We start from the raw sequence: 144,179 nt of genomic DNA, 5'->3' as shown, positions 1-144,179 counted from the left end.
CTTTAGGTTCCACACAAGAATAGCTAAGACACTTCTGAAGAATTAGACTAAGGTGAGGAATTTGTTATACAAGATAGAAGACTAATTAACAAGCCAAAATAAGTAAAATAATGTGGGTACTCTGCTCCCAGTAATGATTGAGTAGCTCCTATCAGGCTAACCCTCCACATATAACAACTAAAATTCTGTAAAAACTATTAAAGAAAAAAAACTCCCTGAAATAACTGAAAAACAACTAAAATCAGGTGGAAACTGGAGAGAAATTTACACTTAGATGAAGATAAATGAACTGAATTTTCCATTTTAAAATGGATTTTTATTTGAGGGCAAGCATTAGTTCACTAAAACTCAAGTAGAAGCCTATAATCTTAGTGGCTTGAAAACAAAATAACAGTTTGGGGCAAACACAGTAGCTGAAAAGTAAGGGGAGAAACCCAGGAAAGGGAAGATCCAGAAAGGGAGAGTCCCAAATTCTGCATATAAATTTTCCCCAAACCTCTGGCTGACCCTTAAACTGTGCATGTATGGAGGACACTAAGTATTCCTGCTAAGGCTAAAGGGGTTAAACAGAGATTTTCACCTGCAAGGTAGACAGATTAGGAGTATGAGGTCAGCAAAATTAATTGCCTGCAAAACCAACAGTTTCAGGGGAATATAACAGAATTCAGAAACTACAAAATATCATTTACAGTGTCTAGGATATAATCCAAAATTATTAGACATATAAAAATAGAATAATTTAATAATGCATACTGAAGAGTAAAGGCAATTAGTGGAGACTAATAGATCAGATGTTGGAATTATAAAAAATGTTATTGTACCTAAAGGAAACTAGAAGAAACTAGAACATAGATGAAAACATATTCATAACGAATGAAAAAGTAGAAAATCCTCCAGCAGAGAAATAGTAACTATTTTTTTTAATAAAAAACTTTAGAATAGAAAATACATATGAAATTTAAAAATAAGAGATTTTTTTCTCAGGAATAGATGGGATGAAAAATAAAACAAAATAAAAAGCCCAGAAGCAGATTCATGAAAGTGTAGATACTTGATATAGAACCGAACTGACATTGAAGACCAGTGGGTAAAAAATAGACATCCACACTAAAAAAAAAAAAAAAAAAAAAAAAAAAAGGATTACTCTCTCATACCACACGTGCAGTCAATTGTATACTGATTAAAGATTTAAATGTAAAAGGCAAAAATTTAAAAATTTTAGAGGATAATATACCAGAAAATATTCATGACCTTTTGGCTGATAAAGAATTCTAAACAAGAAACAAAAAGTACTAAACACAAAATTATAAACTGACAAATTTGAAAGTATTTAAAAAATTTTAAAGCTAGATATAACAGAGTACGCTACCATTTTTATAAGAAGAGAAAGTAGAGTGTATATACAGTTATTGTTGTAAAAGAAGCAGAGAAAAGATAACCAACAGATGAAAATGATTATCTATCTATATGAAGTAGAGTGGTTGGGAACTGGATGAAGAGTGAAGAAATAGAGATCACGACTTCTTTGAGCTAACAATTAATTATTAATGTTTCATCTTATTATATATTGCTAATAATATATAGTAATTATATATATTCTGTCAACATATAAATATTTTTAAAGTTAAGTAAAGATGATTTTTTTAAAACCCAAACTCTAAAATTGAACACAAACAGAAATATATGACTCTACCTATAAGTCAAATTGATAGAACACTTAACCACGCAGAGAAAATAATTCAAGTAAATTTTTTTTTAACTTTTGAGAGCGAGGGTGCAAGCAGGGAAGAGGGCAGAGGGAGAGACAGAGAAAATCTTAAGCAGGCTCCATGCTCAGTGCAGGGTCCAATGCAGGACTCAATCCCACAATCCTGGGATCATGACCTAAGCCAAAATCAAGAGTCAGATATTCAATAGACTGAGCCATCCAGGCGCCCCTCAAGTAAATTTTAAACAGAATTACCTGACTGTTCACCTTTTGTATGATAGAGGATAAAAAAGTGCGGCAAATAAATTTGGAATTCGATTTAGTTTTGAATAACAGTACTGCTCTAAAACTGTTTTGTGTGCAGTGTAGAATAGAGCAAATGTATAAATGTTTGTGGTGTTGCTTGGGAAGCAGGGTTTTCACTATGGAAAAAGAGACATACCAAAATGGAATGAGAGAAGATAGCAAGTAACCCTGTGGTATTAGATCTGAATTCGAAGTATCAGCAAGAACTCGGGATTTTTTTAAGGGAATTTCCTGGTAGCTAGAAACAATGAGGCCCCAGTAGCAATGAGCACACCTAGAGCCCAGATGTTATATACTAAATCTCAATCCCAGCTAAAAGGAACAGAGCTACCTGGAGAAATGTCTGATACCGGGTCTAGGATAAGGAGTGTACAAAATAAACCTGAAATATCACACGGTGCCAGAAAGCAAATGCATGCTTAATGACTAGCGGATTCATGTTGTTAACAGCAACAGAGCTACTTTCCAAATGAAAAATTATTTGCAACACTAATATGTGAAAGGGAAAAAGCAAAACCATCCCTGGTCTTTCACCCTCCATCTTATTTCATATCTTCATTCAGTGGCAGCCTCTCAGACCAAGATTTTGAGAACCATTGGTGTATTGAAAAGAGCCTGGATTTAAATGTCCAGAGACCTGGACTCTAACCCAAATTTGGCCAAACACTCCCATATAGTCTTAGATAATTATTTAGTCTCTCTGGGCTAAATTTACATATATTTACTTATATGTAAAGCAGGGCTAAAGCTACTAATTTGCATATTTCACACTTGTGAGGGTCAAAGAAGATAATTGTGAATACTCTTTACAAGGTTAAATAGAATGGTTCTACACTAGTGTAATTTATTACACCCCATGGGACATTTAGACATATTCTTGTACACCATTTGGCAGCTGTCATTCTTAGCTGTTGCCAAATGGTAAGGTAACAATAACAGATATTTAATACATATCGGGGGAAGATGGAAGTTGCTCTTCACCCTTCCTTTCACCACAGCTTTACTAGTCACGTATGGTGTCAGGCATCTGACAGTACAAAGATAAAGATGCCATGTGTTCACTGTATAATAAAGGAAAAATAGCATAAATAAAATACTTTAATGTAGTATGAGGATGATGCTGGAAACACTTATATTACACTTGCAACCAGAAAACAATGCAATAGGCAGTGCCAGGATTCAGGGTAGAGAGGGGTGGCAGGGAACAAACACCACATAGAAATGAAGGTGCCAGAGGAGCCAAGATGGCAGAACAGCATGGAAGATTTTGTGTGTCTCACATCCATGAAATAGAGCCAGACCAACACTAGCCCATCCCACACACATAGAAAACTGATCGGAGGATTAACACAACAATCTGCACAACCTAAACCACAGAGTTCAGCAGGTACACAGTGCAGAGAGCTGAACATGGGGAGTGAGAAGCCATGAACGGTAGGGAACTGCTTTTGCGAGTGGAGAGAGGACTGAGACTGGGGAGGGGGAGAGAATACGGGAAAAGCACCCCTCCCCAAAAGCAGCTGGAGAGAAAGTGGAAAATTGGAAAGAGCCGCAGGGACTAAACTAAAAACGGAGAAAGGAGGAAGGAGAGGGTTTAAATTGTATTATGACTGTAAACAAGGGGAGTGCAAAGGCTGCAACTCCACAGTTTGATACCTGGTGGTACTCTGATGGAAAGAGCAAATCCCCAGGAACAGAGTGGGGTCTGGGAGGTTCTTGGGCCACACAGGAAAAACCGGTTACACTGCTGGAAGGACATTTGGTAGAGACTGTTGAAGCCACGTGGTCCCAGCAGACCCCAGAAAACAGCTACATCCACTGGTGCTGGGGCAAGGTCGTTAAGGGTGAAGCCTGGTACCAGATGTGTGTTGTGATTTTTCATAATCCCTGAAATGCTGCTGCTACACTATCTTGTGAAATTTTTCTGGGTTGGGCTAGCACCTGGCCGCAGTCTCAGGGCACTGGCAGCAGCAGGGTCCAGCAAGCGTTCCTGGGTGCAGCAAGCATTCAGCCATTTCTTGGTGAGACCCTCCCGCAGTGGGGTGGAAGGGGTCAAAACCGCAGTCCTTCAGAAGTAAGGAGCCAGAGAAAATAGCTGCATCTGAGACAAAACTTGGGAGAAAGGTACTGCCTGGGGCCTGGCCACAGAAAGTGAAAAAGCTGGGAGTGGACGAGAGCTAAAGACAGAGGACAGGTGTGTGATTGCTGATCTGGGAGAACAGACTGGGTAGCTGGGTGGCCCCATTTTCACCGCTCCCGCACATGCGCATACGCTCCTACCAGTGCTGCAACAATCCACCCCAGTAGGATAGCAGCACCATCTAGTGGAGGGCGGAGCTGTTACACTGAGTCCCACCCAACTGGGCCAACGTCACTCTTCAAGAACACAAGTCTCACCGCCGGCTTAATTTACGGACTATAAAGAGCTAAATAGACTGACTTCTATGGGAAAACGAAGCAATTTCAGTCCTACTTCAATCTGTTAGGTTCATCTATTCAATTTTCTTTCTTTTTTTTTCTTTTTCCTTTATCTCTTTTACACTTCTTTTCTTTTTCTTGAATACAGAAAGAGAAAAAATTCATTTTTGTTTTGAATTTTTATTAAAAATACCTTTCTTTAAAAAAAAAAAAAAAAAAAAAAAAAAAAAAGGTTAGAGTGGGAGAGAGCCAAAGCATTAGAGACTGTTAAAAACTGAGAACAAACTGAGGGTTGATGGGGGGTGGGAGGGAGGGCAGGGTGGGTGATGGGTATTGAGGAGGGCACCTTTTGGGATGAGCACTGGGTGTTGTATGGAAACCAATTTGACAGTAAATTTCATATATTAAAAAAAAATAAATAAATAAAAATAAAAAAAAAATTAAAAAAAAAAATTTAAAAAAAAAAAAATTAAAAATAGACCTACCCTATGACCCAGCAATAGCACTGCTAGGAATTTACCCAAGGGATACAGGAGTGCTGATGCATAGGGGCACTTGTACCCCAATGTTTATAGCAGCACTTTCAACAATAGCCAAACTATGGAAAGAGCCTAAATATCCATCAATTGATGAATGGATAAAGAAGTTGTGGTTTATATATACAATGGAATACTACTTGGCAATGAGAAAGGATGAAATATGGCCTTTTTTAGCAACGTGGATGGAACTGGAGAGTGTTATGCCAAGTGAAAGAAGTCATACAGAGAAAGACGGATACCATATGTTTTCACTCTTATGTGGATCCTGAGAAACTTAACAAAAGACCATGGGGGAGGGGAAGGGGAAAAAAAAGTTAGAGAGGGACGGAGACAAACCATAAGAGACTCTTAGAAACAGAATAAACTGAGGGTTGATGGGGGCGTGGAAGGGAGGGGAGGGTGGGTGATGGGCACCTGTTGGGATGAGCACTGGGTGTTGTATGGAAACCAATTTGACAATAAATTCCATACTAAAAAAATAAAAAATTAAAAAAAAATAAAAATAAAAATACCTTTCTTTAATTTTTATTACTATATTTTTTACTTTTGTGTAAATTTTTTCAAATTCTACTTTACTTCCATCATTTTATTTTGTCTACTTCAGTGTACTCACCTTTTCGAATTTTCAAACAACTTCCTTTTTTTCCTTTTTCTTGAATGCAGAAAGAGAAAAACTTCATTTTTACTTTCAATTTCTATTAAAAATATTTTTCTTTAATTTTTTTACTTTATTTTTGCTTTTATGTAAATTTTTTCAAATTCTATTTATTTCCATAATTTTATTTTAGTCTACTACAGTGTATTCAATTTTTCAAATTTTCAAACGATTTCCTTTTTTTCTTTCTTTTTTAAAATCTGTTTTCTCTTTTTTGTTTCTTTTCTTTATCTTGAGTACAGGAAAAGAAAAGATTCAAATTTATTTTTAATTTTTATAAATTTTCTTTAATTTTTCTACTTTATTCTTTACTTTTATGTTATTTTTCAAATTCTATTTTACTCCCATAATCTCATTTTAGCCTACTTCGTTTATTCGTGTATTCATTTTTTCAAATTCTCAAACGATTTCCCTTTTTTTCTCCCCTTTTTTTTTTCCCTAATCTGTCAAACCACTTTCAACACCCAGACCAAAACACACCTAGAATCTAGCATCATCTATTTGATTTGTGTGTGTGTGTGTGTTTAATTTTTTAATTTTAATATTTTTTTAATTTTAATATTTTTTATTTTAATTTTTCTGCCTCATTAATCCCTTTTCTCCCTTCAAAATGACAAAACAACAGAATTCACCCCAAAAGAAAGAGCACGAAGAAATGACAGCCAGGGATTTAACCAACACAGATACAAATGAGATGTCTGAACCAGAATTTAGAATCACGAGAATAAGAATACTAGCTGGACTCAAAAATAAATTAGAATCCCTTTCTGCAGAGATAAAAGAAGAAAAAATAGCCAGGATGAAATTAAAAATGCTATAACTGAGTCACGGATGGAAGCAGTGGCAGCAAGGATGGATGAGGCAGAACAGAGAATCAGCAATCTAGAGGACAAACTTATAGGGAATAATGAAGCAGAAAAAAAGAGGGAGATTAAGGCAAAAGAGCACAATTTAAGAATTAGAGAAATTGGGGAAGCGAAGTGCGTTCATCCCAAGCTAAGGACTTGTCGAGGAGGTCAGCATACTTAAAAGTGACACAGGTGGCTTTTACACTGCTAAGCACTGGAAATACCTGCAAGAGTCACAGTGCTGGCTTGAAGATGGCGGCATAAGAGGACGCTGGGCTCACCGTGTCCTGCGGATCACTTAGATTCCACCCACACCTGCCTAAATAACCCAGAAAAACACCAGAAGACTAGCAGAATGGATTCTCCAGAGCCAAGTGTAGTTGAGAGGCCCACAGAAGAGGGTAGGAAGGGCGGAGAGGCGGTATGCGCTACATGGACTGGCGGGAGGGAGCTGGGGCAGAGGGGGAGTTTCCTGGCAAAGCAGAGCCCCTGAGTCTGGCTTGCAAAAGCGGAGGGGCCGGATGGAGTGTGTTCTGACAGCAAGTGGGACTTAACATCTGGAAGGTTATAAGCTAACAGCTCTGCTCGGAGAGTGAAAGGGCTGGAGGACAATGGGAGGGAGAGTTGTTGAGCCCCAGACAACAGAGCACAGGTTGGCGGGGAACAAAAGCGCTTGCCAGCACCATCTCCCTCACCCATCCCCCAGCCAAAATCCCAAAGGGAACCAGTTCCTGTCAGGGAACTTGCTTGCACCACACAAACACCCAACACTGTGCTTCTGGGATCCATCTTGCGGGGGCGGGACTGACTGCTTCCCAGTGCCGCAGGGCCCCTCCCGAAGCAGATCACCTAAGGAAAAGCGAGCTGAGCCTGCCTCTCCCGCCCCTGTGCACCTTGCCGATCCACCCCAGCTACTACACCAGATGCCCAGCACCACAAGCCTGGCAATGTGCAATAAGCCCAGACGGGCCACGCCACCCCACAGTGAATCCCGCCCCTAGGAGAGGGGAACAGAAGGTACCCACCAGTCTGACTGTGGCCCCAGCGGTGGGCTGAGGGCAGACATCAGGTCGGACTGCGGCCCCGCCCACCAACACAGGTTATTCAAGACAGCACAGGGGAAGTGCCCTGCAGTTCCGCACCACTCCAGGGACTATCCAAAATGACTAAACAGAAGAATTCCCCTCAAAAAAAACCTCCAGGAAATAACGACAGCTAACGAACTGATCAAAAACAATTTAAACAATATAACAGAAAGTGAATTTAGAATAATAGTCATAAAATTAATCACTGGGCTTGAAAACAGTATAAAGGACAGCGGAGAATCTATTGCTACAGAGATCAAGGGACTAAGGGACAGCCAGGAGGAGCTAAAAAATGCTATTAATGAGCTGCAAAATAAAATGGAGACAACCACAGCTCGGATTGAAGAGGCAGAGGAGAGAATAGGTGAACTAGAAGATAAAATTATGGAAAAAGAAGAAGCTGAGAAAAAGAAAGATAAAAAAACCCAGGAGTATGAGGGAAAAATTAGAGAACTAAGTGATGCACTAAAGAGAAATAATCTACGCATAATTGGTATTCTAGAGGAGGAAGAGAGAGGGAAAGGTGCTGAAGGTGTACTTGAAGAAATAATAGCTGAGAACTTCCCTGATTTGGGGAAGGAAAAAGGCATTGACATCCAACAGGCACAGAGAACTCCCTTCAGATGTAACTTGAATCCATCTTCTGCACGACATATCATAGTGAAACTGGCAAAATACAAGGATAAAGAGAAAATTCTGAAAGCAGCTAGGGATAAACACACTCTAAAATATAAAGGGGGACTGATAAGACTAGTGATGGATCTCTCTACTGAAACTTGGCAGGCCAGCAGACCAGAAAGGAATGTCAGGAAATCTTCAATGTGATGCACAGAAAAAGTATGCAGCCAAGAATTCTCTATCCAGGAAATCTGTCATTTAGAATAGAAGGAGAGATAAAGGTCTTCCCAAACAAACAAACACTGAAGGAACTCATCACCACTAAAACAGCCCTACAAAAGATCCTAAGGGGGATCCTGTGAGACAAGGTACCAGAGACATCATTACAAGCATGAAACTTACAGACATCAAAATGACTCTAAATCCATATCTTTCTATAATAACACTGAATATAAATGGACTAAATCACCAAACCAAAAGACATAGGGTATCAGAATGGATAAAAACACAAGACCCATCTATTTGCTGTCTACAAGAGACTCATTTTAGACCTGAGGACACCTTCAGATTGAGAGTGAGGGGATGGAGAACTATTTATCATGCTACTGGAAGTCAAAGAAAGCTGGAGTAGCCATACTTATATCAGACAAACTAGACTTTAAATTAAAGGCTGTAACAAGAGATGAAGAAGGGCATTATATAATAATTACAGGGTCTATCCATCAAGAAGAACTAACAATTATAAATGTCTATGCGCCGAATACAGGAGACCCCAAATGTATAAAAAAATTAATCACAAACATAAGCAACCTTATTGATAAGAATGTGGTAATTGCAGGGGACTTTAACACCCCACTTACAGAAATGGATAGATCATCTAGACACACGGTCAATAAAGAAACAAGGGCCCTGAATGATACACTGGATCAGATGGACTTGACAGATATATTTAGAACTCTGCATCCCAAAGCAACAGAATATACTTTCTTCTCGAGTGCACATGGAACATTCTCCAAGATAGATCACATACTAGGTGATCATAAGTCCTTCATAAGTATACAAGAATTGAGATCATACCATGCATACTTTTGGACCACAATGCTATGAAGCTTGAAATCAACCACAGGAAAAAGTCTGGAAAACCTCCAAAAGCATGGAGGTTAAAGAACACCCTACTAAAGAATGAGTGGGTCAACCAGGCAATTAGAGAAGAAATTAAAAAATATATGGAAACAAACGAAAATGAAAATACAACAATCCAAACGCTTTGGGATGCAGCGAAGGCAGTCCTGAGAGGAAAATACATTGCAACCCAGGCCTATCTCCAGAAACAAGAAAAATCCCAAATACAAAATCTAATATCACACCTAAAAGAAATAGAAGCAGAGCAGCAAAGACACCCCAAACACAGCAGAAGAGAAATAAAAAGATCAGAGCAGAAATAAACAATATAGAATCTAAAAAACTGTAAAGCAGATCAATGAAACCAAGACTTGTTTTTTTGAAAAAATAAAACTGATGAAACTCTAGCCAGGCTTCTCAAAAAGAAAAGGGAGAGGACCCAAATAGATAAAAAAATGAATGAAAATGGAATTATTACAACCAATCCCTCAGAAATACAAGCAATTATCAGGGAATACTATGAAAAATTATATGCCAACAAACTGGACAACCTGGAAGAAATCGACAAATTCCTAAACACCCACACACTTCCAAAACTCAAACTGGAAGGAATAGAAAGCTTGAACAGACACATAAGCAGCGAAGAAATTGAATCAGTTATCAAAAATCTCCCAAAAATAAGAGTCCAGAACCAGATGGCTTCCCTGGGGAGTTCTACCAGACATTTAAAGCAGACATAATACCTATCCTTCTCAAGCTATTCCAAAAAACAGAAAAGGAAGGATAACTTCCAGACTCATACTATGAAGCCAGCATTACTTTGATTCCTAAACCAGACAGACATACAGTAAAAAAAGAGAACTACAGGCCAATATCCCTGATGAATACAGGTGCAAACATTCTCAATAAGATACTAGCAAATCAAATTCAACAGCATATAAAAAGAATTATTCACCACGATCACGTGGGATTCATTGCTGGGATGCAGGGCGGGTTCAACATTCACAAATCAATCAACGTGATACATCATATTAATAAAAGAAAAGATAAGAACCATCTGAGCCTGTCAATCAATGCAGAAAAGGCCTTTGACAAAATTCAGCACCCTTTCTTAATAAAAACCCTCGAGAAAGTCGGGATAGAAGGAACATACTTAAAGATCATCAAAGCCATTTATGAAAAGCCCACAGCTAATATCATCCTCAATGGGGAAAAACTGAGAGCTTTTTCCCTGAGATCAGGAACATGACAGGGATGTCCATTCTCACCACTGTTGTTTAACATAGTGTTGGAAGTGCTAGCATCAGCAATCAGACAACAAAAGGAAATCAAAGGCATCAAAATAGGCAAAGATGAAGTCAAGCTTTCACTTTTTGCAGATGACATGATATTATACATGGAAAATCCGATAGACTCCACCAAAAGTCTGCTAGAACTGATACATGAATTCAGCAAAGTTGCAGGATACAAAATCAATGTACAGAAATTAGTTACATTCTTATACACTAACAATGAAGCAACAGAAAGACAAATAAAGAAAGTGATCCCATTCACAATTGCACCAGGAAGCATAAAATACCTAGAAATAAATCTAACCAAAGATGTAAAAGATCTGTATGCTGAAAACTATAGAAAGCTTATGAAGGAAATTGAAGAAGATATAAAGAAATGGAAAAACATTCCATGCTCATGGGTTGGAAGAATAAATATTGTTAAAATGTCAATACTACCCAAAGCTATCTACACATTCAATGCAATCCCAATCAAACTGCACCAGCATTCTTCTCAAAACTAGAACAAGCAATCCTAAAATTTGTATGGAACCACAAAAGGCCCCGAATAGCCAAAGTAATTTTGAAGAAGAAGACCAAAGCAGGAGGCATCACAATCCCAGACTTTAGCCTCTACTACAAAGCTGTCATCATCAAGACAGCATGGTATTGGCACAAAAACAGACACATAGACCAATGGAATAGAATAGAAACCCCAGAACTAGACTGACCAACTAATCTTTGGCAAAGCAGGAAAGAATATCCAATGGAAAAAAGACAGTCTCTTTAACAAATGGTGCTGGGAGAACTGGACAGCAACATGCAGAAGAATGAAACTAGACCACTTTCTTACACCATTCACAAAAATAAACTCAAAATTGATACAGAACCTGAATGTGAGACAGGAAACCGTCAAAACCCTAGAGAAGAAAGCAGGAAAAGACCTCTCTGACCTCAGCCGCAGCAATTTCTTACTTGACACATCCCCAAAGGCAAGGGAATTAAAAGCAAAAATGAACTATTGGGACCTTATGAAGATAAAAACTTCTGCACAGCAAAGGAAACAATCAACAAAACTAAAAGGCAACCAACGGAATGGGAAAAGATATTTGCAAATGACATATCAGACAAAGCGCTAGTATCCAAAATCTATAAAGAGCTCACCAAACTCCACACCTGAAAAACAAATAATCCAGTGAAGAAATGGGCAGAAAAAATGCATAGACACTTCTCTAAAGAAGACATCCAGATGGCCAACAGGCACATGAAAAGATGCTCGACGTCGCTCCTCATCAGGGAAATACAAATCAAAACCACACTCACATATCACTTCACGCCAGTCAAAGTGGCCAAAATGAACAAATCAGGAGACTATAGATGCTGGAGAGGATGTGGAGAAATGGGAACCCTCTTGCACTGTTGGTGGGAATGCAAACTGGTGCAGCCACTCTGGAAAACCGTAGGGGGTTCCTCAAAAAATTAAAAATAGACCTACCCTATGACCCAGCAATAACACTGCTAGGAATTTACCCAAGGGATACAGGAGTACTGATGCATAGGGGCACTTGTACCCCAATGTTTATAACAGCACTCTCAACAATAGCCAAATTGTGGAAAGAGCCTGAATGTCCATCAACTGATGAATGGATAAAGAAATTGTGGTTTATATACACAATGGAGTACTACGTGGCAATGAGAAAGAATGAAATATGGCCCTTTGTAACAACGTGGATAGAACTGGAGAGTGTGATGCTAAGTGAAATAAGCCATACAGAGAAAGACAGATACCATATGTTTTCACTCTTATGTATATCCTGAGAAACTTAACAGAAACCCATGGGGGAGGAGAAGGAAAAAGAAAGAGGTTACAGTGGGAAAGAGCATAAGAGCATAAGAGATGCTTAAAAACTGAGAACAAAGTGAGGGTTGATGGGGGGTGGGAGGGAGGGGAGGGTAGGTGATGGGTATTGAAGAGGGCATCTTTTGGGATGAGCACTGAGTGTTGTATGGAAAATAATTTGACAATAAATTTTATATTTAAAAAAAAAAAGAATTAGAGAAATCAGTGACTCATTAAAAAGGAACAACATCAGAATCATAGGGGTCCCAGAAGAGGAAGAGAGAGAGATAGGGGTGGAAAGGTTATAAGAGCAAATCATAGCAGAAAACTTTCCTAACCTGGGGAAAGACACAGACATCAAAATCCAGGAAGCACAGAGGACCCCCATTAGATTCAACAAAAACCGACCATCAACAAGGCATATCATAATCAAATTCACAAAATACTCAGGCAAGGAGAGAATCATGAAAGCAGCAAGGGAAAAAAAGTCCCTAACTTACAAGGGAAGACAGATCAGGTTTGCAGCAGACCTATCCACAGAAACTTAGCATGCCAGAAAGGAGTGACAGGATATATTCAGTGTGCTGAATCAGAAAAATACGCAGCCAAGAATTCTTTATCCAGCAAGGCTGTCATTCAAAATAGAAGGAGAGAGTAAAATTTCCCAGACAAACAAAAATTAAAGGAGTTTGTGGCCACTAAACCAGCCATGCAAGAAATTTTAAGGGGCACTCTCTGAGGGGAGAAAAGATGCATATATATATATATATATATATATATATATATATATATATACATGTATATACATGTGTATATGTATATATACATGTATATATACGTATATACATGTGTGTGTGTGTATATATATATATATATATATATATATATATACCAAAAGCAGCAAAGATTAGAAAGGACCAGAGAACACCACCAGAAACTTGAACTCTACAAGCATCATAATGGCAAAAAATTCATATTTTTCACTCTAAAAGTCACTCTAAACTTCAAGGAATCAATGCTCCAATCAAAAGACACAGGGTAACAGAATGGATAAGAAAACAAGATCCATCTATATGCTGTTTACAAGAGATCCACTTTAGACCTAAAGACACCTTCAGATTGAAAATAAGGGGATGGAGAACCATCTATCATGATAATGGTCAACCAAAGAAAGCCGGAGTAGCCATACTTATATCAGACAATCTAGACTTTAAAATAAAGACTGTATCAAGAGATGCAGAAGGGCATTATATCATAATCAAGGGGTCTATAGACCAAGAAGACCTAACAATTGTAAACATTTATGCGCCAAATGTGAGAGCACCCAAATATATAAATCAATTAATCACAAACACAAAGAAACTCATCAGAAGTAATACCATAATAGTAGGAGACTTCAACACCCCACTCACAGCAATGGACAGATCATCTAATCAAAAAATCAACAAGGAAACAACGACTTTGAATGACCACTGGACCAGATGGACTTAACAGATATATTCAGAACATTTCATCCTAAAGCAGCAGAATATACATTCTTCTCCAGTGCACATGGAATGTTCTCCAGAATAGACCATATACTGGGACACAAATCAGCCCTAAGTAAGTATAAAAAGATTGAGATCATACCGTGCATATTTTCAGACAACAATGCTGTGAAACTCAAAATCAACCATAAGAAAAAATTTGGAAAGTTAACAAATACTTGGAGACTAAAGAACATCCTACTAAAGAATGAATGGGTTAATCAAGCAGTTAAAGAGGAAATCAAAAATATATGGAAGTCAATGAAAATGATAACACCACAACCCAAAACCGCTGGGACGCAGCAAAGGTAGTCATAAGAGGAAAGTATATAGCAATCCAAACCTTCCTAAAGAAGGAAGAAAGATCTCAGATACACAACCTAACCTTACAGCCTTAAGGAGCTGGAAAAAGAACAACAAATAAAACCCAAAACCAGCAGAAGACAGGAAATAATAAAGATTAGAGCAGAAATTAATGCTATCGAAACCAAAAAAAAAAAAAAAAAATAGAACAGATCAATGAAACCAGAAGCTGGTTCTTTGAAAGAATTAACAAAATTGATAAACCACTAGCCAGTTTGATCAAAAAGAAAAAGGAAAGGACCCAAATAAATAAAATCAAGAATGAAAGAGGATAGATCACAACCAACACAGCAGAAATAAAATTAATAATAAGAGAATATTATGAGCAATTATATGCCAATAAAATGGGCAATCTGGAAGAAATGGACAAATTCCTGGAAACATATACACTACCAAAACTGAAACAGGAAGAAATAGAAAATTTGAACAGACCCATAACCAGTAAGGAAATCGAATAAGTAACCAAAAATCTGCCAAAAAACAAGACTCCAGGGCCAGATGGCTTTCCAGGGGAATTCTACCAAACATTTAAGGAAGAGTTAACACCTATTCTCTTGAAGCTATTCCAAAAAATAGAAATGGAAGGAAAACTTCCAAACTCTTTTTATGAAACCAGCATTACCTTGATTCCAAAACCAGAGACCCCACTAAAAAGGAGAATTATAGACCAATTTCCCTGATGAACATGGATGCAAAAATCCTCAACAAGCTATTAGCCAACCGACCCCAACAATACATTAAAAAAATTATTCACCACGACCAAGCAGGATTTTTACCTGGGATGCAGGGCTGGTTCAATATCCACATAACAATTAACGTGATTCATCACATCAATAAAAGAAAGGACAAGAACCATATTATCCTCTCAATAGATGCAGAGAAAGCATTTAACAAAATACAGCATCTTTTCTTGATAAAACCCTCAACAAAGTAGGCATATAAGGAGCATACCTCGAGATCATAAAAGCCATGTATGAATGACCCAATGCTAATATCATCCTCAATGGAGAAAAACTGAGAGCTTTCCCCCTAAGGTCAGGAACAAGACAGGGATGTCCATTGTCACCAGTGTTATTCAACATAGTATTGGAAGTCTTAGCCTCTGCAATCAGATGACACAAAGAAATAAAAGGCATCCAAATCGGCCAGGAGGAGGTCAAACTTTCACTCTTCACAGATGACATGATACTCTATATGGAAAACCCAAAAGACTCCATCAAAAAACTGCTAGAATTGATTCATGAATTCAGCAAAGTTGCAGGATATAAAATCAATGCACGGAAATCGGTTGCATTCCTATACACCAACAATGAAGCAACACAAAGAGAAATCAAGGAATTGATCCCATTTACAGTTGCACAAAAAAAACATAAAATACCTACGAATAAATCTAACCAAAGAGGGGAAAAATCTATACACTGAAAACTATAGAAACCTTATGAAAGAAATTGAAGAAGACACAAAGAAATAGAAAAAGATTCCATGCTCCTGGATAGGAGAACAAATATTGTTAAAATGTTGATACTACCCAAAGCAATCTACATATTCAATGCAATCGCTATCAAAGTAACACCAGCATTCTTCACAGAGCGAGAACAAATAATACTAAAATTTGTATGGAACCAGAAAAGACTCCAAATAGCCAAAGTGATCTTGAAAAAGAAAACCAAAGCAACAGTTATCACAACCGCAGACTTCAAGCTATACTACAAAGCTGTAATCATCAAGACAGTATGGTACTGGCACAAGAACAGACACTCAGATCAATGGAACAGAATAGAGAACCCAGAAATGGACCCACAAACGTATGTCCAACTAATCTTTGACAAAGCAGGAAAGAATATCCAATGGAATAAAGACAACCTTTTCAGCAAGTGGTGCTGGGAAAACTGGACAGCGACATGCAGAAGAATGAACGTAGACCACTTTCTTACACCATACCCAAAAATAAACTCAAAATGGATGAAAGATTTCAATGTAAGGCAGGAAGCCATCAAAATCCTCGAGGAGAAAGCAGGCAAAAACCTCTTCGATCTTGGCCGCAACAACTTCTTACTCAACACGTTTCCAGAGGCAAGGGAAACAAAAGCAAAAATGAGCTACTGGGAACTCATCAAAATAAAATGCTTCTGCACAGCGAAGGAAACAATCAGCAAAATTAAAAGGCAACTGACAGAATGGGGGAAGATATTTGCAAATGACATACCAGATAAAGGGTTAGTATCCAAAATCTATAAAGAACTTACCAAACTCAACACCCAAAAAACAAATAATCCACTGAAGAAATGGGCGAAAGACATGAATAGACACTTCTCCAAAGAAGACATCCAGATGGCCAACCGACACATGAAAAAATGCTCAACATCACTCATCATCAGGGAAATACAAATCAAAACCACAATGAGATACCACCTAAACCTGTCAGAATGGCTAACATTAACAACTCAGGCAACAACAGATGTTGGCGAGGATGCGGAGAAAGAGGATCTCTTTTGCATTGTTGATGGGAATGCAAGGTGGTGCAGCCACTCTGGCAAACAGTATGGAGGTTGCTCAAAAAATTAAAAATAGAACTACCCTATGACCCAGCAATTGCACTACTAGGCATTTATCCATGGGATACAGGTGTGCTGTTTCAAAGGGACACATGCACCCCCATGTTTATAGCAGCACTATCAACAATAGCCAAAGTATGGAAAGAGCCCAAATGTCCATCTATGGATGAATGGATAAAGAAGATGTAGTATATATATACAATAGAGTATTACACGGCAATCAAAAAAAATGAAATCTTGCCATTTGCAACTACGTGGATGGAACTGGAGGGTATTATGCTAAGTGAAATTAGTCAATCAGAGAAAGACAAAAATCATATGACTTCACTCATATGAGGACTTTAAGAGACAAAACAGATGAACATAAGAGAAGAGAAACAAAAATAATATAAAAACAAGGAGGGGTACAAAACAGAAGAGACTCATAAATATGGAGAACAAACTGAGGGTTACTGGAGGGGTTGTGGGAGGGGGGATGGGTTAAATGGGTAAGGGGCATTAAGGATTCTACTTCTGAAATCATTGTTGCACTATATGCTAACTAATTTGGATGTAAATTTTAAAAAATGAAAAATAAAATTAAAAAAATAAATAAATTGATATAACCACTTAAATAAATAAATAAACAGACTTATCATTTAGAAAAAAAAAGAAATGAAAGTGCCAACATAGTAAAACATCTGGCAAAAATTAATGAGTATTAACCTGTAGGTAAATATGGCAGACTGAAAATAGGCACTTAATTTCAGTCACCCTTGAAATCCTACTAAAATGGCAATTTACACCTGGCAGTATAGCAAAATAATATAAGATAAACAAAAATGTGTTTAAACCAGCAAATCAGGGGGAGTTTAACAGTTTAAAAAAAGTTGATCAATGTAATTTGCCATGTTAAGAAGTTAAAGAAGAGGGGCGCCTGGGTGGCTCAGTTGGTTAAGCAGCTGACTCTTGATTTCTGCTCCGGTCATGATCTCACTGTTCATGGGATTGAGCCCCATGTGGGGTTCTGAACTGACAGTTAAGATCCTGCTTGGGATTCTCTCTCTCCCTCTCTCTTTGCCCTACCCTGATTTGCATGCTCTCTCTCTTTCTCTCTCTCTCTCAAAATAAATAAATAAACTTAAAAAAAGAAGTTAAAGAAGAAAAATTGTACAATCAGTTCAATAGATGTAGAAAAACATGTGATAAAATTCAACATACTTTCATGATTAAAAAGAAAAAGCTCAGGAAACTTAAAACACAAGAGATCATTTTTATAAAAAAATAAATAAAAATCAATCTTAACCCACAAGCAAACATAATTTTTAATGCAAAGACACTGAAAGTTATCTTTTTGATGTAACAAAATAAGGATGCCTCTGTCCCATTTCTTGTCAACATTGCCCTAAGGGTCCTAGCCAAAACTATAAAGCAAAATGAAGAAATATAATGTATAAGGGTTAAACACAAAATACAACTGTCATTATTTGCAAGTGTTATGATTGTGTTCCTAGAAATACAAAAATAATCTAGTGATAATTAATTCAGTTTAGCAAGGTTGCTAGATACAACATCAATATAAAATTTATTTCTATATATGAGCAACAAACATTTAAAAAACAAAAGTTAAAATAATATGCCATTTATTATATTATCAAAATTTAAGTAATTAGGAATAATTATAGCCTAAGATTTGTAAGGCGTATATGGCAAAAGACTACGAAATTTTAATAAAGAAAGTTAAAGGAGACCTAAACAAGTACAGAGACTAAGCACATGGATTTGGGGTCTCTCTATTATTAAATAACAGTTCTCCACAAATATATCTACAATTTCAATGCAATTGAATAAAAATCTCAATAGGTCTGAAGAAATAATAACAAGCCAATTCTAAAATATATATATATTATATATATATATATATATATATATATAATATATATATATATATTACAAAAAAAAACCAAACCAAGACTAGAATACACAAGAAACAATTATAGTAAGGACCTTGGCTCTACCAAAAATAAAGATATTACAGTACAGCACTTAAAAGAAGGTAGTGGAGAAAGAATGAAATCTGGCTGTTTGTAGCAATGTGGATGGAACTGGAGAGTGTTATGCTAAGTGAAATAAGTCAGAGAAAGACAGATAACATATGTTTTCACTCATATGCGGATCCTAAGAAACTTAACAGAAAACCATGGGGGAGGGGAAGGGGGAAAAAAAAGTTACAGAGAGGGAAGGAGGCAAACCATAAGAGACTTTTAAATACTGAGAACAAACAGGGTTGATGGGGGGTACAGGGGAGGGGAAAGTGGGTGATGGACATTGAGGAAGGCACCTGTTGGGATGAGCACTGGCTGTTGTATGGAAATCAATTTGACAATACATTATATTTTAAAAAACAAAAATAAATAAATAAAATAAAAGAAGGTAGTGGTGCAAGGACAGGTCAATAGACAAATCAAATAAAATATGTGTGCTCCAGAAACTGACTTACACGTATATGGGTACTTGACTTATGACAAGTCATAATAATAAGGTAGAGTAGTTAGAAGTGGGTGGTCTTTTCAGTACATAATGACAGGAATGTTGAGCATCCTTTTGGGGAAAAATGATATTGGAACACTTACTATGCAACGAAATCAAAATCAATTCCACCTAGCTCATGGCACTGAATAGGAAAGGCAAAATAATAAACCCTTTTAGAAGATAATATAGGTGAATATTTTCAGAACTTCAGGGTAAGGATATAGTCCCAAACAAAACACACAAAAAAATATAAGGCTAATATTAATAAAAATATTAATAAATTTGACAAAATTTGAACTAAATACTTCTGTTCATGAAATTACACCACCAAAATAAACAATGACACTCCAGGAGTAATGAATGCCCTTTGTATCTAGATTGTAATCTCATTATACTATTTCTCCAAAAAGAGAACCAGAGCACCTTTTAGTGATGGCAGTTCCAAATCTGTAACACCAAATGTACAGGATGAATCAGAGATATCTTGTCCAGCCTGAAAGCAAGAAAGTTATCAATGGCTACTAGTATCATACTGAAAGAACACAGGAGCCAATTAGAAGGGGCTCATACTGACCAAAGATGGGACAACTTAATCATCTAAAAAAATAATGGCTCCAATGAATTGAAGTATATCAAATATATACAAATCCATTTTTCATAATGATAGTCCAAAAATAAAAACTCAATTATCACTTTTAGAAGTTGCTACAGCAAGAAATCCTTATCCTAAAAATGATAAAAGGAAAGAATCAAGTTTTTATACTGCTTTCCCTGTACATTGCACTGCAGGTTAACAAAATAAATGACTAAGGAAATGTCTTCTTTATAAAAGAATCACAGGTAGTAAATTCAAGATTGATAGCATTAGAAAATCACCAGTTTACATCCCCCTAATGAAATAATTCATTTACGCAACATTAGTGGTTCCGAAATACTAACTGAAAGGTTGAAGGAGAACTTTTTAATGGAAAGATCATGTTGGTACTATCTCAACTCAAATCTAAGAATTACTATGAGTGGGAAAAACTGGCATTATGTGCCTCCAGACATGATGGAGAGGAACTATATAGCATTACACATATATACTGACAACAGAGATTTGGAAATTGACATTAAAGAGGATTACCACTTATGACAGCAACAAAAATAACAAATACTTATGGTGACCTTGGGTTAAGCAAAGATTTCTTAGATATGATGCCAAAAACAATTCATAACAAATTCATAAATTGGACTTCAACAAAATTTAAAACTTTTGCTCTGTAAAAATACACCATTTTTCTTTAAATGAAAGAATGAAAATTAAATAAAAGAATGAGAATGAAAAGGCAAGCGACATACTGGGAAAAATCTTTGCAAAGCATATATCTGATAAAAGACTTGTATCCAGATTATATAAAGAACACTCAAAGCTCAGTCATAAGAGAAAAAAACAAGACAATTAAAAATTAGGTAAAAGATTTAATCAGATATTTCACCAAAGAAGATCTATAAAGGGCACATGAAAATGAGTTCAATATCATTGGTCATTAGGGAAATGCAAATTAAAAGCACAATGAGGTACCACTAGAATGGCTAAAATTTAAAAGACAGACTTTATGAGTGTGGGTGGGATGTAGAAAACTGAAACTTTCCTACACTGCTGGTCTGCATGTAAAATGGCACAACCACATTGAAAAACATTTTGGCAGTTTCTTTAAAAGTTAAACATATACCGCTTCTGCCAATGTGTTATTCTGGTGGTGGTGGTGGATCACCCTTTGCCTGGCAAAATGGACACTGAGGCCATGAGCAGATACACCAACCCAATGAACTTTGGTTGTCCTCTCCCATCTGACTGTGGTGCTGTTGACCATTGGCATGTTCTTCACTGCCTGGTTCTTCATTTATGAGGTTACCTCCACTAAGTACATTTATCTACAAACAGCTTCTCATCTACTTGGTGGCCTTGCTTTTCATGGGCTTTGGAGTCCTCTTCCTGTTGCTCTGGGTTGTCATCTATGTATGGGCTCCCAATGGTTCCAACCAGGTGGCTTCACTGAATATCTGCTTTTGCAAATTAATTTTTTTACTATTGCTGGAAGTGTCCCATTTGCTGCTCACAATAAAGGCAGATGTGTGACCAAAAAAAAAAAAAAAAAAAAGTTAAACTATACCTATAATATTATCCAGTCATTTAATTCCTAGGTATTTACCCAAGAGAAAGGGAGATACATGTCCACACAAAGACTTGCACATGAAGCATATGGCTTTATTTTTAATAGCCAAAAAGTGGAAACAACTCAAATGTCTATCAGCAGATGAATAAATTGTGGTATATCCATACAATGGAAGGCTCAGCAATAACAGGGCAGGAACTAGTGATATAACAACATGAATGAATCTTAAATTACTTATGCTGAATGAAAGAGTATACACTGTGTGATTCCATTTACATAAAATTCTAGAAAATTCAAACTCATTTATAGAGATACATAGAAGATCAGTGGTCATGTAGGAAGAGTAAAATGGAGGGATTAACAAGGGTCATAAGGCTGGTCACAGGCCCATTGCATGGTGTCAGAGCACCAGTAAAATGATGACAGCGTAAAAGTGGGAGAGGAACGAGCAGCAGTGATGGGATTGCATAAAAGAAATTGATCAATTGGGTAAATATGTTAAGGATAATGGAATCAGTTTCCTGTTGGGAAAAAGGGAGTAAATGTGTGGAAAGAAGGAAAACTAGAATGAACCTTCTGGTGCTAAAATAAAATTAGAGTTGTCACTGTAGATTCATAGTTTTCAACACATAGATTGATAGGTAAATATAGATGTAAATGTGTATTGTTATATGTGAATATATTTTATTTTATTATTTTATTTTGTTTATTTAAATCCAAATTAGTTAACATATAGTATAATAATGGTTTTAGGAGTAGAATTTAGTGATTTATCACTTACATATAACAGTGCTTATCCCAAGTGCCCTTCTTAATGTCCATCACCCATTTAACCCATCCCCCCATCTAACACCCTTCCAGCAACCATCAGTTTGTTCTCTGTATTTAAGAGTCTCTTAGGGTTTCTCTCTCTGTTTTATGATATGTTAAATAAGCCAGTCAGAGAAAGACAAATATCATATGATTTCACTCATATGTAGAATTTAAGAAACTAAACAGATGAACATAGGGGAAGGGAAGGGAAGGGAAAATAAGATAAAAACAGAGAATGAATATTATATATATATGATATATATGATATATATGCATATATACATACATATATACATATAAATGTATACATACACATACATATATTCTCTAGCTATGTCCGCTAAGAGAACATGTGAGCAGTAATACCTTCAAAAGCAATAAGCACATCTAGTATCCAGATCTTATTCTCTAAATCCACTAAGTGGAATCTTGGAATTAAATTTCTTGGAGAAATAGTCAGTTTCAAGATAAGGTCAGGAAAAGTAGAACATGATCCTGGAATATTCTTTCTTTTTGTGCCAGAAAATAAGGAATGGCTTAAAGAATGATGGTGATATGTCAAAATGGCAAAGACTTGTCTTGAAGGGACTATCCCACACGTCCGGGATGATTTAAGCATCACAGTAAATCATATGTTAAAGCACTATAATCCTTTGAATAAAATTGGAAACCATGACTCAACATAAATTTAAAAATTAATAAGCTGAGTTTCATAAGATATTTAAATGAGGTACTTCAATATCATCAAAGAATCTCCCCACAAAATATCTGTTAATTATAAAGGACAAAAGAGTAAATTTGCAGCTGAGAAGGCTAGCAAACTTAACTACTTTAATCAAGTGATCAAAACTAACAACATCAATAACAGAACAAATAGAAATTATATGCCACCTGGTAGAATGCAATGAAAAGAACATAACATCACTTTTTTTTTAATTTTTAAAAAATCTTTATTTATTTTTGAGAGAGAGAGAGACAGAGTGCGAGCAGGGGAGGGGCAGAGGGAGAGGAAGACACAGAATCCGAAGCAGGCTGCAGGCTCTGAGTTGTCAGCACTGAGCTCAATGTGGGGCTTGAACCCACTAACGGGGAGATCATGACCTGAGCTGATGTCGGACGCTTAACCAACTGAGCCACCCAGGCGCCCCGTGAACATAACATCACTTTTATAATTTTCTTGGCAAAGATGCATAAAGTAAATCTAATCAAGAGTAAATATCAGATAAGCTTAAATGGAGCGACATTTTACAAAATAATTGACCTATAATCTGCAAAAGCTTCATGGTTATGACTGTCAAAGAAAATTGGAGGAACTGTTTTGAATTGAATTGAAGAAGCCTCAAGAGTGTGTGATTCTGAACTGGAGGTTTTGAATTTTGGAATTGCAAATTAGGGAGTAGGTATAAAAGACAGTATTGAGACAATGTGCAAAACTTGAATGGAATCTAAGGATTAGATGGTATGGTACCAATGCTAATTTCCTGCTTTTGATAGTTGTATTGAGGTTATACAATAGAATGTTCTTGTTTATAAGAAACACATACTAATCTACTCCTGAAATCACTGGTTCACTATATGCTAACTAATTTGGATGTAAATTTTTAAAAATAAAAAATAAAATTAAAAAAAATAAATTTTTAAAGAAAAAAAAAGAAACACATACTAAAGTATCCCAGAAGTAAGGGGCATTATGGAGAATTATATGGGACATATTAGCAGTTTATTCTCGTATAGTGTAAAAAAATTATGTACCATATTTTCAACTTTTCTATAAATTTATTTCAGAGAAATTTTATTTTTTTTTAACGTTTATTTATTTTTGAGACAGAGAGAGACAGAGCATGAACAGGGGAGGGGCAAGAGAGAGGGAGACACAGAATCTGAAACAGGCCCCAGGCTCTGAGCTGTCAGCACAGAGCCCGACGCAGGGCTCGAACTCACGGACCGTGAGATCATGACCTGAGCCGAAGTTGGACGCTTAACCAACTGAGCCACCCAGGGGCCCCAATTTCAGAGAAATTTTAAATGGAAAATTAAAGTCAGGCACTATATGTATGTATGTGTATATATATATGTATATATATATATATATATATATATATATATATATATATATATATTATATATATGTATATAATATAAATATATATATATTTTGGGTGTGATTTAATTTATCTAAAGTTAAAAAACAGACAAAACTATTTGTTTAGGGATGTGTAATTTGGTGGCAAAACTAAAATGAAAACCAAGGAAATTAATACATAAAAGTTAGGTTAGTGGTTACCACTAATGGCATGGGAGAGGATGATGATTGAGAAGGGAAATGCTTGGAGCTTCTTGGGTGCTGGGAATCTTGTACTATTTGACCTAGGTGATAGTTAAACACACGTTCATTTTACAAATATTCATTAAATTGTACACTTATGTTTTATGCACTTTCCTGTAAGTTTGTTGTATTTCATAGTATAAAATTGTGAAAAGGAATTTTAAGAAAGAAAACAAAATGAGACAATCACTTATCTTCAAATTTTAGATTTTTTCAGATTTTAGAAATATGGTGGATATGATATATTTTCTATAACTCCCCAAGTGGATCACTTGCTATAATCACTATAATCAAACACATCAAAATTTCTTCAGCAAAGCATCTAAATAATCACACCAGGTAGCATAAGTAAGAACTATAAGTAGCCAGATATGTTCAAATCAGATGTTGCTGTCAAATGAATTTTCTGCCAATGTAAAATTTTGTTTTATTTTGTTTTGGTTTTGGTCTTCAGAGCTTTTTGAATTTTGAAATTGTAAATTAAGGATTGTAGATGTGTATTAACTTTATAAAATGTACAGAAAAGGAATAGAAATCATCATATGCTATGCAGTTTAGCTATGAAAAGCACTTATATACTAAATGACATGCATAAACAGTGAAAATCATTCAACTGAAAACAATGGTATAACCATATTGCAAGATTGTACTGGGAAGTACACATTAATAATATAACTTTTATTTCCTGAAAATTGCTAGTCTGTATGTATGTAAAGAGAGATAAATCCCTACATAGATACCGCCTAAAACTGAAAAAAGAGGCAGCAATACAGGCATTATTTAGCAACATAGAGTTAAACACCAAGACATTCTAAAAAAGGTAAAAATGATTGTTTCTACATTCTGGAAAATGGGAGAGTGGTAAGAGAGAATCATAACTCTGTTACTTTTCATAAGCCTCAACAGTTTTATTTGGCTCTTTAAATTGTGTGGAAGAAATATGTAAACCTTTTTAAAAAAGTAATTGTTAAGTACCTAGTATGTTCAGGATACTGTACATAAGTAAGATATAAAAACCATTCTCAAAGTATTCTATTTCGGGTCAGCCATGTATCCATAAATAAAATGACCAGGACTACCAAATGTATATGATAACAGTCATTGGAGGTTTAGCCAACAGCAATTCAGAAGAGGGCAGAGAATGATTATTAAAGGAGTATGCCTGAGCTGAGACTTAAAAATGGGTAGAATCAATATTTGTGCTCATGTTACACCCTTGCTAACAAAAGGGCTTCCACTCTGGTCTGAGATTTGGATATCTGAAATGAAGACTTGGGGAAATGATATTGTTGATGGGGTCTTCAATTGGCAAAGAAATGGAAATGCCATTAAATAAAAGCCAAAGGGAAGGCAAAGAATCACAACAAAACAAAAGTATATCTTCTAACATTAATTCCAGAAATAGGTGGTTTCCACTTCATTCTACTAGAGCAGTGGTTCTCAACTGGGGGCTATTTTGTTGCCTTGAGTATATCTGACAATGTCTAAAGATGTTTTTCAGTGGAGAAGTGCTACTGGCAAAGTGGGTAAAGGCCAGAGATGCTACTAAACATCCTACAATGCACAGACAGCACACACAACAGAGAATAATCCCATGCAAAATGCCTGCAATGCTGAGATTGAGAAACTTTGTCCTAGATTATCCAATCATGTTCCCTGTGCAGAGGTGGCCTTAGAAAGGGGGGAACAGGAATTGGCACAGGTATTATATCTTAAAAGATTCCAGGAAAACCTCCTAAGCACACTTGTCTCCACGGGTTGATTACTGGTACTCTAAAGTTTACCATTAAAAGTATCCCTTTGGGTTAAAATATTGCATATCTGGAAGTTCCCAATTAAAAGGAAGAAGTAACCCACTAAAGCAGCAATATCAAATGAGTTTCATCTTAAGACTGAATCTGACCAACTGGAAGGGGTTACCAAGAATACTATGTTAAAAAGATTCTGAAGACTCATTTGGGTTCTGTATAGGAAAGGACCATGGCTGACTCATGATACATAAACAGACACAGGAGAATGAGTGGGGACGTGTCCTACATGTTTGCCTTTAACATCTTCTATTGAGTTCAATTATCAGGTCTGTTTTTCAGCTTTGTAGGGAATCATTGGAGAAATAAAATTCTTGACTGCAAAATTAAAGACGAGTATGGTAGATTAAAGACTCTAGAAAGATGTTCATGCCCTAATTTCCAGAACCTGTGAATAAGTTACGTTACACAGCAAGAGAGAGTGAAGACGAAAGAAGGAATTAAGGCTGACCTCAAAACAGGGAAATTATCCTGGGTTATTCAGGTGGGCCCAAAGTGATCACAGACATAAAAATTGAAAGTAAAAGGAGGAAAGTAAGAGTCAGAGTGAAATATGATGACAAAAGCAAAGTCAGAGAGATATATAAGAGAAAGCCTCCACCAGCCACTTCTGGCTTTGAAGATGGAAGGGCCATGAGGAAAGCACGGAAAAAGCAAGAAAATGGATTCTCTCCTAAAATCTCCAGGAAGGAATGCAGCCCTGCTGACACCCTGATTTTAACCCAATGACACCATTTCAGACTTCTGACCTTCAGGACTGTCTGATAATAAATTTGTGCTGTTTTAAGCCCTAAGATTGTGGTAACTTGTTGAAACAACAGTAAACTAATGTAGTGGGGAAGCAAAAAAATTGGGGAGAATTATCATTAGCAATATTGGGCCAAATAGGGAAAACCAAAGTAGGGCTTCAATGTGGTGAACTTTGAGCCTCTAGAGGGTAGCAGTATAGTTCTGAGAACTGGCAGATAGACCCCAAGGGGAAAGGGTCCTGAGCGAAAACAGTTTATGACAAACCTGACTTGTTAATTGTGTTCCTAAATGCAAGGGGCCCAGGGAAAGATGGGAGTAGAGCAGGTTTTCCTTGTAGAGTCTGGCAGGTAGATTCCTGAAGGAGGAGTAGAGACTTGCTGAATAGCCCAAGGGAATCAGGTCACTTTATTTTTCCCAACAGGCACTCTAGTTTCCCTAACATAAGCCTGGCCAGCATCTTACCTGAATTAACATGAGGGACAGCCTTCCTAACCAGCTCACGAGTTACAAATCTGGGACATTTTTGAGGTTTGACTCGAAGTTATTCCTGCAATCCTTGAATAATTGCCATCTCCACTCAAGCCCAATGCATGTTTTATTTGTGTAAAAACTCTTAGCCAGAGTCCTTTATTACTTTCAGTTATATGACTGATTACCTTAAACCACACTAGCAGTAGCACAAAGGATCAAAAACAGAAAAATCTGCTTACGCAGTCTTTGGACCTGAGAACCAAGTGGAAACATTAATACCTTAAAGCTGAAAGCAGTTACTGGATAAAACTCCTAAGGAACCTTGAACAACCTATTCAACCCAAACAACATCCTGTCCCACAAATGTTTCAATTCACGTTGTGAAATAAAACAGACATTATGTTTTTACCCTTAGAACATAAAACATGGTATTGACCTTCCAGTGCTATGAAAGAGATATACAATTTCAGAAAGTAGAATAGGTCTACAGTTTTGTTGGAAAACAGTTATGGCTTCATGTTTGTTTTTTTCAGGTTGAACCTATTGCCAGATAATTATTTCAAAATGAATCTCTTTCCCAATCCTCTGAAAAAGAATGCTTGGCATGTTTTGATTGGTCAGTGTGCCATCATGCATTTTATGAGCTCTTCACTTAATCTGATGTTAATGTATGCTTTTTAGGCAAAGGAGAAAGACTATGCCCAGAGGTTATAGTAATAACACCTGAATTACTCAACACATATTTACTTGGTTTAATATGCCAGAGAAAGGAAGGCAACTCTGTCTTTTTTTTTGTAAATCATATTCTTCTATAAAGCCTTCCCTGACTAGCTTGAAAAGCACCATGCACTTCTCCATCATAATTCTCACTGCATATATTCAATGTCTGAATGAGTAATAACCTATTCAATGTCTTCCCTGTTATATATTGTAAGTTCCAAGAGAGTAAAGACCATGTTGGTTTTATTCTATGTCCTACTTCTATTGCCTAATACTATGCTTTTACAGTAAATTTTATTTGAACTTATTCTGTTAATAAATGAACAAGCAATTACTTCCTTCCCTAAGAGCTGAGAAGTTTAATCCCAAGACATCTAGGTGCTCTCAAAATAGCTCTTTCTAGACAAATATAAATGACATGGAAATTTTCTCAATATAGTGTTTTTTGAGGAAACATTTTACTTATTCTGCCACACTATGAAAACACTCTTATCTGGCAATCTCTTCAGCACATTTACGTTTAGTGTGTATTTGGTATTTCTTCTTTTCTAACTTTTTATTATGCTTATATCTTATCAAATCATATTGTTTATGTCTTTACTTTGCATGCTCTTAGACTCCCTCTCTGCCTGCTCTAGTTTTTGGATACATCAAGTAAAGCACTTTAGCTATCCTACTTCAGGTTCAATGTTAAATACTGGCCTTAGCCCATCCCAGCCCCTCAAGAAAAGTAGGTGAATTTACAAGGGGATGACTTACTGGTTTATGTTTTCAGGTTTCAAGAAATACAGCCTCCAGAGGAAAGGTGGGTCTAAGCAGAATTATATCTGTGCTCAAATTTGTTGTTCATTTTGTACCATTTCAACTCTTTCCTTCCTCCAGTCTTCAAAAAATGTGGATTTTGGTAACTGTCAACCTTGCCTCTTACTGCAAAAAAAAATGTTTTGCCATTTAGTGACAGGAATATAGTCTGTTAAAAAATGCTCAAGTGGTGCCAAAAGCATTATTGTGTGAGAGTTCTCAACTTTGCCTCTCTGTGACTATGTGCTTACCTCCTGGCATTGGAAGATAATAGCCTTAGGATATTTATTTTTTAATCTTAAAAAGAGAAAAAAAAACCTTCTTTGTTGTGGGGGGGGGGGGGAGCCATGGGGGAGGCGGGGCGTGGAGACCAGAACTCTGAGTGTATATAGGGATGATAAATAGATTTGGTGGGCTGAGAGAGTCTTTGGAAAGAACTTTAGAGTGGGTAGGGAATGGGACGAGTGATGAAGTAATTTTAAGGAGTTCTCCTAGATATTATTTTGTCATTCTTTGAGAGTCTTGGCAAATATTCGAATTACCTTCTGATTAGTCTCTAATGTCAAACTTGTATTTATTTGAATGTGATGCATCATACAGACTGTATCAAATGGGGCCCAATGTTTAAATGGGATCTTTCTCCCTTGTTCCCCTCATCTCTAATTATAGGGAAACCACTATAAGTGGGACACAACCAATCAGAATTTTCTAAGCTAATTTAACCTTTATTTTCCCAGAGGACTCATAGGAGACACAAATAAGTGAAAGAGAGTTATTCTGTTAGAACAAGAAATTCTGTTAGAACACACATACACACAACTGTTGGAGGATAGATACATTTCAATCTTTAATACTTCCTCCATCTACAGCTCTAATCTATAAAAGATGAGCACTCAGCTCAAGCTCAGAATGATGACCCTGAGATACTATTAAAATCTCACTTTTTGTACATACTAAAGAAAGAAAAATAACCAGAAGAGATTTTGACATAAGACACAATCCTTTCTAGCCCTGAGCATTGTACTTAAGGGCAGTTTGCTGCACACCTGTTTGGCAACCTTAAAGACACAAACAATTCAAAAAGGGATCAGTGACTTGTGACCATATAGATGAGAATGAAATCCCACCTTAACACACCAATAATTTTTGTTCTGTTTCTTCTTTTCAAAAGATGGGACAATATGAGCAGCACCTCAAAGAAACACACTGGAACCTCTATGTCCTGAGGAAACTCTAAACCACTGAAGGGCAAAACCAGTAAACCTTTCTCTTTCCCACTGGAAACTTTTCCTCAAAATGACAAATTTCTACCAGTTTTATTTATACTTCCTGAACAAGGACAAAGAATCAGTCCCTCACACTCACACAGCATTTATAGGCATTACTGTGGTCAGCTTTTTTGGCCTCCTTTCAATTCTGTTGAGAAGAAAACCCTGAATTCCAACCTCTGTTGATGGCTCTCATCCCAGGCCACACAATTGGCAAAACTCTGAGTCCCGAGACCTCCCAAAAAGATGCTTAGGAATCTGAAATAGGTACCCACTGCTTATTTTAGCAATAGAGATTTGTGTTTCATTTGCCACTGTTACTTAAACAATTCTTTAGACATGACTTTCAAGTCCCTCACTTGATCTTTTTTCCATTGACATATTTACCCCAATTCTCTCCTCCTCTTCTCAGGCTTTCACTCTTGACATCTCTGCTAGTACTGATATCAACACCATGGTTGTGTTTAGTCTCCCCCCCTAGTGCCAGGCTCACTCATGTGGTGAGTGGAGTTCTGGAAAGTGGAGCCGAGGGGGTTGAGTCATCAGTCAGCATCTCCTGTCTCCCTGGATCTGACCACAATGACAGAGGCTCATCTCACTCAAGTGTCACTGGGAGGCCACAGCCAGAAGGAGGTGGAGGACTTCTCCCATTGGACTGGAACCACTTTAAGAAAGGATACATTTTTGGCACAGCAATGGAGAGATGTTAGTACAGAAATATCAGTGCAGCTTCCACTCCCTGTTGTCCTTCAGGCCACAGCTTAAATGTGACTTTTTTTTTTAATGTTTATTTGCTTGTTTGTTGTTTTTATTTATTTTGAGAGAAGGAGAGTGTGCACAAGCAGGGGAGGGACAGAGAGAGAAAGAGGAGATGAATCCATGCTGAGCATAGAGCCCAACGTGGGGCTCAATCCCAAGACCATGAGATCATGACCTGAGCTGAAATCAAAAGTTGGATGCTTAACCAACTGAGCCACCCAGGCACCCCTAAATGTGCCTGTTTCTAAATGCATAAACCATTTTAGAAAGCAACTAAATCTAAACATATATATATATGCCTATTCTGTGACCCAATGTTTCCACTTCTGACTACATATGTCTAGGTATATATATAATATGTTCACATTATATATTCAGGTTATATACCATATATTCAATAAACTATATATGCATATAAGTAATATAAATTTTTTCATGTGTTCACCAAAAGATATGCATAAAAATGTTCAGAACAGCACTATTTATAATACTAAAGACAAGAACTACCTAAGTATCCATCAATAGTTTAATGGATAAATTGTGATTCTGTTACATCAATAGAATATCAAAATATTCTTTGATAGAATACTATAAAGGACTGAGAATTTTAAAAACTATAAATATGTACAATTAGGATGAATACTACCAAATATAATAAAAAAGAAAGCATATCAAAAATAGTAAATACTGTGTGGCTTCATAAGTTAAAAAGTAGGCAAAATTTATACTCTTAAAAGTTAGGATAGAGGTTACCACTGGGGGTTATGACTGGAAAGGAGTACAAGGGGGTCTTCTGTAGCACTAGTAATTTTAGATTTTTTATCTAGGTGTTGCTTACCCTGATGCGTTTAAGTGGTGAAGGAGTTATCAACTTTTCTCTTTGTATGTGATACTTCAATTAAAAATTTTTTTAGGGGAACTACTGGGACCTCATCAAAATAAAAACCTTCTACACAGCAAAGGAAACAATCAGCAAAACTAAAAGGCAACCAACAGAATGGGAGAAGATATTTGCAAATGACATACCAGATAAAGGATTAGTATCCAAAATCTATAAAGAACTTATCAAACTCAACACCCAAAAAACAAATAATCCACTGAAGAAATGGGCGAAAGACATGAAGAGATACTTCTCCAAAGAAGACATCCAGATGGCCAACCGACACATGAAAAAATGCTCAACATCACTCATCATCAGGGAAATACAAATCAAAACCACAATGAGATACCACCTAAACCTGTCAGAATGGCTAACATTCACAACTCAGGCAACAACAGATGTTGGCGAGGATGCGGAGAAAGAGGATCTCTTTTGCATTGTTGGTGGGAATGCAAGGTGGTGCAGCCACTCTGGAAAACAGTATGGAGGTTCCTCAAAAAACCAAAAATAGAACTACCCTATGACTCAGCAATTGCACTACTAGGCATTTATCCGTGGGATACAGGTGTGCTGTTTCGAAGGGACACATGCACCCCCATGTTTATAGCAGCACTATCAACAATAGCCAAAGTATGGAAAGAGCCCAAATGTCCATCTATGGATGAATGGATAAAGAAGATGTAGTATATCTATACAATGGAGTATTACTTGGCAATCAAAAAGAATGAAACCTTGCCATTTGCAACTATGTGGATGGAACTGGAGGGTATTATGCTAAGTGAAATTAGTCAATCAGAGAAAGACAAAAATCATATGGCTTCACTCATGAGGACTTTAATATACAAAACAGATGAACATAAAGGCAGGGAAACAAAAATAAAAAAAAACAGGGAGGGGGACAAAACAGAAGAGACTCACAAATATGGAGAACAAAATGAGGGTTACTGGAGGGGTTGTGGGAGGGGGGATGGGCTAAATGGATAGGGGGATTAAGAAATCTACTGAAATCATTGTTGCACTATATGCTAACTAATTTGGATGTAAATTTTAAAAAATAGAAAATAAAACAAGTTAAAATTTAAAAAAAAATTTTAAAGCCATCTTCTCACACACGCTATGACATGGATGAAACTTGAAGACATGCTGAGTGAAATAAGCCACTCACAGAAGGACAAATATTGTATGATTTCACTTCTATGAGGTACCTAGAATTGGCAAATTCATAGTACCAGAAAGTAGAATAGCAGTTACCAGAGGCTGAAGGGATGGAGAAATGGGGAGTTATTTTTTTTAATGGGCATAGAGTTTTGTTTGTGATGGTTCTCTGAGGCTCAGACTCCTCAGGAATTAGCTTTAGGGAAAAACCAACAGACAAGTCACTGAGGCCAGAGAAGTGGTAGCTAAGGAAGGGGAGGATTTAGAACGGTCACTGGAGGACGAAAGACAATGAATATCAGCTGGAAACTGTAACTTCTTCACTAGGAATGGAGGCTCATTAGAACCCTGGAGGAGCTGCTGCCAAGAAGCATGAAGGGTGGACTGTGGCAGCCATGGATGCTGACTGCTCAGAACTCCCTTCAAGAAAGAACTTGCCAGCAGCTTCAGCTATTAATGCTTTCAGGATCTGCCTTAACTTTCAAGTTGAAGCCACATTCTTCTAAGCCATTCCCGGCCAATGACAACACAACAGAGACACTAGTGCCTCACCATTAATGCATACTCTAAAAAACAATCTTTGCTTTAGACGTCCCCACCAGGTTGGCTGATGTTTTGTCAGATCTGAGGCTCTCCCTATCCATTCCTGTTTTCCATTTCTCTTCCTTTGCAGGTGTCAGAGCTGTATCATATTCTGAAGGCTCTCCCTGCCAAATCCCACTTCTTTCCCCTTTTGCCTGTCACAGATAGTATCTCCCAATAAACCTCTTGCACTTCCAACTTTGTCTCAGGGTCTGCTTACTCTAGGACCCAACTGACACAAATGGTTTTGAGTACAAACTCCAAATTTAATGCCACAAGGGCAAACACAAAAATTATAAGCATTCATTCAGGAAAGGAAAACTTATTTACAAGCATCAAAAACTCTATGTGGTGGGCGCCAGGTATGTTTTTTATTTAATGATCATAAACAATTCCTTTGAGGAATGTAAGAGAGGCCATCCAGAAATAAAATCATAGTTGAAATCCATTGAAAAGTTACTATGCACCTAACTCTTGACATACAACTTTCCACCTATTTCTCACAATGCCTTATGAAGTGTGTAGTATTTTTATTATTCCCTTATACAAATGAAAACAAATGGAGGTTAGTTTTATTGCCCAATGACATAATTAGTAAGTTAAAAAAATCAGAATTTGTACCAAGGTAAGCTTAAGCTATTAACTTCTGTACTGTTTCAGCTACCCAGCATTGATTTGTATTGTTAATGACTGAAGAATCCTAACAGATAGGAATATGGATCCGGGGATCAAATTATAGGGTAGAGAGCCATAAGAGAATTGTGCACTCATAGAAACAAATTTAGCCCCATCTGAAAGTATCATCTCTGTATCCGAGCCAAGTAGCCTCAATATCTATTTCTAAAAAGATTGCTTTTTTTTTTTTGCTAGTTGAGTTTGCCAATTCCTGTGATGTTTTCAGAAATTTCTTTTGAAATGTCCAGTTGTGCACATGACCACAGGGAAAAATAGGATGTGGTCCTAGTCCCTAGTCTCCTGACAGTAGATGTAGCATGAAGGGGATTATCAGCTTCCTCCTGAAAGAGAGCTTTCAGTGTAGCAAAAAGTATAGTTTCTATAAATGAGAAAGACAGAAAGGCTTCCTTATGCAATGAAATTTCAGTGGTGGTGGTGGTGGTGTGTGTATGTGTTTTAAAGAGGGATTGGTTGCTTGGAAATCTTTGATTCCTTCTTCAACTCTTATAGTAATCTCAGCCCTATAGCTATAAGAGTTAGGGATTCTTGTGGCATGCTGATCATAAAAAAATAAGGAATTTTAGTTTGTCTCCTTGAAAATAAAACCCTGAGTTTGATCTTCTAGATTATAGGTTGGATTTACAGTCTTGTCAATTCTCTTATATAAAAATCCTGGACATTTATTTTTAAAGAGTTCCCTTACCAGAGACTCTATTCAATATGCCCACTAGAGTATCATGTCATTAAGAGTGGCTGGTATACTGGGAACTCATGTAAAGGAATAGTTTAAATACCCCAATAGTAGCTGTTGGAAACATGAATAAGTAGAACATATTTGTTTAGGATCTATCTTGTGAGGTCAAATGGGTTTAGATATTTCTCATGCTAGCATGTGAATAGTGTCAGGGAACATATCCAAGCTATGCCTCATACAAAAGAAAGGTATATAGAATAGCTGAGGAAGTTGGCAGGCATCCTTAGATATGTGGATTCCTCAAGCCAACTATATCAGTATCCTCCAGCCAATGTGTCTTTTGAGGGCCAGGGAAGCTACACTACGCTAACGTTAGGGTGGTTAGTTCCTGATAACCCTTTCTAAACTATCTTGCTGTCATCTGCTAGGTAAATGTTTATTGAGTATGGCTGTGAGCTTAATTGCCAGCATGCAATCCAAGAGATCCTCACTTCAAATCCATTATGTTAGTGGCAGCAGTAGAATCATAGTAACTTACTTTAAAAGTGGGGCAAGACACATGGGAAGAATTTTTATTCCCTAGATTTCATGGTGGTATTTCAGTTCAGTTCACTGGATGGCTACAAAGATCATAGAAATATGATTGGTACTGTACTTGAGCTGGAACTTTTGCTTACCTCTAGGCAGTGCATCATTCAGGGGTCAGTTATAGAAAACAGAAACCACATTAGCTATTTTCAGCAGAAAGGAATGTAAGAAATGCAGAGAATTGGGTGTATATAAAATATTGGAAAAGATGGGGAAACAAATTTGAGGCAGGGCCTCCAGGAATGACTCCCAGAAGACAGAACTGGCCTGCCAAGAAACCAGCTACCATGGCATAATCAAAAAGGTAGAGAATCAGGAAACTGCCATGGAATTGAAATCACAATGCCCCACTGCTATAGCTCTTGTCTCTGAAGTTACACTGCTCCTGCTTGACCAGTATCAGCAAAACCTGCATGTCCAGTATCCCATGCCTTGAGCCCAATGGAGCTAGTGACTAGGTATTGTGATGCTGCTACAGAAAGCCCAACCCCTCCACACCATGCTTGCCTGCAGAAACAGAAACAACAGCACTCCTCCATACTTATATCTGTCTTCCAAATATCCCACAAGCGCATCCCACAAGTGATTGGCCAAATTTAAATCACATTTGCAGCCCTAAACAGAGATACAGTTTTTGGTTTCCCAGCCTATGAGGTACAGACAAGCATCCTAAATGTAGGGGCAAAGGATGAACCTCAGCCAGCCGGCTCTGTCCATGGAGGAAGGAGAGAGCAGTGAGTAGTGAAAAGCCACAGGTGAAGGCATTTGCTGGCTTGCAAAGAGCAGAAATGGAATCAGAAGAGAAGAGAGAAAAGCATAGCTCAATGGAACATTCAGGCAGGTTTGATGTGGAGAATTTTTTCTGTGTTTCTGGAATACCTATCAAATGCTGCCCTCTGATGTTTGTGGAATAAACTACTCTTGAGAAACACTGAAATATAACCAGATGATGGAATGCATCTAGCTGTAGTTTTCTTGGATGAGTAGCTATAGATGTCTAAACTTCTTGGAAACTGGGAAAAACCCACTGGACACCAAAACTACTTCCAAATTATTTGGCCAATTAACATCCAAATCAAACTTTGCCAAGGTGTTACTGACTCAAACTTCTAGGTATAGGTTATTTTTCCCTTTATAATCAGAATGGAGAAATTTTATTCCTTTTGGTAAATTCAATGATCAGAAAAGCAGATGATCAATTAATTTATGAATGATTTATACAAATTATGGACCAAAGTGAAGACTTCCAGTAAAATAATTTAATTTATTGTCAGTGTCATTAATTTGACATTTCTTGGTTTGTAATCTATATTTACAAGGTCTTCCCAACAACAGTTAGGAAAAGAGTGACATCATTGATTTTCAGAATTTTAATTTAATTTTAATTTATTTTTATTTTTTATTATTCTTTTATTTTAGAAAGAGAGAGGGAATGTGGGAGGAGAGGGGCAGAGGGAGAAAGAGAATCTTAAGCAAACTCCACACTCAGCACGGAGCCTGACACAGGGCTCAATCCCAAGACCCTGGTATCATGACCTGAGCTAAAATCAAGAGTCAGCTGTTCAACCAACTGAGCCACCCAGGTGCCCCATGATTTTCAGAATTTTATATGCCAGTAGGAACAAGCATATGTCAACAGATGAAAACAGAATTCTGAATAAAGTATTGTTCAGTGCATCCAAAAAATGAAGGCTACTATATTTAAAATTATTAAATCCAAAGCCACCAACTGTAATCCAAAACACTTGCCAGAATCATAAATTAAATAAATCCATGGATCAGGGGCTGTCCCTTATACACACCAAGAATGCTCCTGCCTCAGTGCCTTTACTTTCTCCCTGCTTGGAGCCTGGTTTCCTCCAATGTGGCATCCATAGGAGTGTGATTCTCTCATCTTCCTTCCAAGTTGATATAGATCCAGGGTCCATGTTCACAGGAAGTAAATTGTCATAACCTCCTCACTTCCCTCTTCTTTCCTTAGGGCCTTTTTGTGGCAAACCAGAACTATGGTTCGGGATCTTTGGGTGAAGTTACATTAGAATAGGTACTACCTAAAGGAAGCTTTAGAAAACTTTAGTTGTGTATATTGGGGTTGCGGGGTCAGAAGCACATTTATCAACCATGCGTTACTTTGTATTCCTTTGCTAACCTTTCTTCCTTGTATGTCTTTCTTGGCTATTCTTTGGTAAGATTTAAATCTTCATGGGTCTCTGGCTACAGTAATTTCTAGTATCATCTCTCTCTCACTCTGATTTCTAATTGGATCCAGACTAGAAGAGCCTAGGAGATTAATGACAAAAGGCCATCATGGCTGGAGTTGTAGCACTTTTTTCTGAGAACTGTTTCTACTCCAAGACCACCATCTCTGAGAACCTCTAAATATGTGGCAACTCTTTAACAAACAGTAAGAAACCATCCAAGTTTGAGGCTAGAGCTGAACTAAAATATGACAAGCTGGAGATGCTCAGCATAAACCACTTCTTATATTGCTTCATACAGATTAACCTTCAGTTTCCAGGTGCCAGAGCTGTCCCCATTCCCACTTCTCTCTTCAGTCCTCTGGCACTAAAGGAAAGAAGTTGTTTGCAAACAAGTCACTGCAGAGATCAGAGCCATCTGCACAGCCTGGGGGACTAGCATCTTGCTCTTCCCACTCCACTGTTTGCTTTCCCACTGGGGAAGAGATGGACTGAAGGATGCAGGGATGAAAGGCTGCAGAAAACAACAAGCTTGAAGCTGTGTGGGGTCAGGGCTGTGTGTATTTAGTCAGTAAGGGGTCCTGATCTGCTGATATGCTTCAAAGCTTTGGAATTTAACTTAAGGGATGTCATCCTGCTGGGTTCACTGAAGAAATTCCCAGAGGCTAGGGTGAGGTCTGGCCACAAAAGTGAGATGTAGATGGAGAAGCACTTTGAAAAGACTTTGTAGGGCTGTTGTTAGGATAATGACAACAATAAGCACAAGGACCCTCCCAAGGCTGTCAAATCCCCCATGTTGATTAGTTTAGTCATAGTACTACAAAATAGTGTGGCTTTGAGATCAAAATGAATGTAGGCTAGAGAAACAAGTTCAATGCTCACAAACAAAAGACAGATTAAACAAATTATGGTAATCTCTACAGTCGAAAAATAAGCAGTCATTAAAAAGTTATGCAGTGCTCACATACTGCTAGGGGTATGTAATTGGCACTACTTCTGTGGAAGGCAACTTGGCACCACAGATCAAAATTACAAATGCATATACCTCCAATTGGCATTTTCACTTTAAGGAATTTATCTTATATATGTTCACAGAGGTGCTAAAAACTTGTGTAAACATGTACAAGACTATTTATGGCAGCATTTTTTTTTTTTTTTTGTAACAGCTAAAGTTGAGAAACAATCAATCATTAGGGAATCTGGTTTTGGTTTTTTGTTTTGTTTTTTTTTTAAGTTGTGGCTATAGCCATGCAATGGAATACAGCACAGGCTTAAAAAACAAACAAACAAACAAACAAACAAAAAAAAAAAACAGAAGCAGTTCTCTATGCTTCTTTTTCTTTTAGATACACTGCTAATGTAAAACAGTAATAATAACAACAAAATCAAAAACAGTATGTATATTACACTACCATTTGAGGTTAACAGATTGAGTGAGAGAGCCTGGGAAGAATATATGCTGAATGAAACACAGCCAGAGCCCAATCCAGCTTGCTTCAGCCTCTATTGCCTTCAACCTCAGCCATCTGGGCACTGAGCTGTTCCTGAACGGAGCAGCCTGAGTTGAGAAAGCATATGTATGTATGCCAATGCAGTAGATTTTAAATTTTAGTAGGCATAAGAATCATCTGGATTGCTTGCAGAAAATGAAGATCCAAGTGGTCTTTCCTCAGAGATTGTGACTCTATAGGCCTGGGATTAGGTGCTGGAATTGGTGGGGTTTTTTATTTTGTAAACAGACTATTTTTTAGAACAGTTTTAGATTCAAAATTGAGAGGAAGGTACAGAGATTTCCAATATACCTCATGCCCCCACACAGCATAGCCTCCCCATTATCAACATCCCCCATCAGAGTAATACACTTGTTACAATCGATTAACCTACACTGACAAATTATTATCACTCAAAGTCCATAGTTCACATTACAGCTCACCTTTGTTGTACATACTATGGGTTTGGACAAAGGTATAATGACATATACCTACCATTATAATATCACCCAGAGTAGTTTCACTGACCTAAAAATCCTCTATATTCCACCCTATCATCCCTCTCTCTCCACCTACCTCTGAAAACCACTTATCTTTTTACTGTCTCTATAATTTTGCCTTTTCTAGAATGCCATACATGTAGTTGTAACCTTACAGTACATAGTCTTTTCTGATTAGTTTCTTTCACTTAATAATATGTATTTAAGTTCCTCCATGTCTTTTCACAGCTTGATAGCTCATTTCTTGTTTGAGCTAAATAATATTCCATTGTCTGGTTATACCACAATTTATTTATCCATTCACCTACTGAAGCACATCGTGGTTGCTTCCAGGTGTTTTTTTTTTTAATTTTTTAATGTTTTATTATTTATTTTTGAGAGAGAGACAGAGTGTGAGTGGGGGAGGGGCAGAGAGAAGGGAGACACAGAATCCAAAGCAGATCCAGGCTCTGAGCCATCAGCACAGAGCCCAACACGGGGCTCAAACCCACAAGCTGTGAGATCATGACCTGAGCCAAAGTCGGATGCTCAACCGACTGAGCCACCCAGGCACCCCGGTTGTTTCCAGGTTTTAGCAATTATGAATAAAGTAGCTGTGAACGTTCAAGTGCAGGTTTTTGTGTGGATGTAAGTTTTTAATTCCTTGGGGTAAATATGATTAATGGATTGTATGGTAAGAGTACGTTTATTTTGTAAGAAAATGTTAAATTGTCTTCCAAAGTAGCTGTACCATTTTGCATTCCCACCAGCAATCAATGGGAGTTCCTGCTATTCCACATCCTCACCAGCATTTAGTGTTGTCCATGTTCTAGATTTTGGCCTTTCTAATAGGTAGTAGTAGTAGTATCTTATTGTTGTTTTAATTTGTATTTTATTTATAGGATGAAAAGCACCTTTTCATGTGCTTATCTGCCATCTACAAATCTTTGATGAAGTGTTTCCTAAGATCTTTGACCCATTTGGTATCTTTTTTATCAAGCACAACAGGTGATTCTGATTCAGCAGGTCCTTGGACCAGTCTTTGAGAAACAGTGTTAGAGTAACCACAGAACTCATATCTGGGGTGAAATAAGTCTTCTCACTAAGTTGAAGTCAGATCCAGGATCTATGAGAGGGCAAACCATTCCATTTAGCAAGCTCGGCCTCAAAAGGGCCCTGAAATTTGGCTAGTGTTCATGGGCAAATTTGTTCACAGAAGCAAGAAGTCCTCCACAAATATTCATATTTTGGTACTTTTGAGCTTGAGGCTATCTATATCATTTTCTAAGAACTATAATGGAAGTACAGTAAAGGTCATTCCTGGTCATCCAGAGTTATTCACAGATGGAAAGATGGATTTATGAGCACAAAACAATTGGCTACCCAGTTGATGACTTAAGAATGTTTTATCTACTTCAATTTATATGGTGACACTTTTCTTCTCAGAGAGCAACATGAGATAGACATCCTTTAAATGATAGTTCATACAATTTTATGCAATTATATGCATTATATATACTATGTGATCATATAGTTTATTTACACACTACATAAGTATTGTAATTTCACTGGTCTGTCAATATTCTTGTAGTCTAACTATTAGTTGTCTTTTGCCACTTATTTTTCATTTACTTCGTTATTTTTAGATGTCATTCAGGTAAAGTAGAAGTGCAAATACATGTGTAACATTCATACATTTTTCTTATACCACTATTCTTTTCATCAGCTCTGCAATATTTTTCAAATCCATCAATATTCAGTTCCATTTGCAATTTTAAAAGTTTACTCAAGAAATTTCTAAATTTACGTTTTTTTCAGGAAGGTACAACATAACATTTGTTACATACTAGATGGGTGAGAACTTAGGCACTGTATTTTCACAGAAGTATGTTCCATTATAAGACACATCTCCTGATAATGTAGTGCTTACTATGTAAGGTACTATTCTAAATGCAGTATAAACATCACTAATTTGATCTTCAAACAAGACTATAATGAAAGTGCTATTCTTACTGTACCATGCTGATTCTCAATATTGAGAAATTTTGTAAAAGTTAGTCTTCTGACCCTAATTGAAATTCATCTTTAATTGCAATCTCCCTATCCTACATAAATTCTAAGATTAAGGGGTCTCAAAAGGCAAATGCTCTGTGGCTTCCTCAGTGCTCTCAGAAGAGAGAGTTTTCCCTACATATTTTACTACTCCAGGTTAGTCCCCCAAACTGCAAGGTGTCTTGATAGTTTCTGCTTGAACTGGGGTCCTTGTTTGCACCCTGCCCTTCTTGCCATGTTGCCCAGCCTTTGTGCTAGAAACCTTCTCTTGTGTGTTTGCTTATCTCGCCTCATCCTGCTTCCTGAGGCATTACTTGTTTCTACTTACCTGAGCATTGCCTGTTGTTTACATTCCCTCTGAACACTGCACATTTCACCTTCACCCTACCCTTAATTAGGCCACTGGATTGGACATCCTAAAGACTATTGTCTTTTTGATCTACTTAACAGTTCAGTAAAAGCACTTCAAGCACTGACAATAATCCCACAACTGGGCCAGTTTCTCCTGACCCAGTTCTGACTTTCTAACTCCATTTCTTTGGGTGCTAAACATATGTAGTACAGAAATCTACCTAAGCTATGACACTTTTGTGTCAAAAGTAGACATTCCTTTGAATTAGGAATGATAAAATCTCTGAGAAACTAGGTTTCAGTGATGTGACTGAAAGCATAAATCTCTGTCATACAAGAAGGTTGTTATACATGTTATACAAACTGTAAGTTTTTTGTTTTGATTTTTTATCAGAGTACCCTTATAGAAATCCCTAGAAGGGTTTAAAATGTTTAATGATGGATCTTAGTGACACAAATATATACCAACTTGAGAAGTCTTCAGTTTTAAGTCTACTTTCATTCATCTTTTATTCAACATTTACTGAGGGCTGAGCATATGCCAGGCACAGTTCTAGCTAGGTATGGCAGAGAACAAAACAAAGATTTCTGCTATCATGGAATTTACATCCAAAATGGCAATAAATCCTAAATATAATGAGTAAATTATATAGTGCTTAGAAGATGTTAAGGCCTATAGAATAAAGAAAGAGTGAAGTAGAAGAGATCAAAGTATAGTGAGGAAGATATAGGTTGCCATTTTATTTATTTATTTTTTTTTTTTCAATATATGACGTTTATTGTCAAATTGGTTTCCATACAACACCCAGTGCTCATCCCAAAAGGTGCCCTCCTCAATACCCATCACCCACCCCCCTCCCTCCCCCCTCCCGCCCCTCCCCCCTCCCCCTCCCGCCCCTCCCCCCTCCCCCTCCCGCCCCTCCCCCCTCCCCCTCCCCCCCTCCCCCCTCCCCCCTCCCCCCTCCCCCCTCCCCCCTCCCCCCCCCCCCTCCCCCCCCTCCCCCCTCCCCCCTCCCCCTCCCCCCTCCCCCCTCCCCCCCCCCCCCCCCCCCCCCCCCTCCCCCCCTCCCCCCTCCCCCCTCCCCCCCCCCTCCCCCCTCCCCCCTCCCCCCCCCCCCCCTCCCCCCTCCCCCCCTCCCCCCTCCCCCCCTCCCCCCTCCTCCCCCCCATCAATTGTTCTCTGTTGTTTTTTTTTAATTTTTTTTTCAAAGTTTTATTTATTTTTGAGACAGGGAGAGACAGAGCATGAACAGGGGAGGGTCAGAGAGAGGGAGACACAGAATCTGAAACAGGCTCCAGGCTCTGAGCTGTCAGCACAGAGCCCGACGCGGGGCTCAAACTCACGGACCGCGAGATCATGACCTGAGCCAAAGTCGGCCGCTTAACCGACTGAGCCACCCAGGCGCCCCTCAGTTTTTAAGAGTCTCTTATGCTTTGGCTCTCTTCCACTCTAACGTCTTTTTTTTTTTCCTTCCCCTCCCCCATGGGTTTCTGTTAAGTTTCTCAGGATCCACATAAGAGTGAAACCATATGGTATCTGTCTTTCCCTGTATTAGGTTGCCATTTTAAAGAATGTTCAGAATGGCCTTTAATAAAAGATGACATTTGAAGAAACACTTGAAGAAAGTTATGGAGAGGAGCATGCCCCAGAAGTGGACCTATGGTCTGGTGGGGGAGAAGTGGGTGGAATGAGGTGAGTTATAGATAGAATAGGAGATGAAGTCAGATGATGAATTAATCACAGCAGCACTATTTGCTTTGGTTCAAAAGTGAGACAGACTTTACTACTTTGTGTAGGGATTTATTCTTCTGTATATTCCCAATAAAATTTTATTTTAATATTTATGAAAACTTTAAACATATTTTATCAACTATACGATATATAAACGGTACAATTCAATTAATTCTTTACATTACACCTATGAACTCATCACCATATGCAAGTTACAGAACATTTCCATCATCCTTATGAGCTTCCCTAAAACCCTTTGTAGTCCATCCCTCTCTTCACTGGCAGCCCCAGTCACTACCAGTCTGATTTGTGTCCATATAAATTGGTTTGTGTTTTCTAGAATTTTTATATAAATGGAATCATACAGAATATACTCTTTTATGTCTGGCTTCTTTCAATCAACACAATGCTTTTCAAATTCATTCATCCTAATGTATATATAAGTACGTCATTCGTTTTTGTTGCTGTGTATAAACATACCATATTGACTTTTGGGGAAGATGGCAGAGTAGGATAAGTCTAGGCTCACCTCATCCCACAGATACAACTAGAGAACACCCAATAGCAGTCTAAATAACTCAGAAAATGGCAGAATAAACTCCACAACTAACTGTGGAGAAGAGTGCACATGGAAAAGGGTAGGAGGGTGGAGACACAGTCAGGAGCTAAATGACTTAACACCTGAAATTAGAAAAAAAAAAAAATCAGTGGGCTCAGCTTTGGGAGAGTAAGGAGGTTGAGAGGACACTGAGTCCTCCCGACCCCCTTAAAAAGCACAACAAACAGCTGGTGGATATACAGCATCTAAGCAGCAGTTTGAAAGGTGCCTGGGGCATATGGGAGGAAGAGTCATTTACTCATCTCAGAGAGTGTCTGGAGGCATAGAAATCACTGGGGAAGTCCTCTAGGAACAAAGGAACTGGCAGGCACCATTTTCCTTCCCTGTCCCCTACCTAACTTGCTAACACTGCCACCCTGCCTCTACATGCTGTGCTTCCACCAATCCACCCCTCTGGAAGGGCAGCTTTAGTCCAGTGTAACAGGGCCCCTTCTGCAATGAAACAGTCATGCACCACCCCCTTACCGCACTGCTGCCATGCACTGTGTTTCGGTGGAGACTGATGGGTACTTCAGTGCTGGTGCTACAGAGCCCCTCCCATGACCTACAAGCTTGAAGGCATCTCTCCGGCCCCCCTTCATGACACTACTGTGCCTCAAGGGAACCACCCTCTCCAAGGGGCACTCTTGAACACAGTTACAGGGCAATGCTGCAGGTTTGGCAGTGTGCAAGCAGCCCCTATGGTGGCCAGCACAACTCCAAAGTGACTCCTGCTCCAGAGAGAGGGAAAGATAATCACACACACCCATCAGACAGAGACGTCAGCAGTGGGCTGGAGGCAAACTACTAGTCTGACTGTAGGTCCCGTCCACCAATGAAAACTTCTCAGGGGATAACACAGGGAAAGCACCCAACAGTTTGGTGTTACTGAATCTCAAATAAATGCCTGGTCTGATTCAACTCAAGCCCAAGGAGTCCCCAGATTGGCCCACTAATACTGCAAGGAAGCCATTACAGATGACTGCACTGAAGGAAAAAGTGACCCAGCCATAATAGCAAGGCACATGCAACACATACAAGAGAACTTCCTGAAGCAACAGATTCTTGCAAACATGGGACACTACACAGCAGAGCACTACAAGACCCCTTCTCCATTAGGCCACTACTTTCCAGTGCAGGAGACATAGCTGATTTTCCTAACACACAGAAACAGACACATAACGTTAGACAAAATGAGGAGACAGAGGAACATGTCCTAAATGAAAGAACAGGACAGAACCACAGCAAGAGACTTAACCAAACAGTTATAAAAAATATGCCTGATAGAGAATTTAAAATAATGATCGCAAAGATACTCACTGCACTTGAGAAAATAGGGGAGGACATCAGTAAAATCCTTAACAAAGAGAAAGAAAAAAAATATCAGAATTGAAGAACACAATAAATTAAATTAAAAATACACTTGATGGAATACACAGCAGGCTAAAGAAAGCAGAGGAATGAATTAGTGATCTGGAAAACAGGGTAATGGAAATTAATCAAGCTGAGCAAATGGGGGAAAAAAAGAATTATGCAAAACAAGAATAGCCTTAGGGAACTCAGTGACTCCATCAATTGTAATGATTTTGCATTATAAGGATCCTAGAAAAAGAACAGAGTGAAAAAATGGCAGAAAATATGTTTGAAGACATAATAGCTGAAAACTTCCCTAATATGGGAAGGAAATAGATACTAAGATCCAGGAGGCACAGAGATTCCCCCCCAAAATCAAACCAAGGAGATCCACACCAAGATACATAGTAATTAAAATGCCAAAAAGTAGCAACAAAGAAAAATATTTAAAAGCAGCAAAAGAAAACAGTCACATACCAGGGAAACCCCATAAAGCTATCAGTGGATTTTTCAACAGGAATTTTACAGGCCAGAAGGAACTGGCATGATATATTCAAAGTGGTGAGAGGGAAAATCTGCAGCCAAGAATACTCTATCCAGCAAGGTTATCATTCAGAATAGAAGGAGAGATAGAGAAGTTGTTGGATAAACAAAACTAAAGGAATTCATGACCACTAAACCAGACTCACAAGAAATGTAAAGGGGATTCTATGAGTGAAAAGGAAAGACCATAAATGAGAGTATAAAAAATAAATATATATGTAAAAATCAGCCAAAAGATACACAAAATAAAAGAATGTAAAATATGACAACATATACCTAAAATGAAGGGAGGAGAGGAGTAAATAATGGGTTCAAACTTAAGCAACCATCAACTTAATATAGACTGAGATATACAAAAAATGTTACATACAACCCTATTGATAACCACAAATCAAAAACCAGTAATAGATATGCAAAGAATAAAGAAAAAGGAATCCAAGTATATCACTAGAGAAAACCAGCAAACCATGAAACAGTACAAGAAAAGATCAAAGACAAACTATGGAAACAAAACAAGTAACAAAATGGCAAGAAATACATATCTATCAGTAATTACTTTGAATGTAAATGGACTCAACAATCCAATAAAAAAAATAGGATGACAGTATAGATTTTAAAAAAATCCATCTATCTGCTGCCTACAAGAGACTCATTTCAGACCAAAAGACACCCACAAACGGGAAGTGAAGGGATGTACAAACATTTATCATGCAAATGGATATCGAAAGAAAGCCAAGATAGGAAAACTTACATCGGATAAAATAGACTTACAAAACAAAAAAAGACTGTAACAAGAGACAAAGAAGGACACTAATAATCAAAGGGACAATCCAACAAGAAGCTATAACAACTGTAAATATTTATGGAACCAATATGGAACATCTAAATACATGAAACAGTTAATAACAAACATAAAGGACTAATTGATAGCAATTCAATAATAATAGGGACTTTAACAGGCCACTTACATAAATGAAAAGATGATCCAAATAGAAATGGAACAAGGAAACAGTGGCTTTGAATAACACACTGGACCAGATGGATTTAACAGATATATTCAGAACATCCCATGCTAAGACAGCTGAATACAAATTCTTTTCAAGTGCATATGGAACATTCTCCACAATATCTCACATATTAGGGCACAAAACAAGCCTCAACAAACTCAAAGAGATTGAGGTCATGCCATGCATCTTTTCTGACCACAATGCTATAAAATTAGAAATCACCCACCATAAAAAAAAAAATCTGGAAAGACCACAAACACATGGAGTTTAAATAACATACTACTAAGTAATGACTAGGTCAGCCAGGAAATCAAAGAAGAAATAAAAAGTACATGGAAACAAATGAAAATGAAAACACAAGGATCCAAAACCTTTGGGATGCAGGAAAAGCAATTCTAAAAGAGAAGCTTATGGCAATACAGGCGTACCTCAAGAAGCAAGAAAAATCTCAAATAAACAACCTAACTCTACACCTAAAGGAGCTAGAAAAAGAACAAACAAAACCCAAAACTAGCAGATGGAAAGAAATGAAGATTAGAGCAGAAATAAATGATATAGAAACTAAAAAAACAAAAGTACAGATCAATGAAACCAAGAGATGGTTCCTTGCAAATATCAACAAAATTGACAAACCTCTAGTTAGACTCATGAAAGAAAGAAAAGAGAGAAAAGATTCAAACATAACCACAAATGAAAGAGGAGAAATAACCAACACTACAGAATTACAAACAATTGTAACAAAATATTATGAAAAGCTGTATGTCAACAAACTGGACAACCCAGAGGAAATGGATAAATTCCTAGAAACATATAACCTAACAAAACTGAAGGAGGAAGAAATAGAAAATTTGAACAGATTGATTACTAGCAAGGAAATTCAATCAGTAATCAAAAAACTCCCAACAAAAAAAGTCTAGGACCAGACTGCTTCACAGGTAAATTCTACCAAAGATTTTAAGAATAGAACCTATTTTTCTCAAACTATTCCAAAAAACAGTAAAGGAAGGAAGCCTTCCAAATTCTTTCTATCAGGCCAGCATCACCCTGATAACCAAACCAGTAAAGATGCCATAAAAGAAGAGAACTACAGGCCAGTATCTGACTAACACAGATGTGGAAATCTTCAACAAAATACTAGCAAAACAAATCCAACAATATATTAAAAATCATTCACCACAGTCAAGTGGGATTTATTCCCAGCATGCAAGAGTGGCTAAATATTTGCAAATCAATCAACATAATACATTTCATCCATTAAAGAAATGATAAAGCCATATGATCATTTCAATAGATGCAGAAAAAGCATTTGAAAAGTACAACATCCATTCATGATAAAAACCCTCAACAAAGTAGCTTTAGAGGCAACATAACTCAACATATTAAAGCGTATATATGAAAAACCCATGGCAAACATCATACTCAAAAGAAAAAACAAAAACAAAACTGAGAGCTTTCCTGTAAGGTCAGGAAAAGGTAAGGATGTCCACTCTCACCACTTTTGTTCAAGATAGCACTGGAAGTCCTAGCCACAGCAACCAGACAACAAAAAGAAATTAAAAGGCATCCAAACTGGTAAGGAAGAAGTAAAACTTTCACTATTGGCAGATGACACGATACTATATAGAAAACCTGAAAGACTCTACCAAACAAAAAACAAACAAAACAAAACAAAACAAAACCCCCAAAACTGCTAGAACTGATCATGAATTCAGTAAAGTCACAGGAATACAAAATCTTTACAGAGATCAGTTGATTTCTATGTACTAATAATGAAGCAGCAGAAAGAGAAATTAAGAAAACAATCCCATTTAGGGACACCTGGGTGGCTCAGTCAGTTAAGCATCTGACTTCAGCCCAGGTCATGATCTCACAGTCCATGGGTTCAAGCCCCACATTGGGCTCTGTGCTAACAGCTCAGAGCCTGAAGCCTGCTTCTGATTCTGTCTCCCTCTCTCTCTATCCCTCCCCTTTTCGTGCTCTATCTCTCTCTCTCTCTCTCAAAATAAATAAACATTAAATTTTTTTAAGAAAAGAAAAAAATCACTTATAATTGCACCAAAAATGTAAAGTACCTAGGAATATACTCAACCAAAGAGATGAAAGACCTATACCCTGAAAACTATAAAGCATTGATAAAAGAAATGGAAGATGACACAAAGAAATGGAAACACATTCCATACTCCTGGATTGGAAGAACAAATATTGTTAAAATATCTATACTACCCAAAGCAATCTACACATTTAATGCAATCCTTATCAAAATATCAATAGCAGCTTTCACAAAACTAGAAAAACAACCCTAAAATTTGTATGGAACCACAAAAGACCCCAAATAGCCAAATCAATCCTGAAAAAGAAAAGCAAATCTGGAGGCATCACAATTCCAGACTTCAAGTTATACTACAGAGCTGTAGTAATTAAAACATCATGGCACTGGTATCAAAATAGACACATAGATGAATGGAATAGAATAGAAAGTCCAGAAATAAATCTACAGTCACATGATCAATTAATCTTTGACAAAGGAGGAAAGAATATGAAATGGGAAAAAGTCTCCTCAACCAATAGTGTTGGGAAAACTGTAAAGTTATATGCAAAAGAATGAAACTGAAGCACTTTCTCACACCTTACACAAAAATAAATTCCAAATGGATTAGAGACCTAAATGTCCTGAACCATAAATATTTGTGAAGAGAGCACAGGCAATAATATTTGTAACATTAGCTGTAGCAATATTTTTCTAGATACGTCTCCTGAGGCAAGGGAAAAAAAAAGCAAAAATAAACTATTGGGACTACATCAAAATAAAAAGCTTCTGCACAGCAAAGGAAACAATCAACAAAACTCAAAGACAACTTACTGAGGGGCGCCTGGGTGGCTCAGTTGGTTAAGCATCCAACTTTGGCTCCAGTCATGATCTTGTGGCTCGTGAGTTCGAGCCCTGCATCAGACTTTGTGTGACAGCTCAGAGCCTGGACCCTGCTTCAGATTCTGTGTCTCCCTCTCTCTCTGCCACTCCCCTGCTCATGCTCTGTCTCTCTGTCTCTCATTAATAAAATAAACATTAAAAAAATTTATTAAAAAAAGACAATCTACTGAATGGAGAAAGTATTTGCAAATGATATATCCAATAAAGGGTTAGTACCCAAGATATGTAAGGAACTTCCACAACTACACACCCAAAAAACACATAAAACAATTTAAAAATGGGCAGAAGACATGAACAGACATTTCTCCAAAAAGACATCCAGATGGCCAACAGACTGATGAAAAAAAATGCTGAATATCAGGGAAATGCAAATCAAAACTACAATGAGATATCACCTCACACCTGTCAGAATAGCTAAAATCAACAATACAAGAAACAACAGGTATTGGCGAGGATGTGGAGAAAAAAGGAACCCTCATGCATGTTGGTGGGAATGCAAATTGGTGCAGCCACTATGGAAAACAGTATGGAGATTCCTCAAAAAGTTAAAACTAGAACTACCCTATGATCTAGCAATCATGCTACTGGGTATTTACCCAAAAAATAAAAGAACATTAACTTAAAGGGATACGTGCATCCCTATATTTATAGCAACATTACTAATAAAAGCCAAAATATGAAAGCTACCCAAGTGTCCATCAATAGATGAATGGATAAAGAAGAAGATGTGGCATGTGTGTATACACACACACACACACACACACAAACACATTTACCAATGGAATATTATTAAGCCACAAAAAAGAATGAAATCTTGCCATTTGCAACATGGATGAAGCTATAAAGTATAATGCTAAGTAAAGTAAGTCAGTGAGAGAAAGATAAACACCATATGATTTCATTCATATGTGGAATTTAAGGAAAAAGAACCAAATAAGCAAAGAAAAAGAAAAGGAGAGACAAATCAAGAAATAGACTATTAACTATAGAGAACAAACTGATGGTTACCAGAGGGGAGGTAGGTGGGAGAGATGGGTGAAATAGGCGATAGGGATTAAGGAGTGTGCTTATCATGATGAGCACTGATGTATGGAATTGTTGAATCACTACTTTGTACATCTGAAATGGTGTTAACTATATAGGAATTAAAATTAAAATTTAATAAAAATTTTAAAAAGAAAATATTTGCCTTTTAAGCTTCACTAACATGGAATAACTGCAATGACTGCCTATACCCATGAGATTACTTGTTCAGTGTTTGTTTTATCAAAACAAATCATGTGGTTCAAAAAAAAGGTATATATATACTTTTTAACATAAGAAGTATATATAATATATACATATATATATAATTCAGTTTATCCTTAATATATTGTTGCATTTATTAACTATATTCTAATAGAAATTATAATGATCCCACGATCCAGAAATTCTAAGTACTTAAAGTCTGTGGATACAGGAAATTTAAAAGCTCAATCCAAATTTATATCCATATTTTTGCTCTACAGAATTATGATAAGGTAATAAACAAAAGACATTTAAGGATGAGAATATATTACATTAGTAGGATAAAATTCTATGGAGGGTGTGGAATGGAAATAATGGGAAATTTCCCAGTGAAATGAAGTTATAATGTTACACTATGGTTTTTACCCCCCATTTTATCCATTTAAAGAAATGATGACTTATCTTTTTAAATCAATATTTATGATATGCTAGAAATTTAATACTTTACAACTCTTTAAACTCTAGCTTAAAGTATAGTATAAAATTCTATATACTAATTTTAAAATGTGAATGTGAAAATTAAAAAATAAAGCCAAAAAGTTTGAGTACCCCTTCTCTCAGGTCCCATCCCTAGAGGATGATCTTTAAGTAGCCTGGGGTGTGCAGGAACATCATGGGGTTTTTAAAGTTCCCCAGGTTATTCTAGTGTGTAGCCAAAATTGAGAAAAGCTGTAGTTTAAAAACAGTAGTCTCTCTCAATAAGATAACTCTGGACAAGAAGCAGAAAAAATGAAAGTTACATAGTTTACCACTTGCCTGAGAGTGTTAGTTGCCTGGCAAGTAATGATTTGCAAGGTTTATAAAAACATCAAATCAATTGTCCTTATAGAACTTAAACACAAAAATGTTAACTGGCAGCTGTGGCTGATAATTATGGTGCCTTGCAATGATGAAATGCTATTATTTGTAAGGCATTGTGCCAACTATTTTAAGTAAATGACATTATCTCCTCTGTAGATAATCCGAGGCCTAGAACACTGAACCATGGGAGGTGTGGTGACAGAAAACCCCCAGAAGGTAGTAATTCAATTGTACATAAACTAACCATTGCTCCTGGGTTCATCTATTAGCCTTTTTTTTCCACAGCAGTATTTAGTCTTGCTACTCTCCCAAATCTTGAGTCAGCAAATTAACTTTGTTTTCTACTTCCCTATTTCTCCTCTATTCTTGTTTTCTGCCTTAGCTTTTTTTTCTTCTCTTATTTCTTGTTATGATTTATTGTTAAACAATAAATGTATGTATATTGTTAAACAATGGGACTAGGATTTGGCCTCAAAGGCCAAATTCCACAATTCATTAGCCATGTAACCTAGTAAAATAATGCAAAATGAGGGTCATCATTACCCTGCACAGTGGGCTGAATGGTAGAGATTCCAGAAGAATATGTTCACATCCTAATCCCTAAGACCTGTGAATATCACCTTATGTGGCAAAAGATGTGATTAAGTTAAGGATCTTGAGAGGAGAATCTTATCCAGGGTTATCTGAGTGGAACCAAAATGCAATTACATGTATGCCTGAATGAGAAAGGCAGAGGGGGTTCTGAGACATATACACAGAAGAAAAGTGATGGGAAAACAGAGCAGAGAGAGAGATAGAGCTACCACAGCCAAGAAATGCCAACAACCACCAGAAAGCTGGAAAAAACAAAGATTCTCCCCTTCAGCCTTTGGAGGGATTATGGCCCTGCTGAACCATTGATTTCGGATTTCTGGTTCCCTAAACTATTAGGGAAATAGTTTCTATTGTTTTAAGTCACTGAGTGGCAATTTGTTCCAGAAGCCATGCTGCTTACCTCCCAAGCCAAAGAACAAGCTAAGGAATGTACAAGTATTTTGTAAACTGAACTGCTATACAAATACAAGCTCTTCTCACTGGTCACTTTTACAAGGACCTCCAAGACCATGCAAATAACCATCATCATAAATCAGTCTTCATGGAACAGAGGTATGAAGAGTTCCTGGGGCTTATGTCTTTGTATACCCTTCCCTTTAATCCTTCTCTTCCCATAAGCCTAGTATTTCTTTTGGTGGTTGTGTGGATATTGCTAATGGTAGCAACTCCTAAAGAAAATAAATTAGAACTACCTTAGCTATGTCTCTTAAATCTTGCTAGCTATTGTTCTTCTCTTTATTCCAATATCTTATGATAGTCCAGAATTTAGAGCAGGTTTTCTCAACAGCAGAAAGATTGACACTTCGAACTAGACAATTCTTTGTTGTGGGGACTATCTTGCATATTGTATGTTTAGCAGCAGCCTTGTCCTCTATTCATTTAATGCTTGTAGTATTGCCCCCAGTTGCGGCAATCAAAATTCCTCCAGACAAAAAGGCCAAATATTCTGAGGGGCAAAATTGCCAGCCCTCCCTCCAATCCCCACCATATTAGAACCACTTATTTAAAGAATGATCACACAGTGCTCGCTTTGGCAGCACATATACTAAAGAATGATCACACAGACTGTCCAAAGATCTATCTGATATGGCTCTATTCTTGGTAGATTACCCCAATCTCCTTTCATAAAATATTAAGATCTGTTATAGACCTAAAGAAAGGATGTATCTCCTAGTAGCCTGCTGATTCATCATTAAATTAATCTTTTAGATAATTTCATCAGTGTTTTTCAAAGTATAATCAATATTCAATTTCTGGCAGAATCATTTGAGCTTCTTGTTGATCTATTGAGATGCCCCCAAACTTGCATTACATGTTTTGCAGATGATTCTTACTTTAATTTGTTAAAGACTGATTTTGATGAACTTCAGATTCCAGGTGGGTGATGTACTTTATTCCTCTTTCTTGGTTCTAGAACATGACTCTGGTTCCCAAAATAAAGTCCTTCACACATGTGGTCAGTTGAACACCAGATTTCATACACTACAACCTAGCCTCTGCTTATTCAGACACCTCAGGTGATACATCAGTACTGTGAGTGAAGATATAGGATCTGCGTAGTATGATCTCCTTAGGTGTACTCTCAAATTTCCTCAGATACATACAAGGCTTGGTATTGAGAGTTTAGCTAAACTAGTGCCTAATATTGCTGCCTCAGCAACCAGCCTCAAGCTGACACTAGCCCCTCCCTTGAACTCTTGCCTTAGTTAACAGCCTTCAGAATTACAAGTAAATATAAGTTCCTGATATGACTCCCTCAACCACCCTCATAATAAACATTCTCCCCCACCTCCCAGGACCTTCATCTTGTGTGCCCTTCAGATAAGACCCCCAGAATTTTACCAAAATCCACATTTTCTGGTTTGAGTTGACCAATCTGAATTTAGCCTGGGAACCCCATAGCACTCCACCCAAGGACCCTAATAAAGGTATGTTCCCAGGACCTGTATTACTCTTTCTCTACCTGCACCCTGTCTTGACCTCCCTGAATGGCCCCTCCAGACATTTGGAGTACCTCCTTCAGGACCTGTGAGTAATATACATCTCTATTTCACTTTCTTTTCAAGTATTTTGTTGAACTTTGGCTAACTGACACCCCAGAGCTCTACTTAACAAATGTTAAGTGAATAAAGTCACAACACTATGATTATCTCTATACAAATTAACCCTTAGCTTTATCCATTGTAACAATGTAGCAATGTACCAATGTACCAATGTATCTCTCAATCCTCCCAACTTCACCATTTTTGTGTAAATGCCTACATTCTAAATCCTGGCCTTGTCCTGCCTCTTTGACTATGGAAACAATAACTTAGAGAGGTAAGAAATCCACAGATCCAGGCAGAGAAATGGCTAAGTTGAGGAACAAATTCTTCAGCATTCCCATCTTGGTTGCTCAAAGAAACTTGGGAATAATTTTTTAAATATGTTTCTCTGTTTCATCTCTCATATATCATCAATTACCAGGTCCTATGAATTCAACCTATTGAATATGTCTTGAACCAACCTAATTATCATCATCCCCAATATAAGGCTTTGGATGTGCTGTTTCCTCTGTCTTTCTACTACAGAAGACTACTAGCTACATACTGGCCACCTCACTGTTAGGTTAACCAATAATCATGCTCCAAAATTGTTCCAAGAACAAATTTATGCATCTGCCAAATGCAAGTTAATATGAAGATGTCACTGATAAGACAAAATAATAAAAATATCAAAAAACACCAATTTTACCACAGATTCGGTGCAATCCTTATCAGAATCCCAGCCAACTTCTTTGCATAAATTGCCAAGCTGATCCTAAAATTCACATGGAAAGAGAATCCAGAATAGCCAAAACAATCTTGAAAGTGCTGAGCAAAGTTGAAAAATTCACACTTCCCAGTTATAAAACTTACTACAAATCTACAGTAATTAAGACAGTGTGCTACTGGCAGAAAGACAGACATACAGATTAATCTATTAGAACTGAGACTTCAAAAATAGACCTGTATATTTGTGGCAAATTGATTTTTCACAAGGATATCAAGATAAGCCAATGGGCTAAAATAATCTTTTCAACAAATAGTGCTAGAACAACAGATATCCACAAGCAAAAGAATGAAGTTTGACTCCCACCTCACACCATACACAAAAATAAACCTCCTGTGTAACCTTAATACAAAAATTAAAAATGGATTATAGATCTAAATGTAAGAGCCAAACTATAAAACAGAAGAAAATAGAGGGTAAATCTTCATAAATTTAGATTTGGCAATTGTTTCACAGACATGACACCAAAACATAGGGGAAAAAAAGAAAAAATAAACTGGACATCATCAAAATTAAAACTTGTGCTGCAAGCAATATATTATCAATGAAGTAAAAGACAACCCCCAGAATGGGAGAAAATATTTGTGATTCACGTATCTCATAAGGGACTTAAATCTAGACTATAAAGAACTTTTTAAACTCTATAATAAAAAGATAACCCAGTCTTAAATATGTCAAAAAATCTGAATAGACATTTCTCTAAAGAAGATATACAAAATGACTAATAAACACATGAAAAAATGCTTGGTATCTTTAGTCATTATGTAAAACACAAGTTAAAATCAAAAGGATGGCTATAATAAAAGATTAAAAACAAGTGTTATACAGAGAACAGATAGGTGATTATCAGAGGTGAGTGTTGGGCGGGTAGACAAAAGGGGTGAAAGTGGTGGGTAAAAGGTACAAATTTTAGTTATAAAATAAACAAGCCCTCAGGATGTAATGTACAGCATGGTGACTATAATTAATAATACTGCATTGCATATCTTCTGAGAATAGATCTTCATATCACAAGAGCAAAAATCTTTGTAACTGTGTATGGATGACAGACGTTAATTGGACTTATTTGGTGATCATTTTGCAAAGTATACAAACAATGAATCATTATGTTGTACATCTGAAAACAATGTAATAGCATATGTCAATTATATCTCAATAAAAAAAAAAGAAAAAGTGGTAGCAAGAATGTGGAGAGGTTAGAAAGAACCCTCATACATTGCTGGTGGAAATGTAAAGTGGTCATATAAGCCAGCACTTCCTAGGTACATACTCAAGAAAAAGAAACATAGACTGCTCACAATACCTGTAACATTTAGCACTCAATAATTAAAATGGAAGACAGTACATATAATTGTTAAGAGTCAGGTCAGTGTTTGAATCCTGGCCAACCTCCCAAGAGCCCTAGGAATATGAAATCTTATTCATAGTATTCTCTTTATTTCCTCAAAATATCTGCGGGTGTTTTGGCTCTCTACTTAAAAAGGAGTTACGATGGCAGAGGGGTGGGAGACCCTAGGCTTGCTTCGGTCCTCAAACACAGCTAGATGAAAAACAAATCAGTTTGAACTCCCAATTGATCTGAGGACCAAGAGAAGAAAAATGCACAAGTAGAGGTGAAAAAACTGCCACATAGTGGAAGGTAGGAGTTGCAGAGAGTTGATTTAGGGGAGAGAAGAGCTGCGGGTTCTGTGGAGGAAAGGGAGATCTGATCGCAGAGAGGAGTGAGAGAGAAAAAGTGAAAGTACACAGGGGAATTGCACAAGAAAAACTCTTCCCCAAAACCACTGACTGGGAAAAGGAGAGGGACTGAATACCACAAGTTTTTATAAATAACAATGTAGATTCTGAAGTTTTGGAGGTCTGCACCATCACCAGGGTTGGGCTTAGTGGGCTTTAGCAGTACTCCAGTGGGGAAGGAGGGCAGAGACCCTGGAGCCAGCAACATGTTCTGAGCTTCCCCTGAAATGCACAGGGAGAAACAGTTCTCCTGCTTGGAGTGCATTTGGGAGAGGGCATGGCCTCTCCCAGGGGCAAAAGACCCAACAGACACCATTGAGCTAACCCATTCACTAACATAAAAATGGGACACTGGTTGAGGGCAGCATGACTTGGTACCAGCTTTCTGTTGCACTTTACCATAAACTCTTAACCTGCATTGTTGCACAACTGATTTCTGGGATAAGCAGGGATTGGCCACAGCACTGTGAGATCCTCCCCCAGAGACCAGTGTGGATGCACTGCACAGATCTCTAAAATTTGGAGTTTTGAAACCTAGCCTTGTGCCTGAGATAAAACACAGAACTGCTGTGCCACCTGGCTGGCAGGCAGACAGCTCAGATACAGGCAGGGTGAAGGTGGGGATCTGATGAAAGCCAGAGATACTAGAGAGGTGATTGTTTGCTCTTCTGTGAGGGCTTAGAGAGTGGTAGGCACGATCTCCCCACTGCAGGGACAAGAGAGAGGGGTGACATCATTTTCAGCTCACGCATCAGCACTGACCAACTTCAGTGAGCAAAACAGAACTACCAAGTGGAGGCCAGAGCAGCTTACACCAAGCATTGTCCCCCTGCTCCTGGAAGGTGCATCTCCACTAGGGCAAGTCCGCCTGAAAATCAGTGAAGCAGGCCCGCCTCCAGAAGACTAGCACAAACCTCACACACACCAAATCTACTGATCGTACAGTGCTACAAAGTTTCGGTTCTAGGGGAAATAGGATCTAGCCTCTTTGGTTTGGGGGTTTGTTTGTTTTTCTCTTAGGATACAAAAGAGCCAATTTTTTTCAATTAATTAATTAATTAATTAATTAAATGGATCTAGCTTCTTTTAAGAAGCAGACCAAAACACACATAGGATCAAGCTCTTTTGTTTGTTTGTTTGCCATGACAATATGACAAGATGGAGGAATTCACCCCAAAAGAAAGTACAGGAAGAAGTGACAGCCAGAGATTTAATCAATACAGATATATGATGTCTGAACTAGAATTTAAAACAATTATAAGGATAGTAGCTGGTCTTGAAAAAAGCATAGAAGACACTAGAGAATCCCTTACTGCAGAGACAGAAGAACTAAAAAGTAGTCAGGCAACGGGTGCCTGGGTGACTCAGTTGCTTAAGCATCCAACTCTTGATTTTGGCTCAGGTCATGAACTCATGGTTCATGAATTCGAGCCAGCACATCTGTGCTGACAGTTCAGAACCTGCTTGGAATTCTCTTTCTTTTCTTTTGTCTCTGTCCCTCCTCCCACTCTCTGAAAATAAATAAATGAATGTTACAAAACAAAAACAAAAAAACTAGGGAGGCCAAAATTAAAAATGCTGTAACTGAGATGCAAACCCAAATGGATGACATGACAATGAAGATGGATGAAGCAGAGGAATGAATCAGTGATATAGAAGATAAAATTACACAAAATAATGAAGCTGAAAAGAAGAAGGGGGGAAAAAAGGTTTGGATCATAAATTAGGCTTAAGGAATTCAGTGACTCTTTAAAGTGTAATAACATTCATATCATAGAAGTCCCAGAAGATGAAGAGAGAGAAAAGGGGGGCAGAACGTTTTTTGAGCAAATTATAGCTGAAACCTTCCCTAATCTGGGAAGGAAACAGATATCAAAATCCAAGAAGCACAGAGAACTCCCATTAAATTCATCACCAAGACACAGTCAAATTCACAAAATACACAGACAAAGAAACAATCCTGAAAGCAACAAGGGAAAAAAAATACTTAACTGACAAGGATAGACAGATCACATTTGCAACAGATCTGTCCACAGAAACGTGGCGGGACAGAGGGAGTGGCACAATATATTCTATGTGCTGAATGGGAATAATATGCAGCCCAGAATACTTTGTCCAGCAAGCCTGTCATTAAGAATAGGAGAGACAAAGTTTTCCCAGACAAAACCTAAAGGAGTTCGTGACAACTAAACCAGCCCTGCAAGAAATATTAAAGGGAACTATTTAGTGGTGAAAAAAAAGGACCAAAAACAAAAAAAAGACTAGAAAGGAACAGAGAACATCATCAGAAACATCACTTTACAAGTAACACAAAGGCACTAAGTTCATATTTATCAGTAATCATTCTGAATGTAAATGAACTAAATGCTCCAATCAAAAGACATAGGGTATCAGAATGGATAAAAAAAAAAAAAAAAAAAGACCAAATCTATATGCTCCCTACAAGAGACTCATTTTAGACCTAAAGACACCTGCAGATTGAAAGTAAAGGGATGGAGAACCATCTACCATGGTAATGGACCTCAAAAGAAAGCTAGAAGAGCAGTACTTATAACAGACAAACTAGATTTTAAAATTTTTTTAATGTTTATTTATTTTTGAGAGAGACAGAGCATGAGCGAGGTAGGATAGAGAGAGAGAGGGAGACATAGAATCCAAAGCAGGCTCCAAGCTCTGAGCTGTCAGCACAGAGCCCAAGGTGGGGCTTGAACCCACAAACCGTGAGATCATGACCTGAGCCAAAGTCGGATGCTTAACTGACTGAGCCACCCAGGTGCTCCCAGAAAAACTAGATTTTAAACAAAAGACTGTAAAAAGAGATGAAGAAGGCCATTATGTCAAAATTAAGGGGTCTACCCACCAAGATCTAAAATTGTAAACATCTGTGCCCCAAACATGAGAACACCCAAATATATAAATCCATTAATCACAAACATAAAGAAACTCACTGATAATAATACCATAATAGTAGGGGACTTCAATACCTCACAGACAACAATGGACACATCATATAAGCAGAAAATCAGCAAGGAAACAATGATTTTGAATGACATACTGGACTAGATGGACTTAACAGATATATTCAGAACATTTCATCCAAAAGCAGCAGAATACACATTCTTCTCAAGTGCACATGGAACGTTCTCCAGAATAGCTCACATACTGGGACACAAATCAGCCTTCAACATGTACAAAAAGATTGAGATCATACCATGCATGTTTTCAGACCACAACACTATGAAACTTGAAATCAACCACAAGAAAAAATTTGGAAAGATTGGTGGAAAGACCACGAATACTTGGAGATTAAAGAACATCCTATTAAAGAATGAATGGTTTAACCAAGAAATTAAAGAGGAAATTAAAAAGTACATGGAAGCCAATGAAAATGAAAACACAACCCAAAACCTCTGGGATGCAGCAAAGGGGATCATAAGAGGAAAATATATAGCAATCCAGGCCTTCCTAAAGAAGGAAGAAAGGTCTCAGATATACAACCTAACCTTACACCTTAAAGAGCTGAAAAAAGAACAGCAAATAAAGCCCTAAACCAGCAGAATACAGAAAATAATAAACATTAGAACAGAAATCAATGATACAGAAACTAACAAATAAACAAAAACAGTAGGACAGATAAAAAAAACTAAGGGCTGGTTCTTTGAAAAAATTAATAAAATTGAGAAACTGCTGGCCAGACTATCAAAAAGAGACCCAAATAAATAAATATCCCAAATGAAAGAGGAGATCACAACCAACATCACAGAAATCCAAACAATTATAAGAGAATATGATAAAAAAATTATATGCCAACAAACTGGGCAATCTAGAAGAAATGGACAAATTCCTACAAATATACAAACTACCATAACTGAAATAGGAAGAAATAGAAAATTTGAACAGACCTATAACCAGCAAAGCAATTGAATCAGTAAGCAAAAACCTCCCAACAAACAAAAGTCCAAGCTGATGGCTTCCCAGGGGAATTCTACCAGACATTTAAAGATGAATTAATACCTATTCTTCTCAAACTGTTCCAGAAAATAGAAATGGAAGGAAAACTTCCTAATTCATTTTATGGGGCCAGCATTACCTTGATTCCAAAAACAAAGAACTCACTAAAAAGGCCAATATCTCTGATGAACATGGATGCAAAATTTCTCAACAAGATACTAGCAAATCGAATTCAACAATACATTAAAAGAAATATTCACCACAATCAAGTGGTATTTATTCCTGGGCTGCAGAGGTTGTTCAATATTTGCAAATCAATCATTGTGATACACCACATTAAAAAAAAAAAAAGGATAAAAACAATATGATTCTCTCAATAGATGGAGAAAAAGCATTTGACCAAAATACAGCATGTATTCTTGATAAAAACCCTCAACAAAGTAGGGATAGATGGAACATACCTCAACACCATAAAGGCCATATATGAAAGGACCACAGGTAATATCATCCACAACAGGAAAAAATGGAGAGCTTTTCTCCTAACTTCAGGAACAGACAGGATGTCCACTCTTACCATTACCATTTAATATAGTGTTGGAAGTCTTAGCCTCAGCAATCAGACAACAACAACAACAACAAAACCAAAAGGCCTCCAACATGGCAAGGAAGAAGTCAAACTTTCACTCTTTGCAGGCAATATGATACTCTGTAGAAAACCCAAAAGAGTCCACCCAAAAATTGCTAGAACAGATACACGAATTCAGTAAAGTTGCAGAATATAAAAATAGTGTACAAAAATCTATTACATTTCTATACACCAATAATGAAGCAGCAGAAAAAGAAATCAAGGTATCGATCCCATTTAAAATTGTTCCAAATACCATAGATACCTCAGAATAAACCTAACCAAAGAAGTAAAAGATCTACACTCCGAAAACTATAGAACACTTATGAAAGAAATTGAAGAGGACACAGAAACAGGAAAACATTCCATGCTCATGGACTGTAAGAAAAAATATTGTTAAAATGTCTATACTACCCAAAGGAATCTATACATTTAATGCAATCCCTATCAAAATACAACTAGCATTTTTCTCAGAGCTAGAACAAATAACCCTAAAATTTGTATGGAAAACACAAAAGACCCCAAGTAGCCACAGTAATCCTGAAAAAGAAAAGCGAAACTGGAGGCATCACAATTCCGGACTTCAAGATACATTACAAAGTTGTAGTCATTAAGACAGTATGGTATTGGCATAAAAACAGACACATAAATCAATGGAACAAAATAGAAAACTCAGAAATGAACCCACAACTATATGTTCAACTAATCTTTGACAAAGTAGGAAAGAATATCCAATGGGGAAAAAAAAAATAAAAGAGTCTCTTCAACAAATGGTATTGGGAAGACTGGACAGCAACATGCAGATGAATGAAATTGGACCACTTTATGACACCATACCCAAAAATAAGTTCCAAATGGATGAAATACCTAAATGTGAGACAGGAAACCATCAAAATCCTAGAGAACACAGGCAGCAAATTGTTTGACCTCAGCCATAGCAACGTCTTACTACACAAGTCGCTGGAGGCAAGGGAAACATGCAAAAATGAACTATTGAGACTTCGTCAAGATAAAATCTTCTGCATAGCATAGGTAACAATCAACAAAACTAAAACGTAGCCTATGGAATGGGACAAGAATTTCCAAATGGCTTATTTGATAAAGAGTTAGTATCCAAAATCTATAAAGAACTTATAAAACTCACCCAAAAACCAAATAATCCAGTTAAGAAATGGGTGGAAGACACGAATACACAGTTTTGTAAAAAAGACATCCAGAAGGCTAACAGACAGATGAAACTGTTCAACATCACTCATCATCAGGGAAATACAAATCAAAACCATGATGAGATACCACCTCACACTTGTCAGAATGGCTAAAACACAAGAAACAAATGTTGACAAGGTTGCAGAGAAAGGGGAACTCTCTTTTACTGTTGGTGGGAATGCAAACTGGTGCAGCCACTCTGGAAAACAGTATGGAGGTTCCTCAGAAAGTTAAAAATAGAACTATTCTACAACCCAGCAATTGCACTACTAGGTATCTACCCAAAGGATTCAAAAATAACGGATTCGAAAGGGTACATGTACCCTGATTATATAGAAGCATTATCAACAATAGCCAAAGTATGCAAAGAGCCCAAATGTCCATCAACTGATGGATAAAGATGTGCTATATATGTACAATGGAATATTACTCAGCCATCAAAAGGAATGAAATCTTGCCATTTGCAATGACGTGGATGGAGCTAGAGTTTATTATGCTAAGTGAAAGAAGTCAGAGAAAGGCAAATACCGTATGATTTCACTCGTGTGTGGAATTTAACAAAACAGATGAACATACGGGAAGGAGAAGAAAAACAAATGCGAGAGAGAGAAACAAACCGTAAGAGGCTCTTAACTATAGAAAACAGGAGTGCCTGGGTGGCTCAGTCAGTTAAGTGTCCTACTTTAGGTCAGGTCATGATCTCACAGTTCCTGAGTTCAAGCCCCAAGTCGGGCTCTGTGCTGACAGCTTGGAGCCTGGAGCCTGCTTGGGATTCTGTATCTCCCTCTCTCTGTCCCTCTCCCCACTCATATGCAAACTGAGGGTTGATGGAGGAAGTTAGGCAGAATGGGCCAGATGGGTGATGGGTATTAAGGAGGGCTCTTGTGTTATATGTGATTGATCACTAAATTCTACTCCTGAAAAAAGTATTACTCTACATGTTAACCAATTAGAATTTAAATAAAAACAAAGTCCATCAACAATCAATTCCCATTTTCCATTTAAAAAGGAACACTTCACATCTGAATCCAAGATAATACTGTCAGTAATAGTATTAGCTAAAGGTTATGACATCTCACCATTCAGTCAAATTGTCATTCAGGCTCTTATTACAGAGGACAAGTAGGAGCTTTGCAAAAGTAAAAACTGAGGATGGAGATAACTTTTGGGGAAATATCCTGAGTTGTTTAGGTCTAATTTATATTTGATACTAAGCTTACACATAATCAGATTTATTAATGTCAAAATTAAGAGAAAACTGCTATGTTTTTAACAAATCTCCACTCCCCCCACCTAAGTAGTCTTGTAGTCAGGGTATAAACCTTAGTTACACAACTACTAAGGTCCTGTTCTGATGGGTGAATGAGGAAAAAAAAAATCCAAAACTCATAGAAAATGCTCATAATGCTTCAATAATTTCTGAAGGATTAATAAACAAATTTGGATCCCTCCTCTCATCATTAATCCCACCCAATTCAATGCAGTAAATTTCCAGTTTAAACAAGTAATTTAAATAGGACCTTGAGATGGGTACAACCAAATCAAGTTTTCTAATGTGAAGGCTGGTAGTTGGCAGCCTGTATAATAAAAGGTCACTGTGTCAAAACCATGCACTCCCTTTCTTCTGTCCATATTTTATACATGATTTGGGGCAGGAGGAGAAATGAAATTGGATAAATTCTAAATTCAGCAAAAAAGAATTAACTCAAGTATCTTCTTGTACATCACATATGTAAATCAGAAACCATTTTATATAAAATATTTCGAATGATGTTAAGGTGAGAAAAATGTTTAGCTTATTCAAAATTCTTGTTTAGGGTCAATTTTAGGATTTAGATCCTTATCCAGTAAATTTTTTTAATATTTTAAATGTATTAGAAAAAGGTTTTGCATTTTATGTATTTTCCATTAAATGCAATCAATGATTTAATCAATTGTCAGAAGTATTCTATTTGTGAAAAATGTGAGAGACTGATAATAGCAGCTTTGTATAATTTTACTTTCTGTTTGGAGTTTTACAAGTTCAAAATAATAAATGTTTATTTTCTTATTCTTTCCAAAGCTTCAATTTAGAAAAGAATATTACTGCTTTAAAATTGCAAAACACACAGAATCTGTGCTTAATAACATTTTCAAATTTGTCTGTAAGAGCTTGGTGCTATGAAGAAAAGAGTGGTAGAGAATAAAAAAGTAAGGAAGAGAATTTTCTTAAAGTGAATATTGATAACATTAAGAGAAATAATGGATACCATCAGTTAACTATACTAAAACTTCCTGCTGTTTTAGCACAACCTGGTGGTGATTAATTTTAGGTGCAGCAAATGTCAGAAAAAAATCAAAATTTTCTGGTTACTTTAAATCCACTTATAGTAATACCTTTTTAATTTACAAATTAAATATACACATTTAGAGCCATTATAAAAACATAAGGCTTATCTTCTAAAATGGCATTTCCAAAAAAGGAGTTAGCCAAAAACAATAGCAAAACTACACAATTACAGTAGGCTGAATGTGCACACAATATCCTTTAAGTAAATGTCAGAATGTAATCACACCGCCCCCTCTCCTGTCATCAAATTATTTCAAGAACCCAACATTGGTACTCCAATGAACAAAAGTACAAAAATCTCTTCATGACTAACTGCTTAGAACAGCATAAACACTACTTTGTTTCATTTCTTCAGCATCTTTCCCTCTAGCACTTTCTGTACCTCCTACAGCAAATACTTTGTTGGGGCAACTTAAGAAAAGCCCCAAAAGTAAGGCTTTTTATGAGTGGCCACTGGTTATTGACCAGTAAGATCCTGTTCTTTATAATAGAAACTTTGTGGAGCACTTGGGTCGCTCAGTTGGTTAAGCGCCCGACTTCGACTCAGGTCACGCATGATCTCACGGTTTGTGAGCTTGAGACCCGCATGGGGCTGTCTGCTGTGAGCAAAGAGCCCACTTCGGATCCTCTGTCCCTCTTTCTCTCCCCCTCCCCCACTTGCTCTCTCCTTCTCTAAAAATAAAAAAAAATTAAAAGTTATAACAGAAACTGTGTATACTGTGAATCTAGATTGCATTTGGTATATGGCATTCCAGTCTTCCGCATGTACTGAAGTTTATTAAGGTGTGGACTCAGATATTCCAATATTTAAAGTATTAACAATAACATTCTTTTAGAAATGAAGAAAACCCAATAAATTATCATTATTTTATAATGATACCCAACTTTATCAATACCCAATAAAGTATTATCATAATGTGGTTCGGCTCTAGCCACTGTTTCATACTTTTTCCAATATGAGAGTGTAACTACTTGAGAACTTACCGGATACTGGATTTCCCAATATACTTGGAAAGATATGATTTGAATGTGTCCTGTATAAAATACCATACATAGGTAGTTAAATGTTAAAAGCGCCCAGAAGGTAATTGTGAAGATATGTTTTGTACTACATTTGTCCAGGCAGATGTTTACAAAATTCATTTCTCTATCTTACCCATTCTACAATGAATATTGTACTATCAACACGGACTCGTATGTGCTCCTTGGGCTCATGTGAAGCACAGAACACAGCAAATTATTTCACTGATGACTTTCTCCATTCTCAAGATGGTACATAATCAGTACCTTTCTAGATGCCACAGGGAATGAGGGCTTAATTCTTTCCTGGAAACCCTAATGATAAAGACTGATAGACACTAGTAGTGTACCTCCTCTTCTTTCCCCAAATCCTTCTAGCTTCAGAATCACGCTATATCTATTTTTTTTTCATGGCATATCCATTTAACTAATGGCAGACCATCCTGTATTTGTAACCACAGGGGAAACTTTGAAAACACCCAACTTTATATGTTTAAATCTTATTCTTCCTCTTAAGTTCTATTTTTCTCTTCAGTCCCTACTTTTGTCAAGCTTATTATATACAAGTTATCTTTTCATGACTTTGTACTGATTTTCTATATAGAAACTACAAAAATCTTCAGAGTTTTTCTGGAGATTTAGAAGCTACAATTTTTCTCCATATTTAGCATAAAATTAAGTGCATATAAATTTTGAGTTATCCTGTTCCTGTGAACTGATGGTGAAAAGATGAATGATTTTAATCAAAAGGTGGTATAGATTTTGAAAACCTTTGCTTGACTCCCCAGAGAGGATAAACAAATGCTAAAAGTTGATAAGGTATGTGGTATATACTAACTGGAAAGCTCATGAAGCTTTTACTAAGCCATAACAAATAATTTAAAAGAATCTCATCCTACACTACATGGACCTTTTTTATTATACTAATATAATTTGAAACTAAAGAGTATTTTCCTTGCTAACACTGTGGAGCAACTTTGCTTAGCTTCTTCAGTGATTTGACTTCTTTCCTCTTAAGATAATGGTGACAAAGATTCTAAAACAAGAACCTCTGAAAAGAGTTTTATAGAACTATTACTAACAATTATACACTGGACACTAGTTTACACATAGAACACTAGTCACACTAGTCTATACTAAAGGCCACAGGTTGACAAACTTTCTTTGTAAAGGGTCAGATAGTAAATATTTTAGGCAGGCTTTAGGCAGGCTACACAGTCTCTGAAATAACTATTCAACAATGTTCCACAAAAGTAGCCATAAACCATGAGGAAAAAAGTACAACTGTGTTCCAATAAAATTTCATTTATGGACACCAAATCTCTTTTAATTTTTGTGTGTTTTGAAAAATTGTTTTTAACCACTTAAAACTGTAAACACAATCCTTAGCCCACAGGCCATGAAAAGCAGGCATTGGGCTGGATTTGGCCCACAGACCAGAGTTGGCTATACCTTATATGGGCTTCTATATGTTACACAAAATGTTTAAATTCCAAGTCTAAAGACATTGGAGACTTTTGTTTTTTAGATCTCTCATTTTAAAACTTATACTAGACAAGCTGTCTACTTCCTGGATAAATACACTCATGTGAGACAGAGAAAATAATTCAGAATACATATCCCTACTTAAAAAAGAAGACGGAAAAATTTTTGCAAAATGAATCTTTCACCCTAAAACATATAATTAGGAAACATTTAAAATTTTTATTCTATGCAATATAAAACAATATGCATAGATTTGGTACACAATTTCTTGGTTTTTACTTTAGGAAACAAGGCAATAAGGAAAAGGTTTATAAATCTCTCCATCCCTTTTATAAAAAGTTGCAACTGAAACCAGCAATTCCTTGCAAGTACAACTATCAATTCTGAATATATGAATTATACCTGGGAATTGGCATTTACATAGATGAGTACTGGGTGCTCTTTTATTTTGAGAGAGAGAGAAAGAGAGAGGGTATGAGCGGGGAGGGTCAGAGAGAGAGAACAGGTGAGGGAAGGGGGGGGGGGGGGAGAATCCCAAACAGGCTCCACACCATCAGAGCAAAGCTGGATGCAGGGCTCAAACTCATGAACTGTGAGACCATGACCCGAGCCGAAACCAAGATCAGATGTAAAACCGACTGAGCCACCCAGGCACCCCTCTTTTAAACATGTACAACTGTATCATAAAACACCATGACTTCTACAATTTGGGGCACTTTTGAATATGAAACTCCTGCCTCCATATATATATAAGGAAACAAGAATACTCTTTCCAGTCATCAAGTATGAAAAACTTCACAGTCTGATTTACCTTTATCAAAGGTAAAATGATTCACTACTGCATTTCATGGATTATTGTGATTCTCAGTAGTTCCTTAACACAAAGTAAATTTCACATGAACTTTTTATCTGTTTGGGTTTTCCAAAGCAAGATACTAATACAAAATGTATTGAACTGGCAGAAGTCCATGGGCTAAAGAAAAAGGAATTAAATATAAAATGTTCACCAACTTTATCCTTTCTAATTTTCAACAGCATCAGATATGGAGACCTAATTGGTTTCTTGTGTCTATCCATTATGAACATAACTCAATCTTCTATTTTAATACTCTTCAATGCCATTTTTTGCTTGGTGCTTTACTGTGCGACGTAGAAGATCATTTCGTCCAACTTCAAGCATCTGTTCTTCCCAAGATTTCATTTCATTATAATAACGAATTTTATCATCATTAGCAAGTTGAATATACACCTGAGAAAAAGTGTAATTGTTAAAATAATTTCTTTTAGAAGAATCTTTACAATTAATTTCTGGAATGCTTCCATATACTCTAGAAATCACCTTACTATTATTCTACATGTATAATGGGGGACTAAGGAAGGAATTTTTTTTTGATATAAAAGATGAGAAAAAGGCTAAGAGTTAAAGATAATTAAGTTGTGACAATTTCAGGGTTTGGGATGTGGGAAAGGAGCTGAGGCAAGGTGAGATTGTCACTGGATAGAGTGAACACTTTATGAGTGACATTGTTTTTTATTTGTAGTTAAAAACTACCAAAAGAAAAAAGCTGAACTGGTCCTAAAGATATAAAAATAATTTTAAAATACTTTGTGATACTAGTGATATAAAGTTGTTTTCACATGAATAAAGCCTCGCCCTAATATATTCTCTCACAGATATTCCAACTAGACACTTGAGACTAAAACCATACTACTTACTTGCTTTTGAGAACTGGAGAGATTTTTCCAGTTTTCATTTATAGTCTTCAGCTTTACCTGTAAAACACATATGTTTAAGTACCAGATACAGAGACTTCAGTGGTTAAAGAAAGATCTTTTTTAATTCTTGATTCCAATAATAAAATCTGATATCGAGAATCACAGGCAAAGTCTTATCAATTCCTTACCTCCATTTTTAAAAAATTTTTTTAATGTTTCTTTATTTTTCAGAGAGACAGATGACAAGTGGGGGAGGGCAGAGAGATGGGACACAGAATCTGAAGCAGGCTCCAGGCTCCAAACTGTCAGCACAGAGCCTGAAGCAGGGCTCAAACCCACGAGCCATGAGCTCATGACCTGAGCCAGAGTCAGATGCTTAACTGACTGAGCCACCCAGGGGCTCCTTACCTTTCTTTCTAAAAAAAAAAAAAAAAACAAAAATTTTTTTTAATGTTTATCTTTATTTTTGAGACAGAGAGAGACAGAGCATGAGCGGGGGAAAGGCAGAGAGAGAGGGAGACACAGAATCTGAAGCAGGCTCCAGGCTCTGAGCTATAAGCACAGAGCCCAACGTGGGGCCCAAACTCGTCAACTGCGAGATCATGACCTGAGCTGAAGTCAGACGCTCAACCGACTGAGCCACCCAGGAGCCCCGTCTTTCTAAGTAAGAACTATTAAACTTAAAACACACAAAAAGTGAATAGAATGTAGATATTATCCTTTTTTATTGATATATAATCGACATATGACATTATTAATATCAGGTGTAAACTTGATTCATCATTTGTATATCCTGTGAAATGATCACCACCGTAAGTCTAGTTAACTAATCTGTCACAATACATAGTTACAAAATTTTTTTTTGTGACAAGAAGTTTTAAGATTTACTCCAGGCAACTTTCAAAAGTGTAATATGTCATTTAAAAAAAAATTTTTTTATGTTTATTCATTTTTGAAAGACAGAGAGAGACACAGCACAAGCAGGGGTGGGGCCGAGAGAGAGGGGGACACAGAATCTGAAGCAGACTCCAGGCTCTGAGCTGTCAGCACACGTGGGGCTTGAACTCACAAACCACAAGATCATGACCTGAGCCAAAGTCGGATGCTCAACCAACTGAGCCACCCAGGTGCCCCTCAAAAGTGCAATATATTATTTTTAACTATAGTCACCATGTTGTTGTTTTTTAGAGGGAGAGAGGAGAGAGAGAGAGCATGTGCACACACGTGAGTGGGGGAGGAAGAGACGAGAATCTTAAGCAGGCTCCACGCTCAGCACGGAGCTCACCTCACGACCCTGAGCCAAAATCAAGAGTAGTATGCTCAACCGATGAAGCCACCCAGGCACCCCTACAGTCACCATGCTGTACAATGTATCTTCAGGACTTACTTATTTAAAATTAGAAACTGGTACACTTTGACCATTCTCACCCATTCTGCATCCCAACCCCAACCTCTAGCAACCACCAATCCATTCTATTTATGAACTTGGTTGTTTTGTTGTTGTTTTCAAGATTCCACATATAAGAGAGATCATACAGTTATTTGTCTATTTCTGACTTATTTCATTTAGCATAATGCTCTCAAAGACCATACATGTTGCTGCAAACAGCAAAATTTTCATTCTTTTTGATGGCTGAATAATGCATGCACACCAGTTTATTTATCCATCATCCATCAATGGACAGTTGGATAGCTTCCACATCTTGATTATTGTAAATAATGCCCAATGAACATGGGAGTGCAGATATCTTTTCAAGTTAGTGTTTTTGTTTCCTTTGGATAAATATCCAGAAGTAGAACTGCAGGATCATATGAAAATTCTATTAATTTTTTGAGGAAACTCCATACCATTTTCTACAGTGAGCTGCAATCTACATTCCCATCAACATATACACAGCGATTCCCTTTACTCAGCATCTTTTTTTTTTTTTTTTAATTTTTTTTTAACGTTTAATTTTTGAGACAGAGAGAGACAGAGCATGAACAGGGGAGGGGCAGAGAGAGAGGGAGTCACAGAATCTGAAACAGGCTCCAGGCTCTGAGCTGTCAGCACAGAGCCCGACGCGGGGCTCGAACTCACGGACCGTGAGATCATGACCTGAGCCGAAGTCGGACGCTTAACCGACCAAGCCACCCAGGCGCCCCCCTTTTCTCAGCATCTTTGCCACCACCTGTTATTTTCTTATCTTTTTGATAACAGCCATTCTAACAGATATGAGGTGATATCTCATTTGGTTTGCATTTGCCTGATTACTGGTGCTGAAAACCTTTTTATGTACATGTTAGTCATCTGTATTGTCTTCTTTGGAAAAATGTGTATTCAGATTTTCTCCCATTTTTTAAGTCAGCTTGTTTTTTTGCTACTGAGTTGTACAAGTTCTTTATATATTTTAGATATTAACCTTTTCATATATATGATTTTCAAATCTTTCCCCTCATTCAGTAGGTTGCTTTTTCACTTTGTTAATGGTTTCCTTTGCTGTGCAGATGTATCTTTTTTGATTCAACAATACTTATATTCAAGTATAAATCTATATTCCTATGATAGACTAACTTCAAAGACTTAAATGTTTTATTTCTTCCCTGTATCTTAATGTTTTATTCTAAAATTTGTACCTAAGTATTCAGGCATACTCATAGGAACAATACCACACTGGTCCTTAATTCTACTTAGCTGAACTTAAATTATATGACCTGGAAAAAGTCATTATTACCTCTCTTAGGCTTGGTTCTTCATTTATAAAATTAAAGGATGCAGGAAACCCAGGGATGGAGGAGAGTTAGAGAGGAGAGTCAGCACACCTCACACAGTATGTGCTGTTGCTCCCAGAAAGCAGAGACTGAGGCAATAAATGGGTGGGTGAAGAATGAGGGGCAGAGGGGTCGGAGAAGGCAAGTGTGAAGAAGGGAGGAAAATGGTCTGAAAAGAATCTATTTAAATCTAAGAGGAAGTCATCAGTGATTTTAAACAGAAGCAGAGTGAGAATAATGAACTTTACTGTTCTGACCAGAACTCTGTTATTTTATCCTACCAACAAAAATAGAGGTATAGACAGTATCTGAGACTACATAACCATCATGTTTTGGAACACTTTAATACTTAATACTTACCTTTATAAACACATCTAATATATTCAGGGACATTTACTCACTAAATAATTGCTCTCTTAGCTCTGGAAGGAATTGCTTCAATCTTTCATAGCTAAGCTTTTTCCTTATGTTTAATCCATAAGCTTTTGTATTCACTGAGTTCAACAATAATTTATAAAGTTGCATGCATAAAAAAATCTGATCTTTCACCTTAATAAAGTAATTCATTAAAGAAAATTAAAGAGATGGAAAGATGTTTAGTTTTGCTCCTTCCTAAAACTCATTAAATAAGCCCTTCCACCATGTGAGGACACCGTGAGATGGTACCAGCTATGAACCAAGAGGGACCTCACTAGCAGACAACTATGACAGTGCCTTGATCTTGGACTTCCCAGCCTCCAGAACTGTGAACAATAAATTTCTATTGTTTATTTTTTTTAAGTAAATGAATAAACAACACTTTTTAAGGCATAAACCCACATGGACAAAGACAACAGGAGAGGAAACTACCAACACAAAATTTTAGCAGCTAAAAAGTAGGTGGAGAAATGGTAACTGAGTTACCTAACCAAGAAGGCAGATTCCCAACCTGGTACTGGGGAAAGCCGTAAAGCAAACCAATTTACAATGCAGAATTCCCAAGCAGCTCAGGAATTGGCAGCACCAGATAGGTAGAAAACGGTGGTGAAAGGTGTGCTTAAAACAGTAAGACTGACTGAAATTCTCTTGAAAAAGAGATTAAATCCCCACCATGGGCAGATTCTAGGACTTATCCCCTCAAAAGGGTAAAATAGAGCTACTCTGTGGATACTAGGTACAGTTGGGGCCAGTGGTACCACACTGAAAACAAGGAGATTAAGTAAAAATGTACGTATACAGTATCCCAGAAAGAAAAGCAAAAAAGGTTAAGAGAAAAACAATACAGAAAAGAAAATGAGAGGACCAGCTCAGAAGACACAAAAACAAGTATGAGGTCTTAAAGAGAACACAGCGGGAAAGGTGGGGGGGGAGGGGAGAGAAGAAAAAAGAAACCAGATCACATTCAAAGGACCAATAATCAAAATGGCTTTATACTTCTCAAAAGCTATTAACAAGAGAAAGAAGCAATATTTTTAAAATTCTGAAAGAACATGATCTCTAGATTCTATGCTTAGAATTCTATGCCCAAACTATCAAGCAAATATAAGGTTAGAGATTATTTTCAGACAAGCAAAAATTCAAAAAATTGATCTTCCATGTACTCTCACTGGGGAGATGCTCCTATAATAAAATCAGTAAACCAAGAAAGACAACAGCAGAAGCAAAACCACCACAAAGATGAATGTCAACTGTGCACTAGCAATAAAAGGCTACAACCAAAGTGGAACAAAACAGAGGTTCCAGATTGAAACTGACAGAATAGCTAATGCATCTAAATGCACTGAAAGCTGGTAAATATTTAAGGGTTTGGGGCTAAATTACTGATAATACATAAAAAACTAAGGAAACAAAAACATAAGACATACTGAACTTCAGTGAAAGTTTTGCAATTAAAAAAAAATAGTCATAGCAAATGGCATAGCAAATGGCATAGCAAATATCATACTCAATACTTCTCTAACCAAAATTGTAAGTATACTGGGAGGCAGGAAAATGGAAACATGAACAGTGGGATGAGGAAGTAATAAATGCTCATCTCAAATAATGGGAGATAATGCCTAAAATATAGGTAATGCTGAAAATTGAAAAAAAATCAAGAAGTAACAATATAAGGCTGTTATTCACAGAAATGAAGATAAACAGCACAAGAATGAGCTAACAATAAAAGGTATTCACTTATATGACAGGGCTGTGAAAACTGGTTATCTTTTATAACAAGTCTTATTTTGATTCTTTTAACTACAAGGATATATACCCAATATTTTTTAAATGAATAAAAATGATAGTTGCATTAATTTTAATATCCTGAGATAGGGTCCCTCAGCCATTAAGCTTTCTAGGTGATTCCAAGGTGCAGTCGAGTTGAGAACCACTGATTTAGAAGCATTCTCTAGCGTATAACCTTTTTACACTGATAAGAAAACTAAATCCAAAGTCATTTAATGACTGAGCAAATTCCAACTAAAAAAATAAACAAGCATATATTTTTAGTAATTTAAGGCCATAGAAACAATTTTAAAATCCCAAGGAGTAAATAAATGCAAGTATACAGCCAGGGAAGACCATATCACATATACATATTATTTAATCAAGTGTCAAACAGGACTTATGAAATGAACTACAGATCCTAATAACCCAAAATGTGGCACAGTGGCAAAAACCTTCATCTCAAATTGACAAAAGTTAGAGATCTGAACGTATGCTCTTCTTACCCTATCATATTATAAAAGGAAAAATACAATTGCCAATTTGGAGCTTCTAACAAGGAAATAAGGAAAGAATAAGCCACGGCAGGAATGACACACTTCTTTTCTTCTTTGACATATTCATATGGTGATGCTCATGGGTGTAATACATTCCCATGGGCATAACCAAAATTTTATTAAAGGATATAATATGAAGCAAGGTTATACTCAAATCCCAGTACAAAGTATTATAATCCCACTCTCATTCTTTCCCAGTGATGGTAAAACAGTCCCAGGACTGACTGATAAGAAGTCCAGAACTTTAACACCCCTATAAATTTGAAAATGTTATTATTTTAAATTTAAAAAAGCTGACAATATATATATTGGCCGCTAAGTACTCAAATTGTATGTGGCAAGAAAATGTGTTTTCCTTTAAAAGATACAAGAGGGCATTATTTGTATAAAGTACTTATTTATAACAATTTACTACTTTTCTTCACATCCTAACATATGACACCCCTACAATTTTCTGTCTAAATATTTTAAAAATCAAAACAAAAATTTAAAAAACAAATCTAATTCTGCTTTACCTGTGATGTACCATCCTTATGTTCCTGGAACCTTTCAGCTATATAAATGTTGTAAGCTGAGCGAGGTCTTTTCGGTTTTCCAAGCATTGTTAACTCCTGAGTAACAAAAATGGAAGAGTTAGATATAGTTTTAACTTCTGTAAGACTTTACCTACAGAAACTTTATTCACTACTATGCATTACAGGAAGTTCCTATAAGTGAATGTTATGATTCTTTGTATATACAAAATGACTACTCACTCTTGGGATCAGAATTATTTTTGTGATAGCACTAAGTTTTGAAAATTATAAAAGGTTTTATGAGTTATTTTCCATATAAAAACTTTTCCCTTACATATTATTTTCATGGTCTCCATGAAGTGAGTAACTGAGCACTTAGGTACAAAATCTTTTTTAAAGGTTAAAACAATTTCAGTTTCATCCTTCCAGAACACTACCATCTCCCAGCCACTATATGCCTCTACCACAACTCATAAACACTAGAGTATCTGTTTAATAATCTCTCATTTCATTTCCTTCCTTGGTATCTCTCAACTTTTAAACTTCAACAGATGTGTTAAATTCAATTCTTTTAACTAGGTACCAAAGGACAGAGGAGGCAAGAAATAGCAAATACATGTATCCCTTACTGTTTAAGTTAGTTTAGTTTCAAGGGGCACCTGGGTAGCTCAGTCAGTTAAGTGTTCGACTTCAGCTCAGGTCATGATCTCACAGCTCTTGAGTTCGGGCTCTGTGCTGACAGCTCAGAGCCTAGAGCCTGCTTCAGATTCTGTGTCTCCCTCTCACATTCTGCCCCTCCCCCACTCACACTCTGTCTCTCAAACATAAATAAAAACATTAAAAAAAAATTTTTTTAATGTTTACTTTCTGAGTTTCAGAGAATAAAGGATGCTGCACTATTCTATTTAGTTTTTGAATTTGGATAGTAGTACTTGTAATTCATAAATTATGTGGTTTTTAATGGCAATTTGGTTAAAGTCAATAACAAACCCAATTTTATTTCATAAATAAAGTACAGCCCCTGTGATTAACCTCATTCTTCCTGGACTTCTCAGACACAGAACAACTATAAAACTACTGCAGACTCCAGGTACTTCATAACGTAACTGTTTCCCCTTTTGTTTCTAGAGCTTGGAATTCATCATCCTTCCTAACAATAAGTATACAGCTGAACAGACTGAAAAATCAACAACCCTCTTGGATCCCTAAGGGAGAGAAGTTTGTTTCAAACTGCTGCCCCCTAGACTGGAGTGACACACAAGTAAATACAGGGAGTCGAAGCAACCCCTGCTGGAACCAGTGCTGGGGTACCAAAACCTCTACTGTAATTAATTAATTGCTGGATGTTCTGGCTTCAGGGGGAGCCAGTCATAAGAATGTCCTCACAGGACGCCTGGGTGGCTCAGTCAGTTAAGCGTCCGCCTCTTGGTTTCAGCTCAGGTCACCATTAGTGAGTTTGAGCCCAGCATCGGGCTCTGCGATGACAGAGTGGGATTCTCTCTCTCTCTGCCTCTCCCCTGCTGGCTCTCTTGGCCTCTCAAAATAAATAAACTTAAATTAAAAAAAAAAAAAAAAAAGAAGACAGTCCTCACAGTATTGTGATATACTTCTAGGAGCTAAACCAGATTTCCACAATTAATACCAGAAAAAATATTTCCCCTGCTTCTGTAAGAAAGGAAGAGAGGAAAAGAAACTATTTTGAAATGCCTGAGCACTCAACTATTAACAAGGCCTGCCTTCAGGGGAAACTAGTTAACCAGAGCCTAACTTACCTGCATGAAGGGAAAACACCCAACTCCTGCACACTCTAGTCATTCTGACTCACACCTAATGGGGAGGGGGAGTGTGGAAGAGTGAACTGAGAAACTCTTGTGAAGTTCACAGACCAGTTGCATAGGCTCACTAAAAGATCGGGACCTAATTGTAGGACTACAGAATGCTTTTCTTGACCCCCACACCTCACCACCACATTGCTAAGGCCTATTTACAGCAGTTCCTTTTATTCAGTACATTATGTCCATCAATCAAGAAAAAACTTCCAAGGCAGACTAAAAGGCAAAAAACATAATATGAAGAGACAAAGCAAGCATCAGAACCAGATATGGGAGGGATGTTGAAATTATCAGACCGGGAATTTAAAACAACTAGATTAGTATGCTAAAGGCTCCAGATTGCATGTAAGAACAGATTGGCAATGTAAAACTCGGAGATGGAAATCCCAAGAAGTAACCAAAAAAAACCAAAAAACAAAAAAAGTTAGAGATCAAAAATGCTGTAACAGAGGCGCCTGGGTGGCTCAGTCAGTTAAGTATCTGACTCTTAATCTCAGCTCAGGAGACTGGGCTCCAAGCTGGGTATGGCACCTATTAAAAAAAAGAGAGAGAGAGGAGAGAAAGGAGAGAGAGAAGAGAGACAAGAATGTTGTAATGAAACGAAGAATGTCTTTAATGGGTTTATTAGTAGACTGGACATGGCTGAAGAAAGAATCACTGGGCTAAAGGATGTAATAATAGAATCCTCAAAAATCCAAAACAAAGAGAACAAAGACTGAAAAATAAACCAAAAACTGAAGACTATCCAAGGACTATAGGACAACTTAGAACAGGTGTAACCAACATAAAATGGGAATACTAGGAGGAGAAAGAGAAAAAGAAATATATGAAAGGGAAATCCCATATTACTGCCCAATCCTCATTTCTGGTCTCTCCACTCTTACATTGGATGGGTGCATTAAAAAGGAAGGGAGAATAAAGGAGGGAGAATAAACTTCAGTACCCACCCCTCCAAATACCCCTATGCAGACACTGTATTTCTATTGTCTTTTCTAGCTCCTTTTTACTAATTGGATCAGAAGACTAGATTGCTATCTAGATTACTGACTTAAAATGGGTGAGTCCTGAACTCTGGTGCTAGGAGAGCTCAACAAGAGTCAGGGAGACATATGTTGTCATCTCACATTAAAGTCTCAAATTTACTTTTTCAAAGAAATAGTTTTAACTCTGATGACCATTTTTTACAGTATATGTACTGGACCAGCAAGCTGACCATCTCATACCTAATACTGTTCCTACAGAAAAATGTAGGAATACATTTTTGTATTTTGTATTTTGCTTTCAAGCAATAGTATTTATGTGGATTAATAACCTTAAACTGGGACCAGACTACAAATCTGAACCATGTGGGGTGTTTAATGAGGAAAAGTAGTTCATCCTATAGGACTTCTTATTTGACTAGATACAATAAAGGCATTTTTTCCTGATGTGTTAATGAAATCAGTCTATTTAGCAACATCCATAATGAAACTCATCCATAATCAAACTCACCATTACCTATAAAACAATTCAAATCAGCAGGTTATCCTAGACAAGACACAGACACAAAGATTCTTGCTATTCCTGATTTGGCTGTTTCATAACTCTGTTCCTTCAGCTTTCATTCTAGTCCTAACTACGTATCTTAAATTTGGATACATTCAAAAGTAGTAACAAGGGGTTCCAAGACAGACTCAATGCCAAGTGGTCCTAGTGGCAGAAAAGAGTTATCCCATTTTTTCCTAACTGGGGTACTCCTGATGACATTCTACCATTTAGCCACATATATCAAAATAAGAAAAACTCCCAATATTCATTGTTCTATAAATTTCAGTTCTTTGCCAAAGGAAAAAAATATTTCACTGATACTCACTCTCTTTTTTATTAATGCTTTCTTTTTTAAACGTTTTTGCTGGATTTCTTTTTCCAAAGATACAATCTGACTTGGAGTTAACTGTTCTTGAATTCTGTTTATCTCTTCTTTGTATGCCTGCCAGTCTGCCCTGTAAGCATCTTCATATATCTATAAATAAAAACCCAAACATGAAGTCAATAAATTACTGCTGATAAATCAAACACAGCACACCCGCCAGGGAAAGACAATTGCATGACTTCAGATAAAGACAGACTAGGGGCACCTGGGTGGCTCAGTCAGTTGAGCGTCCGACTTCAGCTCAGGTCATGATCTCACAACTTGTGAGTTCGAGCCCCACATCGGGCTCTGTGCTGACAGCTCGGAGCCTGGAGCCTGCTTCTGATTCTGTGTCTCCCTCTCTCTCTGCCCCTGCCCCACTCATGCTCTGTCTCTCTCTGTCTCAGAAATAAATAAACATTAAAAAAAATTAAAAAAAAATAAACATTAAAAATAAATAAAAATTAAAAAAAAATAAAAAGACAGACTAAACCACCAAGTGAAAAATGTGCTCTGGAATCACATGTATATGGACTAAAAACATGTTTTTTTCATAAAAATGTTAACAAAGGTGAGAGTCTAACAACTAGTCTTCAGTTTCAGATACTGCCAACCCTTTGTTGCCACTGCCATACACCCATTTTCTAATCATTATGAATCAGAAAGTATGAAGTTCCTTTATAGGTAACAGATACTAAAAAAATTTTTTTAATCATCTAGTCCCTTAAAGGACATGACTATTATTCTTAACTGCAGAATAACTGGTCAGCAATACTGAAAACCAATATGCTTACTTTTTTCTCTGAATCAGGAAGTTCCCTCCATAGCTGGGCAATTTTTCTAATTAGTTCTGAATTTTTCGCATCTATAGATTGAAATAAAATGAAAAAGTCACAATTTTATGTCTCAGGATTAATTTCTAAAGACTTCTAGGAAGTCTAGCTTTAGCTCTAAGTTTTATTACAGACACCTCTATACCACATATAATACAATGATTTAGGTTTTCTTTAATTTCATACTTTATCCAGAATTGTTAAAGTCTGTTACCTAATAATTAAGAAATATGTCACATACCCTCCCAAAATTATTAGTTTAAGCAGTTGGGTAATCACTGTCTTCAAGCTTTTTTACTTCATATTTCAAACAAAAATTTTTTTCCCATCTTTCAGGAATTATTAAGTTCATAAAACCTTACTCAACAATAAAATATAATCTTGATTCACGTAACACTGCCTTGTATTTCAGTTACAGAAACACTACTTGCAACAAGCTATTCTAAAATCAATTCATTATTCCCCATTTCCTTCCTCATCTTAACTGATCAAGTCATTATTCCCCATTTCCTTCCTCATCTTAACTGGAGTGGCATTTTAACAAACCACTTAGTTTGAACTACAAAATTTTAAAACATGTGAGTACTTCTTAAACATGTCTCTTAAACCAATTCTTTATAATGTAGGAATTTTCATTACAGTTCATTTGGTTTTCACAAGTACCCTGTGAAAGGGCTCTAGAAATCATAAAGTTGACTATTCTTAATTTAGTTATTATCTTTACACTACTATAATCACAAATGAAGGCCCACAGCCTTTCTAGGGAGTCAACAAAAATCCTACCTGGAAATCTTTTTTTTTTTCAGGAAGTCAACCGATTTCCAGTGAAAAAGCTCTTGGAATTAGCAATTTGTATAGAGCTTTACAGTTTACAGAACACATCCACATAAGTTATTTCATTGCAACTTCATTAACAATTCCCTGAAGCAGGAGCTAAAGCAAGTAATAAAATGATTCATCAATGGTGCTCCAGGCCAATGGCAACTAGACCCCCAAAATTCAGCTTTTTCATCTTCTTCCCTGGGTGCTTCCACTCCACATGCTGCTATTTTTAAAATACTTTTCATTAAATGAGTAAGTCAGGAGGATAAAGTCAATGGTATTGTAATAGTCTTGTATGGTGATTGATGGTAGCTACACTTGTGGTCAGCATAGCATAATGTATACAGTTGTCCAGTCACCACTATGTTGTACACCTGAAACTAGTGTAACACTGTGCTTCAACTATACCTCAATAAAATATACATAGTAATAAGAAATAAATAAAAATACCTTTCATTAGCTCAATTATTTATAAGGAATTTGTACTTGGTAAAAAATGTCATACTTTACAGACCACTAAACGTTAATGGTTATTTTTCCGCAGTCACTGGATGCTTTCAAAGTGCAAATCAAGTCTGAAGTAAAACTGTTTAGTGGCTTCTTTATTACATCAGAAAACAGTAAATGCTCCAAAACTCCTTACCTGGGTTCTGAGCTTTAAATATGGGTAGCTGTTCTTTAGAAAATCGAACGTATGAAGTCAGAGGCTTCTTTGGATAACTATTCACGGTGGATGAAAAACATCTCGGTACATATGCAAAACTACGTATAAAGAAAATAACCAATATCAAGTATTTAAGTGCCAATATTCACTTTTAGATGAACACAGATTCCCCCCAAAAAGACGCTATCAGAATGCTATATATGGCACGGTGTTAGTGACTTTTAAAACCCTGTCCTAACCAGAGAAAAGACCTGCAAAACTGAACTCTCGAAGCTTCATCTATGCCTGTTAAGAAGGGCAGAGTGGAGGAAAGCATCTGCACTTCAGCTCCTGGACCCTGCCTTCTCAACGCTTCTACTGATGGAGGGAGACTCTTTGGCGCGCGACTTCGCAGAGAACTCTGAACGAGGGCTACAAGGTTGGACAGCGCGGAGCGGCGGGAAGGAAGAGGAAAGGTGGAGGGTGGCCGGAAAGTAAGACTGCTGGATAAGGCCTGGTCGCAAAACCACCAGCCCCTTCGCAAAGTCGCGGCATGATTCAAAGCGCCACGGTGGCCCGGACCACCTAGGAGACACAAAAAAGTGTACGAAAACGTCTACACTCCAACCCAGACACCCTGAGCCGTGCCGCCTCCTGAAGTGCAGGCGAGAGGTCCTTACCTGAAGGGAGAGCGCAGTCGACTTCCACAACCCGCGCAGAGGTCCGCTCCGGACTTTCCCAGTGCACTCAGCACGCTCCACACGCCCCGGAAAAGCGCCATTGCACCAACTTACAAGGCAGCGACCAGGCGCCAACCTCCTACAGCCCCGCGGCACAACAGAACTCCAACAATGACGAACAGAACCCGCTGGTGACCCTCTGTAGTTTACTCTCATGCCCGCCACTCGCAAGGCACTATGGGAAATCGGCTAACATCCGGTCAGTAGCCGGGGAGCTAGGCAGGGCAGAATTCACGCAGGCGCTGTAGTAGCTTCCCGGTGGGTGAGGTTGCAAAGGAGGAGGGCTCGGGGGCGGAGAAGGAAACCGCAGCCCGGCTTGCCTGCGGAGAGCCCTGGCCTAGAGGAGGCGTAGCTGAGCCACCTCTGCCCCCGGCCCTCCCCTCCGCATTCGGTTCCTCCGCCCGGCCTGGAGGCTGATGGAGGCACTGTGGCCACCTCACCGCAACAGTGCGGGGCTGGCTGGCGTCCGCCTGTGACGACCGAAAGGGCCAGTACGTAACAGTTTTACCGCGAGGACGCGGGATAGCTGTGCGGCCTGCGCTGCTCCGAGGTCAAGCTGGCGGGTGCTGCGCGACCAGCAGAGCCGCTGAGTTCAGGCCGCAACTGGCGCTCAGTATCCAAAACACTGCTGGGGCGGGGGAAGTGGGGCACGTTTCAAACCTAAAAATGCAGATTTCCTGGACTTGCTGCAGTGCCTGATTCAGTATATCTGTGAGGCCCGTGACTCTGTTTTCAACAGGTTCCTCATTGTTTAACAATTTCTGATGCCAGTGGTCATAGGACCACATTTAAAGCAATACTGAACTAGACCCTCGTCCCCTCCACTGCAACTATCCCAGACCCAGTCTTCAACCCTGACATCCAACCCTGCTTAATTAGTAGGGAGGAAACTTTGGCTGATTAGTCGTGCAAAGACTCTTTTCCCATTATTAACGTTAAAGTCTTGATCCGGAAATGTAGCATTCCCTAAGACTCACTTTCCCCCATTGCAGATGAGGATGTTAGACTAGATTAGTTTTTTCGAAGTCCTGAGAAAGTGTGACAAATACGCCTTGAGATATTGATCGATATGCTGTATAACCATTTTCTGTGTCGGCAATGGCATGAAAAAGATTGGGAAGACCTAAACTAAAGGTACATAAGGATCAGCTTTTATATTCCAATTATTTCCTTCTGAAACAGCCTCTATTGGGTAGCTATATTTGTTAGAAAATTCTTACCACTGTAATATTAAGCTGAGAGTCAACTGCTTTCTGTAGCTTTGAAACATTGGCCCTTGATGCAACAAAGGAAAAGCCCACTTTTAAGTGGTATGTAAACAACTATCACTACTCCCTTTTCTTAGTCTCTCAGGGTTGAAAGGAACTTTCCAGGTCATCTGTTCAAACTTCTCATCTTGACATGGAAAAACAGCTTTTTTTTCTGATTACATAACTACGTACAAGGCCCCAAACTTAGGTAAAAGACACAACCTTCCCCCACTCCCAATAAAGTCTGACAGAAGGAAATAAACAATTATAATGCACTAACAAGGCAGAGGTAAGTATAGAATATACTTCCTTATAACATTTTAGCTGGGTTCTGAAATAATTTGTTTTCTCTATATTTTCTAGAATATTTTTGTTCTTTCAGTTATTTGCTAAAAAAACTATTGCAGGTTCGGCTTATCACACTGGGGTCACCAATTGCAGGTTTAGCCTATCATCAATTGTGGGTTCAGCAGAAAAGATTATTCAAGACTCCATGCAAGTCAAGAGAGATGAGAGGGAGGCTAAGGGAAATCTCCCCGACCTGATCTCCAGCTCCTGTATATATTAAGCATACATTATAGGGAGAACATTGCACAATATGTCTTTGGCTATGTGCCAGTAAGATCTATAGAAAGTGTGCACAAAAAACAAGGCATTCCCAAGACCACCAAAGAGCAGATGCAGAAAGCAGGGTGGAGAACAAGATGAGATATTCCATAGATAACATGGTCTAAGGAATTCATGAGCACAGGAAAGACCCAACCCCTAAATATGCACTAACTAGATACTGGTCAGCTGTTTTCAGCAGGGCCAGAAAGCAGTGTAATGCATTCCCTATAATCTCCTTAACTAAGACATAGCTATTTGATTTCCCACAAAACTTCTTTTGGATATTTAAAAAATCTTTTTGTTTTTTTAGAGTGTCATTTTGATCTTACTGTAAAGGTCTTATAAATCTGATCTATAATATTTGTTTTCAGCAAATACCGATATTCCTTAACAGTCATTTACATTGCAGCAAAATTTTATTCCAAATGCAGCATTTACAAAGAAAATATAATTCTACCTGCTTACTCAAATTATCTTTGAGTTTCACTTATGAAACATGAAGACTTACCACAGCCCTTCCTAGGGTTCTGTTCTTTTATTTTGTTTTAAAAGTTTATCTACTCCCATGACTTCAGCTATCAGTTATATCCTCATGGTTCCCATATCTTATATTGAATCCATTTTAGTCCCAAATCTACATAAACACTGTCTTCTGGACATTTTTACCATCATGTCTCACAGATACTTCAATTTTTCATTAACAGAATTCACTATCTTTCTCCTGTTTTGAACAACTTCTCTTCTTAAGAAGCACCTGTATCCCATTTGAATCATCCAAGCTAATAACTTGATAAATCATTTTATAATATCTCCCATTGACACTGTAACTGAACTAACATGAGTTTGGTCTTTGGCGAGTCACAGATAGAAACTATACCAGATGGAATTGTGACACAAAGTAAACTTTTATTTGCAGCAAATAAGGAGATGATGGGGAATAAACTTCCAAAGCTATGACTCTCTGAGCAAGGGTGAATGAGTTCCTTTTATTTAGGGTTAGGATGAATATTTAGATAGGGAAGCTTTGTCATTGTATGTAGAGGTGGGCATAAGGTCATGCGTGCACCTTAAAGAAACATGCCTATACATACATCATATGTTATGTAAATGAGACTTGTGTTCTTCCTTGGATGGAGATTTTAGTATTATAATGAGGTAAAGGTAACTGTCAGTCATTCCATGGTCCATCTGTACAGGTGTGAGTTGGGGTTAATCTCAAATTAGTCTGGGCTGACTGAACTCTTTGCCCAGGCAGTTGTCATTGCTTGAGGGGTAGTTTCGGCTTCCTTCCCCTTGGGTCTTTTGCCTGAATTAAGAGAGAAGCTAGAAAGAAGAGCTTAAGGAAAAATGTGGGACAAAGGTCAGTAGGTACTAGCAGGTGAGCAGTAAAGGTCAGGGGTCTAGCTGGTGGCATAACTTCTTCCCCATCAACCAGCTAATGATAAGTGTTGATGATTCTACCTCATTAACCCCTCTAGTAAGTATTCCTTCTTCTCCAGTCCAATTGCTGCTGCTTTTGTTCAGGACAGTAATATGTTGGTAAGTCAGGTCTCAAAAAGAAAGCCCTAATTTGTGTTTGCTGAGGTCTGTGATATAGACACTCCTACGATGGCTGATTTCAAACTACCAACTTGGTATCATTACTCCTGAAGTTGGGAAGAGATATATATAATTGATTGTCCAGGCCAGTACCAACCAGCTCCTATGTGCCACTCACTGGTTCAGGCTCTGACATCTTTTCCCAAACTCTTACAAGTACTTTTCCTACTTTCAGGCTTACTTCCCTCCTAATCATATTCCACTCTGTCACCAAGTCAGTCTTTCTAAAAGGCAAATCTCATTTATTCACTTGTTTATTAAGACAGACTCCATGCCAGGCAATGATCATGCTTCTATATTTGAAACCTTCAGTGGCTTCTGATTGCCCATGGTATTAAGTTTAAGTTCTCATACATGGCATACAAGTCCTCCATGAACTGGCGCTTTTGTTTCCCCTAGAGCTTCATTTCTCACTTCAACCTTGCTTAAAAATAATTTATTATTTAAACATCTATTTCTTCTGACTGAAACCACTTAATTTGGCTCTGAGTTTACCATTGCATGTTGTGTGATATGCCAAAGTTATGGAAATTACTGGATAAGAATACAGACTCAGAAGTTAGATCTAGGTTTGAATCCTGCTTTTGTTATTTACTAGCTGAGTGACCTTGCCAAATGACAATTTCTGTGACCCAGAGTTTTCCCTTCTGTGAAATGGGGATAATAATGTTTGATTCTTTGGATTGTTACAAAGATTAAATTAGAAAATGTACAAAAAGTTCTTAACAGAGTCCCTGGGACATAGTAAGAGGGTCAACAAACAGTGGCTATAATTATCCTTATATTACTCATAACAATTATTATTAGCTTTTAAATAATTATAGGTATAGTATGAATTTTCCCCAAAGTCAGATTTGCATCACAAACCTGTCATTACTTTGTCATTTTCTGTCTCTATTAAATTACATACACTAATTAGTAAGTTGTGAATGTGAAAACCTGGTCTTCCAATTCATTGTCTTAATGCTTCCCCCATTGTATAAGACTATCCCTCAGACTCATTCAACATACATTATTCCAGCCCCAAATATCTTCTTTGAATCTTCTATAGTGTGTGAGCTTGTATTATTTACTTGTGACATATACTGCTCTGGTGTTTAACCTTTTTTTATGTGCAGATGGTTTTTTTTTTCCCTCAATAGATGGTAAGCTCTTGAAGACAAGATCAAGTCTTATTCTTCTTCCTATCACTTATCAGTTGTAGTACTTAGTGTAGTATATTAAGCATGACAGATGGGTAAGAGGGAGGAAGGGAGGAAGAGCAAGAAAGAAAATGTAAAAAGATTTGTATCTGCACAAATTACTTATATGCAAATTTGGCCTCGTAGAAAGTAGCAACTACCTGTTAGAAAATAGCAGCTGCCAATAGAAGGGACAGTTATGTGTGGAGATAGGAACCATGTAAAATTTTGGAAAATATATATGAAAATAATGATCATGGTTTATTGATACTTGGTAAAGTTGAAGATAGCAACAATAAATAGCAGCAGCAATAAATAGCAGCAGAGACCAAGATAATTCCCTACTGAATAATGGAGTTAGATACAGTGATATCACTCAAAGAAAAAATATTCCTAAAAGAAAGCAGTTTTGCTTTTGTAATTATAATGAATAAATAAACTCACTAAAATAAGAGCAATCACCTGATAGGTTTAGCACAAGGAATAGATGCATTCTGAACTCATAAGTAAATGTAGAAATAAGAAATAAGATTATACTGTAAACACCACATGTAAAGACAATTTACTCAATTAAATAGCCCTGCATAGGTATTGGAAGTAGCACAATAAGAATAAGACATTGTTCCTGTCCCAAGGAGGTTCACTCTGATTAGGAAAACAAAGCAACAACACATGAAAATTATAAAAGTATAACAATTTAATGCAGCAAGAGGGAAAAAGCTTATCTTTTCTATAAATCAAGATTTTAATTAGTTACAGTAGAAAACTGTGTATGTAAGTTTTTCCTTCAAAAAATTTTCATTTGGGGCGCCTGGGTGGCTCAGTCCGTTGAACATCCAACTTCAGCTCAGGCTGTGATCTCACAGTTCTTGGGTTTGAGCCCCACATGGGGCTCTGTGCTGGCAGGTCAGAGTCTGGAGCCTGCTTCAGATTCTGTGTCTTCTCCTTTCTCTGCCCCTCCCTCACTCACACTCTCTGTCTTAAAAATAAATAAACATTGAAAAAAAAATTTTTTAATACATTTTCATTTACTTAGTGTCTATTATGACCACACTTGAGTTTGCCTTAAAATAGTATACAAAAGGATAGAAGGGAGAGAAAAATTAGAAAGAAAGATCTATTGCATATTAACAGTTCCCAGATATCCAAATTGGTTTATAAATTATTTCTCAAGTAGAGCAAAGTGTAGATGCAGCCTTAATTATTAACAGCATATCAAAGTTATTTTTAGCCATTGCTGTGGCAGCATTATGCAAAATAAATATAGCTTTTCTATTTTAAAGTTGATTCTATGAGTCAGCAGGAGGTAGGACAAGTAAAACAGGATAGCTATAATTTTATGCAAATTATAAAATTCAAATTCATATTGCTGGATATTCCTGAAAGCTGACATAAAGAGTGGAAGAAATCCAGAATGATTATATTGATGGAATAATGCTATTAATAAACAGGATAACTTAGAGTATTTGCCCTCACATTATTATAAAACACCTGATCGATTCAAATTATAATTTATTGCTCAAATATGTGCCAAATGTTTTTTAAGTTTTTATTTTAACTCCAGTTAGTAAACATACAGTATTATATTAGCTTCAAGTGTACAATATAGCAATTGAACACTTCCATACAACATCCTGTGCTTATCACAGCAAGTGCACTCCTAGGACGCGTGGGTGACTTGGTTGGTTGAGCACCTGACTCTTGATTTCTGCTCAGGTCATGATCCCAGGGTCATGGGATTGAGCCTCGTGTCAGGCTCTCTACCTGCTTAATATTCTCTCCCTTTCTCCTCTGCCCCTCTCCCCTGCTCACACTCACTCACTCTTTAACATAAACTAAATAAATAAATAAAATAAAATCACAACAAGAGCACTCCTTAATCCCCATCACTTATTTAACCCAACCCCCCACTCACCTCCCCTCTGGTATGTGCCAAACATTTTAATACATTATCTCTAATCATTCAAAATCCTACAAGTTGGAATTCTTTGTATTATACAGACATGAAAACTGGTATTCAGAGAGAGAGAGATAGGAAGGATTCTTGTTCTTGTTGCATCTTATTAAAAATTTCCACCTATGAATCCATAGTTTGCAACTTTGAAATTATATTTTATTGTATGTAAGGACAATATAAGCTAGTGAGTCATCAAGTTACAGTAGTTTATTTTTTCAATACTCATATACTGTTCTTTTCTATCCCTTAAAGGCTTTCTTGACTTCTTTAATTAATGAGTAGACTGTTAAAATAACATCTTGCAGTCTGTGGGTTCGAGCCCTGAGTTAGGCTCTGTGCTGACAGTTCAGAGCCTGGAGCCCGCTTCAGATTCTGTGTCTCCCTCTCTCTTTCCCCCTACCCCACTCATGCTTGTCTCTCTCCATCTCTCAAAAGCGAGTAAACATTAAAAATAATAATAACATCTTAAGCTCCTTTATTCACTCATTCATTCAAAAACATTTAGGCTTGAACTTTTTTTGACTATGCACATACATCCACATGTGTGTGAATGCATTAAAAAGTATGCAAAATAATACACACAAAATTTGGCTTACTGGTGATTATACCTGAGTATTGCATGAGTGTGTAGATGGTACTCACTTTTTACTGTATATAAATCTGTATTGATTTACATTTTTTCCCAAAATATAACAGTAATATTAATCTTTTATAATATTTTTTTTAAATACTGCAATAACTTCTAAAAATACAAAGATGACTAAGGCATTATCCATCTGTTTAAATCTCCCTGGGGGAGGAGGGGATGGCTTCATAAAGCAGGTGACACTTGAACTGTTTTTTCCAAGTCGGGAAGGGTGGAGGTGCATTTCAGAAAAAGGAAACAGTAATTTTCAAGTCACAGATATACATGAGAGCATGGTGTACTTTAAAAATCTGTACGTATGTAGAAAGGAGTTATATGACACAAATCCAAAAGGTTGTGAAGGTCTGTGTGTAATATGCTAAGGAGTTTGTTAGCAAAAGATAAACAACTTTTTAGGTAGGTTAAACTTGTTTTTAGATAAATATCTTTGGTAGGAGCACAGAAGGTGATGGGAATGAGGAAACTTTAAAAAAGAGGAGTGAGGAGATTATTGCTATAATCCAGGAAAGAGATTGAAATTCTGAACTAGCATGCTGCTACGACTCAAAATCCAAAGGCATTTCTCAGTACAACCAGCAAGCCAAGAATGACTTTGAGGATTCTGGTATGACAGACTGTTCCAATTTAAATCCTATACTGTGGTAAATAAATATCCCTAAACAAATGCTCTTATTACATAAGTTTTCTGGCTAAAAACTTACACTGACTTTTTATAGGCTATCAAATTAAGGTTTCACATCCAGTAGATCTGCCTTCTCTGCCTAATCTTTTCTCTCATTAATTGCACACAGACCTCCAAGGCCACTATTTATTTCTCTTATTTCTACTTCTACTTTATTATCTTTGCTTGGTTTCACTTATCTTAATTAATGCCTTCCCCATTTAAATATGCCATTAAAAATTCCAAGTATCTTCTGTTGCCTAATTTATTTATTTATTCAATTAATAATTGAAATCTTGTGTGCTAGATATTGTGCTAAGTGCCAGGGAGTAAAAAGTGGAAAGCACAAAGTATTTCACAGTTAATGATACTGATAATATAGCATGGTAAGGGCAATTATAAAGAGACACACTGGGGGTGGAGTGATGTCAGCATTATGGCTGAATAAGACATCCCTCATCTGTGTCCCCAACAATTTGACATTCATCCATGAATACAAGTGCCTAGGTGGGAGCTGTGGAATCTAGCACTATTTGCCAAGGGATTTGGGAGGAGTTCCACCCACCTGTGTGATGGGTAATAGGCATATTGACCTTAGTGTCAGCTGTGGACACTGCAGTGGCCTGTGAACCACTCCAGCCCCTCTAAGCCACAGTCTAGGAGTCCCTGAAAAACACTGCCTTAGACAATCAAGGCCAAAAGAGCCATGGTAGAAGTCCAGGTTTCCAGAAAAAAACTTCCAGCAAAAAAGCAAACAAACAAAAAAAAAGTTTTGACACATTGGAAAAGGTAAGAGGAACAGAGTCATCACCTCTTTCTTAAGACAGCACAGCATAAGGCCAAGAGAAATCTGAGCCCACACTTTCTCCAACAAGGGAAAGTGACAGTATGTGAGTGAGCAATCCACTTCCCCAGCTGTGTAGAACACTGGTAAAGGAGCTCATTTTCCTCTCAGCCCATGCAGAACACTGAATCATAAACTTCAGGACTGGGGAGTAGGAAGAGGCTGAGGGAGTGTCAGATAGGATTCTCAGAGGGCATTAAAGGAATGTGACTATTACCAATGGTGTTGTGGACTCCATCAAGAAACCAGCCCATCAGCTATTGGGGATGCCTCACCCATGGATCCTCCCAACTGCCATGGGCACCCCCCAGCCCTCGTTGCAACACACACACACACACACACACACACACACACACACACACTACACACACAAATTTATACCCTGTGTCCAACTTCCTGTGTGCACTTCTGATGACAGCAGTAAGAGCAAACTTTGACATATGGCTAGTGAGCACTCATGGAGAACCACGTGGAATCTACAGGCCAAAGAGAGACCACAAACTTGAGCTTTAACGCCACCTTTGGGAAAACAAAACAGAAGCTATCAAGCACTCAACCTGGTGCATTACAGAATCAAGATAAGGCATATAAGTTTAAGAATTCTGCCACAAGAGGGAGCAAGAAGCACGGAACAGGTATATCCATAGAAGATCTAAGAAAGCCTCAGAATCCCTAGCAGGGCTGATGGAAGTTATTTCTCTCCTGAAGGTAGTAAAGACTAGAGGAGGTACTATGTCAGATGTGAAGGTGGCAATGCAAAACTTTGAGGAACATAAAAAAAATCAAGGAAAACAATGCCACCAAGGATCACAATAATCATCCAGGAACTGATGATCCCCAAAACATAGAGATCTGCAATTTACCTGGTAAAGAATTCAAATAGCTATTTTAAGGAAACTGAATGAGCTACAAAAAAAGGCGGGTGGCACCTGGGTGGTTCAGTCAGTTAAGTGTCCGACTCTTGATTTCAGCTCAGGTCCCGATCTCGTGGTCGTGAGAACATGCCCCAAGTTGGGCTCCATGATGGGCATGGAGCCTACTTAAGATTCTCTCTCTCTCTCTCTCTCTCTCTCTCTCTCTCTCTCTCCCCCCCCCACCCGCCTCTCCCTCTCTCTCTCTCTCCCCCCCCCCCGCAAAACACACACGCACACACAAAGACAATTCAACAAAATCAGAAAACAATACATGAAAAAAATGAGCAGTTTAACAAAGAGATAAAAATCATAAAAGACTAAAACAAATTCTGGAACTGAAGAATTCAATGAATGAAATGCAAAATGCTATGGAGAGCATCAACATCACAATGAACAAACAGAAGAAAGAACCTGTGAGTCAGAAGACAAGAACTTTGATGTTATTTAGATGGAGAACAACAACAACCACAATAAAAACAATGGAAAAGAATGAAGAAAGTCTACATAATCTATGGGATATCATACGAAGAAACATTCTGAAAATTATCGAAGTTCCAAAAGGAGAAGAGAAGGAGAAGGGGAAGAAAGCTTAAAGAAATAATTGCTGAGAAATTTCTAAATCTGGGGATATTTGGATTTCCAAGTTCATGAAGCTCATAGATCACCAAAGACCTTGAGGTCTTTCATCCATTTTGAATTTATTTTTGTGTATGGTGTAAAAAAGTGGTCTAGTTTCATTCTTTTACATGTCGTCATCCAGTTTTACCAACACCATTTGTTGAAGAGACTGTCTTTTGTCCATGGATAATCTTTCCTGCTTTGTTGAAGATGAGTTGGCCATAAAGTTATGGGTTCATTTTTGGGTTTTCTATTCTGTTCCATTGACCTATGTGTCTGTTTATGTGCCAATACCATACTTCCTTGATCACTACAGCTTTGTAATATAACTTGAAGTCCAAAATTGTGAAGCCTCCAGCTTTTTTTTTTTTTTTCAAGATTGCTTTGGCTATTTGGGATCTTTTGTGGTTCCATATAAATTTTGGGATTGTTTGTTCTAACTCTGAGAAAAATGCTGGTGGTATTTTGATAGGGATTGCATTAGATGTATAGATTGCTTTGGAAAGTATAGGCATTTTAACAATATTTGTTCTTCCAATCCATGAGCATAGAATATTTTCCCATTTCTTTTTTGTGTCATTTCCAATTCCTTTTATCAGTATTTTATAGTTTTCAGCATACAGATCTTTTATCTCTTTGGCTAGGTTTATTCCGAAGTATCTTAAGGTTTTTGGTCCAGTTGTAAGTGGGAATTATTTCTTGATTTCTCCTGCTGCTCGCTATTGGTGTATAGAAATGCAACTGATTTCTGGATATGGAATGTGTCCTGTGACTTTAGTGAATTCGTTTATCAGTTCTAGCAATTATTTTGTGAAGTCTTTTGGATTTTCTGCAAATGTCATCTGCAAATAGTAAAAGTTTGACTTCTTCCTTGCTGATTTGGATGACTTTTCTTTGTGTTGTTTGATTGCTGAGGCTAAGACTTCCAGTACTGTGTTAAATAAAGAGTGGGCATCCCTGTGTTGTTCCTGACAATAGAGGAAGAGCTCTGTTTTTCCCCACCGAGGATGGGTTTTTCATATGTGACCTTTATTATGTTGAGGTATGTTCCCTTTTTCTCTACTTTTTTGAGGATTTCTGTCATGAATGGATGTTGTACTTTGCCAAATAATTCTGCATCCATTGAGAGGATCATATGGTTCTTTTCTTTTCTTAATGTGGTATATCACATTGATTGATTTGTGAATATTGAACCACCCTCGCAAACCAGGAATAAATCCCACTTGATCATGGTGAATGATTATTTTAATGTACTATTGGATTGATTTGCTAGTATTTTGTTTACAATTTTTGCATCTGTGTTCATCAGGGATATTGGCCTGTAATTCTCTTTGTTTTAGTGGGGTCTCTGTCTGATTTTGGACTCAGTATAATGTTGGCCTCTAGAATGACTTTGGAAGTTTTTCTTCCATGTCTTCTTTCTGGAATAGTTTGAAAGAATAGGTATTGACTCCTATCTATCTATTATCTATCTATCTATCTATCTATCTATCTATCTATCTATCTATCATCTAGCTAGCTAGCTATAATTAATTTTATTTATTTTTAAAGATCTTATTTTTAAGTAATCTCTACACCCAACATGGGGCTCAAACTCATAACCTCAAATTCAAGAGTCGCACGCTCCACTGACTGAGCCAGATACATGCCCCAGTATTGACTCTTCTTCAAATGTTTGGAAGAATTCCCCTGTGAAGCCATCTGGTCCTGGACTTTTGTTTGTTGGAGATTTTTGATTACTGATTCAATTTCTTTGCTAGTTATTGATCTGTTCATATTTTCTATCTCTTCCTGTTTCATTTTTTGTAATTTATATGTTTCTAGGAATTTATCCATTTCTTCTACATTGCCCAATATGTTGACATATAATTTTTCATAATTTTCTCTTATAATTGTTCAGATCTCTGTGGTGTTGGTTGTTGTTTCTCCTCTCTCATTTGTGATCTTTTCTTTTTGATAAGTCTGGCTAGGAGGTTATCAATTTTATTTCTTCAAAGAATCAGCTCCTGGTTTCATTGATCTGTTCTGTTGTTTTTTTTTTTTTAAGTAGTTTCGTTATCATTTATTTCTGCTCTAATCTTTATTATTTCCCTTATTCTGCTGGTTTTAGGCTTCATTTGGTGCTTTTTTTCTAACTTCTTTAGTTGTAAGTTTAGGTTGTTTGAGATTTTTCTTGCTTATTGATGTAGGACTGTATTGCTATATGCTTCCCTCTTATGACCCCCTTGCTGCAACCCTTAGGACCATCGTGTTTTCGTTTTCATTTGTGTCCATGTATTTTTTTTTATTTATTCTTTAATTTCCTAGTTGAACCATTCATTCTTTAGTAGCATGTTGTTTAAGCTCCATGTATATGTGGTCTTTCCAATTTTTTTTATGGTTGACTTCAATTTTCATAACATTGTGGTCAGAAAATATGCATGGTATGATCTCCATCTTTTTGTCCTTGTTGAAGTCTGATTTTTGACTTAGTATGTGATCTATTCTGGAGGACATCCCATGTGCACTTGAAAAGAATGTATATTATGCTGTTTTAGGATGAATTGTTCTGAATATATCTGTTAAGTCCATCTGGTTGAGTGTCTCATTCAAAACCCTGTTTCCTTGTTGATTTTCTGTTTACATCATGTATCATTGTTGTAAGATGGCTATTGAAGTCTCCTATTATTGTATTATTATCTATGAGTTGCTTTATGTTTGTTACTAATTATTTAACATATTTGGATGCTCTCAAGTTGGTAGCATAAATATTTACAATTGTTAGAATCTTATTGTATAGTCCCCTTTATTATGATATAGTGCGCTTCTTCATCTCTTATTATATAGTCTTTGTTTTAAAATCTAGTTTGTCTGATATAAGTATTACTACTCTGGCTTTCTTTTGACATCCACTTGAATGGTAAAAATGGTAAGTGTTTCTCTATGCCCTCACTTTCAATCTGCAGGTGTCTTTAGGTCTAAAATGAGTCTCTTGTAGGCAGTATATAGATGGGTCTTGTTTTCTCTCCAATATGATACCCTTGTCTTTTAATTTGAACATTTAGTCCATTTACATTGAGTAATTATTGGTAGATGTGTATTTAGTGCCATTTTATTACTTGTTGTTTTGTTGTTTCTGGAGATTTTCTTTGTTCTTTTCTAGTCTTTGTCACTTTTGGTCTTTCCTTCCCATTCAATTAGTCCGCTTTAATATTTCTTGTAGGGCTGGTTTAGTGGTCAAGAACTCCTTTAGTTTTTGTTTTTCTGGGAAACTATCTCTCCTTCTATTCTGAATAATAGACTTCCTGGATCGAGTATTCTTGGCTATAGATTTCCCCCATTCATCATGTTGGATATATCATGCCACTCACTTCTGGCTTTCCTAGTTTCTATGGAGAGATCTGCACCTAGCCTTATGGGTCCTTCCTTGTAAGTTAGGGACTTCTTTTGTCTTGCTGCTTTAGGATCTTTTCTTTATCACTATATTTTGAAAATTTAAGTATGATATGTCTTGGTGTTGGCCTGCTTTTGTTGATCATGATGGGAGTTCTCTGTGCATCCTGGATTTGGATATCTGTTTCCTTCCCCAGATTAGGGAAGTTTTCTGCTATTATTTTTTCAAATAAACCTTCTGCCCCCCTTTTCTGTCTTGTTCTGGGACTCCTATGATACAAATGTTATTATACTTGATGGAGTCAGAGTTCCCTTACTCTACTCTTGTGATCCATCATTCTTCTTTCTCTCTTTTGTTCAGCTTTATTATTTTTCATAATTCTATCTTCTATATTACTTATTCATTCCTCCACTTCTTCCATGCTTTTATTTATTATGTCCATCTGTTTTGAATCTCAGCTATTGCATTTTTCTTTTCTGTTTTAATTCTATCTCTGCAGTAAGGGTCTCTCTGATGTTTTCCATGCTTTTCTCAAGCCCAGCAAGTATTCTTATGATTGTTGCTTTAAATTCTCCATCAGGCATATTACTTATATCTGTTTCACTTAGATCCTTGGCCCTGACCTTTTCTTGTTCTTTCTTTTGGGATGAATTCCTCCATTGTGGCATTTTGTGTTTCTTGCTCCTGAGAGTGATGTCTTTATAAAGAAGGGGTCATATAGTGTCCAGGGCCTGGTGCTTCAGAGAATGTCTGATGTGTGCTGTGTGCACTCTGCTGATGTGTTTTGGCAGCCTGTCCCTCAGGTCAGTCATATGCAGAGGTTCTCCTTGCCGGGAGTGGGTATTTTTGGACCTTGGCCAGAGTATGATGAGTTTTAACTAGGGGTACTATGGTCTCCTTGTTAAATGAGACCTGATGCTACTTCCACTAGAACTGAAGCCTTGTAGAACTCTATGGTTGGTAGGCAAGGTGTATGCATGGTTTGTTCTATTCTTCTGGAGAAGGAGCCTGCTGCTCTAGTCCCTAGGCACACTTGCCTGAAAAAAGCAGTATCAACAGAGCACAGCAGGGCAGGACTTGCTGTAAGCCAGTTATGCAACCAGTGTTGGTGTTGTGCTGTTTATTGAAGTTGGTTGATGCTGAGGGGTGGGGAAGGGAAATGGCACCAGCCAGCTGCTTTGTCCCCTAGAGGGGAGCCCATGCTTCTTGCTCTCAGGGAAGCACTCCCAGAAGAGTGAATAATTTCCCCTCCTGCATCCCAGGCATTTTTCAGATCATTGTTTTCATGCTGTCTGTCTCTGGGTTGCTTGCCCACCTGAAGCGGAACAGTGCATTTTGGGCTCTATCCCAGCCAAGCCTGGTGACTTTATAACTCCAAACTTTAGGGTCCTTGAATGGCAGGGATACTTGCACTAGTCTTCTGGGTGTGGGTCTCACCATGCTGCAACTGATGCAGGTTTGACCAACAAGGGCAGTGGCACTCAAGTTCAGGGGTATGGGATTTGGAACAAAGCAGACTAAACAGCCAGTATCTGGGTTAGTGGTCCTCAGCAGGTCTCTGCACCTATTCTGAGGGGCAGGGGAGGGAAATGATGCCCCCCTCATTCTTTGGTCACAGGAGAGGCTTCTCTGTGAATGCTACCTCTCACAGATGCACTCCAAGCAGAGCAAACATTCTCTTCCCGCGCACCTTAGATCTTCAGATCATGCCCTCTGCCCCGAGGTTGCTTGCATGCCTTCTCTCCTGGAGCAGGGCAACACCTTCAGTGATCTATCCCAGCCAAACCTGCTGACGTCTGAAACTCCAGTCTTTGACCCCACTGGTTGCAAAAACTCATGAAAATATCAGTGCCTCTCGTTTTCCCAGCCACTGGCTTTGGGGAGGTGTTCTCCTTATGCATATCCCTGTGCACTCCATTCTGTCTTGCCTTTCTCCTCGACCAGGGCTCCCCCCCCCCCGCCCCCCGCAGCACTTAGAATTTGTTTCTTCTCCCACTTCCTTCCTGTGGCTGACCTCTTCTCTCTGTCTAGTTGTGCAGTTTGTTCTGTCAGTCCTCAGGTCAATCTTGGATATTCAGCATTATTTGATAGTTATCTAGCTGTGTTTGAGATGAGCCAAGCCTAGGGTCCTCCTCCTATGCCGCCATCTAGCTCCCACCAGAAGTCAGCGGTTTTAGAAGAGGATAATGCATCTCAAAGGGGGGTTAGTCCAGAAATGTAGAGATAACTTAACATTTGAACATCAGTTAATGTAATTCATACTACATTGAGAAAAGGGATAAAAAGCACAATAATAATCTTGATTGATGTAGAAAAAGTACTCAATAAAACTTAACATGTAACTCAACAGTGGTAAAAATGATCCATAAATTAGGAATAGATGGTAATTTAGTAATAAACAGACACCATACTTAATACTGAAAAGATGAAAGCATTCCCTCAGAAATCAAGAAAGGATGCTTGCTGTCATCATTTTTATTCAGCATGATACTGGAGGTCATAGCTAATGCAACAAGGAAAGAAAAGGAAATAAGAGACATATATATATATTAGAAATGAGGAAGTTATCACTATTGACAGGTTACATAAATATAATTGCAGAAAACCTTAAAATTGTACAAACCATTAAAAAGGAATTTAACAAGGTTGCCAGATACAAGGAAAATATTATAAATTGATCTCTATACAGTAAGAACATAGAAAATGAGAAACATTTTAATACATTTTAAAAATCAGATACTAGGAATAAATCCAGTGAAAAATATGCAAGACCTCTACGCATAAAACTATAAAACATTCAACCATTAAACATGAATATATATTCATGGAATGGAGGAATTCATAAGATGTGGTAGTGACCCCAGATTTTCTCATGGAAAGGTGGGAGTCTATGTCACCTTCCCTTTGAGAGGGCTTATAACTGCTTCCACCAATGAAGTACAGCAGAAGTGACACTGTAACGTCAAAGGTTAGATCATAAAAGGTCATGCAGCTTTCTCCTTGTTCTCTTGGAACACTGCTCCCCAGATGCTCCCTCTTAGAGCTGAGCTGCCATATTGTGAGAAGCTTAAGTCACATAGAAAGTCTTTTAATAAGTGCTCTAGTAGACAATACTTGTCCAGATGCCAACATCTGAGTGAATAAACCTCCTGATGGTTTAAGCCTCCAGTCCCTAGTTGCTCCCAACTGAGGCCTAAGTATCATGGAATAGATAAGCCATCCCTACTGTGCCCCATCCCAAATCCTTATCAACAGAATCCATGAGCATAATAAAAAAGGTTTTTCCTTTACACTACTTAATTTGGGGTTATTTGTCATTCAACAATAAATAACCAGAACAAAAGATGTCTTTACTAAAACCTCTCTATAGATTCAATACAATCCCAATTAAAATCTCAGCAGAAGTGGAAAAGCTGACCCTGAGATGCATTTGGAATCACAAGGGACGTGAAGAGTCAAACTATCACAAAAGAACAAATTTGGAAGACCCATAATTCCTGATTTCAGAAGTTACTACAAAGCTACAGTAATCAATATAGTATGGTACTAACATAAAGCATGTAGATCTGTAGAATATAGAGTCCAGAAATAAACCTGTGTCTAGTTGATTTTCAACAAGAGTACCATGACCATTCAAAGGGAAAGAAAAGTCTTTTCAACAAACGGTGCAGGCCTGATCTTTAGAAGGGCTTGCTTACAAGATTGACCCTCAGCAGGCATCTAGAACTTGGTTTTGAAATTTTCTTTATGTGCAAAGGTTGTATAGGCTGTGCTAGCCTGATAAGACTGTTTAAAAACAATATGATTTATGGTGAATACTTGCTTTTCTTTTGGGAGATTAGGATTTTGGAGGGCAAAATGTGCCTATATGATTTAGTCTCCAATAAAAACTCTGGACTTTGAATTTTAAACAGGTTTCCCTAGGGAGAAACAGTGTGCCCAGGTTAATGCATTGTTGGAGGGAGTGCACTCAATGTGGCCCCTTCAAGGACAGCATAGGAAGCCTGCACATGGATTCCTCTAGACTCTAGTCTTTTCCTCTTTCTGATCCAGCTGTGTATCTTCACTGTGTCACTATAATAAATTTTAGCTAGGAGTATGACCACATGCTTAGTCTTATGAATTACATTGACACGTTGAATGTGTGGGTGCTCACGGGACTGCTAAAACGAGTGGGTCAGAAGTGCTAACACAAGTGGTGTCACAACTGTTTCTCATAATATGTATATTAAGAATTTACAATACTGTATTTCATACACAACTCATCGTGATCCTTTGCAGTAAAGAGATCGTCACACAAATAAATTATATGGGGAAAGCATAACTCAGAATAATAAAGGCAACTTCCTCCTGAGGTAAAAAAGGCACATCCCTTCCTCTACAAGTAGAACCTAATAGAGTGCTAAAGTAAGTTTTTAAAGAAATATATCTTATTGTATAAAAATGCCTCCAAATGCTAATAGTTTTAGGTGAATATTCCCTCCTTCTATTAGTTCAATTCATTTATAATTTAAAACTACATTCTTATATATAACAGGATAATGGCAGCAGAAATTTAAATGTAATACAATACAACTAAGTGGTTTAATACTCAGGTTGTCCTGAAGATACTTTTACACTAGATTATTTCTACAACCAAAAACATCAGCTGTCCACAAATTTTTAATTATCACTACTACTGAAAAAACTTCTGGTGAAAGCACATCAATTGTGTAGGAAGTTTGCCAACATCACTCAACGAGCACACACACACACACACGACTAGTTATCTATACATAGCAATTTTTACAAGTGAAATCAGATGAATCGTCTCTCATCTGTGCAACTATTAGAACTATTAGAGAAGCACTATTAAAAAAATGAGAACGGGGCACCTGGGTGGCTCAATCGGTTGAGCAACTGATTTCTGCTCAGGTTATGACCTCACGGTTCGTGGGTTCGAGCCCCGCATCAGGCTGTGCTGACAGCTCAAAGCCTGGAGCCTGCTTTGGATTCTGTGTCTCATTCTCTCTCTGTTCCTCCCCTGCTCGTTCTCTGTCTCTCAAAAATAGATAAACATTAAAAAAAAAAAATGAGAACTTTAGGGGTGTTTGGTGGCTCAGTCGGTTAAGTGTCAGACTTCAGCTCAGGTCATGATCTCCCGGCTTGTGAGTTCGAGCCCGTGTTGGGTCTATTCTGAGGGCTCAGAGCCTGGAGCCTGCTTGGATTCTGTCTCCCTCTCTCTGCCCCTCCCCCACTCACATTCTGTCTCTCTCAAATTAAATAAACGTAATAAAAAAAAATTTTTTTTAAATGAGAACTTTCACAAATGACCTGCATTATCCTTTAGGGCTAATGAATTGCATTTAAGCCTCTGTTTTAAGCAAACATTTTTTGAAAATCCTACTTTGATAGAGTAGGATACTCTACTCTATCAAACCAACAATCTCTTTCATGACCAACAATCTCTTTTAATCTAAGAGGAAAATTAATATCCCAATCTTTCCATCTTAAAAATACAGAACTGTGAGAGCAGGATCCTGCATAACATCAATGACTGAATCATATACAAAGATAAACAGATCACTGTGATAAAGTAATAAAAGAAATGAAAAACTACGTGACATTTTTTTCAAGTTTTTTAAAAAGTTACTCTTTTGAATATTAACTTTCAGGGTTCCTCTTGTTTCTGTGTTTCTTTCTCACCTGATACCTTATGATTCTTTGCAATTTATAAGTAGTTGATCTACAAAGTAAATTTTTCACCTTCCTTAAATAGTTTAAGGATGGGGGGCAAGGGGATAACTTAAAGCAAAAATGAATAATCATATATGGTTTACATAGGTAGGTATAAAGCCTGTACCACAGGAACCACATGCTTTTGAGTTAGTTGGGGGATGCAAGTCAGGTTACCCTTACAACTTGTATTACTGATTTACTATATGTGGCAGTTACAAGTGTCCAGAATCCAATTTGAATATGGTTTCCAACTGTCTTGGACCACCCAAGACTTCAAAAGGTTAAAATCCTAAATCTCCAAAGACTATTCATTTTCTTCACTCCAAAGCAGTCCCTAAATTAATGATTAATCCATGGAGGAAGTTCCCTGCTTTGAACTTGCAGTTGTACAAGGTAATTGATGCACTCTTTGTCAGCATTAAGCAAAAACAACATAACCAAAATGGTGACCTGGCTAATCATTATGCCACTGTTGAACTCTTAAGGTTTTTATTTAAGTATGGTAACTTGTGTTCACTCTTCCAGAATCTGGTCGTATAATTCAGATGTAAGCAAAGGCAAACAAGAGTTAGACAACTTTCAAAAACTTTAATAAAGGAAAAAAAAAAGCCACTTCCAAAAATAAATGCCACACAAATCAAAGTTTTAAAAAAGTGGAAGATATTCAAGAAACAAAATCCTTTACTATCAAAATACACTAAATACTGAAATCTAATGATGTTGAGTGTTCAAATTCTGGGTGAATGTAGCTTATAATCATATAGGTAGTAAAGCAGTGTTTTTCATGATATGTCTGTTTCAAGACATTACTTAATAGTACTTTTTAAGCCTCTATTTTCTTAAACATCCACTTCACAATTCATTTAATTATTTTTACATTCATTTATAAAAACACATTTTCTAACAACAGGTTATTTTGTACTTTAATAATAATGATCCATGATAAAATACTTAAGTGATTTAAATGCTTTGCTAATGACTACATCAATCACAGATTCTTGTACACTTACACAGCTACTGCAATAATCCAAAGAGCTACAACTCTTCTTAAAAATGACACCCACTCAAGTTTGGTAAGCATGCTAAATAATTAGAAATGTATTTTTTTCAAGTTAAAACATTAAACTTTCTAGCTTTCTTTAAAATCTGCAAAGATAACCTGTTTATTTAAATCACTTTTTAACTGGAAATTTATAAAAACAGAGGAAAGCATCATTTTAGAATTTTCTTTATAACATCTTTAGTAAAAACTGGATGTCCTCTTTCAAACTGTGATGACACCAAATGATAAAAATCCTAGCTTTTAAAATGTTAAGAAATACAATGTCCATTTCATCTAGAGGGGCATTTTAATGAATTAAACTAATGTATTTTTCAGGTCTATGCTTTCTTCAATGTGGGTGACACTGCCTTATACTCATCACAGTACTTTAGTAAATAATCCATTTAAAATGTGATCCAAGACAAACCTCAGCATATTCTAAATTCTCTTCTATAACAAGGGACCAATGTATATCATCCTCTAGACTTTTAATACAGTAAACAGATACAAACCTAAAGAAACAGAATTTTTAGAATCAATGGCAATTAATGCTAAATACAACAGACCTCATTTCCACAATTTGGAATTAATTTTCATGCAAAATTTTATAGTTTTTATCCTTACTTATAGATAATTTATTTCTTTAAGTAATCAAGACAAATAGTAGAAAAAGCATTTTATTTATATGGAAAAAGCTACATTAATATCTGTAAAAGATGTCAATATAATATTGCCTATACAGAAAAAAAAATTCAAATGTGAATAGCAACAAATAAAAGTTACACATCTTCCTACTTAGCAGTGCAATTAATTCACATTGCAATAAAGTTAAGTCAAGTATAACAAAATCAAAACAAGTGTTTCTCCATAATCAGGATACTGAGAATTACAGTGTAAAGATCATTTCAGGTTTAAGAAATCTGCACTCAATCTACAGAATACCCTAAAACAAGGGAGACAGACAGTTAATTCATTTAATTACCAGTTGTTGGGTTTTTTCAATACTGTTCACAGGAAAAAGGTAACGAGTTTAGGTACATGTACATAGAATATATTTAGTCTATACAGTAAAAAAATACAAATTATAAAGTGAGCTAACAAAGAATGAAATCTGAATACAGATTTATAAAACTGATAACATCTTAGACAACACATACAGTATTTCTCATGTAAAAACATCTAGTTTCAGCAAAAAATAATTTGGTTGCTTTTCAGATGCACTACAGATCTTGTAAGCTGAAGATGCAGATGTCCAAGTATCTTAAAAACCATAATAAATGTCTTTCTCAATGCATACAAAATGACAAATGCTCTCATCACAGTCCTAAGGGTATTTTTGGAAGTCTGTCTTGCTTCAGAAATACATGTAAAATGGATAAAAATCAAAGATTTCATGGTACAATGAAACAGTAAACAGTGCTCAATTTACTGCTAATGTTGGAAAAAACCTAGATTTTACAGTACTCTGGTATATATGAAAATTTTTTTTGTTTTTACATTGCATATTTCTGAGTCCATTCTCTTGCATGTCTGTTGTATCTGTGGGCATACAAAAGGGATATAGTAAAAACATACAAATTGAACCTTTTAGAAGACCTGTTTACATAAAACTGTATATTCTACCATCTTACACTTAATTGCAATAATCGTTCATATGCCAATTATTGGGTCAATGTGACTTAGACCATACATTAAATAAAACAGAAAACAAGTGATTTTTTAACTGATGGATTTCTCTACAACCAATATAAAAAAATACCTAAGTTATTAACAAAAAAATGAAGAAACCAATTTCTAACAAATCTATAAAAGCCAACCCTGAATGGGCATTAATCTGTAAACTGTAAACTGAGAACAAACTGAGGGTTGATGGGGGGTGGGAGGGAGGGCAGGGTGGGTGATGGGTATTGAGGAGGGCACCTTTTGGGATGAGCACTGGGTGTTGTATGGAAACCAATTTGACAGTAAATTTCATATATTAAAAAAAAATAAAAAATAAAAAAATAAAAAAAAAATAAAAAAAAAAAAATCTGTAAACTGTAAATGAATCAATGGTACCAGCAAAATGAGGCAGCTTGAAAATTAGGTCAGGGTGGAGGCAGTTAGGGATATCTTCTCTTCTGGGGAGAAGATAAGGAATATAGTATTCAATGCTTTCCAATTATCAAATACTTTTATTTTAAATTTATTACCTAGAACTATGGATAGTTCTTTCTATCAAAAAACATGACATATCATGCAAATATAAACATGTACTATTAAATAGTAAAGGATTAAACACTATGTAGGAAGGAACAATATTTTTTATAAAAATATTTTTAAAAGATTTAAAAGATTTTAAAAAAATTTTAAAAGGAACAATATCTTCCATTGGAAAGATAATAAGCACAATTAAATGGACTTAAATATATTAATAATACTTATGTTTTGGCAGACTACCTAGAAATACTTCTAAGCAGAAACTAATATAAGTAAACACTTACTTTTCTTTGTCTGATTTATAGATTTGTGCAATATCTGGTACTAAGGGGTCATCAGGATTAGGATCACAAAGTAGAGAACATATGGACAATAAAACTAGATTGAAAAGAGAACATCACATTAGATAATGATCTATTTTATACAATCACATGTATGAAAATGACTTTACTGAATATAGACAATGAACTTACAAAGAAAACAAAATAAAATACATTTTAGATTATCTTTGGTTAGGAGCAAGTATTTTTAATATTTAAAATTATAAAATTACCATACAATGTATATAATAAAAAATTACTAAAACTTTTGAAGTTTTAAATTCTATTTGAATTTCTACTTATTTAAAAAATGTGCATCTCTAAAGTAACTATTAACAACATTTAAACTCAAGAGTTCTCTACAAAAATATTTTTAGGTAATATGTATACACCCCAAATATGGTACCTAATTCAAAACATTGTTAGAACGTATCCTAACTTTAGATATTTCTTAGAGATATTTTTGTATTTTAATGAGAAAATTATCTAATGCAGAAGATCTATGTTCTAATCAATTCAAATTAAAGCAATCAAATTACAGTTAACAGTCCAAAAACCATTTCGGACTCATGTTTATGCACTTTTTTACTTTGGTGCTATAGTTTGCCTACCAAGAAGAAACATTTGTCAGATTTTTTAATGAATCTTTTATTCCATACACATTTGTATCACTCATTTAAACATAATGTGAACAGTTATCAATACATAGCTTGTATAGTATATTAAAATATAAGTGAAAATTGAAAAAGTAGTTGTTTACTGCCATGTCAAAATACAAATTCAAATAGCTACATTTAAAAAAAAAATCTAAGTATCTGAAAAAGTAAGGAACAAGGACTCTGGTTCCTCATTTTTCTGCTTCAATTGCATGCTACCACTTCTGAGGGGGTACAAGGAGTCTTTGGAACAATATTTCATCTTCACCCACCTCTATGTTCCTTTACCTTTTCCTACTCTTACAAATCCACAAGTGAATGCATAAAGCAGAGTTAATTCTTAAATGATACAGACAAGGGGTTGCTCAGGGCTAATGAGAAAACTAATATTTTATTCATCTTCCTTATCTGCCCAGTGAAATTTTATGCCTTGTATATTAAACCAATAGGGTAGATTATCTGGGCCCACATCCCTAGAAAGTTTCCATACTAAACTCATGATAAAAAGCAAAATAAACCATTTAAAATATTAAAAAGTGAAAAATGCACAAATGAACAAAAGTATAAGCTACCCTATAAAATAACCAAGAGGGAAGTTCTTCATTCCCCACTCTTGCTGTCAAGAGCCAGGTGCCCTTATTTCACGATCATGCACACAAATCAAATGTTTTAAGATAAGGAAAAAGGTAGTAATAGTTAACATTCATTTGAGTGCTTACTATGTGCCAGATGCATAGTGACCTTATATGGTAATACTATTATAATCCCCATTTTACAGATGAGGAAACTGAGGCTATTAGAAATTCTTCTTAAAGGATAGTTTCCAGAAGCCAACCATACTAATTAATATTTATAAAAAGCTGCAAGAGTTAGGAGATAAATGCTTAACATCTGGCAGTCTGCCATTTCTTTTATATGTGTAAGTACTTAAGCACTTATGCCAAATGAATTTCATTTTGTGATACCATTCCAGGAAAAGAGTATATTAATTTGAATAACCCTTCAACAGAAAATTTTTCCTACATCTACTGCATAACAGTTACACTATGTGAGATTTTTTAAAAAGGCACTAGAATCGACATGAACATTTTAAACAAATATTTTTGGTCAGAAAAGCTGCCAGTCATAATAACTAGCTGACCTGAAGGGCTACTACTTACCTAATATTTGAAATAATTATGGCTGTGGATGCTGCTTCCTATAATCCTTATCACTTTTATAAAAAATAAGTTAAACATTCAGATAGCATTTATTTAAAAGACATTTTAAATGACCATAGATTCCTCCCCTGAATCCTTCAAGAGAAATAAGTTTTCCTAAATTTTAAAAAAATTTTACAAAAAGGGAAAACTACCAAATTACTTCAGGGGCAGATGCTTCTAACTCAAAACAATATTTTGAACAGTCAGGTTCTCTTCTGCTAGAGAAACAAGACATGAATTAAGAGGGCTGGCACAGCAAATAGTATTGGCTAATAACAAAAAGGCTTCAGATAGTCTAGGGTACATATCTGATAATTTAGCAAAGAACAAAACTATATATCTGTGAAAGACGAGAATCCGCAGGGATTATGTTATCAGTCATTACAATAATGTTATTGATTATTCAAAGTTTAGAATAACATGCTAAATGTAGTGCATTATTCTAAAGAGTGAAATGTGTCATTCATTTTAAATCAGTTTTCAGCCTAATCAGGTATTTCCTAGATGAAGTAAAAGATATAAAGCTTTACTCATTACATCAACAATCCCACATAATAAATGAGGCAGCTGGTCCCAAAATCTTATTTTTACTCTATCTCTGTCTCTCTCTTTAAAGCCCAAACTAAAGGGGCAAAATGTCAACAGGCTTATCCAAATTTCTAGCTCTAACATTTAAGATTTCTCTCATTTTATCATTTATATTTGCCCATCAACCCCTCCCCATAAGTTAATTGCTAAAAGCAAAAGAGTAATAGAAGAACTAGGTAAGAAAAGCAAAATCAAAGCAGGAGAAAACACAGATTTTTTTTTTAACTTTAGTCCCTGAATACTTCTGCTAATACTTCCCTAAATATTTAGTCCCTAAATATTTTTTGTCTCACTGTTATCAGCTGTTATAAATCTGATAAATGAAATTACCTTTTGATACAGTCAGAGCTGGTGACCATTGTGACCTCAGGATATCAAGACAAATACTTCCATTACTGTTTATGTTTGGATGGTAAATTTTTGTTGTGAAAGCAATCTAAAAACAAAACAAAAATGTGACAATCCATGATAGCTGGTATGACTGGCTGAGTAGTACCTGAATAATTAACCATGGCTTCCATCATCCCTCAAAGTAATCCTTTTCTTAATTTGAAAATCACTGATACTTACAAGTGATGCCTGGATCTACAAATAGAGTGCTGACATTGTTCCAGAGGCAAGTTGAGGGGCCTCAGCCTATTACTTATCCTAAGGAATCTGCTAACAATTCTAATCTTCCACAAGAGTTATTGTTATATTGTTTCATAAATATAATGTTAATCAGGTGTTCTTAAAAATATAAAATAATTATTTCAAGTGACAGAATTTGTTAACAAATCTGTCCCTCCTTGATGTCACCATCATTTATTTTCTCTTCAGGTCTAGTCTAAATTTAATTTAATAAGAACATGTTTTTATTTTCCCTACCATACTTAATAAAGGGGCTGTGTCATATTTACTTTTGTAGTCCCCAATGTAACAGAACATTGGAGGTGCTCAATAAATTTTTGTTGAATACTTAAGAACTGAGAAATAAGGTCAACTTTGGAAAGATAATCCTCTGAACAGAAAAGTCTGATTTTTGGGGGCACCTGGGTGGCTCAGTCGGTTGAGTGTCCGACTTCGGCTCAGGTCATGACCTCACGGTCTGTGAGTTCGAGCCCCGCGTCGGGCTCTATGCTGACAGCTCAGAGCCTGGAGCCTGCTTCGGATTCTGTGTCTCCCTCTCTCTGCCCCTCCCCCGCTCATGCTCTGTCTCTCTCTCTCTCTCTGTCAAAAATAAATAAACATTAAAAATAAAAATTAAAAAAAAAAAAAAAAAGAAAAGTCTGATTTTTGACCATTAAAAAATTTCCCAAACTACATATATATCTAATGAGGAGGGGGGAAAAAAAGGTAAAGAAGCTAATTTATAGTATATCAGATACCACCTTTTGTTTTACAGATATAGTCCAATATTTGAGTAAGAAAGCATATTTTAGATACAGTGATTTTACAGAATAGTTTGAACATGCTAATCTACCCAAAGTCTCTGATATCATGAACATATCTTGGGGTAGAAAGTAAAATCCCTGATAAAGGAGTCACACCAATCATAAAACTAAAAATACCTTTGGTGGCTTAAAAGGATAGTCTGTCGGAAAATGTACAGTGAGAAAGAAGACTCCACCTTGATAGGCGCTATCAGGCTGAAATTACAAATATTTGCATCAGTGTTTGGTTATTATATTTATTTAATAACCTAAGATGATTTCCCCCCAAATATATTTGAAAAAAAAATGCCATCATTTTGTCATAAGTTCAAATCATTTACCTTGAAAACAGGTTTCCCTTTGCAGGTATGAAGGAAGACAACAATCATGATGGTTAAACATAAAAATCGCACACACACAGTGGTGTGACTTACTCAAACAGGTCTGTTTGTGAGTAAAGATTTTTAAAGATCAGTATACACGCAAGATTGCTTTGAGAAAAGAAGAATTTTCTGCAACAGTAATCAGTATGGGAAAAAAGGTTAGGGCTATGTTTACCTTTTTATTTATAAAACTTAAGTTCTGATAGTCCTATAAGAAAGGGGCAAGAATAGAGATAAACTAAAAAGACCAAGTTATAAAAAGGAAAGGCTAAGTAACACACAATGCAGACCTCCAATCTTCACTTAGTAACAGTTAAACCCTAAAATTCTATTTTGACTCCTTTATATTTAATTAAATTTATCATGTTAAACTACCACTTTGGTAATAACAGCAAGACTATCATTACTTCCTTAAGTTTCTGCATATACATTAGAAAACTGTACAGTGTAATTATTCTTACTAGTTTAATTCTAGTTCATCAAAAATTATAAGGAATGTGGAAAATGTAAGTAATTACAATCAACAGATATGGTCTGCTCAGATATTCAAATCATATTATAGAGTGGCATGTATGCATTACTAAAATAAAGGGGGGATGAGTAACATCATTTGTAACCATTTGCTACATGTGATTCACCTAAGAAATATCTGTGAAGGGCTATAATTCAAGTGGTTAGGGTGGGCCTTTTAATAATAGTATTTTGAAGGTTCTTAGTAAGCAATGAAAAACAAATACCTAGATTCTTACTGTTGTTATTTAAATAAATATATTGCATTTTACCCTTTGGTAAGCTAACTTAATATAACAATTTAGTAATTTGAGACATTTTCCGAGGACTCCAGCTCTGAAAATTCAGTAATTGCTATTGTTTTTAAAAGTGAAACACAAGGCAATATGATTAAAACCTCTATGGCTTACTAGATACAGCTCTTTCAGGGGAGGGAAGAGAGAATGATGTTCATGGAAACATGCTACTAGTATACTCTCACCCAGAAGGTTGTCAATGCCCATTCTTATGCAATCAGTTTTTTGTGCACGAAAGAAAAGCCTGTTTCAAGTCATAACTGCCTCTTAGGTATAGAAAGAAATAATCTTAACAAAGGTGGTTAAGTGTTAAGAAAAGCCAATCATAAAATCACAGGTAATTCTGAGTTCAGTACAATACACCAAAACTAAAAACAACCAATCGTGAGGTGGCAAAGACAGATCCATTGCAGTATCTCATCCGTTCTCTCACACATGCAAACAGTGAAGAAAGTTATTGTAAACTGGTGCTTGTTACTTGCAGGTATTCCATTACTGAGTTAATGAGACTCATTTCTAACCTACAAAACTTGGTGATGTGAGAATAATGCTTAGTTCTGAACAACTGACTTTTGTGTTTAAAAACAGATGGGGCGCCTGGGTGGCTCAGTCGGTTAAGCGGCCGACTTCGGCTCAGGTCATGATCTCGCGGTCCGTGAGTTTGAGCCCCGTGTCGGCTCTGTGCTGACAGCTCAGAGCCTGGAGCCTGTTTCAGATTCTGTGTCTCCCTCTCTCTGACCCTCCCCCATTCATGCTTTGTCTCTCTTTGTCTCAAAAATAAACAAACGTTAAAAAAAAATTTTTTTTTAAACAGATAAAGCAAACACACAGCTGGTTGCACTATGCATGATCCATGACTATGTGTAATGATCAAGGATGTGGCAAAGGAAAAATCACAGTGATCCTAGCAAGTATTTGCCACCATTGCTTTAGAAAATTATCATAAATCCTTTAACTGTATTTTTCTTCCTGAGTGATTCAGAGTACAAAAAAACTCCACCTTAGCTACAAACATCTGATCAAAGGTGAAATGGCAAGAATGAAGTATGGCTGAGAGAATTAATTTCATATTTGTGAATCATACTTACAGGTCCCATAATAGTTGCTTGCCAGTGGAACACTGAAACAAACAAAGGAGTTTTGGAGTCATTAACAAGTGTTCAAACCTATATCATTAATGGTAGCAAAATCCTAGCAAGAAAGCAATGCTTACAGTCATCTCCCACAGGTCCAGCTGAACAATGAGCAGGTGGGTCACGTTGTAGATCACTTAATTCCTGTAGCAAAGCAAAAATACTTAAGGTTAATTGTTTTTCCAGTGACACAATCATAATAATTCATGAAGACACAAACTATTGTCTTTGTATAGAATAGACACAAATTACTTCAAAATAATTTTAGGCAGTTCTATTCAAAATATGAAACAGCCAATGTACTGTTACTGATTGGTAGAAGAGGATGGGAGGTATGAAATTCCTTCGTGAGATAGCTCCAAACCTTGAAAAAATTAAATTGATTACAATAGTTTTTCTCTAATATTCCTAAGGCAAAAATATTTATGAGTATCTACTGTACGCAAAGTAATTTATGTAAGTGCTAGATATATAAGAATGCTATAGAGGTGTCTTGGTAACTCAGTCTGTTAAGCATTCAACTCTTGATACCAGCTCAGGTCATGATCTCATGGTCATGAGATTGAGCCCCATCCCTGCTTGGGATTCGCTCTCTGCCCCTCCCTTGCTCATGCAAATGCTCTCTCATGTAAAAAAAAAAAAAAAAAGCACCTATACTATAAGAATATATGAAGAACGACTTCAGTAGGTTTACAATCTACTTTGGGAGTGATGGCTGACAGCCAAATGGATATTGAAAGAACAACCTGAAGATTAAATGGAAAGAAAGGAGAGAAGTCAGGCCATATTTGAAAGCCTGGCACATTGATTCATATGCTCTTTTCGGCTCTCAAGGAAGCAAATGAAGGATCATGGAAATGACAGTTGGCCAGTCCTGGGTTGACATTCTAGTTCTGCCATAACTAGCATCACAAGCCTTGGAGAAATCATTTAACTTCCTTACCTTCACCCCAAATTTGAAAGGTATAAATTCAATATAAAAGATTATACATTAGGACTGAAGTACCCACTTCAAGTTTGGAAGATCAGAATGTCTTTGAGGAAGTGGCATCTAAGTTGAAAAATAAGGATGAATGGGAATTTGTTTTGGGAGAAATGAGTGACACTGTGAGGTAGAGTGGCAAAAGATGAGGCTGAAAATGTAGGCCAGGCAGACAACTGAGAACAATACACATCATACCAAGGATTGGGGGTTTTAAGAAGCTGCATGACCTGATTTGAAAGATGGCTGACTGGTCTTTGTATAGAACAGATTAGAGATGCAAAAGAGGAGAAGCTATTAGTATAGGTGAGAAAAATGAGGGCTTGGGGTGGAGAAGTAGCAATGAGATAAAAGTGGATAGAAATGAGATGTTTTGAAGAGCTTACCTCTCACAGGGTTTCATGATGAAATTACATGTATAGACTTAAGGAGAGAGGTCACAGATATTTATCATGAAGATTAGTGGCAGCTAACATGTACTCCATGTTTTATTGTCCTAACCACTTCAGGGGGTAGGTGTTATTATGGTACCCATCTTACAGGTGAAGAATAAAGGCAAACGTTTCACTGTGTCTCTTTATAACTAGTATAGGGTAGAAGTAGGATTCAAAACCTGGCAAACTTCTAGCTTTTTAGCTTCACAAATGTAGATTCCATTACTGAGATGGAATACTAAAAGACAAAGTTTGTTTGGAAAGTACACATATTGAAACAGGGATCCCTGTGGTATCAAAGGGAGATTCAGTTAATCATGCATGCAGATCTGGACTTTAAAAGAGAACTAGGTTAGAAACTGGAAAATCGTTGTCTCTACCTGGTACTTAAAACTGTTGGAATGATATAAACCTTTCCATGGGAACACATTTAAATACTGTGTTTCATCAAATCTAAGATGCCATCGAACATAAATTACATCCTTATTTTCTGTACCAACAATTAAGAAGAAATGCTACCAATTAAGATACCATCAATTATAAGATGAATCCAGATTTTAGACATGCTACAATGAAAAATATGTGCACCTTAGAATCACTGTATAATTACAGCAATGAGTTCAGTGTTCTAACAGAGACAAATATGGAAGAGGATGTGGTAGGAAAGGCCTTCCTAAGAAAGTGACATATGAGCTTAAAACTGAGCCAAATGTAAACTCTGGTCTCCTTCTTCCAAATCTTCTCCAGTATATCTTGGTACTTTCATTTTGTTTTTGTTGCTGTTATCTTCACAGCTGGTGCTATATTCTTCTTCCTGATAAGAATTTAACACAGTTAGCAGCTTCTTTGCTCCAGGTATAGTTGAACAATAAAGAGGAAGATTTCAGTCTTTGACTTAGCAAAAATGGTCAAAAAGCAAGGCTTGGAACTTCAAGTCCAGGTGCCATTACTCACTTGCCATATGATCTTGGGCAAAACATTTTTTTTTCCTCTCTAAACCTTAGTTTTCTTCAATGTAAAGTGGCATTTGTACCTTTATCCATAGTTTCTATAACAAACAAGAGAAATGATACATGTGAAATGTACAGCAATCCCTGACATGTAGTAAGCATTCAAGTAAATGTTACGTTAATATGGAATGGATAACTGTCCAATTCTCTAGTAGCAGAATGCAATTATTGAACAGTTTAAATGACTGGGGGAGGGGTGTTCCCAAGTCAAGATCCATTTTAGATGACTGTGCTTTATTTAATAGTTTTCTAATCTGGGCTTTTAGGAGATTACTTCTGAAAATATTAATCACGTTGAGTTTTCTAAACATTAGTGTAAATGGATAAATAGGACTAGTTTGCCCTTATCTTAACTACAAAACTAGTTATTTAGAAAATGAGTTTCCATAGTTAAAAAACTGGAAGTTATAAATAACTTCCATACAGCTTTTACAGAACTATTGTATGTGTGAATATATCAAATATATATAAATACATAAATTTATTTTGTATACTAACAACTCCATATTAATTTTATTTTTAATAGCCTTGAATCATGTTCAAATTTTAAATGTTAAACTGTTCTTCAAATCTCCTTAACATATTATAGAAAAATAAAGGTTATCTTGTTTTTATATTTTTGTGCCCTGATTCCACCTCCTGTTAGGAGCAGTTAGAGCTCAGGACAAGAGAAAAAATCTCACAACTGAACTGTAAAGGTTACGTTCTTAAGTTGTCTATTTAAAGCTCACTTATTATAGGAAAGAAGCAGCTGACAGTACATCAAACATTCTTAACAGTGAGATTGATCATTAGTTACTAATAATGACACTAATGCTTAGGTGAGGAGACTAACACATCCTAGACTTTTTAGGTGTCTAAATATCTAAGGTTCTATACCTTTCTTAAACCACATCTCTAGAAAATGCCCTGATATATTTGGAAATATATAAATGAAACTATTTTGTCTAGCTACAGACAGAACCAACAGAAAACAAAAGGCTCAAAATATACTCTCCCTCACCCAGAAAACTACAGATTCCAAAACTGAATAAAGAAAAATGAGGAATTCTGAGACTTGCTAAGGGGGTGAAATATATAACAAACAAAAACTAAAACCAAAGAAACCAAAACCCCACCCTTTTGTTCTTAGTCTATTCAGCAGCCAGTGTACTTTTAAGATAGGACACACACACACACACACACACACACAAAACAAGAACCACTGATCCTTGTTAAATTGTCTCTTCTGATTTAGTTTACTCCAAGTTTTTCAAAAACTGTCTTATTATTGATTTATAGTTTTTCTGATTTAATTGACATTCTTACTTATCTACTTCTATCATCACAGCCACATAAATTTTCTATTAAAAATAATTTAGTGATTCTTATGTTATTTCAAAAGGAAATTCTAGGATTAGTAATCTCTTCCTTTGCTCCTCTCTCCACTGTCTCTTTAAGAATCATCACTGAATTATACAAATTGCTCAAGTCCATAAGATCCTCATGTAAGAGCCAAAACCTAACTTCACATTTCTTACTGCTCATGGAAGCCACTCTAAAATACAGTTCACAACCCGACCCTGGCTCTGACTTCCTGAACACTTCTTCCTATTCCACCAAGTACCTCGAAATCTAGGATGTACACTATAGGTAGTCTCCAAATAACTGCTTCATTTTAATCCCTTGCCTAGGCCTCCTCATGGCCATGCTTTTACCTCACACTGACTAAAGGTAAAAGGTCTCAAAGACAAAGCATTTAAAACCATTTATTTTTTAAAAATATTTTTATTATTTATTTTTGAGAGACAGAGAGACAGACTGAGAGCAGGGGAGGGGCAGAGAGAGAGGGAGGGGCACAGAATCCAAAGCAGGCTCCAGGCTCTGAGCTGTCAGCACAGAGCCCAACCCGGGGCTTGAACTCACAAACTGCAAGATCATGACCTGAGCCGAAGTCGGACGCTTAACTGGCTGAGCCACCCAGGCGCCCACTTTTGTAACTTTTTAAAGAAAAAATAGTGAAATTTTACTCAGGTTCTTAGGCATTTTTAAAAAGATGAAAAGACACTTTTTTCCACTACACTTATAATAAACATCTTCTCTTTTCACTAAATAATTTTTATAAGAGGAAAACCGAGGAACTATCTTAGTACATATCTTAGTACATATACAATATATGTACTAAGGAGACATAACAAATAAATTCAGTGTGGGGTCCCAGAATGGATCCTCAAATAGGAAAAGAACAGTAGAAAAACTGGTGAAATCTGAGTTAGGTCAGGAGTTTAGTTTATAGTATTGTACTTAATGTTACTTTCTTCATTTTGATAGATGTACTATGGTTATGTAAGTTGTAGATATTAGGGAAAAATAGGTGAAGGATACATATGAATTTTTTGTATCATTTTTTGTAACTTTTCTCTAAGACTAAATTTATTTCAACGTAATAATAACGTAAAACATTTTTTTTGTAGATTTTGTACATTTTTCTAAAACTTAATCCACTACTTTCCTTCTCAAGCTTACTTCTTCTCCTGTGTTTCCTAGATCTACTAATAGAGTATTAGTCTCCCAGTCACAAGGCTCAAAAATCTCAGCATCATTTTGACTCTTTCTCTTGTCCTTCATGTATAGTCAGATGAAGAGGACAATATATTCTCAATATCTGTTACACTGCTTATCACAGTTACCTCAACAACCAATTATAGTACAACTACAATTGCTTCCCAAATCTATGCATTATGTGTAGAATAATCTTCTAAAAGCACAGCTCTATTTCATCTTCCCTTAGAAAATTTCAGTGGCTCCCACATTGTTTATTAAAACCAAACTTAACCGGGGCGCCTGGGTGGCGCAGTCGGTTAAGCGTCCGACTTCAGCCAGGTCACGATCTTGCGGTCCGTGAGTTCGAGCCCCGCGTCAGGCTCTGGGCTGATGGCTCGGAGCCTGGAGCCTGTTTCCGATTCTGTGTCTCCCTCTCTCTCTGCCCCTCCCCCGTTCATGCTCTGTCTCTCTCTGTCCCAAAAATAAATAAAAAACGTTGAAAAAAAAAATTTAAAAAAAAAAAAAAAAAAAAAACCAAACTTAACCAATGAACTCAACCCTACATACTCAATTGGGTTCTCTTTCACAAGCTTGCCCAATAATACTCCAAAGAAGTCCCATGGGTTTTCTAAAACACCTTCAGGAGGTCTATGCAGACAGCATTAATTTCATGATAAAACTAACATGTTATTTACCTTTTTTCACTCTCAATATCTCATGAGTATACAGTGGAGTTTTCCAGTTATATGGCATGTGATATTGTAACAGACTGAATTCCTAAGCAGATATGAGGATTCAACTATCATCTAATTCTTAGATTTTGATTTTTTTAATTCTTATTTATTTTGAGAGAGAGAGAGAGCACAAGCGGGGGTGGGGCAGAGAGAAAGACAGAGACCGAATCCTAAGCGGGCTCTGCACTGACAGTGCAGCTCCAATGTGGGGCTCAAACTCATGAACCGTTAGATCATGACCTGAGCCAAAGTCAAGAGTTGGATGCTTAACCAACTGAGCCACCCAGGTGCCCCTGGAAAAGTTATTTTTAATAAAAATGTTACTTGATGTTAATATGTAATGGTTTTGTTATTTCTAAATTACTATTTTTAAATTTGTTTTTGTTTCTCATATGGTAAATATTAATAGATATAACCCATACAAACAAAAAAGCTCTTTGAAGCCCTCAGTGCTTTTCATACAAGGAGGTCCTAAGAACCAAAAGTTTGAGAGCATCTAGTCAGGTTTCACCTGATTACTTGGTTGTAATAAGGCTAAATTTTCTGGCCTTCACAATTTTCTTTCTCCTAAAATAATCTTCTTTCTGTTTCCCTATGCCCAAAATTTACCCATTCTCCTTAATAGTGGCCATCTTCTCAACAGTCACTGACCACAAGTTTTGGGGTCAGACTTGGATGAAATCTGGCCTTGCACTAACCTTTACTAGCTGTGTGACTCTGGGCAACTTAACCTCTTTGAGTATCAAGTGCCTCATCTGGGGACATCACTGGTAACCCTGAAGAACTATATTGAAAATTGAATGAAAATGCAAAAGTACCTAAATATTTGGCATGTATTATAATAAGAACTTATTTCTTCCCTCCTTTTCCTCTTCTACCAGAATGTTTTTTTTTTTTTAAACTAGGGTTTTATTGCATTTTATTGATGGATTCCTCCATAACCCTTAGCACAATGCCTTTCATATAGGGTGTGTGATATGATTTCAGCTAACCAATAAAATTTAAGGAAAAACATGATCAGCAGGGAATAGACAACTCAAATTTAAATCTTTTAGAAATACAAATGATTAGGGTGCTTGGGTGGCTCAGTCAGTTAAGCGTCCAACTTTGGCTCCATTCATGATCTCATCTCCAGTTGGAGCCCTGCATCATGCTCTGTGCTGACAGCTTGGAGCCTGGAGCTTGTTTCAGATTCTGAGTCTTGCTCACTCTCTGCCCCTCCCCCGCTCATGATCTGTCTCTCTGTGTCTCTCTTTCTCAAAAATAAATAAAAACATTAAAGAAATGCAAATAATTAGACTTGGCAACAGAATCAGAATCAATTATTCCCTTAGGTAGCCACGTAGACTACATATAATAAAAAGAGTATTGTAATAACAGGTGTTAAGAGAGAAGAGTGCAGTTCACTTAAAAACACCGAGGTGGCCTTTTAAGTAACAAATAATCATACCTAAAAATGAATCTCAAAAGAATATTAATCATTAAAGTATTAAAAATCATGCTACTGCTGCAACTATTTTCAATTTACAGAATGTATGATATTCTAGTAAAATAGCCAAAGCCACACAAAATTCTCATTAGTAATTTTTGGTTTTTTTTTTCTGGTTTAGAAGACCTCATAACTCTAAATATTCCATCCTTATTGTTTATTTAGGATGCTGCTGACCTAATGTCAGGATACAGCTTTTGGTTGCTTTTCTGACAGGAGTTAGGGGTTTGTGCTGAGTTGACCAGGCTCAAAGTAGGGTATCTTCCAACCACTGGCAATCCTTGGTGACAGAGCTGCCCAGGGATAGGGTCGCAGTTTGTGGCAATGACAGAGTTTTTTGTTTTTGTTGTTTTTTGTCCCATGATTAATTTAACCAGTGGACTAATTATAGCAAACGTTTATTAAGCAGTTCCACATCCTATCTAATAGGGATTATGATTCTGTTTTTATACTATTATCCCACCTTTACCCTCTCAATGTTTTAAAGACTTAATGATATCAGGTTATGATGCTAATAAAAATCCTCCTAAGTCACCAGTCAGGCATATTTGTTGATGATTAAACTGAGGCATGAAATTCAAGGAGAACTGATTTGTGGAAAAAAATAACTTCACAAGACACAGTTTAAAAGCTATAGTAAAGAGGGCCTCTAGATTCTTAGAAACTTAAAAATGGTTCTGTCTCCAAGCAAATACATTTAAGAGTAGCCATACACCTCAAGAGTCATCTTCTGAATGTGTCTACTCAAGTTTAGAACATTCTAAGGATCTTAGAAAGTTTCTTCCTAGGACAGAAGTGTGATCTAGTAAGGAACTGGCATAGAATATCTGGACTGACACTAACTACCTTTTAAATAAAAAATAAGTACAAGTATGAAACATTAATAAATAAGGTTATATGATCTAGTAAATTCGGGAAAGCCACATATACTACCTCAAAGACTATCTCCTACTCTACCCCTTTAAACCTGTGGCACACTACAATACTATACTTAAATAAAAATAACCCTTATTTGCAAAAGGTGGATTGCTACAGCACAGAAAACTTAATGTATTTTGTTTTTGTATTAGCCAGTTATTACAAGTAGCAGTTAGGGCTGCCTCATTTTGCCACACAGGGCATAAGCCAAATCCAGGGGGTATCTTTCACACACTTTAATGGGGTGGTATCTCCCTAGGGCTCTATAAAGTTTAACTGCAGAGAGTTGCACATGAAAGAAATGGACAATATATCCTTTAAACCCAACTTAGGATATTATCACTATTTCTGATAAACAAATAGCACTTTTGATGTAGAAGCAAAAGTGATGGTGTCTGACATATGAGTGGGACCATGAGTATTTACGTTATTTATCAATGTATTTCAAATGGAAAGAAAACAATGGCAAACCTAGCCTTCAAAAATTAAAAGTGAAGTCAGCAGGATTCTAGTGGAGGAAAAGAAAAATTTTTTCAATAGATGGTCATCTAGGTATCCATATGGGAAAAAAATAAACCTTGACCTCTCCCACTTCAAACCATATCTTTGGATATGGTTCTATGGATTCTAAATAGATCATAGGTTTACATTTAAAAGATAAAATAATGCTTTTAAAAGGAAACATAAAATGTCTTCATGACCTTGGAGGAGACAGAAACTTCTTAAGCAGGACACAAACAAAGAGCACTACCCATAAGGGAAAAAATAAAAAATTTGGACTGGACTAAAATCAAGAACATTTGTTCATCGAAAGACACATTAAAAGTATTACACGGCAAGCAAACCATCAAACAGAAGAAAATATTTGTAATATACATATCTGACAAAAGAACCACATCCAGAATACATAAAATCTTTATCTACAGATCAATTTTTAAAAGACAGATTCGAATAGGCACTTTATAAAAGAGACTGTGAAAGAAAGAAAGAAAGAAAGAAAGAAAGAAAGAAAGAAAGAAAGAGGAAAGGAGGGAGGAAGGAAGGAAGAAAAAAGAGAAGAGAAAAGGAAAGGAAAAGACAAGACAAGACAAGACTATCCAAACAGCCAATACATATATGAGAAGGGGCCTGGCTTCATTAGGCATCAACGAAAAATGTAATTAAAACCAAAATGTGATGCCACCACAAACCCAGCAGAATAGTTAAAGTGAAAAAGCCAGAAAAAATTTAAGTGTTGGCAAAGATGGTAGGCAACTGGAACTCTCATGCTGCTGGTGAATGAGGCAAAGTTTGACATTAACTACCAAAGGTAAACACAGGAATACTTAATGACCCAGCAAGTTTACTGTCAGGTATATACCTAACAGAAATATGTAGAAATCTTCTAATGTTAACAGATGTCTATCAAACAATGAGACTAGTTATGAATCCATATATGAAAAGAAATTCATTATAGTCAACACACTATGTGGTGTGTGCGTGTGTGTGTGTGTGTGCGTGTGTGTCTAATGTATGGGTGTATCTTCCAATTTCATTTCCAGTGACTTTTAAAATCTAAAATTGAAATACATAGTTGATCCAATTTCCTTCTTCTCCTTTGAGACAAAGTAAGCTTAAAACAAACTAACCTTATACCTAAACACAGATCAGGCAATAAATACCATCAAACTGGTGAAAGATGCTCCAGACAAAAGTAATCTGTCAGTGAAGCAATTTTCTATTCCAATGTGATTAACATTCAAATAAAAAAACTAATTGGGGTATCTAAATTTAAAGATAAAAATATAAGATATTGTATATGAAAGGCAGATTTTGACTGGAACTATAGAAGCATTATACGTCCACAAAAATGTGTACTTAATGGATTTATATAGCCTTACATGGCTAAGCACCTCTATTCCAGTTCAGATTTCTATAACCACGTAGACACAAAGGAAAGTACTAAGAGGTCTGAAACTGAATTTTAAATTGATACAGATGGCATGTTTATAACACCCCCACAATATGCTGAGTGTTCTCCATAAAACCAACCTAGACACAGTCCCTGCCTCTAGGGAATTTAAAAATCTAAAAGTAGATGAGGCAGCCTAATTCAAAGAAAGTAAATAAATAAAAGGAAACAAAGAAGGGAATCTAAGAGAAGAGAGGCTTGCATTAATCTCTCAGTTCCCAGAAGGCTAAAAGTCCAACCTGAACAGTGGAGAATGAAAGCTAACAAGTCAGAGCTGCCTTATTTATTTACCATCAAACTTAATATGACACTATGCAGTAAATATTCTCTAAAAAATTATGCTGACCAGACTGAAAAAGCTTGGTTGTTCTCTAGCTTCAATGTTCAGAAGGTCTAAATCTCTGTAATAGATACAATATATACCCCACTGGATGTGTATAAAGGACATTAATGCACAGCCTGTTCATAGGGACTGATTTACAGTCCAAAATCTAAATTACTGAACCCAAAGCATATGAAAACATTATTTCATAAACCCTGGCTCAACAGGCAATTAATTCATGTGACACAACTATCTTTACCTGAAAACTCCTAAAACAAGACAGTGATTCTTACCACATTGTATTTTTGATGTTGTCTCTAAAGGGATATATGAGCTATATTTGATTTGTCTGTAAATAAACATTCACAGGCTTACAGTTCAGACTCTGGTCTCCTTACCCTGCTGACTAGAGCTATTTCAATAGAGATATCAAACAATTGTCAGAAAGGTCTCCATATACAGAACCTCCTTAAACTCTTGAATTAAAGAACAGCTTTATTATTAACCATGCAGATTTTTCCTGGAAGACTTCAAAACGCTGATGGCATCCAATTGATTAAGTCATAGGAACTACTCATTTCAACACAATGGTCCTAGCTGCTTCACTGTCTCTGGATCAGATATATCTGGTAAAGGCTATTTATTAAAAAATCAGTCAATCAATCAATAATAATAATGCAGCCAAATTCTGCACAAAAAAAGATGAAGAAAGCAGTTATGCTACTGACTTTGTTACATCAAAATAGTATTTATTGAACCAGAGTTATAAAGAGCATAATTTGGAATAAATGTTTGAGGTCAAGATTAGGGACATCATCTACCCAATATCTCAGATCTGCAACCACTTTTTCCCAGTGATTTCTACAGCAGTCATAATGACTTTCAATTTCCCACGATATTATCTTGCCTGTAGTTTAAAACATAGCTTCCTCTTAAAGAGAAGACTCCCAGTCACCTCCTTTACATATATTTCCATCACAGGAATTACATAAATAAAAATGCATCTCAGATAAATCTAAGATATCCCAGTAAAAACTGTATTTCAGTCTTCTTTATGAAGTATTATGATAAAAATATACTTTTTCCAGTAATCCAAACTCTAAACTTTAGAATCACCATCTGATTCCTTCATCATATCCCACCCCACTCTCCCATCCCTCATATTAATCAGTACAAGTTGTTCAGATTCTCCTTCAGTCCAAATCCCTCCCACTGAAAGGGTCCCAGAATATAAAAAACTGAGGTCCAATGGACAAAAAAAGTCTGAGAAGAGCAAGATGAGACATTTCAGCATAAGAAGCCAAAGGTTCAAATCAGGGAGACACTATTAAAGTATCTGAGAACAGATTGGGTAGTAGGGGTCTGAAGAGACTGCCTTGACCACCGAGCCTTAGAGATCTGATCTGAAAGGCCAAGTAGGCATGGGTGGGTCAGACCAACTCAAAAAGGCCAGGGTTTCTCATATAACCCTCTTTCCAAATGTCTTCTGCCACCATCCTAGGTCAGACCCTCTTTGGATCTCACTTAAACAAGTGTAGTGGGTTAACTGACTTGTCCTATTTCTCTACCAAGACACTGTAGTTAAAATCATCTTCTCAAAGTACCAAGTTGAACCCTTTCAATATTTTTCATTAGCTTTAACATAAAATTTATAAATCCTTAAAATGGCTTATTACCAGGCCTTCTAGCATCTGACTCCTTCTCTCTGCAACCATTTTCCCCCAATACTCTCCATACCAATCATAACTTTAAAGTCCCCAAATGCTATTTTGTCCCTTGTTTCCTTTTAGATAGAAGACTCCTAAGCACCTCCCCACCACACACACACTCATTCACTTTACCTACTTTCCTTTTACCTTTAAAGTCTCATCTTAAACACATTTTTTTAAGGTTTTGCTTGAACACTTCAAAGGGTCCCTGCTATATTCCCAGAGAACTCTATACTATGACATTCATCAGATTTGTAATTACAAATGGTAAACAATCCTATGTTCTATGAGGGCAAGAATGGATACCTAAGAATATGATTAAGACTGTTACTTCCTTACTCAAAAAAACTTCAATGGCTTCCCAAACTTTCCCAAATTTGAAGCATTAAGTACACATTTCTCATGATGAGTCTTCAAGGCCCTCCACTGTATGAACTTGTATGTCTACTATTCCCCAAATGCTTCCCAAAGGCAGGATTATCTGTTCCTTCCTAAACAAGACAAGTACTTTCTGGTGCTTTCATTTCTGTAGCTTCCTTTATGAACCTCATCTTTAAAAATGCTACCCATTCTTCCAAACCTATATCTAATTCCATCTGCATAATATTTTTCCTGATCTTCCCTAAATAAATTTGGTCTCTCCAACCTTCAACTCTCTTTCTGTTCAAATATGTTACATTTTCCTTATTGTACTTTCATAAGTCTACCCAATAATTATGGTATCTTTCTCACTATTAATAGTTTTAAATTTCTTAGGTTCATGCTAGCTATACATCACTTTTCCATGTATCTCCTTATTTCATTTTGTATATGCCTTATATACAGAAGGTACTACATAAATGCATTAACTAGAATCCAAAAAAATCTACTACATGGAAGGTAGCTGTATAAGGCAGTTTTCTAAATATGTGGATAAAACGATCTCTATACTTTAAAGATACCTGTGAAACAGATGGGAGCTAAATGGAATTAGAAAAGCTTGTTATGTGATACTGGTACAAAAACAGAAATATATCTTATTTGCATCACAAATAACTGCTTTTTAATCAAAGAGTAAGACATCTTAAAAGACTCATTATAAATCAGAAAGGACCACGGAAACGATCTAGTTCAATGCATCATTTCTAGATAAAGAAAATAAAGACTATGAGTATCTTGGCCAAGGTCATAAAGCCAAAGTTAGAACAAAGGCTCAGACCATCTGATTTCCACTCCAGCACTCTCCCCACCCTGAAACAATACTCACCTCAAGGCTACAGTAACTACAGCCCATTATTCTCAATCAATATTGGAGTCAACAATACTCTGGTACTTGAATTAAGGTCATTTGTACAGTTTCAGCCATACTCAAGAAACACAAAAGTGTGACAAGTGAGGAAATGAAAAGGGATTCTTTTTCTTTTCCCAGGAACTCTAATTTTACAAAAGGTTAGAAATGAACACTACTCCATAAGCTTTGAGGAGTGTTTTTGTTTAAAGATACTCTGAGAGGCAAGAAAAACATGATAGAAAATTACAGACAACTTTTCAAAATGCATAATACAATTCTAACACACAATGTAACATGCAACATAGAGCATTTTCAATGCTACATTATTAAAAGTTACTATTTACTTCATAGTAACAAAGAAAAGTGCTTCAGGAAAAAAAGAAAGAAAAAAAATGAAAGAATAAAAAGCTAGCAGCCTATTTCTTAAAAACTACTTAAAAGACCAACATATCTTTCAATATTTGTCAAATATTTATTATGTATCACTTCTTACAGTTCTATCCCAAATAACTGTTATACAGCAGGCACTTAATAAGTATTTGCATAATAAATCAATTAATCTTAGTATCACTCAGCACTATTCTTGAATACTGTGGTTATATATCACAAATGCTACAACTTTTAGTAGAAAACAATGAGCATTGGCGGTTTGTAGCAAATAGAACGGTTTCCAAGGCTACAGTACTTTATACTGTATATGTGAATATATATATACATATATATATGTGTATATGTGTTTCTATGTGTATGTATGTCCATTTGCTCTCTCTATATATACACACATACGAATGTGTGGCATATATTTCTGATAATATTAATTTTACCTAAGGATCTTATGCTATTGAACAATGTTTTTCATACTTTTCTTACAGCAATTCATAACAAGAAAAATATGATACATATAGTACAACCTAGCACACATACACACAGGCACAGGGCACAGGCACAAATATATAATTAAAAAAAAAAGTTTCATGAAACACTACCACTCTTACTATACCTAAAGCATTAATATTCCATTTTCTATTCCATTTTTTAAAATGATGTTTATGACCCACTAAATTGGTTTCATCACTCCTGTTCTGGAAGCTCATAAAAGTGCAAGAAGACATCGGGAAGGTTTGGCATTCATTCCTTAGAAATAACCTAGGCTCCACAGACACCAACCAGAAACTGGCAAAATGAAGTCTGGAATTCATTAAATATTTTCATTCAAAAGCTATGTTGGGCATCTGAAGGGCATCACTATTATGGAAGGATAAAGTACAGACCATACACTGGGCCATAAAACAAATCCCAAATATTGAAAAGGAGTCAAATAACAATTTCTTTGTTCATAATGGAATTAACTCAGAATCAATAACAGAAAGCTATCTGGGGGCGCCTGGGTGGCTCAGTAGGTTAAGGGTCTGACTTCGGCTCAGGTCAGCTCCTGGCAGTTTGTCATTCTGAGCCCCACCTTGGGCTCTGCTGTCAGAGGGAAGCCCACTTCAGATCCTCCGTCCCCGTCTCTGTCTGCCCCTCCCATGCAGGCTCTGTTTCTCTCAATAATAAACATAAAAAAAAAAAGACCGAAAAGAGAAGAAAACTATCTGTAAAATCACAAGTATTGGGAGAATAAATAATATACTTCTAAATAACTCAAGGGTTGAAGAATCAAAAGGGAAATTAGGAAATATTTTTAACTAAATGAAAATACAACACATCAAAATTTAGGGGAAGCAAAAACACAGGCCAGAATTTTACTGGTTTAGAGAAGAACAATGAGCACAGGCCATCAGGTCTTTTTGGTTCCCTCTAAACAAAATCCAGACTCCGCTCACATAAGGAGGGTAGTCATTTGCACTGAGAATCGTCAGATTGTTTGCACTACTAAGTAAGTTTAAAGTGAAGGAAGCAACACACCAACCTTATCCCTGTTGGAAAGGTTTTCATAAATCCAAAACGATACTAGGCATCTAATAAGCAATGTGGTACACTGAAGAGAAAGAGCCACAAAACAAAACAAAACAAAACAAAACAAAACAAAAAACAGAATAATAGGAATAGAGAGCAGTGGAGGAAACATCCAAAAACACGATGGGTAGCACTAAACTAAGCTTCAGGATGGTAGCTTCCTCCCCATACAAAGGACAACTGCAGAACATAGTAGCCTCTAATACTGTGTAATGTGTTTAACAGAACCTTCAAATTCATCCCAGAACCAATTAAATGCAGAAAAAGTTCAGCTTTTCAGAGGCCATCTTGACCAAGAGTGGCTAGAAACAGAACCTGTTTTGCCTTCAGACAGATGTTCTGAGGTAGCCTGAGGATCCCTCCAATTCCCTGAAAATCTGGATTGTATATTCTAGCATCTTTTATTCCAGCATCACAAGGTTAAAAGGAGACAGGACAAGTATCTCAATACCTGTTTTTAATTAATGTAATATCAGTTCACCCACTGTTAAAAAGAAGGTGGGAAGACAGGAGAGCTAATACATTATAGACAACCATTAATTCAGTTTGATGGAAAGTATCAGGCTTATTATTTTGATTAGTAGCACTCATTAAATATGCTTTCTATGTGTATTTCAGGGAACTAAAGCATGTAAGGATGCTACTCTGCTTTAGTGGGGGCAATCCCACATCCTGCTAACTTGGTTTTTATAATATGTGTTTGGCTTCCTAAAATAGGCATAAACAGCTTCATTTAGATCTATGCTATTTATTTCCACAGAGAAGGACCTCAGAACTCTTTACCTGTAATAGGTTATCTTGTTTTTTTACACTTTTGTTGTGATTAAGAAAGAAAAATACATGATACCCAGGGTAAAAGGAAGAGTGAGCTTAATTGCAAAGATTTAGAAGCCAAAAAAACTGACATTGTGGCTTTTTAGAAAAAGAACACTTTCTTCCTTTCATCTCAAGGAAAACCACTTCATCTACCAAGAAGCATAAATACTGTGTTCTTCCTTTCTAAAATTTTTGTTAAAGTTATATCCTTCTTTTTTTTAACGTTTATTTATTTTTGAGAGACAGAGACAGAACATGAGTGGGGGAGGGGCAGAGAGAGGGAGACAATCCAAAGCACGCTCCAGGCTCTGAGCTTCTAGCTCAGACCCTGACGTGGAGTTCAAACCCACGAACTGTGAGATCATGACCTGAGCCAAAGTGGATGCTTAACAGACTGAGCCACCCTGGTGCCCCAAAGTTGTATCCTTCTTTACTGAAAGAATCTGGAGTCCTAGACCTAATCTTGTAATCTGCAAGTCTTCCTAACATATTTGTGTCATCTGAACAGTCGACTGCTACTCAAAGCCACTAGAGGGACTAAACAGCTGTATCAGTTCATAAATAGTTTTCTCAAATGAAAACTTCACAATGAAATGATACTTTGACAGAATATTTATAACTTCCAAACAATTATTCTAAATCCCTTTGGAGGAGAAAAATTTTAAGTGATAGAACAAGAATAAACAAAGTTATATTACTCATTTACCATGTTAAATGATTCGGCATATGTTACTTGAGACCAGAGATTTAAAATGCACAACAACACAGTGTGATGCATCAGTGAAAATGATTAAATATGCCAAGGTTTAAATACCACTTTACATATGTATAGAATAGTCCAGTTTGCAAATCATGACCATAAACTCACTTGACTCTATATGTCTATCAATTTAAATACAATAGATATAAGTCCATTTGGATAAGAAAAGCCATGTACTAAAATGGTTAATAGCATGGAATCTAAAGCCAACTGCCTGGTTTTGAACCCTAGCACTGCCACTTATTAGATATGTGATTCTCAATACATTACTCAACTTTCTGTGCCTCTGCTTCATCATCTGCAAAACAGGGATAATAATTATTTCAACTTCTTGGATTCACTAATGGTTATATCAATTAATATATGTCAAACACTTAGAACAGCATCTATCACAGAGTAATCATTATATATTACATGCTGGTTGTACTTAGCTACAGTATCATTATATGGATAGGGAAACAGACTAGTAAGTCACAGAGCGAGAAATAAAAAAACAGATCTTCTTCTCTTTGATGCTCTATCCACAAAGGGCTTGGTTGTTTTTTTAAGTATCCTAAGATCTCCCAGACTGATATAAAGAGTGTACTGTGGAATTGTACAAATAAAAAAATTCAGCAGCTCAAAACATTTATAAAGTTGTATTTTAATCTTCTTACATAAGAAGTTTAAGTCAAATTACTATTAAAAAAGCAAATATTCCATTTTGAGGATAGAACTGTACACTAAGGAGTAGTTATCTGTGTTGCTATATTTGCAAAACAAAACTTGTTTCACTTTTCAAAAGACCAAAAAAGCAATAATATCATATCATGATAGTATGATGATCATAACTTCAATTTATCAAATAAAAAAATCTAGAAAAAAATATACTAAGATGATAATAATGACTATATTAGGATCTCCTGTTTTTCTTCTGCTTTTCAAAACATGCAGTATTATGATATAACATTCATAATTTTAAAAGTGATTTCCAACAAAAGCTTATCAAGGATTAAACATAGTATTGATAAGAGAAACACTTAGAAATAATCCTAGAAAATAATAGATGCCCAGCTAAAAAACTATCCTCTTTTTTCAAATATATCTTAGGTATCTTTCCTCAGACTTTGTCCAAACTTTCTCCCTTTAGTGATTTAGGTGACTGTGATAACATCTTCTACTGTATCAAAAAATAGGGCATGGGTGTGTAAATTTATGAGCTGAAATGCAAAACTGGCACTGGATGTCTAAATAAGAGTATTAAGTCATTTAGCATACTTTACTATAAAAATATATTTTAAGCATTGATATCTACATGCTTCGTATATACATACAATTTTAATTCAATCATCTTTAATCTTTTCACATGAGGTAAAGAAATGTGAAGTCATGACTTTTTCAACATTCTCAAGTCACTTCTTCAGAGATTAACTTAAACAAAGCATTCCTTCACTCCTGGCCTCAGGTTCCTTCTCTGAATAATAATTCTCAACCTTCTTTCCACCCCAGCCTATCTGAGGGATTCAACATCTTTCCATTTACAACAGTGGGGACAGTCTGAAAGCGTCCCACAGTTATTTCTAATATGCTACCCTAGAAGCAGTTCCAAAGCTATTCTGAAGCTGCCCCTACCCTCTATTCAACTCCAAAATGCAGAGTTCTCAGTAGTTCTACACAACTTTAAGGTCTGCCACTTTAGGAAAGGAAAATCACAACCCAATGACCTGGAAGGTATTGGATAGTGTTATTTTCATACATTTACAGAGAAAGGCCAAAAGTTAATATTCATCTTCTTTAATATTCATCTTCTTTGGTTGGAACATGCCAAGATTCAAATATAAATTTATATACTGATGATATAAAAAAAGGCTTTGTTACTGTTCATAAGGCAAACAGCACACCTTACCTGGAACTGGTTTCTAATCAAGGTGTGAAAAGTAAGAAAAGTGGAAAATCAAACAAAATAACACCCCTTAAAGTTTGAGGAACATGTGACTAGTGGAAAGGGAGATTTGTGCAAGTCAACTTCTCTGATAACAAAAAAGGAAAGCCAAAGACTGACACATAGAGATGCGACATTATGTGATCCCCAATTTATTCTCCAAAATATCAATTTGTTACAGGCCTAACATCAATTTTATGTGATTTTATTTTTTACCAGGCAACTCTGTTATAAATTAAAAATATGATTTGGGTGTATTCCATATTATAAATATAAGCCAAATACATTGGTTCAGCATGGTGACTAACAACTGCCCAGTAAAGTATTCACAAATAGTGTCCATTTTCTTTGTCTACTTGCTGTGGACAAATTCTAAATTATTTAAAAGCTATGGTATATGCAAAGTCTTATGAAGAATTGTCACAAGTAGGAAAGGAGGAAATGGAATTTTAAAACTTCCTTGGAACATGTGTGTTGTTTAATTCAAATGTAAGCCAATATTACATCATCATTTGTAAGTATACAAGGCATGGCAAAGATGCTGATTAGGGCTTCAAAACTAGGATAATTTTGAATGTATAACTGCATTATCTTCAAATCAGAAAACATTAATCAATAGATGTGGAGTGTTAGCTTTTATAGTGAAAGTTAATTAGTTTTAATGATGTTAGTTTTATAGTGAAAGACCCTCAAATGGCACGCGCGCACACACACAAACACACACAGTATTTTACAGATTCAGTGTTTGAACAACAAAAAAGTCTGGACCTGAAAGTTGCTGTCCTCTGTACTAGAAGATGACAGCACAATGTATATATATCTCTATCACTTCATGCCTGAAAAACCTAATAAAAATTTTCTGTAGCACTGATTTCTTCTAAAATTATTTACAAGGCATGCTGTCTGTTGTTGGCTTAACTTGCTGAAACACTCCCCATTTAAGATATAAATTCTCAGTGTTCTCCACATAAACTGTAGCTATAAAACCTTTTTAAAACTTGTGTCAGTGAACAGACCAATAACCCAACAAAAAATAAAATTGAACAGAAAAAAAAAATGCCCCAACCCCAATTTTGTGGGATGTTCACATCTGAAACAGTAGCAATAAATACAATATTATGCAAGGGAAGATAATTCCTTACACAGAGTTGGAATGGATAAATATTTGTCGAATGAACATACACATTTCTTCTTCATTCTATACTCATGTGTCAAAGCATCAAACAACTTAAACTGTGGCAGTTTCTTTGTGTTTCGAACTTTACATGTAAGTTTATCATAAGGGGGAAAAAACCTGTTTGGCTTGACTCACGATGAATCACAGCCAGGAGGTCATCTTGTTGTGTATCAGCAACTATGTTTTCACTACAGCTATGTGACCTGAAGTGGCAGCAGAAGAGGTACCAAAATAGAAGAGGCAAAGAGGCTTCTTCTGGCTCCTGGGCCCCAAATGGGCTTTTCCAGCCCGTTAGGGGATCTGAGCAGGAGCCAACCGCAGAGGAGAAAAAGAACAAACCCACAGTACCGAGGAGAAAGGCTGCAGGCCCACCACACCTTCCTTGCCCTCTCCCGGAGCCCGGGGAAGCAAGAACATAAGAGAACACGCTTAAGAAACAGCGTGGAGGAAACAGCATGACAGGGGCCAAAACTAGACCGGTATAGGGCAAAATCCAGTCGTGACCGTGAAGCACAGATTTCGGGAAGGTCTGAAGCCCGAGAAGGATCTCCACCCTAGGGCTCCTGGCTCAGCTCCTGCGCGAGCCCGCAGCGGGGCCCCCGCCTCCAAGCACCTCCGGCCACCCGGGACCTGCTCCTGCTCCCACTTCACCTATCCAGTGCCCTCTGGCCGGTCCGGCATCTCTGGCCGGATCCCCGCCCACCCTCCCATCTCTTGCCCTCTCAGCGCGTCTTTCGGGACCATCGCCCGGGTGAGTGTGGACAGGGAGCCGAAGCGCACCCCGCCGCTCCAGGCCTGGCCTCCGCACTCACTTTCTGAATCCTCTTCAGCGCCATGGGTCAGGGAGGGCGGCGGGGACACCGGCCGGTTGGGGGCGGCTGCAGGGTTCGGGGACGTAGGGTCGTCGTGGGCTCTGTTCGCTCTCCGCTCGGCTGGATCAACCCTGCAGGTCCCCGGCTCGCTGCTCGCCAACTCGCTCCGGCAGCCGGTGCCTGCTCCGAGTGCGCCCGAGCGCGAGTGTGCGCGAGTGTGCGGGAGGGGACGCCGGCGAGACTCTTTTGTTTCCGCTTTTGCTTCTGGGAAGGAGCCTGCGCCCTCCCCGCTCGCGCCCCGCCCAGCCTAGCACACTGGGAAGTGTAGTTCCAGCCGTGTCCCGGGCCGCCGGCCGCTGGCGAGGTCGAGTGACTGCTGACTTCAACCTAGGTTAAGAACTTCGCGGTCATGAGTTGGTCTTTGCAATTTGATTTTGATCAAGTTACTGAACCTGAGGTACCCAATCTATAAAAGAGGGATAACAAATTAGGAATTTGTAAGCTTACAGGGATTTCCAATATGTGCTGCAGCTGATCCTTTATTTTTACTTTTGTAGATTTCACTTTCAACCGTATAAACTGCCCAAATTTCTCACACATGCACAGACCTACCAATTATGACTCCTTTCTTACCTCCTTAGTTCCTATTTCAAAAGGCGCCCACTCTATCCTGCTCTATCCACTGCTAATCCCTCATGCCTGCTCCTCCTTGGAACTCCAAATTCTGAGGTATGCCATCACTATTGGCTCCTTCCCTTGTTGTCACAGCCCATACTCAATACGGTCTACTGACACTCCTCACTCCCTCAATTCTTATGAACTTGTGTGCTCATTAAAACCTGGCTTCTACTGGGGCGCCTGGTGACTAAATCGGTTAAGCGTCTGACTTCCAGCTCAGGTCATGATCTCAGGTTTGTGAGGATTTGTGAGTTGGAGCCCCTGGTCCGACTCTGTGCAGACAGCTTAGAGCCTGGAGCCTACTTCAGATTCTGTGTCTCCCCTTCTCTCTGCCCCTCCCATGCTCACTCTGTCTCTCTCTGTTTCTCAATAATAAATAAACATTAAAAAAAAATTTTAAACTTGGCTTCTACTTTCAGCACCGGCAGAATTGGTTTTCACAAAGGTCACACTTGAGCTTCTAATTACCAGATCCAATTCACTCCTCATCCTTCCTGATGTTTTTGAACCATTTGACGGCTGAACACCCTTTTGCTTTTCAAAGTACTCACCCACACCCATAGCACCATGGTGGGTCTTTCCCTTTTCTTTGGCTAGCTCCTCTTCTCAAGAGCTGGAGTGCCCCAGAATTCCAAGTCTTGCTCTCATCATTAATATCTTCCTAGAAGATAGACCTTCTGAACTCCCATAAACTGGGAGGCACCCCAGGGTTGATGGAGGGGCATGGGCTTTGTAGACTGATCACTCTGACCCCTACCCATTGTATGACAGTGGCTAAGCCACTTTAAACTCTTTAAACCTCAGTTCCCTCCTCTGTCAATACATCCCTGGATGTATCAAAATTAATTGGTATTGATATATATAATGTGCCAGTACCTAATATGTTGGAAGTTTTCTATAAAAATTACTTCCCTTAGGGGAGCACCTGGGTGGCTCATTTGGTGAAGCGTTGGGCTCTTGATTTGGCTCAGGTCATGATTTCATGGTTTGTGAGGTCGAGCCCCACATCTATGCTGTCAGCATAGAGCCTTCTTAGAATTTTCTCTCTCCCTCTCTCTGTCTCTCTCTCTCTCTTGCTTTCTCAAAATAAACTTAAAAACCTTACTTTGCAATCCAAAGCAATCTGTACATTTAATGTAATCCCTATCAAAATACAAACAGCATTTTTTTTCAGAGAACTAGAACAAACAATCCTAAAATTTATATGAAACCAACAAAAAAACTTGAATAGCCAAAGCAAACTTAAAAAAGAAAAGCAAAGCTGGAGGCAGCACAATTCTGGGCTTCAAGTTGTATTACTTGAAGCTATAGTAGTCAAAACAGTATGGTACTGGTACAAAAAAAAAGGCACACAGATCAATAGTACAGAATAGAAAATCCAGAAATAAACCACAGTTATATGGTCAATTAATCTTTGACAAAGCAGGAAAGAATATCCAATGGGAAAATGACAGTCTCTTCACCAAATGGTATTGGGAAAACTGGATAGCAACATGCAAAAGAATGAAACTGGACCACTTTTTTACACTATACACAAAAATAAATTCAAAATGGATGAAAGACCTAAATGTGAGACATGAAGCCCTAAAAGTCCTAGAACACAGGCAGTAACCTCTTTGACATTGGCTGTAGTAACTTTTTTCTAGTTATGTCTCCTGAAGCAAGGGAAACAAAAGCAAAAATAAACCATTGAGACTATATCAAAATAAAAGTTTCTGCACAGCAAAGGAAACAATCACCAAAATTAAAAGGTAACATACAGAATGGGAGAAGGCATTTGCAAATGACATATTCGATAAAGAGTTAGTATCCAAATATATAGAGAAGTTATAAAACTCAACACACACACAAATAATCCAATTAAAAGTGAGCAGAAGACATGAACAGACATTTCTCCAAAGAAAACATCCAGATGGCCAACAGTACATAAAAGATGCTCAACATCACTCATCATTAGGGAAATGCAAATCCAAACTATAATGAGGCATCAACTTATACCTGTCAGGATGGCTAAAATCAAAAATACAAGAAACAACAAAGAAACAAGAAACAACAGATGTTGGTAAGGATACAGAGAAAGGGGAACCCTTTTGCACTGCAAACTGGTGCAGCCACTGTGGAAAACAGTATGGAGGTTCCTCAAAAAGTTAAAAATAGAACTACCTTATGATCTATTAATTGCACTACTGGGTATTTTTGCCCAAAGACTACAAGAACACTAATTCAAAGGGATACATGCACCCCTATGTTTATAGCAGCATTATTTACAATAGCCAAGACATGGAAGCAGCCCAAGTATCCATCAATTGATTAATGGATAAAGAAGAGGTGATTACACACACACACACACACACACACACACACACACACACACACACACACACAGTGGAATATTATTCAGCCATAAAAAAGAATGAAATGTTGCCATTTGCAATGACATGGATGGAGCGAGAGAGTATAATGCTAAGCAAAATAAGTCAGTCAGAGAAAATGAATACCATATAATTCCACTCATGTAGAATTTAAGAAACAAAACAAATAAGCAAAGGGAAAAATAAGACAGAGAGGGGAAAAAATCAAGAAACAGACTCTTAATTACAGAGAACAAATTGATAGTTACAAGAGGGGAGGTGTGTAGGGGGATGGGTTAAATAGGTGATGGGGATTAAGGTGTGCACCTGTGATCATGAACATATGGTGATATATGGAAGTATTGATTCACTATATTGTACATCTGAAACTAAGATAACATTGTATGTTAACTAACTAGAATTAAAATAAAAACTAATAGAAAAAAATTACTTCCTTGTTTTTATCTATATGATGAAGATGATCTCTTTCCAGCCCAAACTCTCACTCCAGTTTCAGTCTTATATTTCTAAAAGCCTATTTGACATGTCCACCTTTCTTCCCTGTGGCCAGGGATCAGAATCTTTTACTACAAGGTAAGGGTGGTGGAAAGCTTTTCAGGAAGCTCAAAACAATAGCTACCATAGCATTCTAAAGGCTTACAAAGAGTAAAGAACAGAATTCTACTCATGTAACTTAAAGGAAAATGTCCAAGGGAATAGGCTAGTGGAAAAATGATAGAAATAATTTATGGGACTTTAAAGTTAATTTGGAATTCCTCCATGTAACCTCGCCCCCCCCCCCCCAAAAAAAAACCCTAAGACAGGTATGGAGGCTGAGTACTCTTACTTTCCCTTTCCTGGGGTCTCCATTCTCTCTGCACATTGGCCCATTCTCCTTTTTTCAGCTCCTTCTTAGCTTCTATTATACTTGGCTTGGGTTTGCACTTTTTGACACTCATTTTTTGACACTCTTCCAAAAACTGCTCCTGCTGCTAAATGGTCAAGTACCTTTTAGTACTCCCTATTTCATTGCCCCAAAAGGAAGAATGTCAATGATACAAATCATCTTGTTACTCTAGGCTATGAATTGTCAGCTAGTGAACAAAGTATGGGTTGACCTACCCCTGGTCCAATCAGGTGTGTAGAGTTTGAAATATTTCTGGACAAAGAGACTTCTGAAACACACCAGCAAGATCTCATCCTGCAGAGAGATATATTTGGGCTATTTTGATGAACCATTTTTGTGCTTTAGAAAGTGGGATCCTACCCCCATATTACTCTTCCTTTTTATAGGGAAAGTATGGTAGTGTCCTTGTACATAAGGGAGAAACAGTATGGAATTGGTCACCAGTTACTTTGGGAAGTTGCTCTCCCAAGCTGATAGCATTTGGGTACCATGTCAGAAGTGAGGCTATGTTTAGATGCTACCACTATGGAGAAGCACTAGTTGCAGGTAGCTCATTGCAGGGAAACCCAGAGAAAACCTTTAGGGTCATTCAGTGTACAGTCCTGATCATCATTTGACAGATAACTAAAATACACACTCAAGCAGGGGATATGCTCAGAGCAATTTCATTCAAAAGGCATTGAGAGTCCAGGACATGGGCATCAATTTCTTCCTATTCCAGGGTATCCTACATACTACTAAAAGACACATTAATCATATCATTCCATTGCTTTAAAACCTCTACAGGTTTGTGTTATGGAAGCCCAATGCTTCAGCTTACTCCAAAATGCCCATTGCAATTTGTCCTTGAACCCCTCCTTTCCATCTTTAGCTTACACTCTATAGTCAATGTCATGTGCCTTTGCACAATGCATTCTGTCTGCATAGAATGACCTCCCACCATTCACCTGAAAAATTGCTACACAACCTTCAAGATCCATTTCAAATGATACATGCTTTATGAGATCCTCTTCTACCTCTATTCACTGAGGTGGTTTTATTAATATTTATATTATTCTTTTAATTCCAGAAGCAACATATTTGCAATTTAGGGATATCACTTATCTTATTCATGACTGATTATCTCAGTAGAATATGAATTCTAGGAATATACGAAAAAATATCTTTTCAAAAATGAGTTAAAATTTACACACAGTGAGACACATACATCTAAATGTACAATTTTATGAGTTTTGACAAGTGAATATACCTGTATAACAACATCACAATCCAGACATAAAACACTTCTATCACTTCAGAAAATTCCCTAGACACCCCTTCTGGTCCCATAGGGAACCACTTTTCTGATTTCTATCACCATAGATTAGTTTTGTCTGGTTTTCAATGTCATGTGCATAGAAAAATACAATACATACTCTACTGTTTTAATTTTTAAGCTTACATAATGTTTTTGAGGTTTTCCCATGTTATATGATCAGCAGTTCACTCTTTTTCATTGCTGAGTAATATTTATGGCATGACTATACTAATTTTTTTTTTCTCCTATCTCAGGTTGATGAACATTTGGGTTGTTTCCAGTTTGTATTTATTATAAATAAAGCTGCTATGAATATTCATGTACATCTTGTTTTATAGACAAATTGTTGACATTTCTCTAGGACAAAATCTTAGAATTGGAATTGCTGGGCGATAGAACAGTGTATATGTTATGGAAAAAAAAAAGAGACAATAGTATATATGTATATAAGAAACCACCAAAAAGTTTTCCAAAGTGGTTGGATAATTTTTAGTTTTCACTTGTGCTCTTCTTCAACCTTTCTATGTGTTATTTGGAGTTATAATGTTTTGCTTTGTTGTTGTTGTTTTTAATTTAAATTCAAGTTAATCAAAATACAGTGTAGTATGGTTTAATTTCTAAATATTTAGGCTTTTCTAGACATCATATTGTTACTAATTTCTAAGTTGTTGTGGTCAGAGAATATACTCTGTAATATTCAATCTTTTGAAGGTGATTCTTATTTCATGCCCCCACTGGGAGAACATTCCATATACACTTGCAAAAAATGTAACTTTTGCAAGTGTTGGGTACAGACTTGAAGAACTATCAATCAGGTCAAATCTTCTTTGTCCTTAGTAATTTTTGTCCAGTTCTTCCAATTACCAAGAAGAATGATAAAAATCTCCAACTGACTATAGATTTGTCTATTTCTCCCCTCAGTTCTTTCAAATTTTGCTTCATATATTTTGAAGCTCCAGTATCAGATGCATATATATCTATGATTATTAAGTCTACTTAACGACTGACTATTTTATCTTTCCAATAAGGTCCTTCTTATTTGGGGTTGTACACTTTGTCTTGAAGTCTAATTGTGTGATATTAATATAGTCCATTTTTGTGATACTTACTTGGTATAATTTTTTCTATCCATTTACTTTTAATTTATTTGTGTCTTTATATTTAAAGTTAGTTTCTTTTAGACACATACAGTTGGGCTCTCTTTCCAATCAGTCTGGCAATCTATGCTTTTTTAACTTGAATGTTTAACTCATTTATATTTGATATCACTGAGTTTAGGTCTACCATTTTGCTATTTGTTTACAATTTACGTTGTCTTTTCTTTCTCTGTTCTTTCCTCCCTAATTTTTTAAATACTTAAATATTTGTTAATATCAATTATAATTCTTTGAATAGTTTTTTTTGAAGTCTTACTTGTATTATCTCATTTAATCCTGTAACAAACCTATCTCTTATAAATAATTAAAATGCAATAAAACAATAGCCAAATTATGGAAAGAGCCTAAATGTTCATCAACTGACCAATGGATAAAGAAATTGTGGTTTATATACACAATGGAATACTACATGGCAATGAGAAAGAATGAAATATGGCCTTTTGTAGCAACATGGATGGAACTGGAGAGTGTTATGCTAAGTGAAATGAGTCATACAGAGAAAGACAGATACCATATGTTTTCACTCTTATGTGGATCCTGAGAACCTTAACAGAAGACCATGGGGGAGGGGAAGAAGTAAAAAAAAAAAGTTAGACAGGGAGGGAGCCAAACCATAAGAGACTCTTAAAAACTGAGAACAAAATGAGGCTGATTGGGGGTGGGAGGGAGGGTAGGGAAGGCGATGGGTATTGAGGAGGGCACCTGTTGGGATGAGCACTGGGTGGTGTATGGAAACCAATTTGACAATTAATTTCATATAAAATAAAATAAAATAAAATAAAATGCAATACATAGAATTTGGCTCATAAATGGTGGAGCTGGTATTAGGAAATGGGCAGACTAGCTAGACTACAGAGTTTCTAATTTAAAAAACAAAATCTTAGGCTTAAATGAAAGTTGAAAGTAGTATAAAATATTTTTTCTTGAACAATATCAGAGTAAGTTGCCTACATGATACCCTATCACCCATGAGTACACTAGTTTGTAATTTCAATGAAGAAGGATATTTTCCTTCATAACCACAATACAAAGATCAGGGAGCTAAAATTGACATAAACTACCATCTAATTCTCAGATCCCAATCAAATTTTTCCAGTTTGTTCCAAGAATCTTTTTTACAGAAAAAGAATCCATATCAGGATTTTGTGTTGCCTTTAAATTTTTTTAACATTTATTTTTGAAAGACAGAGAGAGAGAGAGCACCACAAGGGGAGGAGCAGAGAGAGAGGGAGACACAGAATCTGAAGCAGGCTCCAGGCTCTGAGCTGTCAGCACAGACATGGGGCTCAAACTCATGAACTGCAAGATCATGACCTGAGCCGAAGTCGGATGCCTAACCAACTGAGCCACCCAGGCGCCATTGTGTTGCCTTTAGTTGTCATGTCTTTTAGCCTTCTTCAAGCTGGAATTGTTCTTCAGTCTTTCCTAACTTTATTGACCTTTACTCTTTTGAAGATTATAGGTCATTTACTTTGTAGGATGTTCCTTAATTTGATATCTTGTCATGATTAGATCCAAGTTATGCAATTTGGGCAAGAATACTAGGGAAGTAATGCTGTAACACTTCTCAACTAATTTGAAATTCAATCTGACCCACTAATGATGATGTTCTTTTTGATCATTTGATTTAAGGTGCTGTCTAGGGGATTCTACCAGAAAAGTTACCCTTTTTTGTTTTGTTTAATAAGTATTTTATGAGTGAAGATTTCCAAGATGGAGAAGTAGTATAGAAATTCTCAGCTTGTCTTTTTCCTGAAGCACAACTAGATCAATACCAAACCATTTTGCACACCTAGGAAATTGATCTTAGAATTAACACAATAATATGCATAACTTGAGCCAAAGAACTCAGCAAGCATACAGGGCAGAGAGGTGAACTGGAGGAGAAAAAGCTGCAGAGAGCAGGGAGCTGTTTTTGGAGAGAGGACAAAGAGAAAGAGGGAGAGTGCAGCACACTGGGATCATGCAGGAAAAGCACTCCTCCTGAAAGTAGCAGGAGAGAAAGAGAAAGAGTGGAAACACTCACAAGGAACTGAACAAGAAATATATTCCCTAAAACCATTGATAGGGAAAAAGTAGAAGATTTCAATTACCATTAGGATTCTATAAAGAGTGAAGCCCAGAGTCAGAAATTCTGAAGCTCAATACCTGGCAGTGCTCTGGTGAGGATTGAATCCCCAGGAGCAGCCAGTGAGGTATGAGGAGTTTGTGCATCACACAGGGAGAAGCAGTTCCCCTGCTTAGAGTGCATTTGGTAGAGGCCATATGGCCTCCCCACAGGCAAAAGTCCCATTGGAAACTGGAGACCTGCCATGTTTGCTGGTAGTGGGACAAAGATGCCAGAGTGTGGTGAAACCTGGAGCTGGCTATGTGTTATGATTTGTCATAATCTCTGAATCTCTGCCACTGGGTAACCACATGAACCTATCCTGGGGCAAACCAGGACCCAACCGTTGTGGGTCCAAGCCACAAGGTTCTCTGAAGTAAGGAGTTTGGAAACATAGCCCCATCTGAGATAAAATTCGGGAGGGAGGTGCCACCAGGCGGACTGATGGCTTGGACACAGACAGGGTACGGGTGCTTGACTGCAGATCAATGAGAGCACAAATTTCCTGTGCCAGACACTAGGAAGTTGGATGAAGCCATTACCACCCCTCCCATGCACACACATACATGCGAACATACACGTGCCAGACAGATCCATCCCAGTAAGCAAGACAGTGCCACCAGGTGGAGAATGGAGCCATTACACCAAGCTCCACTCATCTGTGCCCTCCAAGTACATGGCACTAGAAGACCAGCACAAGTCACTCTTCCTGCTTAGTGTACAGACAATAGAGTGCTTCATAGTTTGAGTTCTAGGGGAAATTGGATGTAACTTCACTTGGTTTTCATTCTGTTTGCTGGTGCACCTATTTGGGTTAGTTTGTTGTTTTTTGTTTTTGCTTCTGTCTTTGTTTAAATTGTTTTTTTTTTTTTTTCTCCTTTCTTTTCTTTTTCTTGGATACAGAAAGAGAAAATTTTATTTTTATTTTCTTTTTTTAAGTTTTCAAATTCTTTTTACTATATTTTCTTTTTATAAATCTTTTTATTCTATTTCACTTTCTGCATTTCATCTTATTCTATTTTATTATATACACTTTTTATAATTCTTAAACTTTTTCTTACCTTTTTTCCCTTTTTTCTTAACTTTTTTTCCCTTTTTTTCTTTTCTTTCTGTTCTTTCCCTTTTTTCTCTATTCTATCAAGTTTTGTTCAACAACCAGACCAAAACACATCTACCATCCAGGTTTCTTTATTTGATTTTTTGCGTTGTTCATAATTTTTTAATTCTTAATTCTTATTTTATTATTTTATTATATTATTATTATTTTCTTATTATTTTTCTTCCTTCAAAGTGATGAAATGAAGAAATTAACCCCAAAAGATAGAACAGGAAGAAATGAGAGCGAAGGGCGTATTCAACACAGATAGAAGTGAGATGTCTAAACTAGAGTTTAAAACCATGAATACTAGCTGGGGTTGAAAAACACATAGAATCCCTTTCTTCAGAGATAAAAGAAGGAAAATCTAGTCAGGACAAAGTTAAAAATGCTATAACCAAGATGCAATCTTGAATGGATGCCATGGTGCAGGGATGGACGAAGCAAAGCAGAGAAAAAATGATATAGAAGAGAAAATTATGGAGAATAATGAAGAAGAGAAAAAGAGGGAAACTAAGGCAAAAGAGCACAATACAATAATTAGAGAAATTAGTGACTTATTAAAAAGGAATAACATCTGAATCATAGGAGTCCCCGAAGATGAAGAGAGAGAAAAGGGGGTGGAAGGTTTAGGTGAGCAAATTATAGTGGAAAACTTTCCTAAACTGGGGAAAGACACAGACATCAAAATTCAAACACAGAAAACTCCCATTAGATTCATCTAAAACTGACCATCAGCAAGGCATATCATAGTCAAATTCATAAAATACACAGACAAGGAAAGAATTATGAAAGCAACAAGGGAAAAATAGTCTTTAACCTATAAGGTAAGACAGATCAGGTTTGCAGCAGGCCTATCCACAGAAACTCAGCAGGCCAGAAAGGAGTGGCAGGATATATTCAACCTGCTGAACTGGAAAAATATGCAGTCAAGAATTCTTTATCCAGCAAGGCTGTCATTCAAAATAGAAAGAGAGATAAAGAGCTTCACAAACAGAAACTAAAGGAGTTCATGACCACTAAACCAACCCTTCAAGAAATTTTAAGGCAGACTCTGAGGGGAGAAAAGAAGAAACAAAACAAAAAAGACCCAAACCAACAAAGTCTAGAAACACCATCAGAAACTCCAACTCTACAGGCAACTTAATGGCACTAAATTCATATCTTTCAGAACTCACTCTAAATGTCAATGGACTAAACACTCTGATCAAAAGACATAGGGTATCAGAATGGATAAGAAAACAAGATCCATCTATATACTGTTTACAAGAGGCCCACTTTAGACCTAAAGACACTTTCAGATTGAAAGTAAGAGGATGGAGAACTATCTATCATGCTAATGGTCATGAAAAGAAAGCTGGAGTAGCCATACTTATATCAAACAAACTAGATATTATTTTTTTAATATAATTTATTGTCAAGTTGGCTAACATACAATGTATATAGTGTGCTCTTGGTTTTGGGGTAGATTCCCATGATTCATTGCTTACATACAACACACAGTGCTAATCCCAACAAGTGCCCTCCTCAATGCCCATCACCTATTTCCCTTCTCTCCCACTGCCCACACTAACCCTCAGTTTGTTCTCTGTATTTAAGAGTCTCTTATGGTTTGCCTCCCTCCTTCTCTGTAGCCATTTTTTCCCCTTCCCTTCCCCCATGGTCTTCCATTAAGTTTCTCAAGTTTCCCGTAGAGTAAAAACATATGATATCTATCTTTCTCTGACTGACTTATTTCACTTAGCATAATACTCTCCAGTTCCATTCATGTTGCTGCAAAGGACATGATTTCATTCCTTCTCATTGCCAAGTAGT

The 144,179-nt window shown here is 36.8% G+C and overlaps 2 protein-coding genes and 1 pseudogene across 7 annotated transcripts; 1 reads left to right on the top strand and 2 right to left on the bottom strand.

Moving 5' to 3' along the window:
• The first annotated feature begins 21,137 nt into the window (after positions 1–21,137).
• On the top strand, positions 21,138–33,833 carry LOC122201792 (annotated as a pseudogene).
• A 35,445-nt stretch (positions 33,834–69,278) lies between these two features.
• TFAM (transcription factor A, mitochondrial) lies at positions 69,279–83,310 on the bottom strand. Of its 3 annotated transcripts, XM_042908826.1 has the most exons (8): positions 82,817–82,907; positions 82,409–82,721; positions 82,137–82,255; positions 80,633–80,703; positions 79,800–79,949; positions 76,116–76,211; positions 70,109–70,165; positions 69,279–69,641 (listed from the first exon to the last, which is right to left on the bottom strand). In XM_042908826.1, the coding sequence occupies exons 2-8, from the start codon at positions 82,471–82,473 to the stop codon at positions 69,495–69,497; spliced, it is 705 nt and encodes a 234-aa protein (XP_042764760.1). In that variant the 5' UTR covers positions 82,474–82,721; positions 82,817–82,907; the 3' UTR covers positions 69,279–69,494. The 3 variants fall into 3 exon arrangements, with proteins under 3 accessions (XP_042764760.1, XP_042764759.1, XP_042764761.1); XM_042908825.1 differs by lacking the exon at positions 82,409–82,721 and having other exon boundaries at positions 82,817–83,310; XM_042908827.1 differs by lacking the exons at positions 79,800–79,949; positions 82,409–82,721 and having other exon boundaries at positions 82,817–83,310.
• A 20,639-nt stretch (positions 83,311–103,949) lies between these two features.
• UBE2D1 (ubiquitin conjugating enzyme E2 D1) lies at positions 103,950–133,028 on the bottom strand. Of its 4 annotated transcripts, XM_042908280.1 has the most exons (9): positions 132,772–133,027; positions 114,358–114,451; positions 113,356–114,217; positions 112,068–112,131; positions 111,943–111,974; positions 109,804–109,881; positions 108,584–108,689; positions 105,772–105,865; positions 103,950–104,827 (listed from the first exon to the last, which is right to left on the bottom strand). In XM_042908280.1, exons 5-9 carry the CDS (start codon positions 111,949–111,951, stop codon positions 104,782–104,784), a joined length of 333 nt encoding a protein of 110 aa, XP_042764214.1. In that variant the 5' UTR covers positions 111,952–111,974; positions 112,068–112,131; positions 113,356–114,217; positions 114,358–114,451; positions 132,772–133,027; the 3' UTR covers positions 103,950–104,781. The 4 variants fall into 4 exon arrangements, with proteins under 4 accessions (XP_042764214.1, XP_042764213.1, XP_042764211.1 ...); XM_042908279.1 differs by having other exon boundaries at positions 113,356–114,451; XM_042908277.1 differs by lacking the exons at positions 113,356–114,217; positions 114,358–114,451 and having other exon boundaries at positions 132,772–133,028.
• Between the last annotated feature and the right edge of the window lie 11,151 nt (positions 133,029–144,179).

This window comes from Panthera leo, chromosome D2, assembly GCF_018350215.1.
Source record: "Panthera leo isolate Ple1 chromosome D2, P.leo_Ple1_pat1.1, whole genome shotgun sequence".
NCBI classification, from domain to species: domain Eukaryota; kingdom Metazoa; phylum Chordata; class Mammalia; order Carnivora; family Felidae; genus Panthera; species Panthera leo.
Note: the sequence above shows the minus strand (reverse complement) of the source record. Positions and strands in the feature narration are given on the sequence as shown.

What these genes read in the sequence shown, in the direction of transcription:
- TFAM (XM_042908825.1), bottom strand. Translation starts at nt 82,917, where the DNA reads ATGGCGCTTTTCCGGGGCGTGTGGAGCGTGCTGAGTGCACTGGGAAAG. An exon ending in TTCCTGATTCAGAGAAAAAA is followed by an intron (nt 79,950 to 80,632) that starts GTAAGCATATTG and finishes TTTTATTTATAG; the next exon opens with ATATATGAAGATGCTTACAG. An exon ending in AAGCATTAATAAAAAAGAGA is followed by an intron (nt 76,212 to 79,799) that starts GTGAGTATCAGT and finishes TTTGTTACTCAG; the next exon opens with GAGTTAACAATGCTTGGAAA.
- UBE2D1 (XM_042908277.1), bottom strand. Translation starts at nt 132,795, where the DNA reads ATGGCGCTGAAGAGGATTCAGAAA. An exon ending in CGCTGAAGAGGATTCAGAAA is followed by an intron (nt 112,132 to 132,771) that starts GTGAGTGCGGAG and finishes GCTTTGCTACAG; the next exon opens with GAATTAAGTGATCTACAACG. An exon ending in AAGCAACTATTATGGGACCT is followed by an intron (nt 109,882 to 111,942) that starts GTAAGTATGATT and finishes TTGTAATTTCAG; the next exon opens with CCTGATAGCGCCTATCAAGG.